A 144179-nucleotide genomic window follows, 5' to 3' on the forward strand; every position below is an offset into this window, starting at 1 on the left:
ATTACTCACGATAAACGTTCACAAAAAGCATAACAATTATTTTAAGAATTATAGATACAGAACTCCTCTATTCACTCGATATGTCCGATTTTAAAATAGCTTTTTGGTGAAAGCACATTTTGCAATATTCTAAGTACATAGCCCAGGCATCACGGGCTAGCTATTTAGACACCCGGCAAGTTTAGCACTCACCAATATCAGATTTACTATTATAAAAGTTTGATTACCTTTTGTTGTCTTCATCAGAATGCACTCCCAGGACTGCTACTTCAATAACAAATGTTGGTTTGGTCCAAAATAATCCATCGTTATATCCGAATAGCGGCGTTTTGTTTGTGCGTCCCAGACACTATCCGAATGGTAAAGAAGGGTCGTGCGCATGGCGCAATTCGTGACAAAAAAATCTAAATATTCCATTACCGTACTTCGAAGCATGTCAACCGCTGTTTAAAATCCATTTTTATGCCATTTTTCTCGTAAAAAAGCGATAATATTCCGACCGGGAATGTCCATTTAGCTAAACAGAGGAAAGAAAACAAACCTTTCGGTCGACGCGGGCACGAGCCTGAGTCTCACAGTACTGTAACCAGCCACTACCCAAACGCGCTACTTTGTTTCAGCCAGAGCCTGCAAAGCCACGATTACGCTTTTTGCTGCCTTCTGAGAACCTATGGCAGCCGTAGGAAGTGTCACGGGACAGCTAAGATCCTCACTCTTCAATAAACAGAGACAAGAAGAATGACACCTTGTCAGACAGGCCACTTCCTGCATGAAAACTTCTCAGGTTTTTGCCTTTCATATGAGTTCTGTTATACTCACAGACACCATTCAAACAGTTTTAGAAACTTTAGGGTATTTTCTATCCAAAGCCAATAATTATATGCATATTCTAGTTACTGGGCAGGAGTAGTAACCAGATTAAATCGGGTACGTTTTTTATCCAGCCGTGAAAATACTGCCCCCTAGCCATAACAGGTTAACCAGGAAACCAGCCGCACCAATGTGTCAGAGGAAACACTGTCCAACTGACGACAGCCTGCAGGCGCCCGGCCTGCCACAAAGAGTCGCTAGAGCACGATGAGACAAGCAAATCCCTCCGGCCAAACCATCCCCTAACCCAGACAACGCTGGGCCAATTGCACCGCCTCATGGGACTCCTGGTAATGGCCAGTTGTGACACAGCCTGGGATCAAACCCGAGGCTGTAGTGGTGCCTCAGCCTGCAGTGCCTTAGACCGCTGTGTCACTTGGGAGGCCTTGTACGTGGGAGTTTTGTTAAGACACTCAATCTTTCATAGCAGCGAGAGATAATATAAGCATTTTTTTTCCCGATACACACCTTGATAGGGTTAGAGTTAGTGTTCCCACATGGCCATATCTCCATGTTACAGCGCTTGTTTATGGAAGACAAGAGGCCACCACCTGTGCTAATTAGCTATCTAGCATGCTCCGAACACCTGTGTGTAAGCGTAACTTGGGAAGTGTAGTTTATTCAGATGGAGGCACCTATGGCTGTATGGATCTGTGCTAAACTGCTACAGTAAGTTTATATTTTTTATTTCTTGCTGATGAAAGATAAGGACCATATCTTTCGAAAGTCGTATCGCAAGCAATGATTATTGATGTTTCTAAATGTTAAAACACATCGTCGGGATTGTAGTTCACATGAGGTAGTCATGGGTGAAGCAAATGGTTGAGAATTGTATGTGTATTTATTATGGATCCCCATTAGTTCCTGCCAGACAGCAGCTACTCTTCCTGGGGTTTATTATGGATCTCCATTAGTTCCTGCCAGGATAGCAGCTAGTCTTCCTGGGGTTTATTATGGATCCCCATTAGTTCCTGCCAAAACAAAAGTTACTCTTCCTGGGTTTATTATGGATCCCCATTAGTTCCTGCCAAGGCAGCAGCCTCTCTTCCTGGGGTTTATTATGGATCCCCATTAGTTCCTGCCAAGACAGCAGCTACTCTTCCTGGGGTTTACTATGGATCCCCATTAGTTCTTGCCAAGGCAGCAACTACTCTTCCTGGCATTTATTGTGTATCCCCATTAGTTCCTGCCAAGGCAGCAGCTACTCTACCTGGGGTTTATTATGGATCCCCATTTGTTCATGCCAGGACAGCAGCTACTGTCAGTAAATGCTAGGAGTGGTGGTAGGAGTCAGGCGCAGAGAGCAGAGGTAAGGAGATAATGTGTTTATTCCTTAACACAACAAAAACGGTCGACGCCAACACAACCGGCGTGAAAATGCGAGGTGCCCAAAAACAACAGGCGCACAGCACGCACATAAAACAACACTATACGATCGCCAGCACATCCAATAACAAACACACTGACGCAAATAATCCCGCACAAACCTGGGCGGGCTAAACAGGCTTAAATATCCATAAATTAAGAGAACCAAATGGGGAACAGGTGCAAACAATAAGACATACCAAATGAAAAGGAAAAAGGGATCAGCGGCGGCTAGTAAGCCAGTGACAACGACCGCCGAGCGCCGCCCGAGCAGGCAGGGGAGTCACCTTCGGTGGAATTCGTGACAGTACCCCCCTCCTGACGCGCGGCTCCCGCAGCGCGCCGCCACCGGCCTCGAGGGCGACCCGGAGGACGAGGCGCAGGGCGATCCCCATGAAGGCGGTGGAATTCCCTCAGTAGTGGGGGGTCCAAAATGTCCTTCCTAGGTACCCAGCACCTCTCCTCCGCGCCGTACCCCTCCCAGTCGACGAGGTACTGTAGGCCCCCCCCGAAGTCTGGAGTCCAGAATGGCGCGTATCTTATACCCTGGGGACCCCCCAATGTCCAGCGGGGGTGGAGGAACCTCCGGCACCTCACCTTCCTGCATGGGCCCAGCCACCACCGGCCTGAGGAGAGACACATGAAACGAGGGGTTAATACGGTAGTAAGATGGAAGTTGTAACCGGTAACACACCTCGTTTATCCTCCTCAGGACTTTAAACGGCCCTACACACTGCGGGCCCAGCTTCCGGCAGGGCAAGCGGAGGGGCAGGTTTCTAGCCGAGAGCCAGACTCGATCCCCTGGTGCAAACACAGGGGTCTCACTGCGGTGCTGGTCAGCGCTCTTCTTCTGCCATCCACTCGCCTTAGTGAGTGTGTCTTGGCCGGCTCTCCAAGTGTCCTTCGAGCGCTGCACCCAATCCTCCACCGCAGGAGCCTCGGTCTGACTCTGGTGCCATGGAGCCAGGACCGGCTGGTAGCCCAACACGCACTGGAACGGTGACATGTTGGTCGATGAGTGACGTAGGGAATTTTGGGCTATTTCTGCCCATGGGACGTATCTCGCCCATTCCCTGGGCCGGTCCCGGCAATACGTCCTTAGAAACCTACCCACCTCTTGGTTCACCCTCTCCACCTGCCCATTACTTTCGGGGTGGAAACCCGAGGTCAGGCTGACCGAGACCCCCAAACGTTCCATGAACGCCCTCCAAACTCTGGACGTGAACTGAGGACCCCGATCAGAAACGATGTCCTCGGGCACCCCGTAGTGCCGGAAGACATGGGTAAACAGGGCCTCCGCAGTCTGCAGAGCCGTAGGGAGACCGGGCAACGGGATGAGACGGCAGGACTTCGAGAACCGATCCACAACGACCAGGATAGTGGTGTTCCCCTGAGAGACGGGAAGGTCAGTGAGGAAGTCCACTGACAAGTGCGACCACGGCCGCTGTGGAACGGGGAGGGGGTGTAATTTCCCTCTAGGCAGGTGTCGAGGAGCCTTGCTCTGAGCGCACACCGAGCAGGAGGAAACATACAACCGCACGTCCTTGGCCAAGGTGGACCACCAGTACTTTCCCCTCAGGTTCCGCACTGTCCTCTCGATCCCAGGGTGACCCGAAGAGGGGAGATTATGGGCCCATCGAATCAATCGATCACGGAGACCAAGCGGCACGTACTGGACACCTGCCGGACACTGCGATGGTGCAGGTTCCAACCGTAACGCCCGCTCGATCTCCGCGTCCAACTCCCATACCACCGGAGCTACCAAGCACGACGCTGGAATGATGGGAGCCGGATCGATGGCCCTCTCCTCAGTGTCATATAGGCGGGACAGTGCGTCGGCCTTCGTGTTCTGTGCACCTGGCCGATAAGAGATCGTGAACCGGAAACGGGTAAAAAACATGGCCCACCTGGCCTGACGCGGATTCAGTCTCCTAGCTGCCCGGATGTACTCGAGATTACGGTGGTCAGTCCAGATGAGGAAAGGGTGCTTAGCCCCCTCAAGCCAATGTCTCCACACCTTCAGAGCCTTGACCACAGCTAACAACTCCCGGTCCCCCACGTCATAGTTCTGCTCCACCGGCCCGAGCTTCCTGGAAAAGAAAGCGCACGGGCGGAGTTTGAGTGGCGTGCCCAAGCGCTGTGATAGCACGGCCCCCACCCCAGTCTCGGACGCGTCCACCTCCACTATGAATGCCAAAGAGGGATCCGGATGAGCCAGCACGGGAGCGTCGGTAAACAGCTCCTTCAGGCGACTGAACGCTCTGTTCGCCTCTGCTGACCAGCGCAAGCATGCCGGACCCCCTTCAGCAGTGAGGTAATGGGAGCAGCAACTTGACCAAAGCCCTGGATAAACCTCCGGTAGTAATTGGCAAACCCTAAAAACCACTGCACCTCCTTTACCGTGGTCGGAGTCGGCCAATTACGCACGGCTTTAACGCGGTCATCCTCCATCACCACCCCCGAGGTGGAAATGCGATACCCCAGGAAGGAAACGTCTTGTTTGAAAAACTCACATTTCTCAGCCTTAACGTACAGGTCATTCTCCAGCAGTCGCCCAAGCACCTTGCGCACCAGGGAGACATGCGCGGCACGGGTGGCGGAATAGATCAGGATGTCATCAATATACACCACCATCCCCTGCCCGTGCAGGTCCCTGAGAATCTCATCAACAAAGGATTGAAAGACGGCTGGAGCATTCTTTAACCCATACGGCATGACGAGGTACTCATAGTGGCCCGATGTGGTACTGAATGCGGTTTTCCACTCGTCTCCTCCCCGGATACGCACCAGATTGTATGCGCTCCTGAGGTCCAATTTCGTGAAAAAACGCGCGACGTGAAATGATTCCACCGCCGTAGCGATGAGAGGTAGCGGGTAACTAAACCCTACTGTGATAGAATTTAGACCTCGATAATCAATGCACGGACGCAGCCCACCATCCTTTTTCTTCACGAAAAAGAAACTCGAGGAGACGGGTGACATGGAGGGCCGAATGTACCCTTGTCTCAGAGATTCCGTGACATATGTCTCCATAGCCAACGTCTCCTCCTGTGACAATGGGTACACGTGACTCCTGGGAAGTGTAGCGTTTACCTGGAGGTTTATCACGCAATCCCCTCGTCGATGAGGTGGTAATCGGGTCGCCCTCTTTTTACAGAAAGCGATAGCCAAATCGGCATACTCTAAGGGAATGCGCACAGTGGAAACCTGGTCTGGACTCTCCACCGTCGTCGCACCGATGGAAACTCCCTTACACCTGCCTGAGCACTCCTCTGACCACCCTCTGAGAGCCCCCTGTCTCCACGAAATATTGGGATTGTGATTGGCCAGCCAGGGAATCCCCAGCACCACCGGAAACGCAGGCGAATCAATGAGGAAGAGACTAATCCGTTCCCCATGATCCCCCTGCGTTAGCATGTCCAGTGGCACCGTGGCCTGCCTGACCAGTCCTGACCCTAATGGTCGGCTATCTAAGGAGTGCACGGGGAAAGGTTGGTCCAACGACACCAGGGGAATCCCTAGCCTTAACGCGAGCCCACGATCCATAAAGTTTCCAGCTGCGCCTGAATCGACTAGCGCCTTATGCTGGAAAGAGGGAGAAAACAAGGGGAAAGTTACTAAAATGAACATATGACCAACAGGGAGCTCTGGGTGAGGTTGGTGCTTACTCACCTGAGGTGAACGAGGAGTGCTCCGCCTGCCATCCCGATTCCCAGAGGAGCTCCCCCAGTCGGTAGTGTGTCCTCTCCGACCACACTGGGTACAGGAGGGGCCTCCTCCTCCGGTTCCCCTGGACGCGGCCCCCCCTAGCTCCATAGGGACGGGAGCTGGAGGACCTGGAGGTGGAACCAACAGGGCCCGGTCCGGACGCCCGCGAGCAGCCAGCAGGTTGTCGAGATGAATGGACATGTCTATTAGTTCATCCAGTGAGAGGGTGGTGTCCCGACAGGCTAGCTCCCGGCGGACGTCCTCCCGGAGGCTACAACGATAGTGGTCCATCAGGGCCCTGTCGTTCCACCCCGCTCCAGCAGTCAGGGTCCAGAACTCCAGAGCAAAGTCCTGTGCGCTCCTCGTCTCCTGCCGCAGGTGGAACAGCCGTTCACCCGCCGCCCGGCCCTCTGCTGGGTGGTCGAACACGGCCCGGAAACGGCGGGTGAACTCGGGGTAGTGATCCCTTGCCGAGTCTGGGCCATACCACACTGTGTTGGCCCACTCCAGGGCACGTCCCGTTAAGCAGGAGACGAGGACGCTTACGCTCTCCTCTCCCGAGGGAGTCGGACGAACGGTAGCCAGGTACAACTCCAACTGTAGCAGGAACCCCTGGCACCCAGCCGCCGCTCCATCGTACTCCCTGGGGAGAGCCAGGCGCAAGGCTCCGGTTCCGGACGCCGGTGGAGGGGTAGCTGTTGGGGGGGGGAGTTGGTGCTGGGGATGCGGTAGGGAGGCCACTCCTCTCCCATAATATGTTTTGCCAGCAGCAGACTATGATCAATAATGGCGAAAGCCTCACTGAAGTCTAACAAAACAGCCCCCACAATCTTTTTATCATCAATTTCTCTCAGCAAATCACCAGTCATTTGTGTCAGTGCTGTACTTGTTGAATGTCCTTCCCTATATGGAAGCTGACATTCTGTTGACAATTTGTTTACTGTAAAATAGCATTGTACCTGGTCAAACACAATTTTTTCCAAAAGTTTACTAAGGGTTGATAACAGGCTTATTGGTTGGCTATTTGAGCCAGTGAAGGGGGCTTTACTATTCTTGGGTAGCGGAATGACTTTTGCTTCCCTCCTCAGTAACTTTCCATCCAAGTTGTCAGATCCCGGTGGCTTGAGAACTGTTGGGAAAAGGCAGAATGGCTGAGAACTGTTGGGAGAAGGAAGAATGGCTGAGAATTGTAGGGAGAAGACAGGATGGCTGAGAACTGTAGGGAGAAGACAGAATGGCTGAGAACTGTAGGGAGAGCACAGGATGGCTGAGAACTGTGGGGAGAAGACAGGATGGCTGAGAACTGTAGGGAGAAGACAGAATGGCTGAGAACTGTAGGGAGAAGACAGAATGGCTGAGAACTGTAGGGAGAAGACAGGATGGCTGAGAACTGTAGGGAGAAGACAGGATGGCTGAGAACTGTAGGGAGAAGACAGGATGTCTGAGAACTGTAGGGAGAAGGCAGAATGGCTGAGAACTATAGGGAGTAGAAAGGATGGCTGAGAACTGTAGGGAGAAGACAGGATGGTTGAGAACTGTCGGGAGAAGACAGGATGGCTGAGAACTGTAGGGAGAAGACAGGATGGCTGAGAACTGTCAGGAGAAGACAGGATGGCTGAGAAATCTAGGGAGAAGACAGGATGGCTGAGAACTGTAGGGAGAAGGCAGAATGGCTGAGAACTGTAGGGAGAAGACAGAATGGCTGAGAACTGTAGGGAGAAGACAGAATAGCTGAGAACTGTAGGGAGAAGACAGGATGCCACCTTGAGTTTCAGAGCTAGCCTAACATGCACAATTATGTGCCAAATCGGTTATTCTGTGCACCCTAACCAAATCGGTTATTTTGTGCACCCTAACCAAATCGGTTATTCTGTGCACCCTAACCAAATCGGTTATTCTGTGCACCCTAACCAAATTGGTTATTCTGTGCACCCTAACCAAATCGGTTATTCTGTGCACCCTAACCCTCAATATTTGCAGCCGTAGGTGGTAATAGCTCTCTAGGAACTGATCCGTCATCGGTATTGTAAAATAATTATAATGTTAATGTAAGATTTGAATGCAGAAAGTTTATGAGAGCAGCACTCCCTTTCGAGCCTATCAGTGTTGACACGTGCTCAAATTAAATCAACGTTCATAAGTCACGTGCGCTGAATACATTTAGCAACATTTCTCTCTACATGCTGTTTTGGGAAACGCATGTTACATCTTCTTCCGGTGTAGAGAAGATACACTTATTGTAAGAGTAGGGTGTCCTGGCCCTCATACCATCATGGCCATCTTATCATCCCCAGCATCCAATTGGCTCATTCATCTCCCCTCCTCTCCCTTGTAACTATTCCCCATGTGGTTGTTGTAAATTAAAATGTGTTCTCAGTCAATTTTACTGGTAAAATAAGAGTTAAATAAAATAAATAAGTCTAAATTCCATCACTATCGGGAAACCGGGTCACAGGCAGAAGCGGTAACCCAGACACGTCACACGGGCTACAAAACTGAAGCATCCGTTTAGAACGTTTTCTCACCACCAAATATTTTAGGGAGAGGATGGAACTAGGTGAAACTTCATTTACTCCCACTGTAAAACGACACTTTCACTATCTTGGGTTAGTTATACTTATCTTTGACTGAGCCATGGTCATTGGATTAGACGGACATGCTCAGTAGCGCCCGGGCAGGACAGGCGCAGAGTAGAATTACAATGTTCATGTTGTGTTGATGTATTTTAAACATCCAGATATAAATCGCGAGGCGACTTTTTGTTATATCTGAATCTTTGCAGTGACTTGTATAAGAGAACCGCAGTGAACTAGCGGGTCTACTACACGGATCATTTTGGATCTTTATCCCAGTTGCTCCGAAAGCTTCCATACATCCAGCACTAAACCATTCTAACGGAATCTGTCTCTCCGACCTGCAGTGTACATCAGACGGTCGTCAATAGGTGACAGCATCGAACTATTGGGTGAGTCAGGTTTTGATGTCATCAACACGATAATAACCCCATGTTATAGACTCACACCGCATATTGTATATAAGACAGGTAGGACTATAAAACAGCTGGCAGCTGCTGCACGTTTCGGAACATTGTTTTTACCACTATATTATGTCATCAAGTGCCAGTGACGTGTCTGTCTCCCTGGTCAATATTATAGCAGATCTCATGGTGAGGATGCTTTCTGGAGCGAGAGATTCAAACAGACAGCTAGTGGACTGAATGTAGCCGACTAAACATTTATCCTCTTGTTAAGCCCACACATTTTGCAGGGAAACCCACACATTTTGCAGGGAAAAGAATGGGTTATGCAACGGAGTTCCTTTGTATTGCACAGCTCTGCATATAGCTACCTCCATTGGCCTCAAACTATGGCTCCCACTCTAACCCTACACAACCACAACCAGCCAGGTCTAAAGGCTAGATGTAACAGAATTCTTGAAAATCCGGGACATTCAAATTAGTATATGTTATGTTTGGTGTGGTTACATAAGACAGGTTATTTCCCAGTCAACATGGCGGGCTCGGGCCTATTCCGTTTGAGACTCGGGGACCTTCATACCGGCTGAGTTCTTCCCGAGTCCTGCAGAATCATATTACTCCGGGTTCCAGCTAATGGTACCGGCCGAGTCCACTTCAGCATATCTGGCCCGATTAACTCTTTCACAAGTATGGCATATGAGGTTTGTATTCGGCAGGTGATGGAAGAATAAAAAAACAAAAAAAGTAATAATTTCACTTGCAAATTTGTGAGGTCATTTGCGAGCAAAAATTCAGTCCATTTTGCTAGTAGATTGAGAAGGACTTTAAAACCCTGATGATAAATGAGTTCACCGAGGTGTGCAATTATTTTGATTGATGTAATAACTTGTTTATGATGGCTGTGATGTTAGTGATGTTGTATTGTACCTGTTATTGTAACTTGTTTCTGTAAAATATATATCTTACTTTACGGTCTCAGGGTACCATTGAAAATGAGACCCTGTTCTCAATTGGGATCCCCTGATTAAATAAAGGTTCCTAATAAAAACATCTCAGTGTTAGTAACCACGTTTCCATCCACAGTTTTAATCGCGACAGCTGTGATGGAAACAGGAAGTTTCGGTGTAATTTGATAAATGCCGACAGAATTTGTTCGTTCGACATGGTGGGATTTTTTGGTGGTTAAATGTGTTATGCGGAAATGGGAGTGGAAACGTCTTTATACGCAAATATTGATATAATAACCATCATATCGACGTACACTGGGAGTCACGAGATGATATGGTGTGTGGTCCTCCCACTACGACTCCGGAAACCACGCAGTTTATTGGGCTACAGATGAAATACTTTATGATGAACTTCACAGGCTGGTGAAAGAGCCTGGTGATCTAGATGCTCCTTTCCAATAAATATTGAGGGTCTTATTCTGGTGACACGAGGATCGATGCTTGACTGCCGTTTGACAAATAAATAATATATAATAATCTCATCATGTAGACTGGCCGACCCGCATTGTGTCTGTGAGCTGTTGGGTAGAGCGCACGTGCCAAGACCAGAGTTGGCACATTTATTTTTAATGAAACAGTTATGACAGTCGCAGCCTGGAGGAACATATATATATATCTGCCATTTCATAACCTGGAAACTTTTTTTTACTGTATTTTAATAACATATATCTATAGCCCTAATATCTAGCTAATGTACTGTCTAATATCTAGCTTTTATTTATCTTTTTACTTCGGCTACACATTTCTACAGCCTCCCTCTTCCAGCTGTTCCTGTGCGTAATAGGCTATGCAATGCCTCTCCGCTATTCTCTTCTGGTGAAATCCCAGGAAATGCTATAGGAGCGAAGCAGGCTTGCTCTTGTTTATTTTTTATTTTAACAAATATCAACAACAAAAAAAGGAATAGTGACATACAAACAAACTATTTACATTGCCAGGAATCCAAAACAAACAAATCATATTCATTAATTAAGTTTGAATTGCCTTTTTGTTTTTCATTTTAGTTAAAGTGGTGCCCTATTGTTTAAACTAATTTATAAAGTGAAAAAAAGTTAGGTTTTGAATTAGACCATTTGCTTTTGTGAATATGAAATGTACCTAGCATTATTAACAGTTGAATTAAATATACTATATCTTTATCTATGTCAGAATGTCTGAAATAAATCATTATATCAAAACCATTAAATAGTACAACCGGTCCTATTTATTTGTAACAGAATTCTGTCTGTCAATCCAAAACATTCTGCTATAAATACAGGTAAAAAACACATGCAATATGGTCACCTCCTCCATTCCATAGAAATCACAGTTATAGTCAATATTCAGCTTGAATCTTTCCAAAACATGTTTCACAGGATAAATTCTATGTAACATTTTAAATGAAACTTCCTTTACTTTGTTACTGATACAATATTTGTTAGCAATTTTCCATGCTTTCCCCCATTGTATATCACCATAGATATTTGACCAAAATAATCTTGCTGAGGGAATTGTAGTATCACAAACAATATTCCTAATCTGTTTATTACTACATTTATCTTTGATGTTAATATTGCCAATGAATATATTTTCATGTAAATCTATGTTACTTACGTCAACCACAGAGGAATTTAAAAGAGATACAACCCCCCTTGGAATCACATCAAAAACAATTGCATATTCTTTCAGGGTTATTGGGATTTTAAACTTATCAAGAAATTCCCCATATGAGAGTAGATATCCATCCTTATTCAGAAACTGACCAACCAAAATCATTTTATTCTCAACCCAGTTACGAAAAAAAAGATACTTATTTTTAAATCGTATATCTTTGTTGTTCCATAAAAAGTATCTGTGATGGGAAGAATTGTGTTTATACGCTAACATCCAAGCTAAAATTGCCTGCTTATGGAATTTGGCCAACTTTACTGGGATTTTATCAATATCAAAATTACATCGAAGCAAAAATTCTAAACCACCAACAGAGTGAAATAAATACTTAGGGACGACATTCCAAATACTGTTCTGGTTCTTAACATACTTCAGAATCCAATTTATTTTTAAAGTATTATTTAGAGTATTGAAATCTAAAACCTTAAGACCTCCTTGTTCTTGGGTATTAGTGAGAATATATTTTCGCAGATAGTGAGGCTTGTTCCTCCAAATAAAATTACAAAGAATCTTATCTAAGTCCTTTACAATTGTAGGGGTAAGTCAAGTGATAACGAGACATAAACCGATCTGGATAACCGTTCAGCTTTGGATAATAAAACCCGACCGTATAACGAAATATCTCTCATCAACCAAAGGTTCAATTTCTTCTTTGTTTTCTCAATAATGGGGTTAAAGTTCAATTCACTCCTTTGTTTTTCATCCTTGCATATAACAATTCCAAGATAAATAACCTTATCTTTAATTGGGATACCATATACTTCCTGTAAAACACAATCCTTGAGTGGAAATAAGACTGACTTATTGATATTAATTTTCAAATCCGAAACTAAGGAAAAGTCTTCAATACTGGAAACTGCTTTAGAAACCTCATTCCTGTCTCTTAAAAATATGGTGCTATCATCAGCCAGTTGCCATAGTTTAAATTCTTTGCCAAGTGCTGAAACACCTTGAAAATTCCCTTTCTTGATTTGAAGAGCCATAATTTGAGTAACCAATATAAATAAAAAGGGACTAATTGGGCAGCCCTGCCTAATGCCACGGCCAATATCAGATCTTTGGGATGTCCCGCGAGCTAATTTTACAGAGCTAGTATAACCACTATATAAAGTTTGGACTGCTTTCGAAAAACGTCACCAAACCCCAAAAAACGTATTGCTTTGAACATAAACTCATGTTCTACAGTGTCAAAAGCTTTATAAAAATCAACAAACATAGGAAAACTATCATCAAGGATGAGGTTATTATAGTCAATCATATCTAAGATCAACCTGATGTTATTACTAATGTGTCGACCATGCATAAAACCAGATTATTCTTCATCAGTTATATGATGCAAGCCTTGTTTTAACCTCTTAGCAAATACAAGGCCAAATAATTTCCCATCATTATTCAACAGGCTAATGGGTCTCCAGTTGTCTATATAAAGAGTATCCTTATTAGGTTTGGGAATCAAAGTAATTACACCTTGCTTTAAGGAAGCTGGTAACTCCCCCTTTTCTATTGATTCTTGAAACATAGCAAGAATGAAAGGAATCAATTTATCATTGAATGCTTTATAAAACTCGTTTATTAAACCATCATTTTCAGAGGACCAATTGTCCTTAAGGCTTTTAATACAGTCTTTTATCTCAATTTCAGATAACTCATCATCACAAAAATCCCTGAAATCATTATCTATCTTCTTAGCAATGTTTGCTACATTGTCTAAGAAAAGATTCATTTTGGAAGTTGGCTGGGCTGATGTATACAGATTCTGATAAAACTGGGCAACATGCTGAGAGATTTCTTTTGGATTTTCATTGGGAGTATTATTAATCAATTATTTACATATGGAAGTCTTTTCGCCTGCCCTTTTTTTCTAAATTAAAGAAATATTTTGTATTTTTCTCTCCCTCTTCCATCCATTTTCGTCTTGATCTTACAAGCGATCCCCGGGCCTTTTCCTCGTAGATACAGTCTAACTGCATTTGCAATGATGATAGCTCCAGTAATTCCTGATTACTTAGTTCAGTTTTTTTAGTATAATCCATTATTCCCTTTATGATGTCAGATTCTTTCTCTCTCTTGGCATGAGCAAATTCTTTCCCTGTAACGTGTGTGGTAAGGATCAGACCAAAACGCAGCGGGAACGTGTATACTCATCTTCTTTTTAATGTGAAGAAGGAAAAACAAACAAATCACGTATACAAACACAAACATACGACACTAACAGTCCTGTCAGGTGCACAGACACTAAACAGGAGACAACTACCCACAAATCCCATTACAAAAACACCCCTCTTAAATAAGACCTTCAATTAGAAGAACGAGGAGCAGCTGCTTCCAATTGAAGGTCAACCCCATTAACTAAATATAGAAATAGAAAGACTAGAACTAACATAGAAATAAACAAACAAGAACATAGCCCAACAAACCCCGAAACACTCTAAACAAACACCCCTCTTACATAGAAACATAGCCCAACAAACCCCGAACCACATAAAACAAACACCCCCCTGCCACGTCCTGACCAAACTACAATAACAACTAACCCCTTTACTGGTCAGAACGTGACATTCCCCATTGAAAGAGCCAGTTAAAATAAAAGTGTTCATTCAGTATTGTTGTAATTGTCATTATTACAAATATATAAACAAATGTAATTAAAAATAAATGTAAAGAACGGCAGATTAATCGGTATCGGCTTTTTTTGGGTCCTCCAATAATCGGTATCGGCGTTGAAAAATCATAATCGGTCGACCTCTAGTATATAGCCTATTCAACTGTTAGAAATGTAGTCTATAGCCTATTAAAATGTTATAAATGTAGTCTATAGCCTATTAAAATAGCAAAATAAATAACGTCCATGACAGTCAATGGAAAAAATCATGGCGCTCAAAACGTCATGATTGTGGGTTCAATTCCCGGGGCCACAAACTTAAAATGAATGCATGCATACTGTCGCTTTAGATAAAAGCGTCTGCTTAATGTCACATTTTTTATTTTTGCACACCTCATATTTGTGCGACATTGAACATTTTCCTACATGGAACTTTTGATAGTAGCTATGGCCTCATAATAAAACAGCGTATCTAAACCAGGTAAGTTATGAATTGTATCACCAACTGTGTACAGTGACTTCAGAAAGTGACCGTATTACCTCCACATCGGCGGTCACGAGTCATGAAGGCAGTCAAATTCACGTAACCGTTTAGTCACGGTAATTAGTCTTCTCCAAGCTCTGATGCTGCTGATGGTCATTATTAGCGTACCAAACTAGCTAACTGCCTGGTACTCAGCACTCTATTGTCTCTATAATCACTCTGACATCAATACAAATGTTTTGAAAATCTAGTCAACAATTCATGAGAGCCCATGAGCTCATCTTGCCAACATTTCTAATTACACCTTGCTTTTTTACACCTTGGCAATTGCTCGAGAAAACCGAGTGATGGTCTCTATTAAAAAGAGGAGGCTCCCATCAGCTTTCTATAGGCTAGCCTACTATATTATTTTTCTTAACTAGGGTCCTTAGCTTAGTGATGAGCTTTGAGGGCACTATGATGTTGAACTCTGAGCTGTAGTCAATGAATAGCATTCATAGGTGTTCCTTTTGTCCAGGTGGGAAAGGGCAGTGTGGAGTACAATAGAGATTGCTTCATCTGTGGATCTGTTTGGGCGGTATGTAAATTGGAGTGGGTCTAGGGTTTCTGGGATAATGGTGTTGATGTGAGCCATGACCAGCCTTTCAAAGCACTTCATGGTTACAGACGTGAGTGCTACGGGTCGGTAGTCATTTAGGCAGGTTACCTTAGTGTTCTTGGGCACAGGCACTATGGTGGTCTGCTTAAAACATGTTGGTATTACAGACTCAGTCAGGGAGAGGTTGAAAATGTCAGTGAAGACACTTGCCAGTTGGTCAGCGCATGCTTTGAGTACACGTTCTGGTACACCAGACGTATGTTCAGTCTCTTCTCTCTGTCTCCAAGCGACGTCATTTTCTCCCTCAGTTGCTTCACTGCATCTCGGCAGGTGGCTATGTCGTCTGTAGCATCCCTGGTGCTAACCTGCATCTCATCACAGCGCCGCTGCAGAGACTTGCATGTGACAGATTGGCTGGCTATGTCGCCTGTAGCATCCCTGGTGCTAACCTGCATCTCATCCCAGCGCCGCTGCAGAGACTTGCATGTGACAGATTGGCTGGCTATGTAATTTGAGAGTTTTAAGATAGACGTGTTGGAGGCTTCCACCATATATTTAAGTGATGTAATTTCTCCAGAAAGCAGTTCTTCCGGGATTTCCTTAGCTGCTTGTTTGACCATTGCCTGCATCGAAGTTTGTTGTTGATTCAGAGCCTTCAATATGGCGGAGTTGGATGTATCCTCGCTGGTCATAGTTGGCTCGGTGTCTTTCTTTGTTTGGGACGCTTTTAGACTTCCCTGTGCCTTAGTTGCGTTTCCTCGGTCATGTAGGTCCATGTTATTAAGCATTTTGAAGGTTCAGAGGCCAGTTGTCAGGAATTTATTACGGATTTTGGACTTTTGAGACGGTACTCAGAACTACACATGCATCTCTGCCAACAGACCACCGGAAGTGGTGTGAATACTTTCTGAAGGCACTGTGTTGTCATAGTTTTATTTTATTTTAATTTATTTAACCTTTATTTAACTAGGCAAGTCAGTTAAGAACAAATTCTTATTTACAATGACAGCCTACCAAAAGTCAAAAGGCCTCCTGTGGGGACGGGGACCTGGGATAAAAAATAAAATAACAACCAAAGGTTGCATGCTAAAACTATGCTGAACCTGAACATAGACCGAGTTTAATTCAAGAATGAGACATCACACATCACCGAGTTAATAGGCTACTATTTCCTGTCTATTTTACAAATCTGTGACTGTCATTTTTAAGATGACAAATAGCAGCATAAATGTATTGTCAATTGCCAATATGAATGCTTGCTGAAGTGTCCTTAATAGGGAGCTACCATTACTTCTAGGAGAACCATATACACATGATCCTCGCAGCTTGAGCCGGCCTCCGCGCCTGACTTTCCAACAGTCGTTGTGAGAGTCAGTCAGTTGGTTAACAGTCGAGGACAGCCAGAAAATATATAAAAAAGTTCAAAATACTAAAGGTCATTGTAGCTATTGTATTTAGTCTCAGTCGCTAATTGTAGTTTGACATTGTAGCTAGCTTCATTTTTGGACTGGTCATGGTTGTTGTCAAAGTTTCTCCATCAATGTCAGCTAACGTTAATGTTAGCTAGCTAACATTAGCTAGCTAGCGATCTATCTTTGCTAACTGTTAGAGCAGAGGTAAGTCAATACGTTTAGGGTCTAGCCTATGTGATATTAGGTAGCTAATTGAGCTAGCTATTGTTTTGTTTGTAAAACATTGGTAATCTAGCTAAGACTAGGCAAGACAGCACCCAGTTAACATAGCTAGTTAGCAAGCAGTCACAGTTAGCTAGGCTAGCTAGCTAGCTATGCCCAGTGAGTCACAAAGTATTCGAGGAAACGCAACTGGTCTCGAGCAGAAATGGCAAAGAGCGCTCCAAGATTCAATGGTGATGATGATGATGATGGTTTATTGTATTTGTTTCATGTGTACTATGGCAGGTAAAAGCTGAATTACAGTAACACGTACAATAAACATTTTTTTAAATATACACTCCCATTCTAAAGTTTGGGGTCAATTAGAAATGCCCATGTTTATGAAAGAAAAGCAATTTTTTTTTGTCCATTGAAATAACATCAAATTGATCAGAAATACAGTGAAGACATTGTTAATGTTGTAAATGACTATTCATTAAATAGTACCCGCAAAACACCAGTCTCAACGTCAACAGTGAAGGGGTGACTCTGGAGTTGCAAAGAAAAAGCCATATCTCAGACTGGCCAATAAAAAGAAAAGATTAAGATGGGAAAAATAACACAGACACTGGACAGAGGAACTCTGCCTAGAAGGCCAGCATCCCGTCTCACTGTTGACGTTGAGACTGGTGTTTTGCGGGTACTATTTAATGAAGCTTCCAGTTGAGGACTTGTGAGGCGTCTGTTTCTCAAACTAGACACTCTAATGTTCAGTTGTGCACTGAGGCCTTCCACTCCTCTTTCTATTCTGGTTAGAGCCAGTTTGCGCTGTTCTGTGAAGGGAGTAGTACACAGCGTTGTATGAGATCTTCAGTTTCCTGGCAATTTCTGGCATGGAATAGCCTTCATTTCTCAGAACAAGAATAGACTGACGAGTTTCAGAAGATTTTTTTTTTTTGCCTTGCTGTTGCTAGCTAATTTGTCCTGGGATATAAACATCGAGTTGTTATTTTACCTGAAATGCACAAGGTACTATACTCCACACAATCCACACATAAAACGGTCAACCGAATCGTTTCTAGTCATCTCCTTCCAGGCTTTTTCTTCTCTGGACTTTATGTTGCGATTGTCAAATTTCATAAATTAGGTGCATTACCGCCACCGACCTCGTCTTTCAGACACCCACGTGGGTATAACCAACAAGGAGATGGCACGTGGGTACCTGCTTCTATAAACCAATGAGGAGATGGGAGAGGCAGGACTCGCTGCACGATCTGCGTCACAAATAGAACTGACTTTTATTTTAGCCCTTGGCAACGCAGACGCTCGTTGGCGCAATAATTGAATAATATAGATTTCTAAATTTATTTTGCAACGCTTGCGCACGCGATGCGAGCGGTGTGGTCAGCCTGTAAGTGTATGTAAACTTCTGACTTCAACTGTATATTTACACTGAGGTTCGCTTCGATAGATGGGTCGAGGATGGAAGACTGGTTTGCCCAGCAGAGATCGCCCTTGTCCTTTGTAGAATCTTTCTGGTCGTAGTGTTGTAGAGGGGATAATTTGAAGTACTCTGTCTTCTCAGGAGATTGTCTGTCCTTTCCTAGGCTACGTACTTTTAAAGCTGCAGCTGATAACTCAACGTCTAGGATGTATTACTTCTTTACTGAATAAGAGTTCAAAGTTCATACCAGATTGCCATACTCATCTCGTGCTGTATTCTGGCTGGTCTAGTTGAAATTCATCCTTCCAGCATGGTGATTGTCACCTCCACGTTGAAATTAGCCCTTTTAAAAGCATGGACACCAGTCCTCACGTTGTCGGGAAATGAGGTTGACTTCCGTCAACAGGCTTTTGTATTGGGGGAGAGAAGGGCGTGTTTCATAGTTCTCAAACAATGTCTGTTTACTTGGGCGTGGCCACTGAGTGAGCATAGTTTACTTATGAAAACAATTCTCTCATTTAGAAGGTAAAATTACATTTAATCTTTTCACAAATAGTTTCATATTCAAATATTTAAATTGCGCCACAATTCCATGTGAATCTGATAACTAGAATGTGTAGACTTTCCAAGATACAATTCATATTGTCCTGTCATCAGTAATAATGTCCCAGACAAGAACTGATCTGACATCATATACCAACGGATACTTTCAACTGGTTGGATTACAAAAATATTGTTCCATTCCCAACCTTTTGATGTTACTGTATTTGCAAAGTCTCCCTCTGTGGTAACAACGGATTTTCAAAAGTCAATTTTTGTAGAGTGGAGAGGGAAGGGGGAAAGGTATTTATGGGGGTCATAAACTGGTGGGGGGAAGAGAGGGAAATTATGGAAATCATTTCTATAATTTATCTTTTTAAAATGTGATTTTAAACCAAGTTTGATGTGTTGGTCCACCAGACCTTCCACGCATTTGGGCGGAAGTGTCTGAGAACGAGATTAGTTGTACAGTGCATTCAGAAAGTATTCAGACCCCTTGAATTTTTCCACATTTTGTTACGTTACAGCCTTTATTTTTTTTCATCCATCTACACACAATACCCCATAATGACAAAGCGAAAACAGGTTTTTAGAAATGTTTGCAAATGTATAAAAAAATTAACTGAAATAACTTATTTACGTAAGTATTCAGACCGTTTGCTATGAGACTCTAAATTGAGCTCAGGTGCATCCTGTTTCCATTGGTCATCCTTGAGATGTTTCTACGACTTGAATGGAGTCCGCCTGTGATAAATTACATTGATTGGACATGATTTGGAAAGGCACGCACCTGTCTATATAAGGTCCCACAGTTGAAAGTGCATGTCAGAGTAAAAACCAAGCCAAGACGTTGAAGGAATTGCCCGTAGAGCTCTGAGACAGGATTGCGTTGAGGCACAGATCTGGGGAAGGGTACCAAAAATCTTCTGCAGCATTGAAGGTCCCCAAGAACACAGTGGCCTCCATCATTCTTAAATGGAAGAAGTTTGGAACCACCAAGACTCTTCCTAGAGCTGGCCGCCCGGCCAAACTGAGCAATCAGGGGAGAAGGGCCTTGATCAGGGAGGGGACCAAGAACCTGATGGTCACTCTGACAGAGCTCCTGAGTTCCTCTGTGGAGATGGGAGAACCTTCCAGAAGGACATCCATCTCTGCAGCACTCCACCAATCAGGCCTTTATAGTTGAGTGGCCAGACGGAAGCCACTCCTCAATAAAATGCACATAACAGCCCGCTTGGAGTTTGCCAAAGACACCTAAAGCACTCTGACCATGATAAACAAGACTCTCTTGTCTGATGAAACCAAGATTGAACTCTTTGGCCTGAATGCCAAGCAAGATGTCTGGAGGAAACCTGCCACCATCCCTACAGGGAAGCATGGAGGTGGCAGCATCATGCTGTGTTTTTCAGCGGCAGAGACTGGGAGACTAGTCAGGATCAAAGGAAAGATGAACCGAGCAAAGTACAGAGATCCTTGATGACAGGACCTCAGACTGGGGCAAAGGTTCACCTTCCAACAGGACAATGACCCTAAGCACACAGCCAAGACAATGGAGGAGTGGCTTCGGGACAAGTCTGAATGTCCTTGAGTGTCCCAGCCAGAGCCCGGACTTCAACCCGATTGAACATCTCAGGAGAGACCTGAAAATAGCTGAGCAGCAACGCTCCCCATCCAACCTGACAGAGCTTGAGAGGATCTGCAGAGAAGAATGGGAGAAACTCCCCAAATACAGGTGTGCCAAGCTTGTAGCGTCATACCCAAGAAGACTCAAGGCTGTAATCGCTGCCAAAGGTGCTTCAACAGAGTACTGAGTAAAGGGTCTGAATACTTATGTAAATGTGATATTTCATATTTTTTTAATTTATATACATTTGCAAAAATGTCCGTTTTTTCTTCGTCATTATTGGATATTGTGTGTAGATTGATGAGGGGGAAAAACAATTTAATCAATTTTAGAATAAGGTTGTAACGTAACAAAATATGGATAAAGTCAAGGGGTTTGAATACTTTCCAAATGCACTGTAAACAGTTTCAAAACTCTTTTGACAAGAAGTAAAGTCCATGTGGGTGGGTCTTGGATGGTTGGTGGCCTGACGGTTGTGAGCTTGAACCGGTGACCGAGAGGTCACTGGTTCGGGTCCCCAATTCGACTGGGTGGGGGATCTGTATTTGTGCTTTTGGGCGGGGCGCTTGACCCTGGTTGCTCCTGTGGGTCTCTCTGCATGGGCGTGTCTGCTGGATGACTGAATGTAATGTCAATGTTGAGCGGCTTCACTGCAGGTAGATTGTGTGTTTTTTTTTAATTCCCCCAAAATGTTTATACTTTACTAACAACTGAAATAGTAATTGTTTTTTCAGCTTGATGTTTATTTAGGAAATTACAGTGCACTACCAGGCAGTTGAGAAGTCTAAAGGGGGTCAAACAAGTCTCTTGCAATACGGATATTTCACATATCAATATCACAATTTTGATCTGAATTCAATTAATCATACAGCCTTGCTACTTTGTGCTATAAATCTAATCTGTAAAGCTAATCAAAAGCAAAACCCCCATCAGTCAGAGCTGAACCAGGCGTGGCCACGCTTCTTTCAATCCAAAAGTCACCCAGCAGTCAGAGCTGAACCAGGCATGGCCACGCTTCTTTCAATCCAAAAGTCACCCATCAGTCAGAGCTGAACCAGGCATGGCCACGCAGTCAGAGCTGAACCAGGCATGGCCACGCAGTCAGAGCTGAACCAGGCGTGAACACGCTTCTTTCAATCTAAAAGCAAATGTATGATGATAACCAGACTGAAAGAACCGTTATATATTACTGACATGGGCAGAGTTTCTCAACACCGATAGAACTTGACCTTTTACAAGTGTTTTATATTTATCATCATATGCTAATCATCTCTTATTATGTGAATAACTTGTTTTTAATTCTGTGACTTCCAACATCTGTAAACTTTGCATTTCTATTCAACTTTGCATGTCTTCCTCCATTAGAGGAGCAAGGAAGTTGACCTCAGGTGAAGATGAAGAGGCTGATGACAGGAGAGCAGGACGGCAGGGGAAAGTAGCTTTATTTATTTCACCACCAGCTTCTACTAACCTCCAGAGTAGTTCTACCTTTTGCCCTCCAGAGTAGTTCTACCTTTGGCCCTCCTCAAAGACCTACCCTGAACAGCAAAGAGAGAAACTGTTACCCGAGACTGAAAGCCACTCTACCCTAGAGATCCCTTACTTCTTATAGTCCTGATAGAGCCTTCGCCCTGCATCCCCCACAACAGCCTACCTACCTCTTACAGTCCAGACATGACCTCTGTCCTTCATCCCCAACAGCCTACCTACCTCTTACAGTCCAGACATGACCTCTGTCCTTCATCCCCAACAGCATCCCTACCTCTTACAGTCCAGACATGACCTCTGTCCTTCATCCTCTGTCCTTCATCCTCTGTCCTTCATCCTCATCCTCTGTCCTTCACCTCTGTCCTTCATCAATTATTATTGAGGAAAAGTGTACTTCCTATGCCTGTGATATTTGGTTGTCTCACCTAGCTATCTGAAGATGAATGCGCTAACTTTAAGTCGGTCTTGATAAGAGCGTCTGCTAAATGACAAAAATGTAAATGTAAAAAATAGAGGCCTGTTTAACTGAAAACAAACACTGTAAATGGTCAAAACTATAATGTTAATTTAATGGATGGCCAGTCCTTGCATCGTTAGCTCTATGAATCTGAGTTACATTTCTCTAGCCCCATTCCTCAACCCTTTACCAAAACAGTGTTGGGGTGACTGTTTTGTTAATGTTTTAACTGTAAAATGCACCCGGATGATTTAAAGTATGACACTCCCATTTTACAAATAGCATTAGGCCTACATGTATTTACACCCCTAATCTTGTGATACACAGTTGTTCACCGCTGTACTGAGGAAAATGGTGACCCTTCTGATGATCCTGAGAGAACAGAACAAGGACATATTTGCCCAGCTTCAAAACATGAACAGAGACTGGGGCAGAACAACGACCCTCCACCAGAAGACTCTGGTGACCCACTAGACGACCCCTGGTGACCCACTAGACGACCCCTGGTGACCCACTAGACGACCCCTGGTGACCCACTAGACGACCCCTGGTGACCCGCTAGACGACCTCTGGTGACCCGCTAGATGACCTCTGGTGACCCGCTAGACGACCTCTGGTGACCCGCTAGACGACCTCTGGTGACCCACTAGACGACCCCTGGTGACCCATCCACTAGACGACCCCTGGTGACCCACTAGACGACCCTGGTGACCCAGTAGACGACCCCTGGTGACCCATCCACTAGACGACCTCTGGTGACCCATCCACTAGACGACCTCTGGTGACCCATCCACTAGACGACCCCTGGTGACCCACTAGACGACCTCTGGTGACCCACTAGACGACCCCTGGTGACCCACTAGACGACCCCTGGTGACCCACTAGACAACCCCTGGTGACCCACTATACAACATCTAGATGACCTCTGGTGACCCACTAGACGACCTCTGGTGATCCACTAGACGACCCCTGGTGACCCACTAGACGACCCCTGGTGACCCACTAGATGACCTCTGGTGACCCACTAGATGACCCCTGGTGACCCACTAGATGACCTCTGGTGACCCACTAGACGACATCTGGTGACCCACTAGACGACCTCTGGTGATCCACTAGACGACCCCTGGTGACCCATCCACTAGACGAGATCCCTGGTGACCCACTAGAAGACCTCTGGTGACCCACTAGACGACCTCTGGTGACCCACTAGACAACCCCTGGTGACCCATCCACTAGACGACCCCTGGTGACCCACTAGACGACCTCTGGTGACCCACTAGACGACCTCTGGTGACCCACTAGACGACCCCTGGTGACCCATCCACTAGACGACCCCTGGTGACCCACTAGACGACCCCTGATGACCCACTAGATGACCCCTGGTGACCCACTGGATGACCTCTGGTGACCCATCCACTAGACGACCCCTGGTGACCCATCCACTAGACGACCCCTGGTGACGCAGTAGATGACCCCTGGTGACCCAGTAGACGACCCCTGGTGACCCACTAGACGACCCCTGGTGACCCACTAGATGACCTCTGGTGACCCACTAGATGACCCCTGGTGACCCACTAGATGACCTCTGGTGACCCACTAGATGACCCCTGGTGACCCACTAGATGACCCCTGGTGACCCACTAGATGACCTCTGGTGACTCACTAGATGACCTCTGGTGACCCACTAGATGACCTCTGGTGACCCATCCACTAGACGACCCCTGGTGATCCACTAGACGACCCCTGGTGACCCACTAGATGACCCCAGGTGACCCACTAGATGACCTCTGGTGACCCACTAGATGACCTCTGGTGACCCACTAGACGACCTCTGGTGACCCACTAGACGACCTCTGGTGAACCACTAGACGACCCCTGGTGACCCATCCACTAGACGACCCCTGGTGACCCACTAGACGACCCCTGATGACCCACTAGATGACCCCTGGTGACCCACTGGATGACCTCTGGTGACCCATCCACTAGACGACCCCTGGTGACCCATCCACTAGACGACCCCTGGTGACGCAGTAGATGACCCCTGGTGACCCAGTAGACGACCCCTGGTGACCCACTAGACGACCCCTGGTGACCCACTAGATGGCCTCTGGTGACCCACTAGATGACCCCTGGTGACCCACTAGATGACCTCTGGTGACCCACTAGATGACCCCTGGTGACCCACTAGATGACCCCTGGTGACCCACTAGATGACCTCTGGTGACTCACTAGATGACCTCTGGTGACCCACTAGATGACCTCTGGTGACCCATCCACTAGACGACCCCTGGTGATCCACTAGACGACCCCTGGTGACCCACTAGACGACCCCAGGTGACCCACTAGATGACCTCTGGTGACCCACTAGATGACCCCTGGTGACCCACTAGATGACCTCTGGTGACCCACTAGATGACCCCTGGTGACCCACTAGATGACCCCTGGTGACCCACTAGACGACCTCTGGTGACTCACTAGACGACCTCTGGTGACCCACTAGACGACCTCTGGTGACCGACTAGACGACCCCTGGTGACCCACTAGACGACCTCTGGTGACCCACTAGACGACCTCTGGTGACCCACTAGACGACCCCTGGTGACCATCCACTAGACGACCCCTGATGACCCACTAGATGACCTCTGGTGACCCACTAGACGACCTCTGGTGACCCACTAGACGACCTCTGGTGACCCACTAGACGTCCCCTGGTGACCCATCCACTAGACGACCCCTGGTGACCCACTAGACGACCTCTGGTGACCCACTAGACGACCTCTGGTGACCCACTAGACGACCCTTGGTGACCCATCCACTAGACAACCCCTGGTGACCCACTAGACGACCCCTGATGACCCACTAGATGACCCCTGGTGACCCACTGGATGACCTCTGGTGACCCATCCACTAGACGACCCCTGGTGACCCATCCACTAGACGACCCCTGGTGACCCATCCACTAGACGACCCCTGGTGACCCAGTAGACGACCTCTGGTGACCCACTAGACGACCCCTGGTGACCCACTAGATGACCTCTGGTGACCCACTAGATGACCCCTGGTGACCCACTAGATGACCCCTGGTGACCCACTAGATGACCTCTGGTGACTCACTAGATGACCTCTGGTGACCCACTAGATGACCTCTGGTGACCCATCCACTAGACGACCCCTGGTGACCCACTAGACGACCCCAGGTGACCCACTAGATGACCCCAGGTGACCCACTAGGTGACCCCAGGTGACCCACTAGATGACCTCTGGTGACCCACTAGACGACCTCTGGTGACCCACTAGATGACCCCTGGTGACCCACTAGACGACCCCTGGTGACCCACTAGACGACCCCAGGTGACCCACTAGATGACCCCTGGTGACCCACTAGACGACCTCTGGTGACCCACTAGACGACCTCTGGTGACCCACTAGACGACCTCTGGTGATCCACTAGACGACCCCTGGTGACCCATCCACTAGACGACCCCTGGTGACCCACTAGACGACCTCTGGTGACCCACTAGACGACCCCTGGTGACCCATCCACTAGACGACCTCTGGTGACCCACTAGACGACCTCTGGTGACCCACTAGACGACCTCTGGTGACCCACTAGACGACCTCTGGTGACACACTAGACGACCCCTGGTGACCCATCCACTAGACGACCCCTGGTGACCCACTAGACAACCCCTGATGACCCACTAGATGACCCCTGGTGACCCACTGGATGACCTCTGGTGACCCATCCACTAGACGACCCCTGGTGACCCAGTAGACGACCCCTGGTGACCCACTAGACGACCCCTGGTGACCCACTAGACGACCTCTGGTGACCCACTAGATGACCTCTGGTGACCCACTAGATGACCCCTGGTGACCCACTAGATGACCCCTGGTGACCCACTAGATGACCTCTGGTGACTCACTAGATGACCTCTGGTGACCCACTAGATGACCTCTGGTGACCCATCCACTAGACGACCCCTGGTGACCCACTAGACGACCCCTGGTGACCCAGTAGATGACCCCTGGTGACCCACTAGATGACCCCAGGTGACCCACTAGATGACCCCAGGTGACCCACTAGATGACCCCAGGTGACCCACTAGATGACCCCTGGTGACCCAGTAGATGACCCCTGGTGACCCACTAGATGACCCCAGGTGACCCACTAGATGACCCCAGGTGACCCACTAGATGACCTCTGGTGACCCACTAGATGACCCCTGGTGACCCACTAGATGACCTCTGGTGACCCACTAGATGACCTCTGGTGACCCACTAGACGACCTCCCAACACTTCAGCAGATACATTTTCTTGGAATGTCTGAAGGCATTTCCTTAAAACCTGTTAGGGCTAGGGGGCAGCATTGACACGGCTAGATAAAAAACATACCCGATTTAATCTGGTTACCACTCCTACTCAGTAACTAGAATATGCATATACTTATTACATATGGATAGAAAACACCCTAAATTTTCTAAAACTGTTTGAATGGTGTCTGTGAGTATAACAGAACTCAAATGGCAGGTCAAAACCTGAGAGATTCCTTTACAGGAAGTGGCCTGTCTGACCATTTCTTGAACTTCTTTTCCATCTCTATCATTTACTAAGGATCTCTGCTCTAACGTGACACTTCCCACGTCGTCCATAGGCTCTCATAGCCCGGGAAAAAAGAGAATGTCGTCATTCCAGCCCCAGGCTGAAACACATTATCGCCTTTCTCAAGTGGCCCATCAAGAGACACTAGCTTATGCGCGTGACCCCGACCGCCCCCGCCTTTGGGATTTTTTCCTCTGTTTGCCGAAAAGGAGATTCCCTGTCGGAATTTTATCGCTTTTCTACGAGAAAAATGACGTAAAAATTGATTTTAAACAGCGGTTGACATGCTTCGACGTACGGCAATGGAATACTTTGAATTTTATTGTCAGGAATTGCGCCAGCGCGACACTTCTTTACTATTTCGGATAGTGTCTGGAACGCATACGAACAAAACGCCGCTATTCGGATATAACGATGGATTATTTTGGACCAAACCAACATTTGTTATTGAAGTAGACGTCCTGGGTGTGCATTCTGACGAAGACAACAAAAGGTAATGACATTTTTATAATAGTAAATATGATTATGGTGAGTGCTAAACTTGCCGGGTGTCTAAATAGCGAGCCCGTGATGCCTGGACTATGTACTTAGAATATTGCAAAATGTGCTTTCACCAAAAGCTATTTTAAAATCGGACATATCGAGTGCATAGAGGAGGTCTGTATCTATAATTCTTAAAATAATTGTTATGCTTTTTGTGAACGTTTATCGTGAGTAATTTAGTAAAATGTTAGCGAATTCCCCGTAAGTTTGCGGGGGTATGCTAGTTCTGAACGTCACATGCTAATGTAAAAAGCTGGTTTTTGATATAAATATGAACTTGATTGAACAAAACATGCATGTATTGTATAACATAATGTCCTAGGGTTGTCATCTGATGAAGATCATCAAAGGTGAGTGCTGCATTTAGCTGTCTTCTGGGTTTTGGTGACATTGTATGCTGGCTTGAAAAATGGGTGTCTGATTATTTCTGGCTTGGTACTCTGCTGACATAATCTAATGTTTTGCTTTCGTTGTAAAGCCTTTTTGAAATCGGACAGTGTGGTTAGATTAACGAGAGTCTTATCTTTAAATGGCTGTAAAATAGTCATATGTTTGAGAAATTGAAGTAATATGATTTTGAAGATTTTGAAAATCGCGCCACAGGATGGCAGTGGCTGTTACGTAGGTGGGACGAATTCGTCCCGCCGGTCCCATAGAGGTTAAAAGTAATTGTCTGGAGGGTCATGGGGAAACCGATGGGTCATGGGGAAACAAGCAAGGCTTGAAAAGCATGGTGCTGAAAGAGGTCATTTTAGGTTTTTAATGCATATATACAAGTAGATTTAAACACATAATATCCAATATAATCAGGGGTTCAAGCTGCGTGCTGGCGAGACCCTGTTGTATTGTTGCTGTTGGTTATTAGGGGTTCAAGAAGCGAAGCTAGTGAAATCCGGTTGTATTTGTTGCCGTTGGTTATTAGGGGTTCAAGAAGCGAAGCTATTGAAATCCTATTGTATTTGTTCCAGTTCATTATCGTTATTATATGCATGCACATTCAGAATCGAGTGAATTTGGGCCATTGCTGGGCTGATTCTGGCCCTAAAATGGCAGCTTTGGCTCAGTTCAGGTTGCCAGATCTGGGCCGAATGACTCTGGGCTAGTCTGTACAGTCATTCATTTCGGACTCATGCCTGATCCGGTTGCCAGACCCGGGCCATCAGTTTTAGATCTGGCATGCCAGAATCAGGCCAGATGTTTGTGCTACCTGGGTTAAGGAAAAAGTGAATGAACGTCTTTTTTTTTTTAACCTTAATTTAACTAGGCAAGTTTTGTGTCTTTGGCTATGCCGGATTAAGTGATATGACATGCTAACCTATAAAATTCTTTCTCTAATTAATATTACCTGATTAAGCTAATGTAATTAACTAGAAAGTCGGGGCACCACGGAAGAACGTTTATAGAGCCGTTATCTTCCGAATAAACTCTTAAAATACTTAGTAATACTTTACATCGGTAGCAGTCAATATTAACCCTTATCTTATTTTCAGTCTCATAATGAAAGTTGTAAATTCTTGGCTATCTTCACGAACCCTGGCTAACAAGTTGAATCAGCAATACCAAATTGGGTTTAATTATTTATTTACTAAATACCTAAACTAATCACACAGAATTACATATACACAGAATACAAATGATGTCATACAGAAAACGTCCTGGTGGACGGAACCTGTATGAAAGCTGGTTACACAAAGGAAAGGGGGTTGGGCTTGAATGAAAGAGCGGGAAGATTTAGGAACGAAGAAACAGCAGCTATGCTATCATAAATACATTATCTTATGCATTACTAAATTACCGCCCATTTGGAAAAGGAAAATGCAATAAATATTTACTCTGAGCTGCGCTTCGGTATATTGGTCGTAGATGCTGGCCGGGTTGGCCAGCAGATCTTCCTGTCCTCGGAAGAATGTCTCTGGTGGTAAATTGGATACGTGGTGGTATCTTCGTCCGTCTGTTAGACTGGATCCGTCGTCCGTCCTTTCCTAGCCCCCGTCTACAGCGGCCGCTGCTAACTCAACGGCTAGGAAGTATCACTTCTGTAGTGAATAAGCTCAAAGTTCATTCCATTCGCCGCCAAGGTTGGCTTAGTTCTGTACTTGACGTGTGTCCTTCTAACGTAGAGGCTGCAGACCTCACGTACTGGAACACGTGGTTATCTTTTCGTCAAAGGCTTATATAGTGGAGAGGGGGAAGGATGTGTTTCATCGTTTATAACCCCTGTCTCTTCACAGGGGTGGGCCACTGATCAAGCAGGGCATTTTCCTTATGAAAACCCAATTCTCTCATTTGGAAGCTAAAATTACATTTAATCTCCTAACAAACAATTTCAATATCAAACAATTCAATTGCATAACAATTCCATGTGACTCTGATAACTAGAGGGTGTATACTTTCCCAGGTACAGTTTATGTCGTCCTGTCATCAGTCATAATGTCTCAGATGACAACCGAACTGACATCCATACTCATTACGTTCCAAAGCATATTTCCAACTGGTTTTATTACCAAAATATGGTTCCTTTCCCCATTTGTTTGATGTTCCCAGACTCTCTATATTTAACAGGACAGCAGTCCTTCAGGACAGCAGTCCTTCAGTAGGGTCAGAGAGGGGAAGGAAGAAAGGTATTTATGGGGGGGGGGTCATAAACCTTACCCACAGGCCAACGTCATGACAGTCCCCCCATGTTGGGTTCAATCTTGCGATTAACCTGCATGTTGTAAACCAACATAAAAATGAATGTGGGTTGTCCTGGTTGTGGATCATCGTTGTGGTCCCCATCTGGCGGTCGACCCGGGTAGGGTGTCTGCAAATGAAGAAGTCCGCTCCAAGGCTGGGCAGCAGATGTCCAGTTGGTGGTTGCTATTGCAGTCCCCCCTCTGGTGGTCGACCCGGGTAGGGTCTCTGCAAATGAAGATGTCCGTTCCATGGCTCGGCAGCGGATGTCCGGATTGGGATCGCCGTACCGGACCCGTCGTCTGGTCGTCCAGACTGGAATATCTGGGCAGTAACTTAGGCAGATGTTAACAACGCACACACACTCATGAAATATATCATTACATTTCCTCCCAAATGAGCGGCGTTGTGGCACTAACTGATGGTTGTATGGGGGATGGCTCTATCACTTTCTATGTGCCGAAGAAAATGAAACAAAATGAATGAAAGCATAAACAAAACAAAATATAGTTATGCCACCTTAATCATCTAATTGGACTGAATTCTATCTACGTCCATGGTCTTGGCAAAATTACCCTATCATGGCATTGTCTAATGTCATATCTAGGGCTTTCCTAATTGGCGGGGTGGCGCTTAGGGTACTATCCTAAGTTGACAACTATATGATAAGTCTACAGCTGTAAGGCACTAGTTTTGGGCAGTCTACAGGGATGACCTATGGACTTCTGGTTAGAAAACTGGTGAGTGCTGTAGAGTCAAAGGCCTAGAAGTAAATGTTCAACTTTACTAAGGCTGGTATTTTGCTTGGATCCTTAAGTGATCCTAGCATAAATCCTAATTGGATGTTCCGTTGTGCATGTGCGTTTATGCTTACACAATCGTGCATGTCAAGGGAAGAAAACCAAGTATCCTGGCAGATTACAACTTGTTCAGAATGAGTGTGACGTAGTCAGGTAATTTTCAGGTCAATGCCTGGAGGTCAGTCAGAATTGGTGTCAAGGGAGTCTGTAGTAGTTTTTCTACAAGTCACTGTGTCTTCCACTATTGTAGTGGCAGTAGGTATGAAGTCTATTTCATAGCTATGTTATCCACGGAGGAGCTAACCTCACGACGGAAGTACTCTAAGTATTAGACCAGTCGTACGTGGTGTGATCATGGTTCATGACTTCTAATAATTTTCCTCCTGAATGGAGGGTCCTATTTATTAGTGACATGTGTGTTAACTATTGGAAGAGTGCACTGGAGATTCCCCTCCACGCGTTGCACTCTGAGTGACTCCTATGTCGCTATTATCAATAGCAATTTAACTTGTGAGGTTACTAATCCTCTTACTGAGTGTTGCTGGACTGACTGTGGTATTGGTACTGGTCTTCAAGGGGTCCAGTTGTCCTACCGATTTATTCTGAAATATTATCTACCGGAACACATGATTGGAGCATATTACTAGCTGTATTGTAGTTTAACCTACACATGGCAAGGAATGATTATTGTTGCCATTTGTTATGGAGGTGGACAAGTCCATTGGACTTCCTTTACGACCAGTGTGGTACACCTCAGTACTATCTTAGATGTGTTCTAAGATAATCCCCGTCTAGGGGCCTGTCTGCTCCTCACTGTTCTCATAGGGGAGTTTACAACTAGATTTGATTTATGCTCTGGTGGCCTCGTACGGTGTTGTCCGTAGTCTCGACCCCCCCACCGGCCTCGATGAGGCTCATCATGGGTCTGGGCAACTATTCCCCCCCTTTGTGTCTCGGGACCCCCCCACCAGCGGGTGGTGTTGGTGTCCGAGGCGCAAACGAAAAGGTCGGACCCTATGTACGAGTTGTCAGTGGCCGCGTTATTATGAGAATGGCTGTAACCTTTCAACCAAATCTCCTGGTGTTTGTGCTTCAACACCCTCAGTGGCTGTCGAGGTCTGTCAGTCACCACCGCGTCCGCGTGTGGCAACCTCTTCAGTACCTGCAAACTGAGACGAGGATATCGGTCTGTGATATCGCAAAGTGTTTCACCAGTGGGAGTCATCGGGTCAGTTGCTGGACTGACGCCATTAGTGTCATTGTAAGGGGTGACAGTCCCCAACAAAGCAGAAGGTGTATCATCGGAAGCAGAGTGTACTCTGCGCATCAATGTTTTTCTTGCTGAGACGGCCGCAGTGCTTGCGGAAGTGTCCGAAGGGCAAGAGAAGTTCATCTCAACTTCCGTATTGCACGACTGCAAGGAGGAGGGAAGTTGCTCATTCACAGAGACAGCTGGCTCGAAATCATGAAAAGAATGGTCAATCAGATTGGCTGATGGAATGTGTCGAGATATCGTAATATCTCCTTGAATCGGATTCTGCACCAAGAGGTTTCTAAACGACTTTTTCCCAAGGGGTGCTTTCGACAGATACCCCTCGTGAATGACTGCATTGCAGCTAGCGTTAGGGGAAGACAGGGTGGTCAGTGGAGAAGGCACTGTGGCCTGTGACCATACCTGGTTGGTTTTCCAATCCATCAATGGGAGTAATCGATCCATCAAGTCTGCTCCAAGTAGCAGGGGTACAGTTTTGAGGCTGGTAACATACACAGGGTGAACGAGCGATACATCCTTGAACTGTAGTTTCAGCATGACTCTCAATGTGAGAGGCGAGGTAGTCTGAGTGACCCCTCGAAGTGTAGTTTCGCATCGTTCCACTTTTAACCAACGTTTAGTTGGCTTCAAAGCCCTTTTGAGATCATCAAACAATGTTTGAGAGATGAGTGATATTGTCGCACCCGAATCAATTAGCGCATGACAAGTTAAGCAGTCCTCCAGGACTGTTTCCAGGTATGGCCGTTTAGATTCGTGGTTAGTGGACATATTCCCCACAAAGTGGAGTGGTCGTTCGCAACGACGTGATGTGCCATTTCTGTTCAAGGTGGAAGCAGATTGACTTTTCCGATTTTGAGTGGGCTTGGCTTTAACGAAGCATTTGACCTTTTTCTTCTTAAATTTTGTATCAGAGTCTACAGACAAAGCCCGGGGGCTTGTTTCTTGATCAGGCGGGCCCTGGATAGGGTCTTGAATGAGAGCGGGAGAAATTTGAACTTTAACGTCCTTGCTATGGGTGTTAATTTCTGCGGACCTGGTGTCCGGTAATTCCCCGTCTAGTCCTTGTGACTTATCTTTTACCCTTTTCTCAAATTGTTCTCGCTTTAGTTCTTCACGTAGTGGAACTTCTGGAGAACATTGGTCTACGTTTTGATCGTCCTTCAACCCTTTGTTACCCTTGTGCTCTGACACTTTGTGTGGGTTAGGTGCAGGAACGTAGCGAACAGGTCGATTGAAGCGGTAGTCGTTTTGAAGGCGACGTACTTGACAGTTATTTCGACGGTGGCGGTTATTGGAATCATGGTTTCGAGGTAGAAACTGTTGTTGTGCGTCATCTCTTGACGCTCCAATACCTGATAATGCACCCTCTAACTGGAGTGAGTGCTCCTGGTCAAACTTCAAAACCGAGTGGTCAGGGCTCTTAGTGTTGCGAGCTTTTGATGCCTCAAAAGCTGTGCTTGCAAGATCTCTGAGTTGTAAGATAGGCAAGCCAACGTGGGCTGCAGGGCCCAAGTAGGTAATGAAGGTGGGATACATGTTCGACAGAAACATTTGTTTGAATGGTAACAGCTTTTCCATTCCAGTTTCCGTGAGTAGGCCAAAATAAGCTGAACGAAGCCTAATGGTAGAAAGCTTGTGGGTGTTCGTTCCGAGCTTGTTTGACCGTGTTAGCCAGTGAGCTATCGTGTTTGCGAGTCGCAGAACCACTGAATTCTAATTTCAAAGCTGTGGCAAGTTTAGCGTAGTCATTTAGCACGTGTTGCTGTTGTAGGCGAATGAACCTCGTCACGTGTCTATTCGACGTTCGCTTCAACAGGTAAACCCTGTCAGAACCCGTAGCATTCAGGTAGCCACCCAACGCATCCTCTATGTCAGCTAGGAACGTCTCAGTATCGTTTGGCTGACCTGGAACGGGGTCAAAGGTGGGGAAATTCTTGACGAGTTTGTCAAGGTATTCCGCGTCAAGCGGGCGGAGAGGGTTGGCTTCATCCTGAGAAGAAATTGGGGCCGACAGGCCAAGAGGAGAAGCCAAGCTTTGGCTTTGTTGGCCAAGAGGCTCCATATTACTCAGTGCCGAATGGCCAAGAGGAGAAGACTGAGGGACACATGATGGAGGCAATGTCTGAAACCTATCGTCTTCACTCCTTTGAGTACCGGACTCCGGTTGCTTGGATGGGTAGTCATGCTGTAGAGCGTGACCATTCTGGACTTCCTCCAGATGGTACCTAAGGGTGGTCTTCTGCTGCATTGCAGAGTCCACTTGAGCGCTTAGAGTACCGATTTTGGACACGTGAGTGTCACCTCTGCTCCTTTCGGTCTCAAACTTATCTGTCATGGTTTGCAGATAGAGGTCTCGAGTACGGAGCGAGAGATTCAGTGATGAGATTTCCTCTGCTTGCTTAGAAATCAATATTTCCATCCTCATCACCTGAATTCTCTCATCATTCAATTGGTCAGCGACTTCAATAAGTTCTGCTGATTTGTCATCCAACTTTGTCATTGTGTTCATCAACTGATCGTCTTTGGTCTGCAGAATTTGGAGTAGAACATCGTTACCTTGAGTAACGTTCAACAAAACTGCCTGCATGTTATCTAATTGTGCGCTCCTGTTTATAGATAACTCGACAGATTTATCTAATTTGGATTGGACTACATCGTATTTAGTTTTGGCTAAATCGAGTTGTTCCTGCAGATGACGATTTTGTTGGAGAGTTTGTGCTCGTTCATCGTCATAAGTATTTGCAATTACTTTTAATTCTTCCGATTTCAAACGCAGTTCCTCGGCTAGCAGAATGTTTTCATTTCCTGCTTTTGTCAATAGTTGCTCAGTTCTCTCCACCTTTGCCTTCATGTTAGCCATGTCTTGCACGTGTTTCAGCTGTGCACTGTGGTATTGGATCGATGCCAACCTTTGATGGCGATACATAAGTGCTAAAGTGGAGAGAACCGTCACAAAGCCTGTGTTTGATGGTTGATTTTGGAGAGCGTTCGCAATTTCGGCTGTGTTTTCGCTAATGTCATAATTAGGGTTGGTATCCCTGCTGAGGTCAGAGATCGATCCTTTTATGGGTTGAGGTTCACTAATTAGCGGAGGAGTGGTGACCACCTCCTTTGGTAGCTTGCACATTATTAGAAAAATTTAGAGGAAAAATGTTCCTATTTTTTTTCAATGTTTGGGTTTGGAATTCATTGGAAGCTGCAAAGACAAGTTTAATCTATTCATAGATGTTGACGAACCATCAGTACTGTACCAGTAATGTGGAAGTTGGACGTGAATGAATTTGCAAAAGCAAATTGAATTAATTAATCAATGCCAATGATTAATCCTACCTGGGTAGGCTATCTGGGTATTAAACTTGAATTCATCCAGGTTAATATGGGAAGTTTAAAAGTGTCTAATTTGATAGCAAGAACATTAAGGTATGTTCAACAATTTAACTTATTAAATTGAATGAGATGATAATCCATACAATCTCCATTGATTGGATATCATAAGTGTAAACAGTAGTTCAAATGTTGGGAACACTCCCCACTATGGTACACTTCTTCCTTGGGCCGAAGCCACATGGGATTCCCGCGGGGCGGGACTTCTGTCAGTACTGGATTACTGAATGGGTTTTGCAAAAACCAAATTTTACTGATTTATCAATTTTAATGATAAATCAAACCTGTATAGGCTATTTGGGATTTAAACTTGAATTAACCTGAGAGGTTTATTCATCTAGGTTAATGTGGAAAAAAGATTACAATGTCTCATTTAGAAAACTCATCAATTTGGATATTATTTAAAAGATCCACTTGAGAATGTAAATCTGGCAATTTCACTTATTAGTTCAATTGAATAAGACATCGATATCCGTCTGGATATCACGAGTAACAACTTGAGTGTCACCTGACTAATTCTTCTTGAAGGAAAGTACTGGTGACTCTTCAGAGGTCCCTGCTGGCACACGCTGAAATCAAGCGGAAGTACCCAGGGCGGGACTTCCGTTCAGCAAGGCGGAGGATTTACAATGTGGCACATAACAAAATGGCTGTTTTCCCTTTTGTTAGCTTAGCATCTCGAGCAAGCTAATGCTACTTTATGCCTGAAAAATGCTCAACATAGGATTCCCTTGGCAAGGGAATGGTTTTACTTATAACGTATTATGTTCAAACCCTTTTCGGCGATATTTGACGATGTTTTAACCGGAACTCGCGGCAAACAACGAAATGCACCGTGGTCTACTCGCATCGAAACGCGAGAGAGACAGAGAGATACTTATCGCTGGTCAAGCTAATCTCTCCTAAATTTCAATCGGCTGGCTCTTTGTCCTCGCTCGAGAAATTAATAATGACCTAGCCAACACGCGTCTGAAACGTGCGAGGCAGAAATAGCCCAGCGTTTGGCCAAACGCTCTATTTCTCAGATAGCTTTATCAGCCCTCATACAGAACTGTATAGTTTAAGCTCCCCACTGACTACGTCAGAGCACAACACGGAGGCGATTCTCCAGAGCACACACGCACCAATAATTCCGGTCTACAATTCCCATAATGTATATAATAAACTTGGTATATTATGTAATCTGCTTTTCAATTTTATATAGGCTGAATCAAAATGAAAGCGTCATCATATTTTAGATTCCTCGCACGGGGGCTCCAATATGTCTGTTCAGACCCTTTTCGGATCATTGAACAATGTTAAATTCTTAGGAAGCAGAGTATACTCTGGGCTAACAAGTGGAGAAGGCACTGTAAAATTGGGTTTAATTATTTATTTACTAAATACCTAAACTTATCACACAGAATTCCAAATACACCGAATACAAATGATGTCATACATGATGGCTGGTTACACAAAGGAAAGGAGGTTGGGCTTGAATGAAAGAGCGGGAAGACTTAGGAATAAAGAAACAGCAGCTATGCTATCGTAAATACATTATCTTATGCATTCTAAATTACCGCCCATTTGGAAAAGGAAAATGCAATAAATATTTACTCTGAGCTGCGCTTCGGTAGATTGGTTGTAGATGCTGGCCGGGTTGGCCAACAGATCTTCCTGTCCTCGGAAGAATGTCTCTGGTGGTAAATTGGATACGTGGTGGTATCTTCGTCTGTTCGTTGTTAAACTGGATCCGTCGTCCGTCCTTTCCTAGCCCACGTCTACAGCGGCCGCTGCTAACTCAACGGCTAGGAAGTATCACTTCTGTAGTGAATAAGCTCAAAGTTCATACCATTCGCCACCAAAGCTCACGCCGAGGTTGGCTTAGTTCTGTACTTGACGTGTGTCCTTCTAACGTAGAGGCTGCAGACCTCACGTACTGGAACAACTGTGGTTATCTTTTCGTCAAAGGCTTATATAGTGGAGAGGGGGAAGGATGTGTTTCATCGTTTATAACCCCTGTCTCTTCACAGGGGTGGGCCACTGATCAAGCAGGGCACTTTCCTTATGAAAACCCAATTCTCTCATTTGGAAGCTAAAATTACATTTAATCTCCTAACAAACAATTTCAATATCAAACATTTCAATTGCATAACAATTCCATGTGACTCTGATAACTAGAGGGTGTATACTTTCCCAGGTACAGTTTATGTCGTCCTGTCATCAGTCATAATGTCTCAGATGACAACCGAACTGACATCCATACTCATTACGTTCCAAAGCATATTTCCAACTGGTTTTATTACCAAAATATGGTTCCTTTCCCCATTTGTTTGATGTTCCCAGACTCTCTATATTTAACAGGACAGCAGTCCTTCAGTAGGGTCAGAGAGGGGAAGGGAGAAAGGTATTTATGGGGGGGGGTCATAAACCTTACCCACAGGCCAACGTCATGACACAAGTCAGTTAAGATCAAATTTTTATTTTCAATGACAGCCTAAAAAAAGTGAGTTAACTGCCTTGTTCAGGAGTAGAACAACATAATTTTACCTTGTCAGGTCAGAGATTTGATCTTGCAACCTTTCAGTAACTAGTCCAACACTCTAACCACCAGGCTAACTGATGCCCCAGGTAGCCTAGGTAGCCTTTGGGTCTAGAAACCCAAAGGTTGCATCTTCAAATCTCATCACGGACAACTTCAGTATTTTAGCCAAACAGCAACTTCTCAACTACTTACTACTTTTTAGCTACTTTGCAGCTACGTAGCATTATAGCTAACCATTCCCCTAATTCTAACCTTAACTCTTTAACCTAACCTTAACCCTAACCTTAACCCCTAATCCCTAGCCACAACAAATTGCAATTCATAACATATCATACGAAATGGATGATGGACATCCACAAATTAATACATACCATACGAAACGTAACATATCATACTAAATGGAGGGAGACAGATTTACATTTACAATGTTACGTCTTTCCTCTGAGTCCAGGTTGCTTTATTATGAAGAACCTGTAGCCCACTGTCTGGCTTTCCGATAAGCTAACAAACAGACAAGCAAACACTCGAACATAACTAAAGTTCCTTGTTGCGTCCCTCAACTCAACATTGCATTCAAGCTGTTTTTCTGTTTTGCCCACTGACTCTTCTCTTCCTATCCCTCACTGCAATGCCTTTCTCTCTCCTATCCCCCACTGCAATGCCTTTCTCTCTCCTGTCGCCCACTGCAATGCCTTTCTCTCTCCTGTCCCCCACTGCGATGCCTTTTACTCTCCTATCCCCCACTGCAATGCCTTTCTCTCTCCTGTCCCCCACTGTAATGCCTTTCTCTCTCCTATCCCCCACTGCGATGCCTTTCTCTCTCCTATCCCCCACTGCAATGCCTTTCTCTCTCCTATCCCCCACTGCAATGCCTTTCTCTCTCCTGTCCCCCACTGTAATGCCTTTCTCTCTCCTATCCCCCACTGCGATGCCTTTCTCTCTCCTATCCCCCACTGCAATGCCTTTCTCTCTCCTGTCCCCCACTGTAATGCCTTTCTCTCTCCTATCCCCCACTGCGATGCCTTTCTCTCTCCTATCCCCCACTGCGATGCCTTTCTCTCTCCTGTCCCCCACTGCAATGCCTTTCTCTCTCCTATCCCCCTCCATCCCACTCTCCTCTCCTCCCCCATCAGGACTCAATATCATGGCAGAACATCTGTCCCAGAGCGAACTGGACTACCCCTTTAAACTGCTGGAGTATTTCAATGGATTCAGAGTCTCAAAGGTTGGACTTTATAATATTTCTTTATCATGTAGATTGACATCCCCTGACCTATGGTACAAAACCACTGGAAATATTTACAACGTAATGTACAGATATGTAGTTTAGATCTCACAAAATGACATTATGTAAACACCAAAAGATGCTGTCAGACTGCAAGAGTCCTCTGACCCCTGACCTTGACTGTTGCCCCTCCTATCAGGTTATCTTCTCAGCCTGTGAGTTGGGGGTGTTTGACCTCCTGCTGCTGTCCCAGAAGCCTCTATCTGCGGAGCTCGTAGCCCAGGAGCTGGGCGCCAGCGTGGACGGGATTGAGCGCCTTCTGGACGTACTGGTGGGAGTCGACATCCTGGAGGTGGAGCAGATAGATGGGACAGGTGAACCGCTTACACCTTACCACTAACACAGACACGCATACATACATTATAACATTCACACTATACAATCACATTTAATCAATCAATCAAATGTATTTTATAAAGCCCTTTTTACATCAGCTGATGTCACAAAGTGCTGTACAGAAACACAGCCTAAAACCACAAACAGCAAGCAATGCAGGTGTAGAAGCACTGTGGCTAGGAAAAACTCCCTAGAAAGGCCCAAACCTAGGAAGAAACCTAGAGAGGAACCAGGCTATGAGGGGTGGCCAGTCCTCTTCTGGCTGTGCCGGGTGGAGATTATAACAGCACATGGCCATTAACGCCAGATTGTTCTTCAAGATGTTCAAACGTTCATTGATTACCTGCAGAGTTGTAGACGGTGCAACAGGTCAGTACCTCGGAGTAAATGTCAGTTGGCTTTTCATAGCCGAGCATTCAGAGGTCGAGACAGCAGGTGCAGTTGAGAGAGAGAGCGAGAGATTCGAAAACAGCAGTTCCTGGACAAGGTAGCACATCTGGTGAACAGGTCAGGGTTCCATAGCCGCAGGCAGAACAGTTGAAACTGGAGCAGCATCACGATCAGGTGGACTGGGGACAGCTAGGAGTCATTAGGGCAAGTTGTCCTGAGGCATGGTCCTAGGGCTCAGGTCCTCTGGGAGGGTGAGAGGGAGATATAGGATATAACCCCACCCACTTTGCCAAAGCACAGCCCCCACACCACTAGAGGGATATCAACAGACCACCAACTTACTACCCTGAGACAAGGCTGAGTATTGTCACCACACCACTAGAGGGATATCAACAGTCCAACTTACTACCCTGAGACAAGGCTGAGTATAGCCCCCACACCACTAGAGGGATATCAACAGTCCAACCTACTTACTACCCTGAGACAAGGCTGAGTATAACCCACGAAGATTTCCACCGCACGAACATGAGGGGGCGCAAAATAAATCGGAGAGATAGGTAGCAGCGAGCCCATGTAATACTTTGTAGGTTAGCTGTAAATCAGCCCTAGCCTTAACAGGAAGTCAGTGTAGAGAGGCCAGCACTGGAGTAATATGATCAAATTTGGGGGTTTTAGTCAAGATTCTAGCGGCCGTGTTTAGCACTAACTGAAGTTTATTTAGTACTTTATCCGGGTAGCTGGAGAGTAGAGCATTGCAGTAGTCTAATCTAGAAGTGACAAAAGCATGGATTTGTTTTTCTGCATCATTACACACATGTACACATGGATTTTGTATTGTAAATATGTGGTTGTAGAGTAGTGACCTGAGGGCACACACTTAATTTGTTGTGAAATCTGTTGTGAATGTAATGTCATGTTTTTAATTGTTTAGAACTGCCTTAATTTTGAAGAGTAGCTGCTGCCTTGTCAGGAACTAATGGGGATCCATAATAAACCCCAGGAAGAGTAGCTTCTGCCTTGGCATGAACTAATGGGGATCCATAATAAACCCCAGGAAGAGTAGCTGCTGCCTTGGCAGGAACTAATGGGGATCCATAATAAACCCCAGGAAGAGTAGCTGCTGCCTTGGCTAATTGGGATCCATAAGAAACCCCAGGATGAGTAGCTGCTGCCTTGGCTAATGGGGATCCATAATAAACCCCAGGAAGAGTAGCTGCCGTCTTGGCAGGAACTGATGGGGATCCATAATAAACCCCAGGAAGAGTAGCTGCTGCCTTGACAGGAACTAATGGGGATCCATAATAAACCCCAGGAAGAGTAGCTGCTGCCTTGTCAGGAACTAATGGGGTCCATAATAAACCCCAGGAAGAGTAGCTGCTGTCTTGGCCTGAACTAATGAGGATCCATAATAAACCCCAGGAAGAGTAGCTGCTGCCTTGGCAGGAACTAATGGAGATCCATAATAAACCCCAGGAAGAGTAGCTGCTGTCTTGGCATGAACTTATGGGGATCCATAATAAACCCAAGGAAGAGTAGCTGCTGCCTTGGCAGGAACTAATGCGGATCCATAATAAACCCCAGGAAGAGTAGCTTCTGCCTTGGCATGAATGAATGGGGATCCATAATAAACCCCAGGAAGAGTAGCTGCTGCCTTGGCAGGAACTAATGGGGATCCATAATAAATCCCAGGAAGACTATCTGCTGCCTTGGCATGATGTCACGACTTCCGCCGAAGTCGGTCCCTCTCCTTGTTCGGGCGGCATTTGGTTGTCGACGTCACCGGCTTTCTAGCCGCCACCGATCCATTTTTCATTTTCCATTTTTTCTGTCTTTGTCTTACTTCACTCAACAAATTACTTGTTTATTATTTAACCCTCTGTTCCCCATGTTGTGTTTGTGAGTGATTGTTGTTGTAATTTGGTCCGTCTTTGTGGGCTCGTGATTTACTTTGTATATTTGTCTTTTTGAGTAAAGAACTTTGATTATGTATATCTGCTGTCCTGTGCCTGACTCTCTAAACCAGCTACACATAGGACCGTTACACATGAACTAATTGGGATCCATAACAAATACAAATAGACCCTTACCACCAACTCCTTAAAATTGCTTTTCATTGAGGAACATATAGATGGGACAGGTGACCTAACCCCTGACCCCTAAACTCTACCCTAACCTTCATCCTTCCACTTACCTTTAAGCTTACCACTTAAAATTAGGACATGTGAACCCCCTAAACTGTATTGACTTTATCACTCTGATCCTGTCCCCTTGTTTTCTCACTCATCATCATTACTATTAGTTAGATGGGTTCTGAAGTGTTATTGTTCTCTTGGTTCTAGTGTTACAGGAGTACTGTTCTCTTGGTTCTAGTGTATTACAGCAGTACCGTTATCTTGGTTCTACCGTGTTACAGCAGTAATATGTTGTTATTTTGGATCTAGTATTACAGCAGTACTGTTCTCTTGGTTCTAGTGTTACAGCAGTAATGTACTGTTCTCTTGGTTCTCGTGTTACAGCAGTACTGTTCTTTTGGTTGTAGCATGTTACAGCAGTACTTTTGTCTTTTTTATTTATTTATTTTTTATTTCACCTTTATTTAACCAGGTAGGCTAGTTGAGAACAAGTTCTCATTTACAACTGCGACCTGGCCAAGATAAAGCAAAGCAGTGCGTCACAAACAACAACACAGAGTTACACATGGAATAAACAAACATACAGTCAATAATACAATAGAGAAAGTTTATATACAGTGTGTGCAAATGAGGTACGATAAGAGGGGTGAGACAATAAATAGGCCATAGTGGCAAAATTATTATAGTATGGCAAATTAAACACTGGGGTGATAGATGTGCAGAAGATGAGTGTGCAAGTAGCGATGCTGGGGTGCAAAGGAGCAAAATAAATAAAATAAATAACAATATGGTGATGAGGTAGTTGGATGGGCTATTTACAGATTGGCCATGTACAGGTGCAGTGATCTGTGAGCTGCTCTGACAGCTGGTGCTTAAAGCTAGTGAGGGAGATATGAGTCTCTAGCTTCAGTGATTTTTGCAGTTCGTTCCAGTCATTGGCAGCAGAGAACAGGAAAGAAAGGTGGCCAAAGGAGGAATTGGCTTTGGGGGTGACCAGTGAAATATACCTTCTGGAGCGTGTGCTATGGGTGGGTGCTGCTATGGTGACCAGTGAGCTGAGATAAGGCTGGGCTTTACCTCGCAACGACTTATAGATGACATGTAGCCAGTTGGTTTGGCGACGGATATGAAGCGAGGGCCAGCCAACGAGAGCATACAGGTCGCAGTGGTGGGTAGTATATGGGGCTTTGGTGACAAAACGGATGGCACTGTGATAGACTGCATCCAATTTGCTGAGTCGAGTGTTGGAGGCTATTTTGTAAATGACATCGCCGAAGTCAAGGACCGGTAGGATAGTCAGTTTTACGAGGGTATGTTTGGCAGCATGAGTGAAGGATGCTTTGTTGCGAGATAGGAAGCCGATTCTAGATTTAATTTTGGATTGGAGATGCTTAATGTGAGTCTGGAAGGAGAGTTTACAGTCTAACCAGACACCTAGGTATTTGTAGTTGTCCACATATTCTAAGTCAGAACCGTCGAGTGTAGTGATGCTGGACGGGTGGGTAGGTGCGGGCAGCGATCGGTTGAAGAGCATGCATTTAGTTTTACTTGCATTGAAGAGCAGTTGGAGGCCACGGAAGGAGAGTTGTATGGCATTGAAGCTTGTCTGGAGGTTAGTTAACACAGTGTCCAAAGAAGCACCAGAAGTATACAGAATGCTGTCGTCTGCGTAGAGGTGGATCAGAGAATCACCAGCAGCAAGAGCGACATCACTGATGTATACAGAGAAAAGAGTCGGTCCGAAGATTGAACCCTGTTGTACCCCCATAGAGACTGCCAGAGGTCCAGACAACAGGCCCTCTGATTTGACACACTGAACTCTGTCTGAGAAGTTGTTGGTGAAACAGGCGAGGCAATCATTTGAGAAACCAAGGCTGTTGAGTCTGCCGATATGAATGTGGTGATTGACAGAGTCGAAAGCCCTGGCCAGGTCGATGAATACAGCTGCACAGTGTTGTCTCTTATCGATGGCGGTTATGATATCGTTTAGGACCTTGAGCGTGACTGAGGTGCACCCATGACCAGCTCGGAAGCCAGATTGCATAGCGGAGAATGTACGGTGGGATTCGAAATGGTCGGTGATCTGGTTGTTAACCTCTATGGGCTAGGTGGGACGCTTGCCTGTGGCGCGATTTTCAAAACGTTAAAAATCCTATTACTTCAATTTCTCAAACATATGACTATTTTACAGCTATTTAAAGACAAGACTCTCGTTAATCTAACCACACTGTCCGATTTCAAAAAGGCTTTACAAAGAAAGCAAAACATTAGATTATGTCAGCAGAGTACCAAGCCAGAAATAATCAGACACCCATTTTTCAAGCCAGCATATAATGTCACCAAAACCCAGAAGACAGCTCTAAATGCAGCACTCACCTTTGATGATCTTCATCAGATGACAACCCTAGGACATTATGTTATACAATACATGCATGTTTTGTTCAATCAAGTTCATATTTATATCAAAAACCAGCTTTTTACATTAGCATGTGACGTTCAGAACTAGCATACCCCCCGCAAACTTCCGGGGAATTCGCTAACATTTTACTAAATTACTCACGATAAACGTTCACAAAAAGCATAACAATTATTTTAAGAATTATAGATACAAGACCTCCTCTATGCACTCGATATGTCCGATTTTAAAATAGCTTTTTGGTGAAAGCACATTTTGCAATATTCTAAGTACATAGCCCAGGCATCACGGGCTCGCTATTTAGACACCCGGCAAGTTTAGCACTCACCATAATCATATTTACTATTATAAAAGTTTGATTACCTTTTGTTGTCTTCGTCAGAATGCACACCCAGGACTGCTACTTCAATAACAAATGTTGGTTTGGTCCAAAATAATCCATCGTTATATCCGAATAGCGGCGTTTTGTTCGTGCGTTCCAGACACTATCCGAAATAGTAAAGAAGTGTCGCGCGCATGGCGCAATTCGTGACAATAAAATTCTAAATATTCCATTACCGTACTTTGAAGCATGTCAACCGCTGTTTAAAATCAATTTTTACGACATTTTTCTCGTAGAAAAGCGATAATATTCCGACAGGGAATCTCCTTTTCGGCAAACAGAGGAAAAAATCCCAAAGGCGGGGGCGGTCGGGTCACGCGCCTAAGCCCAGTGTCCCTTGATCGGCCACTTGAGAAAGGCGATAATGTGTTTCAGCCTGGGGCTGGAATGACGACATTCTGTTTTTTCCCGGGCTCTGAGCGCCTATGGACGACGTGGGAAGTGTCACGTTAGAGCAGAGATCCTTAGTAAATGATAGAGATGGAAAAGAAGTTCAAGAAATGGTCAGACAGGCCACTTCCTGTAAAGGAATCTCTCAGGTTTTGACCTGCCATTTGAGTTCTGTTATACTCACAGACACCATTCAAACAGTTTTAGAAAATTTAGGGTGTTTTCTATCCATATGTAATAAGTATATGCATATTCTAGTTACTGGGTAGGAGTGGTAACCAGATTAACCTCTATGGGCTAGGTGGGACGCTAGCGTGCCACCCGTGGTGCACTCCATCAACAGCAGGTGCATTTCAAGAGCGGCAAATTTGAATCCAAATAAATGTCAAAATTCAAATTTTTCAAAAATACAACTATTTTACACCATTTGAAAGATAAACATCTCCTTAATCTAACCACGTTTTACGATTTCAAAAAGGTTTTACGGCGAAAGCATAAATTTAGAGTATGTTAGGACAGTACATTTACAAGAGTTGTGTGTAATGTTTTGTCAAGTCAAAGACAGGGTCACCAAAACCATAAAACCAGCTAAAATGATGCACTAACCTTTTACAATCTCCATCAGATGACACTCCTAGGACATTATGTTAGACAATGCATGCATTTTTAGTTCTATCAAGTTCATATTTATATCCAAAAACAGCGTTTTACTATGGCATTGATGTTGAGGAAATCGTTTCCCTCCAATAACCGGCAGTCAAGTCAGCGTCACAAATTAAATAATTAAAATTAGAAAACATTGGTAAGATATTATATTGTCATTTAAAGAATTATAGATTTACATCTCTTGAACGCAATCAACTTGCCAGATTTAAAAATAACCTTACTGGGAAATCACACTTTGCAATAATCTGAGCACTGCGCCCAGAAAAATACGCGTTGCGATACAGACTAGACGTCATGTTGGGGAGATCTAAAATCGAAAATACTATGTAAATAATCCATTACCTTTGATTCTCTTCATCAGATGTCACTTCCAGGTATCACAGGTCCATAACGAATGTAGTTTTGTTCAAAAAAGCTCATCATTTATGTCCAAAAATCTCCGTCTTGTTAGCACATGATCTAAGCCAGCCGGACTTCTCGTCATGAACGAGGGGAAAAAATATATTTCCGTTCGTTCAAACATGTCAAACGTTGTATAGCATAAATCATTAGGGCCTTTTTAACCAGAACATGAATAATATTCAAGGTGGACGAATGCATACTCTTTTATAACGTATTGGAACGAGGGTACCCAACATGAACTCGCGCGCCAGGTGTCTAATGGGACATCATCGTTCCATGGCTCTTGTTCGGTCAGATCTCCCTCCAGAAGACTCAAAACACTTTGTAAAGGCTGGTGACATCTAGTGGAAGCAATAGGAAGTGCCAAAATATTCCTCAGCCCCTGTGTTTTTCAATGGGATAGGTTTAAAGTCAATACAACACATCAGGTATCCACTTCCTGTCAGAAAATGTCTCAGGGTTTTGCCTGCCAAATGAGTTCTGTTATACTCACAGACACCATTCAAACAGTTTTAGAAACTTTAGAGTGTTTTCTATCCATATATAATAAGTATATGCATATTCTAGTTACTGGGTAGGATTAGTAACCAGATTAAATCGGGTACATTTTTTTTATCCAGACGTGCAAATGCTGCCCCCTAGCCCTAACAGGTTAAATCGGGTATGTTTTTTATCCAGCCGTGTCAATACTGCCCCCTAGCCCTAACAGGTTAACTTGGCTTTCGAAGACCTTAGAAAGGCAGGGTTGGATAGATATAGGTCTGTAGCAGTTTGGGTCTAGAGTGTCTCCCCCTTTGAAGAGGGGGATGACCACAGCAGCTTTCCAATCTTTGGGAATCTCAGACGATTCGAAAGAGAGGTTGAACAAGCTAGTAATAGGGGTTGCAACAATTTCGGCGGATAATTTCAGGAAGAGAGGGTCCAGATTGTCTAGTCCTGCTGATTTGTAGGGGTCCAGATTTTGCAGCTCTTTCAGAACATCAGCTATCTGGATTTGGGTCTTGTTTCTAGACTGTTACGTCAGTACTGTTGTCTTTGTTCTATAGTGTTTCAGCAGTAATCTAGTGTTACATAAGTGCTGTTCTCTTGGTTCTAGTGTTACATTAGTGCTGTTCTCTTGGTTTTAGTGTGTTACAGCAGTAATGTCCCCTTGGTTCTAGTCTTACAGCAGTATTGTTCTCTTGGTTTTAGTGTGTTACAGCAGTAATGTTCTCTTGGTTTTAGCGTGTTACAGCAGTAATGTTCTCTTGGTTCTAGTCTTACAGCAGTATTTTTCTCTTGGTTCTAGTGTTACAGCAGTACTGTTATCTTGGTTCTCATTTTACAGCGGCAATGTATTGGTTCTAGTCTTTCAGCAGTACTGTTCTTTTGGTTGTAGCATTGTTCAGCAGTACTTTTGTCTTTGTTCTAGAGTGTTACAGCAGTACTGTTCTCTTTGTTCTATAGTGTTACAGCAGTAATGTGTTGATCTCTTGGTTCTACTTTTCCAGTAGTTCTGTTCCCTTCGTTCTAGTGTTACAGCAGTACTGATCCATTTGTTCTAGTGTTACACCAGTACTGTTCACTTTGTTTTAGAATGTTACAGCAGTGCTCTTCTCTTGGTTTTATCTTGTTACAGCAGTAATGTACTGTTATTTTGGTTCTTGTGTTACAGCAGAACTGTTCTCTTGGTTTTATCTTGTTACAGCTGTAATGTACTGTTATTTTGGTTCTTGTGTTACAGCAGTACTGTTCACTTGGTTCTAGAGTGTTACAGCAGTAATCTACTGTTCTCTTTGGTCTAGTGTTAGAGCATTGCTGTTCTCTTGGTTCTAGTGTTCCAGTAGTTCTGCTCTCTTCGTTCTAGTGTTACAGCAGTACTGTGCTGTTGGTTCTAGTGTTCCAGTAGTTCTGTTCTCTTCGTTCTAGTGTTACAGCAGTACTGTGCTGTTGGTTCTAGTGTTCCAGTAGTTCTGTTCTCTTCGTTCTAGTGTTACACCAGTACTGTGCTGTTGGTTCTAGTGTTCCAGTAGTTCTGTTCTCTTCGTTCTAGTGTTACAGCAGTACTGTGCTGTTGGTTCTAGTGTTCCAGTGGTTCTGTTCTCTTCATTCTAGTGTTACACCAGTACTATTCACTTTGTTTTAGAATGTTAAAACAGTACTCTTCTCTTGGTTTTAGCATGTTACAGCAGTAATGTTCTCTTGGTTTTAGTGTTACAGCAGTGCTGTTCTCTTGGTTCTAGTGTTCCAGCAGTAATGTTCTCTTGGTTTTAGTGTTACAGCAGTGCTGTTCTCTTGGTTCTAGTGTTCCAGCAGTAATGTTCTCTTGGTTTTAGTGTTACAGCAGTACTGTTCACTTGGTTCTAGTGTTACAGCAGTAATGTACTGTTCTCTTGGTTCTAGTGTTACAGCAGTAATGTACTGTTCTCTTGGTTCTAGTGTTACAGCAGTACTGTTCACTTGGTTCTAGTGTTCCAGCAGTAATGTTCTCTTGGTTCTAGTCTTACAGCAGTACTGTTCTCTTGGTTTTAGTGTTACAGCAGTACTGTTGTCCTGGTTCTAGACTGTTACAGCAGTACAGTTGTCTTTGGTTCTAATGTTACAGCAGTACAGTTCTCTTGGTTCTAGTGTTACAGCAGTACAGTTGTCCTGGTTCTAGACTGTTACAGCAGTACAGTTCTCTTGGTTCTAGTGTTACAGCAATACAGTTGTCCTGGTTCTAGACTGTTACAGCAGGACAGTTGTCCTGGTTCTAGGCTGTTACAGCAGTACAGTTCTCTTGGTTCTAGTGTTGCAGCATTGCTGTTCTCTTGGTTCTAGTGTTCCAGTAGTTCTGTTCTCTTCGTTCTAGTGTTACAGCAGTACTGTGCTGTTGGTTCTAGTGTTCCAGTAGTTCTGTTCTCTTCGTTCTAGTGTTACAGCAGTACTGTGCTGTTGGTTCTAGTGTTCCAGTAGTTCTGTTCTCTTTGTTCTAGTGTTACACCAGTACTGTGCTGTTGGTTCTAGTGTTCCAGTAGTTTTGTTCTCTTCGTTCTAGTGTTACAGCAGTACTGTGCTGTTGGTTCTAGTGTTCCAGTGGTTCTGTTCTCTTCATTCTAGTGTTACACCAGTACTATTCACTTTGTTTTAGAATGTTAAAACAGTACTCTTCTCTTGGTTTTAGCATGTTACAGCAGTAATGTTCTCTTGGTTTTAGTGTTACAGCAGTGCTGTTCTCTTGGTTCTAGTGTTCCAGCAGTAATGTTCTCTTGGTTTTAGTGTTACAGCAGTGCTGTTCTCTTGGTTCTAGTGTTCCAGCAGTAATGTTCTCTTGGTTTTAGTGTTACAGCAGTACTGTTCACTTGGTTCTAGTGTTACAGCAGTAATGTACTGTTCTCTTGGTTCTAGTGTTACAGCAGTAATGTACTGTTCTCTTGGATCTAGTGTTACAGCAGTAATGTACTGTTCTCTTGGTTCTAGTGTTACAGCAGTACTGTTCACTTGGTTCTAGTGTTCCAGCAGTAATGTTCTCTTGGTTCTAGTCTTACAGCAGTACTGTTCTCTTGGTTTTAGTGTTACAGCAGTACTGTTGTCCTGGTTCTAGACTGTTACAGCAGTACAGTTGTCTTTGGTTCTAATGTTACAGCAGTACAGTTCTCTTGGTTCTAGTGTTACAGCAGTACAGTTGTCCTGGTTCTAGACTGTTACAGCAGTACAGTTCTCTTGGTTGTAGTGTTACAGCAATACAGTTGTCCTGGTTCTAGACTGTTACAGCAGGACAGTTGTCCTGGTTCTAGGCTGTTACAGCAGTACAGTTCTCTTGGTTCTAGTGTTACAGCAGTACTGTTCACTTGGTTCTAGTGTTACAGCAGTAATGTACTGTTCTCTTGGTTCTAGTGTTACAGCAGTAATGTACTGTTCTCTTGGTTCTAGTGTTACAGCAGTACTGTTCACTTGGTTCTAGTGTTCCAGCAGTAATGTTCTCTTGGTTCTAGTCTTACAGCAGTACTGTTCTCTTGGTTTTAGTGTTACAGCAGTACTGTTGTCCTGGTTCTAGACTGTTACAGCAGTACAGTTCTCTTTGGTTCTAATGTTACAGCAGTACAGTTCTCTTGGTTCTAGTGTTACAGCAGTACAGTTGTCCTGGTTCTAGACTGTTACAGCAGTACAGTTCTCTTGGTTCTAGTGTTACAGCAATACAGTTGTCCTGGTTCTAGACTGTTACAGCAGGACAGTTGTCCTGGTTCTAGGCTGTTACAGCAGTACAGTTCTCTTGGTTCTAGTGTTCCAGCATTGCTGTTCTCTTGGTTCTAGTGTTCCAGTAGTTCTGTTCTCTTCGTTCTAGTGTTACAGCAGTACTGTGCTGTTGGTTCTAGTGTTCCAGTAGTTCTGTTCTCTTCTTTCTAGTGTTACAGCAGTACTGTGCTGTTGGTTCTAGTGTTCCAGTAGTTCTGTTCTCTTTGTTCTAGTGTTACACCAGTACTGTGCTGTTGGTTCTAGTGTTCCAGTAGTTTTGTTCTCTTCGTTCTAGTGTTACACCAGTACTGTGCTGTTGGTTCTAGTGTTCCAGTAGTTTTGTTCTCTTCGTTCTAGTGTTACAGCAGTACTGTGCTGTTGGTTCTAGTGTTCCAGTGGTTCTGTTCTCTTCATTCTAGTGTTACACCAGTACTATTCACTTTGTTTTAGAATGTTAAAACAGTACTCTTCTCTTGGTTTTAGCATGTTACAGCAGTAATGTTCTCTTGGTTTTAGTGTTACAGCAGTGCTGTTCTCTTGGTTCTAGTGTTCCAGCAGTAATGTTCTCTTGGTTTTAGTGTTACAGCAGTGCTGTTCTCTTGGTTCTAGTGTTCCAGCAGTAATGTTCTCTTGGTTTTAGTGTTACAGCAGTACTGTTCACTTGGTTCTAGTGTTACAGCAGTAATGTACTGTTCTCTTGGTTCTAGTGTTACAGCAGTAATGTACTGTTCTTTTGGATCTTGTGTTACAGCAGTAATGTACTGTTCTCTTGGTTCTAGTCTTACAGCAGTACTGTTCTCTTGGTTTTAGTGTTACAGCAGTACTGTTGTCCTGGTTCTAGACTGTTACAGCAGTACAGTTCTCTTTGATTCTAATGTTACAGCAGTACAGTTCTCTTGGTTCTAGTGTTACAGCAGTACAGTTGTCCTGGTTCTAGACTGTTACAGCAGTACAGTTCTCTTGGTTCTAGTGTTACAGCAATACAGTTGTCCTGGTTCTAGACTGTTACAGCAGGACAGTTGTCCTGGTTCTAGGCTGTTACAGCAGTACAGTTCTCTTGGTTCTAGTGTTGCAGCGGTACTGTTCTCTTGGTTCTAGGCTGTTACAGCAGTACAGTTCTCTTGGTTTTAGTGTTACAGCAGTACAGCTGTCTTGGTTCTAGTTTTACAGCACTGCTGTTCTAGTGTTCCAGCAGTACTGTTCTGTTGGTTCTAGCGTGTTACTGAAGTATTTTCGTCTTTGTTCTAGTGTTACAGCAGTACTGTTCTATTTGTTCTAAATTATTACAGCAGTTCTGTTCTCTTGGTTCTTGCTTGTTTCTGTTCTCTTGTTTCTAGTGTGTTACAGCAGTACTGTTCTCATGGTTCTATCATGTTACAGTAGTACTTTTCTCTTGGTTCTATTGTGTTACAGTATAAATACTCCCTTGGTTTTAGCGTGTTACAGCAGTACTGTTCTCTTCTTTCTAGCATCTTACAGCAGTACTGTTCTCATGGTTCTATCATGTTACAGTAGTACTTTTGTCTTGGTTCTATTGTGTTACAGTATAAATACTCCCTTGGTTTTAGTGTGTTACAGCAGTACTGTTCTCTTCTTTCTAGCATCTTACAGCAGTACTGTTCTCTTCTTTCTAGCATCTTACAGCAGCACTGTTCTGTAGTGTTACAACAGCACTGCTGTTCTAGTGTTCTAAAAAATAAACAGTTACTTTACTTTTGGTTATTTTGTGTTTCTGTTCTCTTGGTTCTCTTGGTTCAGTACTTTTGTCTTGGTTCTAGTGTTACAGCAGTACTGTTATTTTAGTTCTAGCATGTTACAGCAGTAATGTTATCTTGGTTCTAGCATGTTACAGCAGTACTGTTCTCTTGGTTCTAGCATGTTACAGCAGTACTGTTATCTTGATTCTAGCTTGTTACAGCAGTTCTGTTGTCTTGGTTTTAGCATGTTACAGCAGTACTGCTATCTTGGTTATAGTTACCACAGTACTGGTCTCTTGGTTCTAGAGTGTTACTGCAGTAATGTAGTGTTATTTTGGTTATTGTGTTACAGCAGTACAGTTATTTTGGTTCTAGCATGTTACAGCAGTACTATTCTAGTGTATAAAAGCCGTAGTGTTCCCTTGGTTCTAGGGTGTTACAGAAGTACTGTTGTCTTGGTTCTAGATTATTACAGCAGTACTGTTCTCTTGGTTCTAGCCTGTTACAGCAGTACTGTTCTTTTAGTTCTAGCATGTTACAGCAGTAATGTTCTCTTGGTTCTAGATCATTACAGCAGTAATGTTCTCTTGGTTCTAGAGTGTTAAAGCAGTAATGCTCTCTTGGTTCTCGATCATTACATCAGTAATGTTCTCTTGGTTCTAGATCATTACAGAAGTAATGTTCTCTTGGTTCTAGAGTGTTACAGCAGTAATGTTCTCTTGGTTCTAGAGTGTTACAGCAGTCATTTTTTTACTGTTCTCTTGGTTCTAGCCTGTTATAGCAATAGTGGTCTCTTGGTTCTAGAGTGTTACAGCAGTAATGTTCTCTTGGTTCTAGAGTGTGACAGCAGAAATGTTCTCTTGGTTCTAGAGTGTTACAGCAGTAATGGTTTCTTGGTTCTAGAGTGTTACAGCAGTAATGTTTTTACTGTTCTCTTGGTTCTAGCCTGTTACAGCAGTAGTGTTCTCTTGGTTCTAGAGTGTGACAGCAGTAATGTTCTCTTGCGTCTAGAGTGTTACAGCAGTAGTGTTCTCTTGGTTCTAGCCTGTTACAGCAGTAGAGTTCTCTTGGTTCTAGAGTGTTCCAGCAGTAATGTTATCTTAGTTCAGCATGTTATAGCAGTAATGTTTTTACTTTTCTCTTGGTTCTAGCCTGTTACAGCAGTACTGATGTGGCCAACCTCTACCTGGCCAAGGGCAGCGCCAAGTCTCTTCATGACATGATCATCTACCAATCACAGACCATCTACCCTCTGTGGAACAACATGGTGCACGCTGTCAGGTGGCTAAACAACAATACAACAACAGACGCTGCATGAAGATGTACTCCCAACTGAATACTAGTTGTAGAGAAAATAGAAATGAAGAATTTCATGTTCATCTACCTCACATAAACCGTTACATTACGACAGTTTATCAGGGTTATGTTATAAAAGAAGAATTTCATGTTCATCTACCTCGCACAAACAGTTACATTGCATCAGTTAAGCAGGGTTATGTTTTCATATGCTTCTCAGCTGACGGACATTGTGTTTGATGTCTTACAGAGAGGGGAAAAACCAAAATGAAAAAACATTTGGCATCTCACCTGAAGACATCTTCCAAACCATCTACAGGTAGGTGGACTTTGTATCATCATTATCAAGGAAGTAGGGGAATTACACTGCTCAAAAAATAAAGGGAACACTTAAACAACACAATGTAACTCCAAGTCAATCACACTTCTGTGAAATCAAACTGTCCACTTAGGAAGCAACACTGATTGACAATACATTTCACATGCTGTTGTGCAAATGGAATAGACAACAGGTGGAAATTATAGGCAATTAGCAAGACACCCCCAATAAAGGAGTGGTTCTGCAGGTGGTGACCACAGACCACTTCTCAGTTCCTATGCTTCCTGGCTGATGTTTTGGTCACTTTTGAATGCTGGCGGTGCTTTCACTCTAGTGGTAGCATGAGACGGAGTCTACAACCCACACAAGTGGCTCAGGTAGTGCAGCTCATCCAGGATGGCACATCAATGCGAGCTGTGGCAAGAAGGTTTGCTGTGTCTGTCAGCGTAGTGTCCAGAGCATGGAGGCGCTACCAGGAGACAGGCCAGTACATCAGGAGACGTGGAGGAGGCCGTAGGAGGGCAACAACCCAGCAGCAGGACCGCTATATCCGCCTTTATGCAAGGAGGAGCAGGAGGAGCACTGCCAGAACCCTGCAAAATGACCTCCAGCAGGCCACAAATGTGCATGTGTCTGCTCAAACGGTCAGAAACAGACTCCATGAGGGTGGTATGAGGGCCCGACGTCCACAGGTGGGGGTTGTGCTTACAGCCCAACACCGTGCAGGACGTTTGGCATTTGCCAGAGAAGACCAAGATTGGCAAATTCGCAACTGGCACCCTGTGCTATTCACAGATGAAAGCAGGTTCACACTGATCACACGTGACAGACGTGACAGAGTCTGGAGATGCCGTGGAGAACGTTCTGCTGCCTGCAACATCCTCCAGCATGGCCGGTTTGGCGGTGGGTCAGTCATGGTGTGGGGTGGCATTTCTTTGGGGGGCCGCACAGCCCTCCATGTGCTCGCCAGAGGTAGCCTGACTGCCATTAGGTACCGAGATGAGATCCTCAGACCCCTTGTGAGACCATATGCTGGTGCGGTTGGCCCTGGGTTCCTCCTAATGCAAGACAATGCTAGACCTCATGTGGCTGGAGTGTGTCAGCAGTTCCTGCAAGAGGAAGGCATTGATGCTATGGACTGACCCGCCCGTTCCCCAGACCTGAATCCAATTGAGCACATCTGGGACATCATGTCTCGCTCCATCCACCAACGCCACGTTGCACCACAGACTGTCCAGGAGTTGGCGGATGCTTTAGTCCAGGTCTGGGAGGAGATCCCTCAGGAGACCATCCACCACCTCATCAGGAGCATGCCCAGGCGTTGTAGGGAGGTCATACAGGCACGTGGAGGCCACACACACTACTGAGCCTCATTTTGACTTGTTTTAAGGACATTACATCAACGTTGGATCAGCCTGTAGTGTGGTTTTCCACTTTAATTTTGAGTGTGACTCCAAATCCAGACCTCCATGGGTTGATAAATTGGATTTCCATTGATTATTTTTGTGTGATTTTGTTGTCAGCACATTCAACTATGTAAAGAAAAAAGTATTTAATAAGATTATTTCATTCATTCAGATCTAGGATGTGTTATTTTAGTGTTCCCTTTATTTTTTTGAGCAGTGTATAACTATATTCTACATGGTAAGTATTGCTGACAGAGAGGCCAACAGCACAACACAATAACAAGTGCAAGTAACTTCAAATATATCCTAGTATGGGTTAGGATGGGTTAGGGTTAGGATGGGTTAGGGTTAGGATGGGTTAGAGTTAGGTTGGGTTAGAGTTAGTATGGGCAAGGGTTTGGATGGGTTAGAGTTAGTATGGGTTAGAGTTAGGTTGGGTTAGAGTTAGGTTGGGTTAGAGTTGGATTGGGTTAGAGTTAGTATGAATTAGGATGGGTTAGGGTTAAGATGGGTTAGGGTTAGGATGGGTTAGAGTTAGGTTGGGTTAGAGTTAGTATGGGCAAGGGTTTGGATGGGTTAGAGTTAGTATGGGTTAGAGTTAGGTTGGGTTAGAGTTAGGTTGGGTTAGAGTTAGGTTGGGTTAGGGTTAGGGTTAGGTTGGGTTAGAGTTAGTATGGGTTAGGGTTAGGTTGGGTTAGAATTGGGATGGGTTAGAGTTAGGATGGGTTAGGGTTAGGATGGGTTAGGGTTAGTATGGGTTGGGATGGGTTAGGGTTAGGATGGGTTAGAGTTAGGTTGGGTTAGAGTTAGTATTGGTTAGAGTTAGGTTGGGTTAGGGTTAGTATGGGTTAGGATGGGTTAGAGTTAGTATGGGTTAGAGTTAGTATGGGTTAGAGTTAGGATGGGTTAGAGTTGGGATGGGTTAGAGTTGGGATGGGTTAGGGTTAGGATGGGTTGGGATGGGTTAGAGTTAGGTTGGGTTAGGGTTAGGATGGGTTAGAGTTAGGATGGGTTAGAGTTAGGATGGGTTAGAGTTAGGATGGGTTAGAGTTAGGATGGGTTAGAGTTGGGATGGGTTAGAGTTGGGATGGGTTAGAGTTAGGTTGGGTTTGGGTTAGGATGAGTTAGAGTTAGGTTGGGTTAGGGTTAGGATGGGTTAGAGTTAGGATGGGTTAGAGTTAGGTTGGGTTAGGGTTAGTATGGGTTAGGATGGGTTAGAGTTAGTATGGGTTAGAGTTAGGATGGGTTAGAGTTAGGTTGGGTTAGGGTTAGTATGAGTTGGGATGGGTTAGGGTTAGGATGGGTTAGAGTTAATATGGGTTAGAGTTAGGATGGGTTAGAGTTAGGTTGGGTTAGAGTTAGTATTGGTTAGAGTTAGGTTGGGTTAGGGTGGGTTAGGGTTAGGATGGGTTAGGGTTAGGATCAGTTAGAGTTAGTATTGGTTAGAGTTAGGTTGGGTTAGGGTTAGTATGAGTTGGGATGGGTTAGGGTTAGGATGGGTTAGAGTTAATATGGGTTAGAGTTAGGATGGGTTAGAGTTAGGATGGGTTAGAGTTAGGTTGGGTTAGAGTTAGTATGGGTTAGAGTTAGGATGGGTTAGAGTTAGGATGGGTTAGAGTTAGGATGGGTTAGAGTTGGGATGGGTTAGGGTTAGTATGGGTTAGGATGGGTTAGGGTTAGGTTGGGTTAAGGTTAGGATGGGTTAAGATGGGTTAGAGTTAGGTTGGGTTAGGGTTAGGTTGGGTTAGAGTTAGGTTGGGTTAGGATGGGTTAGGGTTAGGATGGGTTAGAGTTAGGTTGGGTTAGGGTTAGTATGGGTTGGGATGGGTTGGGGTTAGGATGGGTTAGAGTTAGTATTGGTTAGAGTTAGGTTGGGTTAGGGTTAGTATGAGTTGGGATGGGTTAGGGTTAGGATGGGTTAGAGTTAATATGGGTTAGGGTTAGGTTGGGTTAGAGTTAGTATGGGTTAGGGTTATCAAATTAAATATTATTTGTCACATACACATGGTTAGCAGATGTTAATGCGAGTGTAGCGAAATGCTTGTGCGTCTAATTCCAACCATGCAGTAATATCTAACAAGTAATCTATCAATTTCACAACAACTACCTTATACAAACAAATGTAAAAGAATGAATAAGAACATGTACATACAAATATATGAATGAGCGATGGCCGAACGGCATAGGCAAATGCAGTAGATGGTATAGAGTACAGTATATACATATGAGATGAGTAATGTAGGGTAGGTAAACATTATATAAAGTGGCATTGTTTAAAGTGGCTAGTGATACATTTATTACATAAATGTTTTCATTATTAAAGTGGCTAGAGATGAGTCAGTATGTTGGCAGCAGCCATTCAATGTTAGTTATGGCTGTTTAACAGTCTGATGGCCTTGAGATGGAAGCTGTTTTTCAGTCTCTCGGTCCCAGCTTTGATGCACCTGTACTGACCTCGCCTTCTGGATGATAGCGGGGTGAACAGGCAGTGGCTCGGGTGGTTGTTGTCCTTGATGATCTTTTTGGCCTTCCTGTGACATCGGGTGCTGTAGGTGTCCTGGAGGGCAGGTAGTTTGCCCCCGGTGATGCGTTGTGCAGACCTCAATACTCTCTGGAGAGCCTTACGGTTGTCGGCGGAGCAGTTGCCGTACCAGGCGGTGATACAGCCCGACAGGATGCTCTCAATTGTGCATCTGTAAAAGTTTGTGAGTGTTTTTGGTGACAAGCCAAATTTCTTCAGCCTCCTGAGGTTGAAGAGGCACTGCTGCGCCTTCTTCACCACCCTGTCTGTCTGGGTGGACCATTTCAGTTTGTCTGTGATGTGTACGCCGAGGAACTTAAAACTTTCCACCTTCTCCACTACTGTCCCGTCGATGTGGATAGGGGGCTGCTCCCTCTGCTGTTTCCTGAAGTCCACGATCATCTCCTTTGTTTTGTTGACATTGAGTGTGAGGTTGTTTTCCTGACACCACACTCCGAGGGCCCTCACCTCCTCCCTGTAGGCCGTCTCGTCGTTGTTGGTAATCAGGCCTACCACTGTAGTGTCGTCTACAAACTTGATGATTGAGTTAGAGGCGTGCATGGCCACGCAGTCATGGGTGAACAGGGAGTACAGGAGAGGGCTGAGAACGCACCCTTGTGGGGCCCCAGTGTTGAGGATCAGAGGGGTGGAGATGTTATTTCCTACCCTCACCACCTGGGGGCAGCCCTTCAGAAAGTCCAGGACCCAGTTGCACAGGGCGGGGTTGAGACCCAGGGTCTCGAACTTAATGACAAGTTTGGAGGGTACTATGGTGTTAAATGCTGAGCTGTAGTCGATGAACAGCATTCTTACATAGGTATTCCTCTTGTCCAGATGGGTTAGGGCAGTGTGCAGTGTGATTTGATTGCGTCGTCTGTGGACTTATTGGGGCGGTAAGCAAATTGGAGTGGGTCTAGGGTGTCAGGTAGGGTAGAGGTGATATGGTCCTTGACTAGTCTCTCAAAGTACTTCATGATGACGGAGGTGAGTGCTACGGGGCGATAGTCACTTAGCTCAGTTACCTTCGCTTTCTTGGGAACAGGAACAATGGTGGCCCTCTTGAAGCATGTGGGAACAGCAGACTGGGATAAGGATTGATTGAATATGTCCGTAAACACACCAGCCAGATGGTGTGCGCGTGCTCTGAGGATGCAGCTGGGGATGCCGTCTGGGCCGGCAGCCTTGCGAGGGTTAACACATTTAAATGTTTTATTCACGTTGGCTGCAGTGAAGGAGAGCCCGCTGGTTTTGGTAGCAGGCCGTGTCAGTAGCACTGTATTGTCTTCAAAGCAAGCAAAGAAGTTGTTTAGTTTTTCTGGGAGCAAGACATCGTGGTCCGCGACGGGGCTGGTTTTCCTTTTGTAGTCTGTGATTGACTGTAGACCCTGCCACATACCTCTCGTGTCTGAGCTGTTGAATTGCAACTCTACTTTGTCTCTACATTGACGCTTAGTTTGTTTGATTGCCTTACGGAGGGAATAGCTACACTGTTTGTATTCGGTCATGTTTCCGGTCACCTTGCCCTGATTAAAAGCAGTGGTTCGCGCTTTCAGTTTTGCGCGAATGCTGTCATCAATCCACGGTTTTTGGTTGTGGAGTGTTTTAATAGACGCTGTGGGTACAACATCACCGATGCACTTGCTAATAAACTCGCTCACCGAATCAGCGTATTCATCAATGTTATTCGACGCTATGCGGAACATATCCCAGTCCACGTGATCGACGCAATCTTGAAGCGTGGAATCTGATTGGTCGGACCAGCGTTGAACAGACCTGAGCACGGGCGCTTCCTGTTTTAGTTTCTGTCTATAGGCTGGGAGCAACAAAATGGAGTCGTGGTCAGATTTTCCGAAAGGAGGGCGGAGGAGGGCTTTATATGAATCACGAAAGTCAGAATAACAATGATCCAGGGTTTTGCCAGCCCGGGTCGCGCATTCGATATGCTGATAAAATTTAGGGAGCCTTGTTTTCAGATTAGCCTTGCTAAAATCCCCAGCTACAATAAATGCAGCCTCAGGATATGTGGTTTCCAGTTTATAGTGTCAAATTAAGTTCTTTCAGGGCCGTCGATGTGTCTGCTTGGGGGGATATACACGACTGTGGTATGGTCGAAGAGAATTCTCTTGGTAGATAATGCGGTCGGCATTTGATTGTAAGGAATTCTAGGTCAGGTGAACAAAAGGACTTGAGTTCCTGTATGTTGTTATGATCACACCACGTCTCGTTAATCATAAGGCATACACCCCCACCCTTCTTCTTACCAGGGAGATGTTTGTTTCTGTCGGCGCGATGGGTGAAGAAACCAGGTGACTGTACCGACTCTGATGACGTATCCCGAGTGAACCATGTTTCCTTGAAACAAAGAACGTTACAATCTCTGATATCTCTTTGGAAAGCAACCCTTGCTCGGATTTCGTCTACCTTGTTGTCAAGAGACTGGACATTGGCGAGTATTATGCTCGAGAGCGGTGAGCGATGTGCCCGTCTAAGTAGCCCGACTAGAAGACCGCTCCGTCAGCCCCTTCTGCGGCGCCATTGTTTTGGGTCGCCAGCTGGGATCCAATCCATTGTCCTGGATGTTGGACCAAACAGAGGATCCGCTTCGGGAAAAGGATGGGTTAGAGTTAGGTTGGGTTAGGGTTAGTATGGGTTGGGATGGGTTAGGGTTAGGATAGGTTAGAGTTACTATGGGTTAGGGTTAGGTTCGGTTAGGATGGGTTAGGGTTAGGATGGGTTAGAGTTACTATTGGTTAGGGTTAGGTTGGGTTAGGATGGGTTAAGGTTAGGATGGGTTAGGGTTAGTATGGGTTAGGGTTAGTATGGGTTAGGGTTACTATGGGTTAGGGTTTGGATGGGTTAGGGTTTGGATGGGTTAGGGTTAGGATGGGTTAGGGTTACTATGGGTTAGGGTTAGTATGGGTTAGGGTTTGGATGGGTTAGGGTTTGGATGGGTTAGAGTTAATATGGGTTAGGATGGGTTATTGTTAGGATGGGTTAGAGTTACTATGGGTTAGGGTTAGGTTGGGTTAGGATGGGTTAAGGTTAGGATGGGTTAGGGTTAGTATGTGTTAGGGTTAGTATGGGTTAGGGTTTGGATGGGTTAAGGTTAGGATGGGATAGGGTTTTGATGGGTTAAGGTTAGGATGGGTTAGGGTTAGGTTGGGTTAAATCAAATCAAATCAAAGTTTATTTGTCACGTGCGCCGAATACAACCGGTGTAGACCTTACAGTGAAATGCTTACTTACAGGCTCTAACCAATAGTGCGAAAAAAAGATGTGTGTGTGTGTGTGTGTGTGTGTGTGTGTGTGTGTGTGTGTGTGTGTGTGTGTGTGTGTGTGTGTGTGTGTGTGTGTGTGTGTGTGTGTGTGTGTGTGTGTGTGTGTGTGTGTGTGTGTGTGTGTGTAGGTAGGTAAGTAAAGAAATAAAACAACAGTAAAAATACATTTGAAAATAAGAGTAGCAAGGCTATATACAGACACCGGTTAGTCAGGCTGATTGAGGTACTATGTACATTTAGGTATGGTTAAAGTGACTATGCATATATGATGAACAGAGAGTAGCAGTAGTGTAAAAAGGTGGGTTGGCGTATGGTGGGACACAATGCAGATAGCCCGGTTAGCCAATGTGCGGGAGCACTGGTTGGTCGGCCCAATTGAGGTAGTATGTACATGAATGTATAGTTAAAGTGACTATGCATATAAGATAAACAGAGAGTAGCAGCAGCGTAAAAGAGGGGTTGGTGGGGCACACAATGCAAATAGTCCGGGTAACCATTTGGTTACCTGTTCAGGAGTCTTATGGCTTGGGGGTAAAAACTGTTGAGAAGCGTTTTTGTCCTAGACTTGGGACTCCGGCACCGCTTGCCATGCGGTAGTAGAGAGAACAGTCTATGACTGGGGTGGCTTTGGTCTTTGACAATTTTTAGGGCCTTCCTCTGACACCGCCTGGTGTATAGGTCCTGGACGGCAGGCAGCTTTGCCCCAGTGATGTACTGGGCCGTACGCACTACTCTCTGAAGTGCCTTGTGGTCGGAGGCCGAGCAATTGCCATACCAGGCAGTGATGCAACCGGTCAGGATGCTCTCGATGTTGCAGCTGTAGAACCTTTTGAGGATCTCAGGACACATGCCAAATCTTTTTAGTTTCCTGAGGGGGAATAGGCTTTGTCGTGCCCTCTTCACGACTGTCTTGGTGTGTTTGGACCGTTCTAGTTTGTTGTTGATGTGGACACCAAGGAATTTGAAGCTCTCAACCTGCTCCTCTACAGCCCCGTTGATGAGAATGGGGACGTGCTCAGTGCTCCTTTTCCTGTAGTCCACAATCATCTCCTTAGTCTTGGTTACGTTGAGGGATAGGTTGTTATTCTGGCACCACCCGGCCAGGTCTCTGACCTCCTCCATATAGGCTGTGTCATCAGCAAACTTAATGATGGTGTCGGAGTCGTGCATGGCCATGCAGTCGTGGGTGAACAGGGAGTGCAGGAGGGGACTGAGCATGCACCCCTGGGGAGCTCCAGTGTTGAAGATAAGCGTGGCAGATGTGTTGCTACCTACCCTCACCACCTGGGGGCGGCCCGTCAGGAATTCCAGGATCCAGTTGCAGAGGGAGGTGTTTAGTCCCAGGTTCCTTAGCTTAGTGCTGAGCTTTGAGTGTACTATGGTGTTGAACGCTGAGCTGTAGTCAATGAATAGCATTCTCACATAGGTGTTCCTTTTGTCGAGGTGGGAAAGGGCAGTGTGGAGTAAAATAGAGATTGCATCATCTGTGGATCTGTTTGGGCGATATGCAAATTGGAGTGGGTCTAGGGTTTCCAGGATAATGGTGTTGATGTGAGCCATTACCAGCCTTTCAAAGCACTTCATGGCTACGGACGTGAGTGCTACGGGTCTGTAGTCATTTAGGCAGGTTGCCTTTGTGTTCTTGGGCACAGGGACTATGGTGGTCTGCTTGAAGCATGTTGGTATTACAGACTCAATCAGGGACATGTTGAAAATGTCAGTGAAGACACCTGCCAGTTGGTCAGCACATGCCCGGAGCACACGTCCTGGTAATCCGTCTGGCCCCGCAGCCTTGTGTATGTTGACCTGTTTAAAGGTCTTACTCACATCGGCTACAGAGAGCGTGATCACACAGTCGTCCGGGAACAGCTGATGCTCTCATGCATTCCTCAGTGTTGCTTCCCTCGAAGTGATTTAGCTCGTCTGGTAGGCTCATGTCACTGGGCAGCTCACGGCTGTGCTTCCCTTTGTAGTCTGTAATAGTTTGCAAGCCCTGCCACATCCGACGAGCATCGGAGCCGGTGTAGTATGATTCAATCTTAGCCCTGTATTGACGCTTTGCCTGTTTGATGGTTCGTCGCAGGGCATAGCGGGATTTCTTGTAGAATTCCGGGTTAGAGTCCCGCACCTTGAAAGCGGCAGCCTCTACCCTTTAGCTCAGTGCGAATGTTGCCTGTAATCCATGGCTTCTGGTATGTACGTACAGTCACTGTGGGGACGACATCCTCAATGCACTTATTGATAAAGCCAGTGACTGATGTGGTGTATTCCTCAATGTCATCGGAAGAATCCCGGAACATGTTCCAGTCTGTGATAGCAAAACAGTCCTGTAGTTTAGCATGTGCTTCATCTGACCATTTTTTTATAGACTGAGTCACTAGTGCTTCCTGCTTTAATTTTTGCTTGTAAGCAGGAATCAGGGGACAGAGTTGTGGTCAGATTTACCAAATGGAGGGCGAGGGAGAGCTTTGTATGTTTCTCTGAGTGTCGAGTACAGGGGATCTAGAATTTTTTTCTCTGGTTGCACATTTAACATGTTGGTAGAGATTTGGTAGAAGTGATTCAAGTATCCCTGCATTAAAGTCTCCGGCCTCTAGGAGCACCACCTCTTGGTGAGCGGTTTCCTGTTTGCTTATTTCCTTATACAGCTGACTGAGTGCGGTCTTAGTGCCAGCATCTGTTTGTGGTGGTAAATAAACAGCCATGAAAAGTATAGCTGAGAACTCTCTAGGCAAGTAGTGTGGCCTGCAATTTATCACAATATACTTTACTTCAGGCGAGCAAAATCTAGAGACTTCCTTAGATTTCGTGCACCAGCTGTTGTTTCCAAATTTGCACAGACCCCCCCCCCGTCTTACCGGAGTGTGCTGTTCTATCCTGCCGGTGCAGCGTGTATCCCGCTAGCTGAATATCCATGTCATCATTCAGCCACGATTCCGTAAAACATAGGATATTACAGTATTTGATGTTCCGTTGGTAGGATATTCGTGAACGTACCTCGTCTAGTTTATTGTCCAATGATTGCCCTCGTTACGTTGATGGTAACGACAGCTTTTCTAGTTACCTTCTGCGAGTCCGGACGAGGTATCCGGCTCTTCGTCCTCTGCGTCGCTTCCTTTTGCGAATAATTGGGATGTCTGCCCTGTGGGGTGTTTGGAGAATATCGTGTGAGTCCTGCTTGTTGTTGAAAAATCTTTGTCTAATCCGAGGTAAGTGATCGCTGTCCAGATATCCAGAAGCTCTTTTCTGCCGTAAAATACGGTTGCAGAAACATTATGTTCAAAATAATTTACAAATATAGCGAAAAAAAACACATAATAGCACAATTGGTTAGGAGACCGTAAAACGGCGGCCATCTCTTCCGGCGCCATCTTGGGTTAGGATGGGTTAGGGTTAGGTTGGGTTAGGGTTAGTATGGGTTGGGATGGGTTAAGGTTAGGATGGGTTAGGATGGGTTAGAGTTAGGTTGGGTTAGGTTTAGTATGGGTTAGGATGGGTTAGAGTTAGGTTGGGTTAGGGTTAGTATGGGTTAGGATGGGTTAGAGTTAGGTTGGGTTAGGGTTAGTATGGGTTGGGATGGGTTAAGGTTAGGATAGGTTAGGGTTAGGTTGGGTTAGCGTTAGTATGGGTTAGAATGGGTTAGAGTTAGGTTGGGTTAGGGTTAGTATGGGTTGGGATGGGTTAAGTTTAGGATGGGTTAGGGTTAGGTTGGGTTAGAGTTAGTATGGGTTAGGGTTAGGTTGGGTTAGCGTTAGTATGGGTTAGGATGGGTTAGGGTTAGGTTGGGTTAGGGTTAGTATGGGTTGGGATGGGTTAAGGTTAGGATGTGTTAGGGTTAGGTTGGGTTAGCGTTAGTATGGGTTAGGATGTGTTCGGGTTAGGTTGGGTTAGAGTTAGTATGGGTTAGGATGGGTTAGTGTTAGGTTGGGTTAGGGTTAGTATGGGTTAGGATGGGTTAAGGTTAGGATGGGTTAGAGTTAGGTTGGGTTAGGGTTAGTATGGGTTGGGATGGGTTAAGTTTAGGATGTGTTAGGGTTAGGTTGAGTTAGAGTTAGGATGTGTTAGGGTTAGGTTGGGTTAGAGTTAGGATGTGTTAGGGTTAGGTTGGGTTAGGGTTAGTATGGGTTGGGATGGGTTAAGGTTAGGATGTGTTAGGGTTAGGTTGGGTTAGAGTTAGGATGTGTTAGGGTTAGCACGGGAGGCCAAGACATTCATCTCCTTTTGTGCTTTAACCTGTTGGGGCTCGGGGGCAGTATTGAGACATTTTGAAAAAAATATGTGCCCATTTTTAACTGCCTCCTACACCAACTCAGAAGCTAGGATATGCATATTATTAACACATTCGGATAGAAAACACTCCGAATTTTCTAAAACAGTTTGAATGGTGTCTGTAAGTATAACAAAACTCATATTGCAGGCAAAAACCTGTGAAAAATAGATTTAAAAAAAAGTGAATTTTGTGACTGTACTATTTAGTGTCATTGTTTTATAGATACCATAGTGAGAAAGGATTCATTTCGCAACACCTACGGCTTCCACTAGATGTCAACGATCTTTATAAAGTTGTTTGAAGCGTCTATGATAAACAGAGAGCAAATTAGAATCCAAGGAAGTTGACATGTCATCACTTCATTTTTTTGCGCCTGCGCATAAATCTGAGAAACGTGAGTTTTGTCTTCATTGTTTATCTCGACATAGGATAGGTTGTGTGAAAATATTACTGATGTTTAACGTTAAAAATGGACCAAAAGATTAATGCTAAACAACATTTGACATGTTTGAACGAACATAAATAGATTATTTACTAGGTTTTTTTAGCTTTTCGGCGTGATTTTACAGTCCCCCACCACGTTTTGTGGGAGCATAATGAACGCTAAGTACTTGGTGTTATTTGGACATAAATTATGAACTTTGTCAAAAGAAACCACATTTGTTCCGGACCTGGGATGCCTTCCGGACCTGGGATGCCTGTCTTCTGATGGAGATAATCAAAGGTAAGGGGATATTTACAATGTTATTATCGATTTTAGATGATGCTAACTGTATAGCATAGCCTGTTGTTCTTAGCATAGCACCCCGTTTATTGCAAAATGTGATTTCCCAGTAAAGTTATTTTGAGATCTGGCCATTCGGTAGCAATTACGAGATGATAATATATTATTCTTTGAATGACAATATTATAATTTACCAATGTTTTCGAATAGTAATTTTGTTATGTTCACCGGAAGCATTTCAGAGAAGAAAAAAATCTGAATTTCACGCTACTGTAAAATGCTGTTTTTGGATATAAATATGAACTTGATGGAACAAAAAATGCATGTATTGTATAACATAATGTCCTAGGAGTGTCATCTGATGGAGATTGACAAAAGTTAGTGCATAATTCAAGCTGGTTTCTGCTTTTGGTGACGCCTGACCTTGAATTGAAAATGGATGTTTATACTTTTGTGGCTATGTACTGTCCTAACATAATCTAACTTTATGCTTTTGCCGTAAAGCCTCTTTGAAAATCGAACAATATGGTTAGATTAAGGAGATGTTTATCATTTAAATTGTGTAAAATAGTTGATTGTTTGAGAAATTGAAATTATTAGATTTTTGATGTTTTGAATTTCCAGCCTTGTTAGCAATCCCGGCTCGGGGTTCATTGCTAACCTGTAGCCCCAAATCAGCTAAAGCTCCATTGAACATTTTGCCTTGAGGGGTTTAGGGTTGGGGTAAGGGTTAACAATTTGCCTTGAGGGGTTTGGGGTTAGGGTTAACAATTTGCCTTGAAGGGTTTAGTGTTTATATCTGAGGGTTCTGTGCTCTGAAAGTCTCCCTCACTGCCAGTTCATTCTGTGTTACAAATAGAAGGAGCATCAATATTTATTCACTGGACCTAAACATTAGCACATAATACAATAGAATGTTATAAATTCAGTTTTCCCCCTCAATAAATAATTGAATAGTTTGCATTAATTATAATTACATTTGGAAACATGTACTATATATTGTAACAGGTTCTAGTGAGGATAGTATCATTGTAAAAACCATGCAAGTATAGACAGTATCTATATATAGATCTATAGTAGAGGACCATTATGGTTCCAGACAGGGCCTCAGTCAGAGACAGTATCTATATAGATCTGTTGTAGAGAACCATTATGGTTCCAGACAGGGCCTCAGTCAGAGACAGTATCTATATAGATCTGTTGTAGAGGACCATTATGGTTCCAGACATACACAATGGAAGATGTAGCTGTAGGCTAGAACACTGGTCCTCCTGGTGGTTTAACTACAATGTTAGCTGTAGGCTAGAACACTGGTCCTCCTGGGGGTTTAACTACAATGTTAGCTGTAGGCTAGAACACTGGTCCTCCTGGTGGTTTAACTACAATGTTAGCTGTAGTCCAGAACACTGGTCCTCCTGGTGGTTTAACTACAATGTTAGCTGTAGGCTAGAACACTGGTCCTCCTGGTGGTTTAACTACAATGTTAGCTGTAGGCTAGAACACTGGTCCTCCTGGGGGTTTAACTACAATGTTAGCTGTAGGCCAGAACACTGGTCCTCCTGGGGGTTTAACTACAATGTTAGCTGTAGTCCAGAACACTGGTCCTCCTGCTGGTTTAACTACAATGTTAGCTGTAGGCCAGAACACTGGTCCTCCTGGTGGTTTAACTACAATGTTAGCTGTAGGCTAGAACACTGGTCCTCCTGGTGGTTTAACTACAATGTTAGCTGTAGGCTAGAACACTGGTCCTCCTGGGGGTTTAACTACAATGTTAGCTGTAGGCTAGAACACTGGTCCTCCTGGTGGTTTAACTACAATGTTAGCTGTAGTCCAGAACACTGGTCCTCCTGGTGGTTTAACTACAATGTTAGCTGTAGGCCCACTGGTCCTCCTGGGGGTTTAACTACAATGTTAGCTGTAGTCCAGAACACTGGTCCTCCTGCTGGTTTAACTACAATGTTAGCTGTAGGCCCACTGGTCCTCCTGGTGGTTTAACTACAATGTTAGCTGTAGGCTAGAACACTGGTCCTCCTGGGGGTTTAACTACAATGTTAGCTGTAGGCTAGAACACTGGTCCTCCTGGTGGTTTAACTACAATGTTAGCTGTAGTCCAGAACACTGGTCCTCCTGGTGGTTTAACTACAATGTTAGCTGTAGGCCCACTGGTCCTCCTGGTGGTTTAACTACAATGTTAGCTGTAGTCCAGAACACTGGTCCTCCTGCTGGTTTAACTACAATGTTAGCTGTAGGCCCACTGGTCCTCCTGGTGGTTTAACTACAATGTTAGCTGTAGGCTAGAACACTGGTCCTCCTGGGGGTTTAACTACAATGTTAGCTGTAGGCCCACTGGTCCTCCTGGTGGTTTAAATACAATGTTAGCTGTAGTCCAGAACACTGGTCCTCCTGGGGGTTTAACTACAATGTTAGCTGTAGGCTAGAACACTGGTCCTCCTGGTGGTTTAACTACAATGTTAGCTGTAGGCCCACTGGTCCTCCTGGTGGTTTAACTACAATGTTAGCTGTAGTCCAGAACACTGGTCCTCCTGGTGGTTTAACTACAATGTTAGCTGTAGGCTAGAACACTGGTCCTCCTGGGGGTTTAACTACAATGTTAGCTGTAGTCCAGAACACTGGTCCTCCTGGGGGTTTAACTACAATGTAGCTCTAGTCCCACTGGTCCTCCTGGTGGTTTAACTACAATGTAGCTCTAGTCCCACTGGTCCTCCTGGTGGTTTAACTACAATGTTAGCGGTAGGCTAGAACACTGGTCCTCCTGGTGGTTTAACTACAATGTTAGCTGTAGGCCAGAACACTGGTCCTCCTGGTGGTTTAACTACAATGTTAGCTGTAGGCCCACTGGTCCTCCTGCGGGTTTAACTACAATGTTAGCTGTAGGCCCACTGGTCCTCCTGGTGGTTTAACTACAATGTTAGCTGTAGGCCCACTGGTCCTCCTGGTGGTTTAACTACAATGTTAGCTGTAGGCTAGAACACTGGTCCTCCTGGGGGTTTAACTACAATGTTAGCTGTAGGCTAGAACACTGGTCCTCCTGGGGGTTTAACTACAATGTTAGCTGTAGTCCCACTGGTCCTCCTGGTGGTTTAACTACAATGTTAGCTGTAGGCCAGAACACTGGTCCTCCTGGTGGTTTAACTACAATGTTAGCTGTAGGCCAGAACACTGGTCCTCCTGGTGGTTTAACTACAATGTTAGCTGTAGGCTAGAACACTGGTCCTCCTGGGGGTTTAACTACAATGTTAGCTGTAGGCTAGAACACTGGTCCTCCTGGGGGTTTAACTACAATGTTAGCTGTAGGCTAGAACACTGGTCCTCCTGGGGGTTTAACTACAATGTTAGCTGTAGGCCAGAACACTGGTCCTCCTGGGGGTTTAACTACAATGTTAGCTGTAGTCCAGAACACTGGTCCTCCTGCTGGTTTAACTACAATGTTAGCTGTAGTCCAGAACACTGGTCCTCCTGGTGGTTTAACTACAATGTTAGCTGTAGGCTAGAACACTGGTCCTCCTGGGGGTTTAACTACAATGTTAGCTGTAGGCTAGAACACTGGTCCTCCTGGGGGTTTAACTACAATGTTAGCTGTAGGCCAGAACACTGGTCCTCCTGGGGGTTTAACTACAATGTTAGCTGTAGGCTAGAACACTGGTCCTCCTGCTGGTTTAACTACAATGTTAGCTGTAGGCCAGAACACTGGTCCTCCTGGTGGTTTAACTACAATGTTAGCTGTAGTCCAGAACACTGGTCCTCCTGCTGGTTTAACTACAATGTTAGCTGTAGGCTAGAACACTGGTCCTCCTGGTGGTTTAACTACAATGTTAGCTGTAGTCCAGAACACTGGTCCTCCTGGTGGTTTAACTACAATGTTAGCTGTAGGCTAGAACACTGGTCCTCCTGGGGGTTTAACTACAATGTTAGCTGTAGGCTAGAACACTGGTCCTCTTGGGGGTTTAACTACAATGTTAGCTGTAGGCTAGAACACTGGTCCTCCTGGTGGTTTAACTACAATGTTAGCTGTAGGCCCACTGGTCCTCCTGGGGGTTTAACTACAATGTTAGCTGTAGGCCCACTGGTCCTCCTGGGGGTTTAACTACAATGTTAGCTGTAGGCTAGAACACTGGTCCTCCTGGGGGTTTAACTACAATGTTAGCTGTAGTCCCACTGGTCCTCCTGGGGGTTTAACTACAATGTTAGCTGTAGGCCCACTGGTCCTCCTGGGGGTTTAACTACAATGTTAGCTGTAGGCCCACTGGTCCTCCTGGGGGTTTAACTACAATGTTAGCTGTAGGCTAGAACACTGGTCCTCCTGCTGGTTTAAACATTCAGGAGCCTTACTGCTGCTGGGACAAAGGATCGTTTGGCCCTATTTCTTTTGTCCCCCGGTACCCTGTAACGTCACCCTGAGGGGAGCAGCTCAAACCCCTTGTAAAGAGGATGTTCTTGCAGTCCATCAGTACCTTCTGGGGTTTTATGAAGGCAGCTGTCTGCTGTTTCAGGTCAGAGGAGGAGATGCTGAAGTTTATGGGTCTGATGAACTCAACATGGATCCTGGATGGACACGACATCGTCACAGCCTTCAACCTCTCCTGCTTTAAGGCCATGGTGGACCTTGGAGGTAGGTGACCCTAAACCAAACCCTGAACCTAACCCTGACCCTAACCCTAACGCTGACCCTAACCCAAACCCTGACCCTAACCCTGGCCCTAACCCTGACCCTGACCCTAACCCTGACCCTAAACCAAACCCTGAACCTAACCCTAACCCTGACCCTAACCCTAACCCTGAACTTTACCCTGACCCTCGGTGGTAGGTCAATTGATTGTTTTCCATTTATAAGCAAGGTTATGATAATCTATATGAAGCCTTATGCAGCAGCACTCACAACAAAACATAATGATAGTAATATTTTTTGCCTGTTAGTTGTCATGGTGATATTCAGTTGTCATACTGATATTGCGTTGTGGTGGTGATAATGTGTGGTGGTGATAATGTGTGGTGGTGATAATGTGTGGTGGTGATATTGTGTGGTGGTGATATTGTGTGGTGGTGATAATGTGTAGTGGTGATAATGTGTGGTGGTGATAATGTGTGGTGGTGATATTGTGTGGTGGTGATATTGTGTGGTGGTGATATTGTGTGGTGGTGATAATGTGTGGTGGTGATATTGTGTGGTGGTGATATTGTGTGGTGGTGTTGGCCTGTTGCAGGTTGTTCGGGTGCTCTGGCCAGGGAGCTGTCCAAGGCCTACCCCTCCTCCTCCGTCACGGTGCTGGACCTTCCTACTGTCATCCAGACAGCCAGACAGCACTTCTCTGAACAGGACGACACCATCGTGTTTCAGGAGGGTGAGCATCGTTAACCATCCTAACCTCAACACCTCAACCATCTAAACTTTACACCTCAGATGATCAGTCTGTATAAAGGAATGTTGTTTTGTAGGAGACTTCTTTGACGGAGACATCCCTCCAGCTGATCTGTACATCTTGGCCAGAATCCTCCATGACTGGAAGGAAGAGAAATGTGTTCAGCTGCTGAAGAAGATCCATGCATGTTGCCAACCAGGTGAGTGTTTCCCTGTAGCTCAGTTGGTAGAGCATGGTGTTTGCAACACCAGGGTTGTGGGTTTGATTCCCACGGGGGGCCAGCACAGGAAAAAAAAAAAAGGTATGAAATGTATGCATTCACCACTGTAAGTCGCTCTGGATAAGAGCGTCTGCTAAATGACTGAAATGTAAATAATGTCAACCAGGTGAGTGGTCCATAATGCCAACCAGGTGAGTGGTCCATAATGCCAACCAGGTGAGTGTTCCATAATGCCAACCAGGTGAGTGTTCCATGTTGTCAACCAGGTGAGTGTTCCATAATGCCAACCAGGTGAGTGTTCCATAATGTCAACCAGGTGAGTGTTCCATAATGTCAACCAGGTGAGTGTTCCGTAATGCCAACCAGGTGAGTGTTCCATAATGTCAACCAGGTGAGTGTTCCATAATGTCAACCAGGTGAGTGTTCCATAACGTCAACCAGGTGAGTGTTCTATGTTGTCAACCAGGTGAGTGTTCCGTAATGTCAACCAGGTGAGTGTTCCATGTTGTCAACCAGGTGAGTGTTCCGTAATGCCAACCAGGTGAGTGTTCCATAATGTCAAGCAGGTGAGTGTTCCATAACGTCAACCAGGTGAGTGGTCCATAATGTCAACCAGGTGAGTGTTCTATGTTGTCAACCAGGTGAGTGTTCCATGTTGTCAACCAGGTGAGTGTTCCATAATGTCAACCAGGTGAGTGTTCCATGTTGTCAACCAGGTGAGTGTTCCATGTTGTCAACCAGGTGAGTGTTCCATGTTGTCAACCAGGTGAGTGTTCCATAATGTCAACCAGGTAAGTGTTCCATAATGTCAACCAGGTGAGTTCCATGTTCAAATCAAATCATATTCAGATCAAATTGTATTGGTCACATACACATGGTTAGCAGATTTTAATGCGAGTGTAGCGAAATGCTTGTGCTTCTGGTTCCGACAGCGCAGTAATATCTCACAACAATTCCCCAACAACTACCTAATACATACATCTAAAGGGGTGAATGAGAATATGCACATATAAATATATGGATGAGCGATGGCCGAGAGGCATAGGCCAGATGCAGTAGATGGTATAAAATACAGTATATACATATGAAATGAGTAATGTAAGATATGTAAACGTTATTAAAGTGGCATTATTTAAAGTGGCATTGTTTAAAGTGACTAGTGATCCATTTATTAAAGTGGCCAGTGATTGGGTCTCCATGTTGGCAGCAGCCTCTCTGAGGTAGTGATTGCTATTTAACAGTCTGATGGCCTTGAGATATAAGCTGTTTTTCAGTCTCTCGGTCCCAGCTTTGATGCACCTGTACTGACCTCGCCTTCTGGATGATAGTGCTGTGAACAGGCAGTGGTTCGAGTGGTTGTTGTCCTTGATGATCTTTTTGGCCTTCCTGTGACATCGGGTGCTATAGGTGTCATGGAGGGCAGGTAGTTTGCCCCTGGTGATGTGTTGTGCAGACCGCACCACCCTCTGGAGAGCCTTACGGTTGTCGGCGGAGCAGTTGCTGTACCAGACTGTGATACAGCCCGACAGGATGCTCTCGATTGTGGATCTCTAGAAGTTAGTCAGGGTTTTGGGTGACAAGCCAAATTTCTTCAGCCTCCTGAGGTCTGTGTGGGTGGACCATTTCAGTTAGTCATTGATGTATACGCCAAGGAACTTAATACTTTCCACCTTCTCCACTACTGTCCCATCGATGTGGATAGGGTGGTGCTCCCTCTGCTGTTTCCTGAAGTCCACAATCATCTCCTTTGTTTTGGTGACATTGAGTGAGAGGTTGTTTTCCTGACCCCACACTCCGAGTGCCCTCACCTCCCCCCTGTAGTCTGACTCGTCGTTGTTGGTAATCAAGCCCCCTTCTGTTGTGTTGTCTGCAAACTTGATGATTGAGTCGGAGGCGTGCATGGCCACGCAGTCGTGGGTGAACAGGGAGTACAGGAGAGGGCTGAGAAGGCACCCTTGTGGGGCCCCAGTGTTGAGGGTCAGCGGGGTGGAGATGTTGTTTCCTACCCTCACCACCTGGGGGCGGCCCGTCAGAAAGTCCAGGACCCAATTTCACAGGGCGGGGTTGAGGCCCAGGGCCTCCAGCTTGATGATGAGCTTGGAGGGTACTATGGTGTTGAATGCTGAGCTGTAGTTAATGAACAGCATTCTTACAAGTATTGTATCGTCTGTGGACCTGTTAGGGCAGGATGGAAACTGAAGTGGGTCTAGGGTGGCCGGTAAGGTGGAGGTGATATGATCCTTGACTAGTCTCTCAATGCACTTAATGATGACAGAAGTGAGTCATTTAGTTCAGCTATCTTTGCCTTCTTGTGTACAGGAACAATGGTGGCCATCTTGAAGCATGTGGGGACAGCAGACTGGGATAGGGAGCGATTGGATATGCCCGTAAACACACCAGCCAGCTGGTCTGCGCATGCTCTGATGTCGCAGCTAGGTATGCCGTCTGGGCCAGCAGCCTTGCGAGGGTTAACACGTTTAAATGTTTTACTCACGTTGGTGACGAGAAGGAGAGAGGGGGGGCCCAGTTCTTGTTAGCCGGCTGCGACGGTGGCACTGTATTATCCTCAAAGCGGGCAAGGAAGGTGTCCGTGATGTGGTTGGTTCTCTTTTTGTAGTGTATGATTTCCTGTAGGCCCTGCAACATGCGTCTCATGTCTGAGCCGTTGAATTGCGCCTCCACTTTGACCCTGTACCGGCATTTTGCTTGTTTGATTGCCTTGCAGAGGGAATAACTACACTGTTTATATTCAGCCATATTCTCAGACCTCTTTCCATGGTTAAATGCGGTGGTTCACGCATTCAGTTTTGCGCGAATGCCGCCATCCATCCACGGTTTCTGGTTAGGGTAGGTTTTAATAGTCACAGTGGGACCAACATCTCCAATGCACTTCCTTATAAATTCACTCACCGAGTCAGCGTATAGGTCAATGTTATTCTCTGAGGCTGACCTGAACATATCCCAGTCCGTGTGATCAAAACAATCTTGAAGCGTGGATTCCAATTGGTCAGACCAGCGTTGAATGGTTCTAGTCACTGGTACATCCTGTTTGAGTTTCTGCCTATAAGACGATAGGAGCAAGGAGTGTGGGGGAGGGCTTTGTATGCATCGCGGAAGTTAGAGTAGCAGTGGTCTAGTGTATTACCCCCGCGCGTAGTGCAATCAATATGCTGTTAGAATTTAGGTAGCCTTGTTCTCAAATTTGCTTTGTTAACCTCTCTGGGCCAGTGGGACGTTAGCGTCCCACTCTATTCAACAGCCAGTGGAATCGCGTGGCGCGAAATACAAATACCTCAAAAATGCTATAACTTCAATTTCTCAAACATATGACTATTTTACACCATTTGAAAGATAAGACTCTCGTTAATCCAACCACGTTGTCCGATTTCAAAAAGGCTTTACAGCGAAAGCAAAACATTAGATTATGTCAGGAGAGTACCCAGCCAAAAATAATCACACAGCCATTTTCAAAGCAAGCATATATGTCACAAAAACCAAAACCACAGCTAAATGCAGCACTAACCTTTGATGATCTTCATCAGATGACACTCCTAGGACATTATGTTATACAATACATGCATGTTTTGTTCAATCAAGTTCATATTTATATCAAAAAACAGCTTTTTACATTAGCATGTGATGTTCAGAACTAGCCGAAAACTTCCGGTGAATTTACTAAATTACTCATGATAAACGTTGACAAAATACATAACAATTATTTTAAGAATTATAGATACAGAACTCCTTTATGCAAACGCTATGTCAGATTTTAAAATAGCTTTTCGGCGAAAGCACATTGTGCAATATTCTGAGTACATAACTCGGCCATCACAGGCTAGCTAATTTGAGTTTGGGCCAACCTAAACTCAGAATTACTATTAGAAAAATTGGATTACCTTTGCTGTTCTTCGTCAGAATGCACTCCCAGGACTTCTAGTTCAACAACAAATGTTGTTTTGGTTCCAAATAATCCATAGTTATATCCAAATACCTCAGTTTTGTTTGTGCGTTCAGGTCACTATCCAAAGGGTAGCGCGCGAGCGCATTTCGTGACAAAAAATGTCAAAATATTCCATTACCGTACTTCGAAGCATGTCAAACGCTGTTTAAAATAAATGTTTATGCTATTTTTCTCTTAAAATAGCGATAATATTCCAACCGGACAACGTTGTATTCATTCAAAGAGTGAAAGAAAAAAATTGAGAAGTCTCGTGAATGCGCATCTCAGTCTCACTGTCCCCAGACAGGCCACTTACAAACTCTGCTGCTGTACTTTGCCCAGAGACAGGAGACACGTCATTCCGCTTTCTGAACACTTTAGAGAGCCTATGGAAGCCTTAGAAAGTGTCACATAACAGCACAGATGCTGTAATTTCGATAGAGATGCAACAGAAGGACTACAAATTGTCAGACAGGGCACTTCCTGCATGGAATCTTCTCAGGTTCTTGCCTGCCATATGAGTTCTGTTATACTCACAGACACCATTCAAACAGTTTTAGAAACTTTAGAGTGTTTTCTATCCAAATCTACTAATTATATGCATATTCCCTTTTCTGGGCAAGAGTAGTAACCAGTTTAAATCGGGTAAGTTTTTTATCCGGCCGTGAAAATACTGCCCCCTATCCCCAACAGGTTAAAAATCGCCGGCTACAATAAATGCAGCCTCAGGATATATGGTTTCCTGTTTACATAGAGTCCAGTGAAGTTCCTTTAGGGCCATCTTGGTGTCTGCTTGAGGGGGAATGTACACAGCTGTGACGATAAATTACGAGAATTCTGTTGGAAGGTAATATGGCCGGCATTTGATTGTGAGGAATTCGAGGCCGGGTGAGCATAAGGACTTGAGTTCCTGTCTGTTGTTATGATTACACCATGAATCGTTAATCATGAAGCGTACACCCCCGCCCTCCCTCTTCCCAGAGAGGTGTTTATCCCTGTCAGCACGATGCATGGAGAAGCCCGGTGGCTGAACCGATTCCGACAACATATCCCAAGAGAGCTATGTTTCAGTGAAACAGAGAATGTTACAATCTCTGATGTGTCTCTGGAAGGCAACCCTTGCTCGAATTTCATCTACCTTGTTGTCAAGAGACTGGACATTGGCGAGTAGTATGTTAGGGAGCGGTGGGCAATGTGCACATCTACGGAGCCTGACCAGGAGGCCGCTCCATCTGCCCCTTCTGCGGCGCCATTGTCTTGGTTTGGCTACTGGGATTAGATCCATTGTCTGGGTGGTGGTCCAACAGAGGATCCGCTTTGGGAAAGTCGTATTCCTGGTCGCAATGTTGGTAAATTGACATCGCTCTTATATCCAATAGTTCTTCCCGGCTGTATGTAATAAGACTTAAGATATCCTGGGGTTACAATGTAAGAAATAATACATAGAAAAACAAAATACTGGGTAGTTTCCTAAGGACTCGAAGCGAGGTGATCATCTCTGTCAACGCAATCATTTATAGTGTGGAACAACTTTTTCACAGGGGGTGCAGGAAAATATATGTTTTTGAGCATATGGTTGAAATACTCACAGCTTTTATCTAACAGTGTCAATCACTGAAAAAGACAGTCCATTCGCATTTGCTCAAGAGATGCTGAAAATAAATACTGTAATGCTTCACTCCTTTTCCCGAGACAAAATGTACATTTGGTGTATATCATTGTACTGCAAGAAATACTTAATTCCGCAGGAGTTCATTTCATATCAGACTACATGTGAGTCCAAATGTCATGTACTATTCCATTTAACTCATCTCAAGTTCAAAGGCGGGGTGTATCATTTCAACTTTCTCATTTGTTGTTCATGTGAGAATATTAGATTAGTCTTTCACAATATCACAATCTTTAACAATAATACTCAAAGTAGACATAGTAATATGAGACACTAGTATTTCACAATGTCAAAAACTCAAAGGCTTAGTAATAACCTCAACCTTGTTTTATTCTGAAGATACAGGATAGTTTACATAGCACAATTAAATAGTAGACATACATACAGTAATGGCAGTGTACTACAATACAAGCAATTCTCAGTGGTGTAGAGACAACAGGTGTGGTTGTAGAGATGTGTAGAGACATCAGAGTAATCTTAAATAGGGACATATTTCAAATTCACAACATAACATACATAGGCATTTCATCATTAAGACCTTTAGGAAATAATGTCTGGAGGGTGAAAATCCAAAAACATTCTCTTTTACTCAGAGTATTATTAATATCACCTCCCCTGTCTGATATCGTAACTTTCTCTATAACACAACATCTAAAGGTAGAAATGGCATGTTTTAGGTCATTAAAATGTACTGCGACTGGATAATCCCTGTCGTTTCTCCTGATTGAACTTTTATGTTCACTAATTCTCTGTTTTTCGTATGATGTACCCAATGATTAATGAAAACTTGATATGTCCTCATTGTGGTTTTATGGACGTATTCAATGCGTCTTATTTATACACTTTTGTAGTATTCGTGAAATACATATTGTTATGTTTGGTAGCACTTATTTATTTTTCCTTTGCCTCCTACCCCTTTCCATGCGTGGAACGGATGTGGGTGGGGCTAGGTCTACATAGAGGTGCTGTTTTCAGAAAATTCACAAAAGCTCTGACGAAGGCCGTTAGGCCGATACGTAAGCTTATTAAATATCAGTGATACTATCAAGAGCAGTGTACGTAATTATGACATAACATTGAAGGTTGTGCAATGAAACAGGAATATTTAGACTTAGGGATGCCACCCGTTAGATAAAATACGGAATGGTTCCGTATTTCACTGAAAGGAAAAACGTTTTGTTTTCGAGATGAGAGTTTCCGGATTCGACCATATTAATGACCAAAGGCTCGTATTTCTGTGTGTTATTATGTTGTAATTAAGTCTATGATTTGATAGAGCAGTCTGACTGAGCGGTGGTAGGCAGCAGCAGGCTCGTAAGCATTCATTCAAACACCACTTTCGTGCGTTTTGCCAGCAGCTCTTCGCTGTGCTTCAAGCATTGCGCTGTTTATGACTTCAAGCCTATCAACTCCCAAGATTAGGCTGGTGTAACAGATGTGAAATGGCTAGCTAGTTAGCGGGTGCGCGCTAATAGCGTTTCAAACGTCACTCGCTCTGAGACTTGGAGTAGTTGTTCCCCTTGCTCTGCATGGGTAACGCTGCTTCAAGGGTGGCTGTTGTCAATGTGTTCCTGGTTTGAGCCCAGGTAGGAGAGGGACGGAAGCTATACTGTTACACTGGCAATACTAAAGTGCCTATAAGAACATCCAATAGTCAAAGGTATATGAAATACAAATCGTATAGAGAGAAATAGTCCTATAATTCCTATAATAACTACAACCTAAAACTTCTTACCTGGGAATATTGAAGACTCATGTTAATTAAAAGGAACCACCAACTTTCATATGTTCTGAGCAAGGAACTTAAACATTAGCTTTCTTACATGGTACATATTGCACTTTTACTTTCTTCTCCAACACTTTGTTTTTGCATTATTTAAACCAAATTGAACATCTTTCATTATTTATTTGAGACTAAATTGATTTTATTGAAGTTAAAATAAGTGTTCATTCAGTATTGTTGTAATTGTCATTATTACAAATACCTGTAAAAAAAATTGGCCGATTAATCGGTATCTGCTTTTTTTTGTCCTCCAATAATCAGTATCGGTATCGGCGTTGAAAAATCATAATCGGTCGCCCTCTAGTTTAGAGACAGTAGAGACAACAGCGGTGTGGGTGTAGAGATGTGTAGAGGCAGTAGAGACAACAGCGGTGTGGGCGTAGAGATGTGTAGAGATGTGTAGAGGCAGTAGAGACAACAGGTGTTGGTGTAAAGGCAGTAGAGACAACAGGTGTGGGTGTAGAGATGTACAAACTGTCATCTTGTGACAAGAACATGGAGAGAATGTGGAAATGTATCTTCTGCCTTTGCCTTTGCCTAAAACCACCGCAGCACCCCTGGGTGGAGAGAAATTGTGAGGGGTTGAGTGCCTTGCTCACAGGCACAATGGCAGGAAATGGTACAAGGGAGCCTTCCAGTTGCCAGTTCAGTTCCATTCCCATTTTTGTAAGGTCCGGGGCTTGAACCATTGTAGTCGTAGTACCACACTCACTCACTGCTCCACGGGGCAACAGTAGCCTAGCCCTGGACATGCAGTGTTTCTCAATCCTGGTCCTGCGGACCCCAAGGGGGGCACATTTAGTTTTTTCCCTTAACCTCTTGGGGCTAGGTGGGACGCTAGCGTGCCACCCGTGGTGCACTCCATCAACAGCAGGTGCATTTCAAGAGCGGCAAATTTGAATCCAAATAAATGTCAAAATTCAAATTTTTCAAAAATACAACTATTTTACACCATTTGAAAGATAAACATCTCCTTAATCTAACCACGTTTTACGATTTCAAAAAGGTTTTACGGCGAAAGCATAAATTTAGAGTATGTTAGGACAGTACATTTACAAGAGTTGTGTGTAATGTTTTGTCAAGTCAAAGACAGGGTCACCAAAACCATAAAACCAGCTAAAATGATGCACTAACCTTTTACAATCTCCATCAGATGACACTCCTAGGACATTATGTTAGACAATGCATGCATTTTTAGTTCTATCAAGTTCATATTTATATCCAAAAACAGCGTTTTACTATGGCATTGATGTTGAGGAAATCGTTTCCCTCCAATAACCGGCAGTCAAGTCAGCGTCACAAATTAAATAATTAAAATTAGAAAACATTGGTAAAATATTATATTGTCATTTAAAGAATTATAGATTTACATCTCTTGAACTCAATCAACTTGCCAGATTTAAAAATAACCTTACTGGGAAATCACACTTTGCAATAATCTGAGCACTGCGCCCAGAAAAATACGCGCTTGCGATACAGACTAGACGTCATGTTGGGGAGATCTAAAATCGAAAATACTATGTAAATAATCCATTACCTTTGATTCTCTTCATCAGATGTCACTTCCAGGTATCACAGGTCCATAACGAATGTAGTTTTGTTCAAAAAAGCTCATCATTTATGTCCAAAAATCTCCGTCTCGTTAGCACATGATGTAAGCCAGCCGGACTTCTCGTCATGAACGAGGGGAAAAAATATATTTCCGTTCGTTCAAACATGTCAAACGTTGTATAGCATAAATCATTAGGGCCTTTTTTAACCAGAACATGAATAATATTCAAGGTGGACGAATGCATACTCTTTTATAACGTATTGGAACGAGGGTACCCAACATGAACTCGCGCGCCAGGTGTCTAATGGGACATCATCGTTCCATGGCTCTTGTTCGGTCAGATCTCCCTCCAGAAGACTCAAAACACTTTGTAAAGGCTGGTGACATCTAGTGGAAGCAATAGGAAGTGCCAAAATATTCCTAAGCCCCTGTGTTTTTCAATGGGATAGGTTTAAAGTCAATACAACACATCAGGTATCCACTTCCTGTCAGAAAATGTCTCAGGGTTTTGCCTGCCAAATGAGTTCTGTTATACTCACAGACACCATTCAAACAGTTTTAGAAACTTTAGAGTGTTTTCTATCCATATATAATAAGTATATGCATATTCTAGTTACTGGGTAGGATTAGTAACCAGATTAAATCGGGTAATTTTTTTTTATCCAGATGTGCAAATGCTGCCCCCTAGACCCAACAGGTTAATACTACCCACCTGATTCAAGCATCAAAGCTTGTAAATGTGATTATTAAAGTTGATTATAAGTTGAGTGCTAGGGAAAAATGTGCACCCATTTGGGTCCCCAGGACCAGGATTAAGAAACAAAGGTTGGATAGGCAGACCAGCAGCTAGAAGGTTGCTGGTTCAAGCCCAGGGCCATGCAGCACAAAAATGGGAATGGAACTGAACTGGCTGCTGGAAGGCTGTTGGTCTCTGATCCCATCAATTACATGATATATGAATAGAAAAAGCCATTGATCACATGACACCATTCATTCCTATGTGAAGACTCAGTCAGTTAAGATGGCGTCTCATGGAGACATAACATGCGCAGTTTGAGCTACTCCAGGAAGTAAAGTTGCAGGATAGCTCAGTGCTGCCCCCTCTATTGAGTAACTCAATTTGAAGGCCGCCCTAGGTACTGCAGGCTGCCATTAGCAACTAAATTATCCTTATAAATTGTATTCTGTGTGAGATTTTAAAGTAATCAGCTCAAGGACATACATCTGGTGTATTAGAAGCAATTATTGGTACTATGATTGTCTACAAAATATTTGTTTATTTACATGAAGATTGACCGTGAAGATTGACATTTTTCCATTCGCTATGATGGGGGGATCCTGTTTTCTGCTAACAATGCCAACAGTACCATTGTACAATCTCCTGGTGTTGTGCCCTTAACCCCCATAATGGCTCTCCATCAACGGACGCTGCACTGCTGCTGACTCTGTGTCAACTTGGGTTGAGAAAGGAGAAGATCCCGTGTGGCTCAGTTGGTAGAGCATGATGTGTGCAACGCCAGGGTTGTGGGTTCGATTCCCACGGGGGACCAGTACGGAAAACAAAAAATGTATGAAATGTATGCATTCACTAGTGTAAGTCGCTCTGGATAAGAGCGTCTGCTAAATGACTAAAATGTAAGATACCTTTCCCTTCTGACCCATGGACAATAAAGTTGTATTCTATTCCACTTTGGAGTCATCCACTTCTTTATCCAGCATATTGTCCATAAAGAGAGGGCTTGACAACACAAGCTAGCTCCCCATGTAGTCTACTCCAGGAACAATATGTATGCGGTCCAGCATTATTGTTTGAAAAAAAGAACAACACATTAGACTCCCTGAACAGGCATTTGTTGAAATACATCAGCTCTATGTTGATCAAATCACATTTTATTGGTCACATACACATATTTAGCATACATCGTTGTGGACAGGAAGGGGAACTCTGTTGTCCTGGAAAGGAATAGCAAGGGGGCCATGCGACATGTTTCTTTTGTGAAACTGTGGATACAACCACAGTCAGGACAATGGACTATAAATGACAGAGACACTGACCAGGCAGAGCCTGACACACTGCCTAGACAAGTGCCTGAACCTGACGAGGCCATTCAACCACAGCCTCGACCTCGAGAGACTCAGACAACAAGTTGTGCATCTGAAAGTCTATGTTAGATAGATGTGTTGCCATAATGGATCAGAATAATCTCTGGCACAGTCTGAATGGCAGGGCAGTCTACCCCTAGCCATCACAGAAAAGTTACAGCAGTGTTATCAATCAAGTTATATTGGTCACATACACATATTTAGCAGATGTTATTGTGGGTGTAGCGAAATGCTTGTGTACCTAGCTCCAACAGTGCAGTAGTATCTAACAATTCACAACAATACACACAAATCTAAAAGTAAAAGAATGGAATTAAGAAATATATATATATTAGGACGAGCAATGTCGGAGGGGCATTGACTAAAATACAGTAGATTAGAATACAGTATATACATGTGAGATGAGTAAAGCAGTATGTAAACATTATTAAATTGGCCAGTGATTCCATATCTATGTTTACTGGGCAGCAGCCTCTAAGATGAAGTGTTGAGTAAACCCAGCTTTTATTCACCTGTACTGACCTCTCCTTCTGGATGGTAGCGGGGTGAACAGCCCGTGGCTCAGGTGGTTGATGATCTTTTTGGCCTTCCTGTGACATCGGGTCCTGTAGGTGTCCTGGAGGGCAGGTAGTTTGTCCCCGGTGATGCGTTGGGCACACCGCACCACCCTCTGGAGAGCCTTGCTGTTGTGGGCGGCGCAGTTGCCGTACCAGGCGGTGGTACAGTCCAACAGGATGCTCTCAATTGTGCATCTGTAAAAGTTTGAGAGGGTTTTAGTTGACAAGCCAAATTTCTTCAGCCTCTTCACCACACTGTCTGTGTGGGTGGACCATTTCAGTTTGTCAGCGATGTGTACGCCGAGGAACTTAAAACTTTCCACCTTCTCCACTGCTGTCCCGTCGTTGTGGATAGGGGAGTGCTCCCTCTGCTGTTTTAAAGCTGGGACCGAGAGACAGCTTCAATCTCAAGGCCATCACACTGTTAAATAGCCATCACTAGGCGGCTTCCACCTGCTTACGTAACCCTGCACCTTAGAGGCTGCTGCCCCATAAACACTACCGTTCAAAAGTTTGGGGTCACTTAGAAATGTCCTTGTTTTAGAAAGAAAAGCATTTTTTTTCGTCCATTAAAATAACATCAAATTGATCAGAAATACAGTGTAGACATTGTTGATGTTGTAATTGACTATTGTAGCTGGAAACGGCAGATTTGTGTGGAATATTTACATAGGCGTACAAAGGCCCATTATCAGCAACTATCACTCCTGTGTTCCAATGGCACGTTGTGTTAGCTAATCCAAGATTATCATTTTAAAAGGCTAATTGATCATTAGAAAACCCTTTTGCAATTATGTTAGCACAGCTGAAAACTGTTGTTCTGATTAAAGAAGCAATACAATTGGCCTTCTTTAGACTAGATGAGTATCTGGAGCATCAGCATTTGTGGGCTCAATTACAGGCTCAAAATGGCCAGAAACAAACAACTTTCTTCTGAAACTCGTCAGTCTATTCTTGTTCTGAGAAATGAAGGCTATTCCATGTGAGAAATTTCCAAGAAACTGAAGATCTGATACAACGCTGTGTACTACTCCATTCACAGAACAGTGCAAACTGGCTCTAACCAGAATAGAAAGAGGAGTGGGAGGCCCCGGTGCACAACTAAGCAAGAGGACAAGTACATTAGAGTGTCTAGTTTGAGAAACAGAAGTCCTCAACTGGCAGCTCACAACTGGCAGCTCACAACCTCACAAGTCCTCAACTGGCAGCTTCATTAAATAGTACCCGCAAAACACCAGTCTCAACGTCAACAGTGAAGAGGCGACTCCGGGATGCTGCCTTCTAGGCAGAGTTGCAAAGAAAAATCCATATCTCAGACTGGCCAATAAAAAGAAAAGATTAAGATGGGCAAAAGAACACAGACACTGGACAGAGGAACTCTGCCTAGAAGGCCAGCATCCCTGAGTCGCCTCTTCACGGTTGATGTTGAGACTGGTGTTTTTGCTTTACTCATCTCGTATGTATATACTGTATTCTATTCTACTGAATTTTAATTTATGCCACTCCGACATTGCTCTTCCTAATATTTATATATTCCTTAATTCCATTATTTTAATTGAGGTTGTGTGTATTTTGTGTATTGTTTTGAATTGTTAGATATTACTGCACTGTTGGAGCTAGAAACACAAGCATTTCACCACACCCACAATAACATCTGCTAAACATGTGTATGTAACAAATAAAATGGTATTTAATTTAATTTAAATGGTCACGTGGAATTTGACTGCCGTCATGAAGGTGTGGCAGTAATATGGTCACCATAAAAGCCATAACCCCTACCTACATGTACATATTACCTCAATTACCTCAACTAACCTGTACCCCCACACATTGACTCTGTACCGGTACTCCATGTATATAGCCTCATTACTAACCTGTACCCCCGCAAATTGACTCTGTACCGGTACCCCATGTATATAGCCTCATTACTAACCTGTACCCTCACACATTGACTCTGTACCGGTACCCCATGTATATAGCCTCATTACTAACCTGTACCCCCACACATTGACTCTGTACCGGTGCTCCTTGTATATAGCCTCATTACTAACTTATACCCCTGCACATTGACTCGGTACCGGTACCCCATGTTTATAGCCTCCATAATGATAGTTTATTGTAACTTTTTTTTACTTTAGTTTATTTAGTAAATATTTTATTTACTATTATTTTTCTTAAAACTGCATTGTTTGTTAAGGGCTTGTAATGAGGATTTCATGGTAAGGTTGTATTCGGCACATGCGATTTTAAATCCTTAGCCCTTCTCTGAAGGCGTAGAAGGCCCATTGTTCCCCACTGTGTTTGGGTTAGTACTCATTTGTAGAGGGCTCTATTTTCCCCCAGCATGCATTCTTTCACTATTCTGAATGTCTACAGAATCCAGATTTTGATCTGAAAGATGAACACAGAAATACTGGACATTTTCAACTCTTATGGTGGTGATTTGACAAAATTACAATCATGGTTCTGGATTGGACTCGCATTTTTCTGGTCTTGACTCCGTCTTGGACCCCTTGTCCCCCTCCCGGTCTCGGTTTTTACTCGGAAACCTCTTAACCTGTTAGGGCTAGGGGGCAGCATTTGCACGTCTGGATAAAAAAAATGTACCCGATTTAATCTGGTTACTAATCCTACCCAGTAACTAGAATATGCATATACTTATTATATATGGATAGAAAACACTCTAAAGTTTCTAAAACTGTTTGAATGGTGTCTGTGAGTATAACAGAACTCATTTGGCAGGCAAAACCCTGAGACATTTTCTGACAGGAAGTGGATACCTGATGTGTTGTATTACCTTTAAACCTATCCCATTGAAAAACACAGGGGCTGAGGAATATTTTGGCACTTCCTATTGCTTCCACTAGATGTCACCAGCCTTTACAAAGTGTTTTGAGTCTTCTGGAGGGAGATCTGACCGAACAAGAGCCATGGAACGATGATGTCCCATTAGACACCTGGCGCGCGAGTTCATGTTGGGTACCCTCGTTCCAATACGTTATAAAAGAGTATGCATTCGTCCACCTTGAATATTATTCATGTTCTGGTTAAAAAGGCCCTAATGATTTATGCTATACAACGTTTGACATGTTTGAACGAACGGAAATATATTTTTTCCCCTCGTTCATGACGAGAAGTCCGGCTGGCTTAGATCATGTGCTAACAAGACGGAGATTTTTGGACATAAATGATGAGCTTTTTTGAACAAAACTACATTCGTTATGGACCTGTGATACCTGGAAGTGACATCTGATGAAGAGAATCAAAGGTAATGGATTATTTACATAGTATTTTCGATTTTAGATCTCCCCAACATGACGTCTAGTCTGTATCGCAACGCGTATTTTTCTGGGCGCAGTGCTCAGATTATTGCAAAGTGTGATTTCCCAGTAAGGTTATTTTTAAATCTGGCAAGTTGATTGCGTTCAAGAGATGTAAATCTATAATTCTTTAAATGACAATATAATATCTTACCAATGTTTTCTAATTTTAATTATTTAATTTGTGACGCTGACTTGACTGCCGGTTATTGGAGGGAAACGATTTCCTCAACATCAATGCCATAGTAAAACGCTGTTTTTGGATATAAATATGAACTTGATAGAACTAAAAATGCATGCATTGTCTAACATAATGTCCTAGGAGTGTCATCTGATGGAGATTGTAAAAGGTTAGTGCATCATTTTAGCTGGTTTTATGGTTTTGGTTACCCTGTCTTTGAATTGACAAAACATTACACACAACTCTTGTAAATGTACTGTCCTAACATACTCTAAATTTATGCTTTCGCCGTAAAACCTTTTTGAAATCGTAAAACGTGGTTAGATTAAGGAGATGTTTATCTTTCAAAGATTGTAAAATAGTTGTATGTTTGAAAAATTTGAATTTTGACATTTATTTGGATTCAAATTTGCCGCTCTTGAAATGCACCTGCTGTTAATGGAGTGCACCACGGGTGGTACGCTAGCGTCCCACCTAGCCCATAGAGGTTAAGCTGACAGTCCCCAAAATCGGGCACTGGAATCGCTTAAAAAAATATTGAATATGTTTATATTTCCCACCCAAGTCAGAAGACATCCATCAAGACCTTCCTAGGACCAGGTTAATGTCCTCTGCCGAAGTTCTATCAACACATTGACTATAGTACTCGCGCTGCTAAAACACTGAACCACTCCAACTTCTGGGATGCCTACAACGCCCTCCCCTGCCCTCCTTTCGGCAAATCTGATCATGACTCTATTTTGCTCCTCCCTTTCTATAGGCAGAAACTCAAACAGGAAGTACCCATGCTACGGACTATTCAACACTGGTCTGGCCAATCGGAATCCGCGCTTCAAGATTGTTTTGATCACACGGACTGGGATATGTTCCGTGTTGCCTCTGAGAATAATATTGATGAAAACACTGATGTGGTGACTGAGTTTATTTATTTATCAGGAAGTGTATAGTAGATGTTGTACCCACTGTGACTATTAAAACCTACCCAAACCAGAAACCATGGATAGATGGCAGTATTTGCGCAACACTGAAAGCGCGAAACATTGCATTTAACCATGGCAAGGTGACTGGGAATATGGCCGAATACAAACAATGTAGTTATTCCCTCCGTAAGGCAATCAAACAGGTAAAGCGTCAGTATAGAGACAAAGTGGAGTTGCAATTGAACAGCTCAGACACAAGGTGTATGTGGCAGGGTCTACAGACAATCACAGACTACAAAGGGAAAACCAGCCACATTGCAGATACTGACTTCTTGCTTCCGGACAAGCTATACACCTTCTTCGCACACTTTGAGGATAACACAGTGCCACCGACGCGGCCCGCTATCAAGGACTGTGGGCTCTCCTTCTCCGTGGCCGACATGAGTAAGACATTTAAGCGTCCTCGCAAGGCTGCTGGCCCAGACGGCATCCCTAGCCGCGTTCTCAGAGCATGTGCAGACCAGCTGGCTGGAGTGTTTACGGACATATTCAATCTCTCCCTATTCCAGTCTGCTGTCCCCACTTGCTTCAAGATGTCCACCATTGTTCCTGTACCCAAGAAAGCAAAGGTAACTAAACTAAATGACTATCGCCCGTAGCACTCACTTCTGTCATCATGAAGAGCTTTGAGAAGCTAGTTAAGGATCATATCACCTCTACCCTACCTGACACCCTAGACTCACTTCAGTTTGCATACCGCCCCAATAGATCCACAGAAGATGCACTCGGAATCGCACTGCACAACGCCCTATTCCATCTGGACAAGAGGAATACATTTACATTTTAGTCATTTAGCAGATGCTCTTATCCAGAGCGACTTACATTTCATACATTTTTTTTTTTTTTTGTACTGGCCCCCCGTGGGAATCGAACCCACAACCATGGCGTTGCAAACACCATGCTCTACCAACTGAGCTACAGGGAATACTTGTAAGAATGCTGTTCATTGACTATAGCTCAGCATTCAACCCCATAGTACCCTCCATGCTCTTCATTAAGCTTTAGGCCCTGGTTCTGAACCCAGCCCTGTGCAACTGGGTCCTGGACTTCCTGAAGGGTCGCCCCCATGTGGCGAAGGTAGGAAAAAACACCACTTCGTTGATCCTCAACACAGGGGCCCAACAAGGATGCGTGCTCAGCCCCGTCCTGTACTCCACCCATGACTGCGAGGCCACTCATGTCTCCAACTCAATCATCAAGTTGGCAGACGACAACAGTGGTAGGCCTGATTAACAACAATGATGAGACAGCCTACAGGGAGGAGGTGAGGGCCCTGGGAGTGTGGTAACAGGAAAATAACCTCTCACCCAACGTCAACAAAAAAAGGAGTTGATCGTGGACTTCAGGAACGAGGAAAGGGAGCACCCCCCTATCCACATCTACTGGACCGCAGTGGAGAAGGTGGAAAGCTTCTTCAACCTCAGGAGGCTGAATAAATGTGTCTTGGCACCTAAAACCCTCAAACGTTTACAGATGCACAATTGAGAGCATCCTGTTGGCTGTATCACCGCCTGGTACGGCAACTGCACTGCCCCCGCAACCGCAGAGCTCTCCAGTGTGTGGTCCGGTCTGCTCAACGCATCACCAGGGGAAAACTACCTGCCCTTCAGGACACCTACACCAGCTGATGTCACAGGAATGCCAAAAAAATCATCAAGGACAACAACCACCCGAGCCACTGCCTGTTCACCCCGCTATCATCCAGAAGGTGAGGTTAGTACAGGTGCATCAAAGCTGGGACCGAGAGACTGAAAAGCAGCTTTTATCTGAAGGCCATCATACTGTTAAACAGGCATCACTAACATTGAGTGGCTGCTGCCAACATACTGACTCAATCTCTAGCCACTTTAATAATTAAAAATTGGATTTAATAAATGTATCACTAGTCACTTCAAACTATGCCACTTTATATAATGTTTACATACGTTACACTACTCATCTCATATGTATATGCTGTACTCTATACCATCTACTGCATCCTGCCTATGCCATTCGGCCATCGCTCATCCATATCTATTTTTATGTGACCCCTAGGATCTTTTACATTTCTTGCAGAACACCAGACCAGTATCTTTGTTGTTAGGTACATGACCATAAACAATGTGTTAGGGTGCCTGTATCAGTTTTACATTTGAGACACCATTTATAGAACCTGATATTGGGCAGATCCAAGCCACCCATAGAACTTGGCAGCTGCAATATTGCCATCTTAAGTCTTCGCTTGCGTTTACTCCATATAAAGGAAGTTAACCATCCATTTACATCCTTTATTACCTTATTGGATAGTAATACTGGGATCATTTGGATTGGGTAAAGTAGTTTAGGTAAAATGTTAATTTTCAAGAGGGATATTCTACCCAACCATGAAATCGGAAGAGCGTTCCAGCGCTCCAGATCCTGTCTTATTGTATCAAACAAGGGAACAAAATTGGTTTTTTACATTTGCTGTAATTTAGAAGTTACAAATATACCCAGATACGTAAAACCTGAGGGAGAGCATTTAAAAGGAAAGGGGGGAGAAGTATTAGGTACAGAATGAAGCTTACCAAGTGGCATAGCCTCTGATTTAGTTAAGTTAATCTTGTAGCCTAAGAATTTGCTGAATAATTCTATAATATTAACAAGAGATGTAATTGAAGTCTCGGGACTAGAGATAAATATCAGGACATCATCAGCGTACAAGCTTATTTTATTGTGAACATCACCAATGAGCAGCCCTTGTATAGCAGGCGTTACTCTGATGGCCTCGGCCAGTGGTTCCATAGCGAGTGCAAATAGGAGAGGGGACAAAGGACAGCCCTGTCTGGTACCTCTATGTATAGCGAAGCTATTTGACCGTAGCCTATTAGTAAGGACAGCAGCCTGAGGATCATCATATAAAACTTTCACCCATTTTATAAAGTTGTCCCCTAGACCAAATTTAGTCAGAGCAAAGAATAGGTAAGACCACTCCACACGATGAAATGCTTTCTCAGCATCTAGGGAGAGCACAAGACCATCCATTGCACTTCGTTGGTAGGCTTGAATTACATTAAGAAGCCGTCTGACATTGTTACATGACTTACGGCCCTTAATGAAGCCAGTTTGGTCTCCTTTCACAATTAATGGCAGTGAGTCGTCTAATCTTGTGGCTAGAATTTTAGAAAGCAATTTTCTATCCACATTCAGAAGGGAAATGGGTCTGTACGAGGAACAAGACTCTGGGCATTTTCCCTTTTTGAGAATAAGTGATATGTTGGCTTCTCTCAGCGTTTGAGGGCGGTGGTCATTTGAAAGTTAGTGGTTAAACCCCTACAACTCATCCAGAACGCCGCAGCCCGTCTGGTGTTCAACCTTCCCAAGTTCTCTCACGTCACCCCGCTCCTCCGCACACTCCACTGGCTTCCAGTTGAAGCTCGCATCTGCTACAAGACCATGGTGCTTGCCTACGGAGCTGTGAGGGGAACGGCACCTCTGTACCTTCAGGCTCTGACCAGTCCCTACACCCAAAGAAGGGCACTGCATTCATCCACCTCTGGCCTGCTCGCCTCCCTACCTCTGCGGAAGCACAGTTCCCACTCAGCCCAGTCAAAACTGTTCGCTGCTCTGGCGCCCCAATGATGGAACAAGCTCCCTCACGACGCCAGGACAGCGGAGTCAATCACCACCTTCCGGAGACACCTGAAACCCCACCTCTTTAAGGAATACCTGGGATAGGATAAAGTAATCCTTCTAACCCCCCCCCCCCCAAACAAATATATAGATGTACTATTGTAAAGTGCTTGTTCCACTGGATATCATAAGGTGAATGCACCAATTTGTAAGTCGCTCTGGATAAGAGCGTCTGCTAAATGACGTAAATGTAATGTCTCACATCAACAGCATCTTCGCGGGTACCCAATTTGCATACAGATCCACAGATGACACAATCTCAATCACACTCCACACTGCCCTTTCCCACCTGGACAAAAGGAACACCGATGTGAGAATGCTGTTCATTGACTACAGCTCCGTATTCAACACCATAGTGCCCACAAAGCTCATCACTAAGCTAAAGACCCTGGAAAAAAACACCTCCCTCTGCAACTGGATCCTGGACTTCCTGACAGGCCGCCCCCAGGTGGAAAAGGTAGGCAACAACACGTCTGCCACGCTGATCTTCAATACTGGGGCCCCTCAGGGGTGTGTGCTTAGTCCCCTTTTCTACTCCCTGTTCACCCACGACTGCATGGCCAAACACGACTCCAACACCATCATTAAGTTTGCTGATGACACAATAGGCCTGATCACCGACAACGATGAGACAGCCTATAGGGAGGAGGTCAGAGAACTGGCAGTGTGGTGCCAGGACAACAACCTCTCCCTTAATGTGTTCAAGACAAAGGAGCTGATCATCGTCTGACTGTAAGGCCAAAAGGCTCCTTAACCTCTATGGGCTAGGTGGGATGCAAGCGTCCCACCCGTGGTGCACTCCATCAACAACAGGTGCATTTCAAGAGCGGCAAATTTGAATCCAAATAAATGTCAAAATACACATTTTTCTAACATACAACTATTTTACACCCTTTGAAAGATAAACATCTCCTTAATCTAACCACGTTTTACGATTTCAAAAAGGTTTTACGGCGAAAGCATAAATTTAGAGTATGTTAGGACAGTACATTTACAAGAGTTGTGTGTAATGTTGTGCCAATTCAAAGACAGGCGTCACCAAAACCATAAATCAGCTAAAATGATGCACTAACCTTTTACAATCTCCAACAGATGACACTCCTAGGACATTGTGTTAGACAATGCATGCATTTTTAGTTCTATCAAGTTCATATTTATATCCAAAAACAGCGTTTTACTGTGGTGTTGATGTTCAGGAAATCGTTTCCTCCAATAACCGGCATTCAAGTCAGCACCACAAATTAAATAATTAAAATTAGAAAACATTGGTAAAATATTATATTGTCATTTAAAGAATTATAGATTTACATCTCTTGAACGCAATCAACTTGCCAGATTTAAAAATAACCTTACTGGGAAATCACACTTTGCAATAATCTGAGCACTGCGCCCAGAAAAATACGCGTTGCGATACAGACTAGCCGTCATGTTGGGGAGATCTAAAATCGAAAATACTATGTAAATAATCCATTACCTTTGATTCTCTTCATCAGATGTCACTTCCAGGTATCACAGGTCCATAACGAATGTAGTTTTGTTCAAAAAAGCTCATCATTTATGTCCAAAAATCTCCGTCTTGTTAGCACATGATCTAAGCCCGCCGGACTTCACTTCATGAACGAGGGGAAAAAATATATTTACGTTCGTTCAAACATGTCAAACGTTGTATAGCATAAATCATTAGGGCCTTTTTTAACCAGAACATGAATAATATTCAAGGTGGACGAATGCATTCTCTTTTATAACGTATTGGAACGAGGGTACCCAACATGAACTCGCGCGCCAGGTGTCTAATGGGCCATCATCGTTCCATGGCTCTTGTTCGGTCAGATCTCCCTCCAGAAGACTCAAAACACTTTGTAAAGGCTGGTGACATCTAGTGGAAGCAATAGGAAGTGCCAAAATATTCCTCAGCCCCTGTGTTTTTCAATGGCATAGGTTTAAAGGTAATACAACACATCAGGTATCCACTTCCTGTCAGAAAATGTCTCAGGGTTTTGCCTGCCAAATGAGTTCTGTTATACTCACAGACACCATTCAAACAGTTTTAGAAACTTTAGGGTGTTTTCTATCCATATATAATAAGTATATGCATATTCTAGTTACTGGGTAGGATTAGTAACCAGATTAAATCGGGTACATTTTTTTATCCAGCCGTGCAAATACTGCCCCCTAGCCCCAACAGGTTAACAGCTTCTACCCCTAAGCCATAAGACTGCTGAACAATTAATCAAATGGCCACCGGACTATTTACATTGACATCCCCCCACCCCCATTCGTTTTTTACACTGCTGCTACACTGTTTATTATCTATGTATAGTCACTTCACCCCTACCTACATATACAAATGACCTCCACTAACCTGTATCCCCACACATTGACTCGGTAGCGGTACCAGTGTATATACCCTCGTTATTGTCATTTTAGTTTATTTGGTAAATATTTTCTTAACTCTCTTGAACTGCACTGTTGGTTAAGGGCTTGTAAGTAAGCATTTCACAGTAAGGTCTACACATGTTGTATTCGGCACATGTGACAAATAAAGTTTAATTTGATAAAGTTTGATTTGATTTGTATCTGCTTCATACATTCCATTTGTTTGGCAGCTCTCTCCTTTTTGTGTGAGGCATGTTGGGTTATGTGGCCCCTCAGGAAGACCTTTAGAGCCTCCAAGGCCACTCTAGGTGATGGGGCGGAGGGTAGATTAGTTTCGTTATACAAGTCAATTTGAGCATTCAAAGAACCTGAAGTAAACATCCAATAATTAACTGCAATTAAGGATCCACCTACAAAAATTACTTAATTTACTAATGGGGACAAAGCAGAGATTCACATCAGACCTCAGATTCACATCAGATATCAGTAGGCTCCCAATTGTGCATGAGATGGGGGAGGCACCACAAGTTGTTGACAGAGTGCACAACAATCAAAAAAAAAATGCACAGCAGGTAGCAATGTTAAACAAAAAGGTCTGTATGTAAACACAGCAACCTCCATTCAGGGCTGAAGGTTCTCTCTCTCTCTCTCTCTCTCTCTCTCTCTCTCTCTCTCTCTCTCTCTCTCTCTCTCTCTCTCTCTCTCTCTCTCTCTCTCTCTCTCTCTCTCTCTCTCTCTCTCTCTCTCTCTCTCTCTCTCTCTCTCTCTCTCTCTCTCTCTCTCTCTCTCTCTCTCTCTCTCTCTCTCTCTCTCTCTCTCTCTCTCTCTCTCTCTCTCTCTCTCTCTCTCTCTCTCTCTCTCTCTCTCTCTCTCTCTCTCTCTCTCTCTCTCTCTCTCTCTCTCTCTCTCTAGGTGGTGGGGTTCTGTTAGTGGAGGCTCTACTGTTTGAGAACCGTCGAGGTCCGGTCATGGCTCAGATCTTCTCCCTCAACATGTTGGTCCAGACGGAGGGGAAGGAGCATCCTCCCTCTCAGTACTCTAACATGCTCTCCTTCGCTGGCTTCCACAACGTCCAGGTCTGTCGGACAGGGAAGTCCTACGATGCCATCCTGGCCATCAAATGAACCTGTCAGGCTGTTTAGACCATGAAATCTCTATGTTTCAGACCGGATATCTTAGGAAGTATCTATCTTGTGTGAAGCCTCCTTGTTAGCAGTCTGTCTGCATGAACCTCACCCTTCAGATGCAGCGGACCCGATAGTCTCCTGGTGACTCTGTTATTGGCTAGCTAAGATGACATCACAGTGTTTTTGGCTTGCTAAGATGACATCACAGTGTTATTGTTTTTACTATTTTTTCAGGGTCATGTCTTCTCCCTCAAATGCAAATATTTTGTTTTTCCGTGCATATAGTCTGTATATTATCTGAGATGTTATGGCATAGTGATGTTATTCTCACTTCAAAGACGAGGAAAAATGTGGGCATAACTGTAAACTCACATTTTAAACTTGGTAATATTATACCTGTTAGTAATTTCCTATTAAAGGAGTTTCCTCACCAACAACCCATCGTACAGTTATGTTTCTACAGGAAACAGTGAGTACACTGGTACCAGAGGTCTGGCAGTCTCTGCTGTTACTCTCTTAACAGCTCTCCTGCTCTATCTAGTGTCATATCTGTGCATCGATTCCTGAAGAACTATTATTGAAGTAGGTTGCTGTTCAATGTCCAGGGAGAAGAGAAGGTGTTTTTGCAAGTTAAAAAATATATTTTTTGGGACCCATATCTAACCCCTTTTTTTGTGTAGGCACAAAACTACCTCCATACTTCCATTGATTTTTTAAACCGGTGACACTTGTGGGGGTCGTAGTGAGAGTCTCATGTTCATGAGAGTAGTTTGTTGGCCAAACCGTTCGGACGCTACAGCCATATTCGTGAGAAGACCGATTTTCGTGATGTCTCATGCTCTGACCACCTCAGCTGTAGCTCGGCCTCCTTCCACAGCAGATGTGGAAGGCTGCTATAGACGGATGCGGTGGATTGAGATGCAGCCTATGCAAAAAAACATATCTCTAGCTTAAACTGACAGATTTTGATGGTCATTTTTTCATTCTGTTAATTAGATTGATGCACCAGTGTAAGTAACATTTGTCAATAAAAATAGAATATACAGCACTTGCAGATGGCAATAAAAAAACTTAAGAAGTTCATTTTCCCCTCAGGTTGCTTGAAAAAATTGTGTGAAGCATGTGCACTAGTAAGCAACACCCCCTCAAGTGTGTGATTCAGCCTGGGATTCAGCCTGTGATGTTCGTTCAGGTGAAGACTGGAGCTGAAGGGGACAACATCCCTGGGATGCAGCCTGTACCCAATTTTCATACTTGAGAAAAAGTAAAGATAACATAATAGAAAATGACTCAAGTGAAATACAGATACTCTTCTTTACTTCACCCTGTAAAATACTACTTAAGTAAAAGTATTTGGTTTTAAATATACTTAAGTATCAAAAGTAAAACTATCAATGCAAGTCCCAGGTCTGGGACGTGCTACCTGTCCCAGACCTGCTGTTTTCAACTCTCTAGAGACAGCAGGAGCGGTAGAGATACTCTGAATGATCGGCTATGAAAAGCCAACTGACATTTACTCCTGAGGTGCTGACCTGTTGCACCCTCTACAACCACTGGGATTATTATTATTTGACCCTGCTGGTCATCTATGAACATTTGAACATCTTGGCCATGTTCTGTTATAATCTCCACCCGGCACAGCCAGAAGAGGACTGGCCACCCCTCATAGCCTGGTTCCTCTCTAGGTTTCTTCCTAGGTTCTGGCCTTTCTAGGGAGTTTTTCCTAGCCACTGTGCTTCTAACACCTGCATTGCTTGCTGTTCGGGGTTTTAGGCTGGGTTTCTGTACAGCACTTTGAGATATCAGCTGATGTAAGAAGGGCTTTATAAATAAATTTGATTTGATGAATAATTTCAAATTCCTTATATTAACCTCTATGGGCTAGGTGGGAAGCTAGTGTCCCCCCGTGGTGCACTCCATCAACAGCAGGTGCATTTCAAGAGCGGCAAATTTGAAACCAAATAAATGTCAAATTTCAAATTTTTCAAACATACAACTATCTTACACCCTTTGAAAGATAAACATCTCCTTAATCTAACCACGTTGTCCGATTTCAAAAAGGTTTTACGGCGAAAGCATAAAGTTAGATTATGTTAGGAGAGTACATTGACAATAGCTGTGTGTAATGTTTTGTCAATTCAAAGACAGGGTCACCAAAACCATAAAACCAGCTAAAATGATGCACTAACCTTTTACAATCTCCATCAGATGACACTCCTAGGACATTATGTTAGACAATGCATGCATTTTTAGTTCTATCAAGTTCATATTTATATCCAAAAACAGCGTTTTACTATGGCATTGATGTTGAGGAAATCGTTTCCCTCCAATAACCGGCAGTCAAGTCAGCACCACAAATTAAATAATTAAAATTAGAAAACATTGGTAAAATATTATATTGTCATTTAAAGAATTATAGATTTACATCTCTTGAACGCAATCAACTTGCCAGATTTAAAAATAACCTTACTGGGAAATCACACTTTGCAATAATCTGAGCACTGCGCCCAGAAAAATACGCGTTGCGATACAGACTAGACGTCATGTTGGGGAGATCTAAAATCGAAAATACTATGTAAATAATCCATTACCTTTGATTCTCTTCATCAGATGTCACTTCCAGGTATCACAGGTCCATAACGAATGTAGTTTTGTTCAAAAAAGCTCATCATTTATGTCCAAAAATCTCCGTCTTGTTAGCACATGATCTAAGCCCGCCGGACTTCACTTCATGAACGAGGGGAAAAAATATATTTACGTTCGTTCAAACATGTCAAACGTTGTATAGCATAAATCATTAGGGCCTTTTTAACCAGAACATGAATAATATTCAAGGTGGACGAATGCATTCTCTTTTATAACGTATTGGAACGAGGGTACCCAACATGAACTCGCGCCAGAGTCTAATCGGCCATCACCGTTCCATGGCTCTTGTTCGGTCAGATCTCACAGTAAAAGACTCAAAACACTTTGTAAAGGCTGGTGACATCTAGTGGAAGCAATAGGAAGTGCCAAAATATTCCTCAGCCCCTGTGTTTTTCAATGGCATAGGTTTAAAGGTAATACAACACATCAGATATCCACTTCCTGTCAGAATCTGTCTCAGGGTTTTGCCTGCCAAATGAGTTCTGTTATACTCACAGACACCATTCAAACAGTTTTAGAAACTTTAGGGTGTTTTCTATCCATATATAATAAGTATATGCATATTCTAGTTACTGGGTAGGATTAGTAACCAGATTAAATATGGTACGTTTTTTTATCCAGCCGTGAAAATACTGCCCCCTAGCCCCAACAGGTTAAGCAAACCAGGTGGCATGATTGTCTTGTTTTTTAAATTTACAGATTGCCAGGGATACACTTCAACACAATTTACAAACAAAACACTTGTGTTTAGTGAGTCCTCCAGATCAGATGCAGTAGGGATGACCAGGGATTTTCTCTTAGGTAAAAATACTTTAAAGTACTAGTTAAGTACTTTACTCCACTGTGTGTGCATGTTTTTTGGGGGGTAAAAAGCATGAACGTGGCATTGCTAGCTGGCTTCTGACTTAACCATCCTACTTTACTAGCAAACTATATCAGGCAGCTTTAAATGCAAGTGGAAAACAAATGTTCTTGCTAGCTATCTATCTGATTTGATAAAGTAGCAAGCTAGCTATCTAGCTAGCTAAGTGGACTGTAGCTATGTTTCTAGAAAATAACTATATATTTACTAGTTATATATTATTTTATTTTTGAGACTTAGATTTTTTGGTTTTGGTCAATATTTTCAAAGTGTAATTAAGACACTTTACAATAATAGTAACAGCTCTGTTAAATTATCCCATAGAACAGATTTGACGTTAGACGTGGAATTAAACAAAGATGCCCAATTTCTCCTTTCTTGGGGGCCGGGCTAACCGGATGTTCGTTCCTGATTCGGCCTGGCCTCAGGTCCTGGAATGGGCTCATTCCTTCTATAAGAGCTCAGGGCCAGACCCAGATGCAGATGGTTTGAGTGTTTGATATTTATTAGTTCCAAAAGGGGTAGACAAGAGAATAGTGGTGGACAGGCAGAAGGTCAATACCAGATCAGAGTTCAGGAGGTACAGAGCGGCAGGCAGGCTCGAGGTCAGGGCAGGCAGGTACAGAGTCCAGAAAACAGGCAAGTGTCAAAACTGGGAGAGAGTGAGAATATGGACCTAGAAACTGAAGACAGAGGATTGTGAGACAAGGGCTTAATCCTGGACACATGAAAAGTGGGGTGAACACGGAGGGTATGGGGCAACAACAGACGGACAGCAGTGGGACTAATGACTTTAGAAATGGGGAAAGGACCAATGTAACGGGGGAAAGTTTACGGGATTCTACCCGGAGGGGTAGGTCCTGAGTGGACAACCATACCCTCTACCCGACCCGATAGCGAGTAGCCAGAGTCCGGTGGCATTCAGCTTGTTGACGATACCTGGAGGTGGTCTGAGAAGAACCACCCGAGCTCTTCTACAGGTATGCCGACAGCGGCGCACAAACATCTGGGCTGAAGGTATGTTGACCTCCACTTCTTGCTCTGGAAAGAGTGGGGGCTGATACCCCATGGGGCATATGAAGGGGGATAGTCTAGTAGCTGAGCAGGGAAGAGTGTTCCTGGCATATTCCACCCAGACCAGTGTCACGTAGAGTAGGCCAGAAGGCCAAACTGGAAAACCCAACCTCCACAAAAAATAAAAAGATGGCGGAGCCGCAAAAGTTCTTCTGTGCAAAGGTGTTTATTTACATAGTGATTCCGGAACAAAAACAACAGTACTGCCATCAAACGTATACCTTATGGGACAGCTTAAAAACAAAGCTGCCCCACCCACAGCTCAATCCAAAATGCCTCCCCATGAACTGAAAGAGAGGCTCCTTTTGTAGGGGTAGCCCCTCCCCTCAGAACAATTAACACTAATTAAATAAGCAATTACCTATTCAACCTACAGTTTCCATTTATCTAAACATACCAAAATATATACATTGCAACACGTTTATGAAACAACATCACAATATAACATTTACAAAATTACATCACTACTGACAGTGTCTTCCAATATGCCCATTTACATTAATGAGCCATTCCGGACAGGCAATACAAAGTAAGCCCAATTCCCTTAGCTCGGGTCCTTATCCAGCATACCCGGAAGCTACAGAGATGGAGAGAGAGAGGAACAGAACAAACAATGCGCTCATCCATAACATCTAAGTATAATAAATATTGCTTATATTAACCTGTTAGGGCTAGGGGGCAGTATTGACACGGCTGGATAAAAAACGTACCCGATTTAATCTGGTTACTACTCCTGCCCACTAACTAGAATATGCATATAATTATTGGCTTTGGATAGAAAACACCCTAAAGTTTCTAAAACTGTTTGAATGGTGTCTGTGAGTATAACAGAACTCCTATGGCAGGCCAAAACCTGAGAAGATTTCATGCAGGAAGTGGCCTGTCTGAGAAGTAGTGTTTCATCTTGGCTCTTTTTATTGAAGACTCAGGATCTGTGCAATAACGTGACACTTCCTACGTCTTCCATAGGGTCTCAGAGCCCGGGAAAAAGTTGAACGATATCGAGGCAGGCTCTGGCTGAAACACTATCGCTTTTGGCAAGTGGCCACTCAGAGTACTATGGGCTTAGGCGCGTGCCCGCTTCGACCGAATGCTTTCTTTTCCTTTGTCTGTTTATCTAAACGCAGATTCCCGGTCGGAATATTATCGCTTTTTTAATGAGAAAAATGGCATAAAAATTTGTTTTAAACAGCGGTTGACATGCTTCGAAGTACGGTAATGGAATATTTAGAATTCTTTTGTCACGAATTGCGCCATGCTCGTCACCCTTATTTAGCCTTTAGGATAGTGTCTAGAACGCACGAACAAAACGCCGCTGTTTGGATATAACGATGGATTATTTTGGACCAAACCAACATTTGTTATTGAAGTAGAAGTCCTGGGAGTGCATTCTGACGAAGACAACAAAGGTAATAACATTTTTCTTATAGTAAATCTGACTTTGATGAGTGCTAAACCTGCTGGGTGTCTAAATAGCTAGCCCTGTGATGCCGGGCTATCTACTGAGAATATTGCAAAATGTGCTTTCACCGAAAAGCTATTTTAAAATCGGACATATCGAGTGCATAGAGGAGTTCTGTATCTATAATTCTTAAAATAATTGTTATGCTTTTTGTGAACGTTTATCGTGAGTAATTTAGTAAATTCACCGGCAGTGTTCGGTGGGAATGCTAGTCACATGCTAGTCACATGCTAATGTAAAAAGCTGTTTTTTGATATAAATATGAACTTGATTGAACAAAACATGCATGTATTGTATAACATAATGTCCTAGGGTTGTCATCTGATGAAGATCATCAAAGGTTAGTGCTACATTTAGCTGTGGCTTGGGTTTATGTGACATTATATGCTAGCTTGAAAAATGGGTGTCTGATTATTTCTGGCTGGGTACTCTGCTGACATAATCTAATGTTTTGCTTTCGTTGTAAAGCCTTTTTGAAATCGGACAGTGTGGTTAGATTAACGAGAGTCTTATCTTTAAAATGGTGTAAAATAGTCATATTTTTGAAAAATTGAAGTAATAGCATATCTAAGGATTTGAATAACGCGCCACAGGATTCAACTGGCTGTTGAGTAGGTGGGACGCAAGCGTCCCACCTAGCCCATAGAGGTTAAATATGAACACTTGTATGTTTATTTCTTTATACTATAACCGGTTACTGAAGTGTGAAATGTATGTACTAAGATAGAGAAGCTAACTTGTGTGTCGACCCACACTGTTAACTTATCTGATAATGGAGCAGGGAGGAGTGATGAATGTGTGCGTGCGTTAAAGTACCAAATGCTGCCTGCGGCCAGTGACGGACTTCTACGTCACACTCCAGGTGGTGGGGTTACTGGCAACAAGACACCGTAGTGCCGTCTCCATATCTTGATTGACTCGCTCCGACTGGCCGTTAGATTGGGGGTGAAACCCAGAGGACAGGCTGGCTGACGACCCGATAAGAGTGCAGAACGCATTCCAGAATTGGGACGAGAACTGAGGACCCCGATCTGAGACAATGTCGACCGGAAGTCCATGGATTCGGAAGATGTGCTGCACCATGAGCTGGGCCGTCTCCTTGTCTGAAGGTAACTTCGGAGAGGGATGGAGAATCTGTCAACCACTGTCAGGATGGTGGTGTTGCCATCTGACGGAGGAAGCCCAGTGACAAAATCCAGGGAAATATGGGACCAGGGGTGTCATGACGTTGGCCTGTGGGTAAGGTTTATGACCCCCCCCCCCATAAATACCTTTCTCCCTTCCCCTCTCTGAATCTACTGAAGGACTTGAATAGCCTGTGTTAATGAGAGTCTTGTCTTTAAAATGGTGTAAAATAGTCATATGTTTGAGAAATTGAAGTAATAGCATTTCTAAGGTATTTGAAAATCGCGCCACGGGATTACACTGGCTGTTGCGTAGGTGGGAAGATTTCGTCCCACCTAGCCCAGAGAGGTTAACATCCTTATCATTTATCGACCTCCAGGTTCCCTTGGAGAGTTCATCAATGAGCTTGACGCCTTGATAAGTTCCTTTCCTGAGGATGCTCACCCCTCACAGTTCTGCGTGACTTTAACCTCCCTACGTCTACCTTTGACTCATTTCTCTGCCTCCTTTCCACTCCTCTCCTCTTTTGACCACACCCTCTCACCGTCCCCCCTACTCACAAGGCAGGCAATACGCTTGACCTCATCTTTACTATATGCTGTTCTTCTACTAATCTCACTGCAACTCCCTCCAAGTCTCCGACCACTACCTTGTATCCTTTTCCCTCTCGCTCTCCTCCAACACTACTCTCTCTGCCCCTACTCAGATGGTATTGCGCCGTCGCAACCTTTGCTCTCTCTCTCCCGCTACTCTCTCGTCTTCCATCCTATCATCTCTTCCCTTTGCTCAAACCTTCTCCAACCAATCTCCTGATTCTGCCTCCTCAACCCTCCTCTCCTCCCTTTCTGCATCCTTTGACTCTATGTCCCCTATCCTCCCGGCCGGCTCGGTCCTCCCCTCCTGCTCCGTGGCTTGACGACTCATTGTGAGCTCACAGAACAGGGCTCCGGGCAGCCGAGCGGAAATGGAGGAAAACTAGCCTCCCTGCGGACCTGGCATCTTTTCACTCCCTCCTCGCTACAGTTTCTTCCTCTGTTTCTGCTGCTAAAGCCACTTTGTACCACTCTAAATTCCAAGCATCTGCCTCTAACCCTAGGAAGCTCTTTGCCATCTTCTCCTCCCTCTTGAATCCTCCTCTCCCTCCCCCCTCACTCTCTGCGGATGACTTCGTCAACCATTTTGAAAAGAAGGTTGACGACATCCGATCCTCGTTTGTTAACCTCTTGGGGCTAGGTGGGACGCTAGCGTGCCACCCGTGGTGCACTCCATCAACAGCAGGTGCATTTCAAGAGCGGCAAATTTGAATCCAAATAAATGTCAAAATTCAAATTTTTCAAAAATACAACTATGTTACACCATTTGAAAGATAAACATCTCCTTAATCTAACCACGTTTTACGATTTCAAAAAGGTTTTACGGCGAAAGCATAAATTTAGAGTATGTTAGGACAGTACATTTACAAGAGTTGTGTGTAATGTTTTGTCAAGTCAAAGACAGGGTCACCAAAACCATAAAACCAGCTAAAATGATGCACTAACCTTTTACAATCTCCATCAGATGACACTCCTAGGACATTATGTTAGACAATGCATGCATTTTTAGTTCTATCAAGTTGATATTTATATCCAAAAACAGCGTTTTACTATGGCATTGATGTTGAGGAAATCGTTTCCCTCCAATAACCGGCAGTCAAGTCAGCGTCACAAATTAAATAATTAAAATTAGAAAACATTGGTAAAATATTATATTGTCATTTAAAGAATTATAGATTTACATCTTTTGAACGCAATCAACTTGCCAGATTTAAAAATAACCTTACTGGGAAATCACACTTTGCAATAATCTGAGCACTGCGCCCAGAAAATACGCGTTGCGATACAGACTAGACGTCATGTTGGGGAGATCTAAAATCGAAAATACTATGTAAATAATCCATTACCTTTGATTCTCTTCATCAGATGTCACTTCCAGGTATCACAGGTCCATAACGAATGTAGTTTTGTTCAAAAAAGCTCATCATTTATGTCCAAAAATCTCCGTCTCGTTAGCACATGATGTAAGCCAGCCGGACTCTCGTCATGAACGAGGGGAAAAAAATATATTTCCGTTCGTTCAAACATGTCAAACGTTGTATAGCATAAATCATTAGGGCCTTTTTTAACCAGAACATTAATAATATTCAAGGTGGACGAATGCATACTCTTTTATAACGTATTGGAACGAGGGTACCCAACATGAACTAGCGCGCCAGGTGTCTAATGGGACATCAACGTTCCATGGCTCTTGTTCGGTCAGATCTCCCTCCAGAAGACTCAAAACACTTTGTAAAGGCTGGTGACATCTAGTGGAAGCAATAGGAAGTGCCAAAATATTCCTAAACCCCTGTGTTTTTCAATGGGATAGGTTTAAAGTCAATACAACACATCAGGTATCCACTTCCTGTCAGAAAATGTCTCAGGGTTTTGCCTGCCAAATGAGTTCTGTTATACTCACAGACACCATTCAAACAGTTTTGGAAACTTTAGAGTGTTTTCTATCCATATATAATAAGTATATGCATATTCTAGTTACTGGGTAGGATTAGTAACCAGATTAAATCGGGTACATTTTTTTTATCCAGACGTGCAAATGCTGCCCCCTAGACCCAACAGGTTAAGTCAAATGACACCGCTGGTCCTGCTCACATTGCCCTACCCTATGCTTTGACCTCTTTCTCCCCTCTCTCTCCAGATGAAATCTTGCGACTTGTGACGGCCGGCCACCCAACAACCTGCCCGTTTGACCCTATCCCCTCCTCCCTTCTCCAGACCATTTCCGGAGACCTTCTCCCTTACCTCACCTCACTCATCAACTCATCCTTGACCGCTGGCTACATCCCTTCTGTCTTCAAGAGAGCGAGAGTGGCACCCCTTCTCAAAAAACCTACACTCGATCCCTCCGATGTCAACAACTACAGACCAGTATCCCTTCTTTCTTTTCTCTCCAAAACTCTTGAGCGTGCCGTCCTTGGCCAGCTCTCTTGCCATCTCTCTCAGAATTACCTTCTTGATCCAAATCAGTCAGGTTTCAAGACTGGTCATTCAACTGAGACTGCTCTTCTCTGTGTCACGGAGGCTCTCCGCACTGCTAAAGCTAACTCTCTCTCCTCTGCTCTCATCCTTCTAGACCTATCTGCTGCCTTTGATACTGTGAACCATCAGATCCTCCTCTCCGAGTTGGGCATCTCCGGCGTGGCTCAGTCTTGGATTGCGTCCTACATGTCAGGTCGCTCCTACCAGGTGGCGTGGTGAGAATCCGTCTCCGCACCACGTGCTCTCACCACTGGTGTCCCCCAGGGCTCAGTTCTAGGCCCTCTCCTATTCTCGCTATACACCAAGTCACTTGGCTCTGTCATATCCTCACATGGTCTCTCCTATTATTGCTACGCAGACGACACACAATTAATCTTCTCCTTTCCCCTTTCTGATAACCAGGTGGCGAATCGCATCTCTGCATGTCTAGCAGACATATCAGTGTGGATGACGGATCACCACCTCAAGCTGAACCTCGGCAAGACGGAGCTGCTCTTCCTCCCGGGGAAGGACTGCCCGTTCCATGATCTCGCCATCACGGTTGACAACTCCATTGTGTCCTCCTCCCAGAGTGCTAAGAGCCTTGGCGTGACCCTGGACAACACCCTGTCGTTCTCCGCTAACATCAAGGCGGTGATCCGATCCTGTAGGTTCATGCTCTACAACATTCGCAGAGTATGACCCTGCCTTACACAGGAAGCGGCGCAGGTCCTAATCCAGGCACTTGTCATCTCCCGTCTGGATTACTGCAACTCGCTGTTGGCTGGGCTCCCTGCCTGTGCCATTAAACCCCTACAACTCATCCAGAATGCCGCAGCCTGTCTGGTGTTCAACCTTCCCAAGTTCTCTCACGTCACCCCGCTCCTCCGCACACTCCACTGGCTTCCAGTTGAAGCTCGCATCTGCTACAAGACCATGGTGCTTGCCTACGGAGCTGTGAGGGGAACGGCACCTCCGTACCGTCAGGCTCTGATCAGTCCCTACACCCAAACAAGGGCACTGCGTTCATCCACCTCTGGCCTGCTGGCCTCCCTACCTCTGCGGAAGCACAGTTCCCGCTCAGCCCAGTCAAAACTGTTCGCTGCTCTGGCACCCCAATGGTGGAACAAGCTCCCTCACGACGCCAGGACAGCGGAGTCAATCACCACCTTCCGGAGACACCTGAAACCCCACCTCTTTAAGGAATACCTGGGATAGGATAAAGTAATCCTTCTAACCCCCCCCAAAAAAAAAAAAGATATAGATGTACTATTTAAAGTGGTTGTTCCACTGGGTATCATAAGGTGAATGCACCAATTTGTAAGTCGCTCTGGATAAGAGCGTCTGCTAAATGACGTAAATGTAAATGTAAATGCAAATAAAGGTGAGATTCAGGTATGAATCTCTGAGACATTCTTTTTCAATAATATCAAACTCCATTATTTGAATGATGCTGTGTCTGCATGTATGTATTACAATTATGTTTACCACTCCTGCTCTTGGGACATCAATGATTACTGTCACAATTACTGTCGCCTCGGTCGGGCGGGCGGTGCTCGGCGTTCGTCGTCGCCGGCCTACTAGCTGCCACCGATCTGTGTTTCAGTGTCTGTTAGTTATGTCTGTTTTTTGATTGCACCCGTTTCGTGTTTATCATTAGTGGGGGGGGTATTTAGTCTGTCTGTGTTTAGTTAGGATTCGTGCGGGATTGTTCTTTGTTATGTGTGGTGTTATATTGTTTGGGTTACGACTTATTGTATAGGCAGTAGGGTTGCCGGGCTGCCCTTTTTTGAGCGGAGCTTCTTTTAGTCTTTTTGACTGTTGTGCTCCCAGCCGTATATGGATTTTGCCCTTGGATTTATTAAATCAAGTTTGTTCCAACGGACCTCTGTCTCCTGCGCTTGACTCACCCTAAAACAGCTCTATCCGCTCGTGACAATTACACATTGTAACTATGCAATAGACTAGAAACATGATTTAAGTAAAGGCTGATTTGTAATTCATATATACAGAAAAAATATGCATATCTAACTCCCTTCATCTGCATTAATCTGAGGACACAGGATAGTATTTCAATGAGATACTTAATTTCAACCAGTGGAGAATGTGAAACGCTTTCTTGAAAGAAGTTCATTATCCGGATGTTAGAAATACATAATGCATGCACTATAATTATGATAATTGTAATGTTATATTATAAATACAAGTTCAATCTGTACTTCAATGCACATATGGTGTGCATTATAAAACGAGGAAGAAAGACGAGGTGGGGAGAGAGGTGTAGAAGACAGAAAGGGAAAGAGGTAAGAACAGAGGCAGACAGCATATGATTAACCTGTTGGGTCTAGGGGGCAGCATTTGCACGTCTGGATAAAAAAAATGTACCCGATTTAATCTGGTTACTAATCCTACCCAGTAACTAGAATATGCATATACTTATTATATATGGATAGAAAACACTCTAAAGTTTCCAAAACTGTTTGAATGGTGTCTGTGAGTATAACAGAACTCATTTGGCAGGCAAAACCCTGAGACATTTTCTGACAGGAAGTGGATACCTGATGTGTTGTATTGATTTTAAACCTATCCCATTGAAAAACACAGGGGTTTAGGAATATTTTGGCACTTCCTATTGCTTCCACTAGATGTCACCAGCCTTTACAAAGTGTTTTGAGTCTTCTGGAGGGAGATCTGACCGAACAAGAGCCATGGAACGGTGATGTCCCATTAGACACCTGGCGCGCTACTTCATGTTGGGTACCCTCGTTCCAATACGTTATAAAAGGCTATGCATTCGGTCCACCTTGAATATTATTCATGTTCTGGTTAAAAAGGCCCTAATGATTTATGCTATACAACGTTTGACATGTTTGAACGAACGGAAATATATTTTTTCCCCTCGTTCATGACGAGAAGTCCGGCTGGCTTACATCATGTGCTAACGAGACGGAGATTTTTGGACATAAATGATGAGCTTTTTTGAACAAAACTACATTCGTTATGGACCTGTGATACCTGGAAGTGACATCTGATGAAGAGAATCAAAGGTAATGGATTATTTACATAGTATTTTCGATTTTAGATCTCCCCAACATGACGTCTAGTCTGTATCGCAACGCGTATTTTTCTGGGCACAGTGCTCAGATTATTGCAAAGTGTGATTTCCCAGTAAGGTTATTTTTAAATCTGGCAAGTTGATTGCGTTCAAAAGATGTAAATCTATAATTCTTTAAATGACAATATAATATTTTACCAATGTTTTCTAATTTTAATTATTTAATTTGTGACGCTGACTTGACTGCCGGTTATTGGAGGGAAACGATTTCCTCAACATCAATGCCATAGTAAAACGCTGTTTTTGTATATAAATATGAACTTGATAGAACTAAAAATGCATGCATTGTCTAACATAATGTCCTAGGAGTGTCATCTGATGGAGATTGTAAAAGGTTAGTGTATCATTTTAGCTGGTTTTATGGTTTTGGTGACCCTGTCTTTGACTTGACAAAACATTACACAACTCTTGTAAATGTACTGTCCTAACATACTCTAAATTTATGCTTTCGCCGTAAAACCTTTTTGAAATCGTAAAACGTGGTTAGATTAAGGAGATGTTTATCTTTCAAATGGTGTAACATAGTTGTATTTTTGAAAAATTTGAATTTTGACATTTATTTGGATTCAAATTTGCCGCTCTTGAAATGCACCTGCTGTTGATGGAGTGCACCACAGGTGGCACGCTAGCGTCCCACCTAGCCCCAAGAGGTTAATGAATTACAGTCCTACCCTAATATTCTCTCAGTTCATCACAATTGCAGTGTCTCCTAACCAGCCTTGGGCCCCCAGTTGGCCCGAAGGTTATGTTAAGAGCGGGTGAGGTGGCGATGACGGGACTGGCTTCTTCTCTCACATCAGAACATACATGGATAGAGAGAGAGCATGATTAAGCTTTTTTTTATTCTAACACGGTCAGTCATCATAATCATCAGGAGGTGAAATGCAAAACTGACCTTGGATCATTAGCTCTGGGACTACTACATCTCTGTCTGTATTTCAATGTAAAGCATCTCTTTAATAATACTTCCTGTTGGCCCGACCAAGTGACCTCTCACCTATGATCATGCTGTGCCCTCTGTGTCAGCCAGTTCAGGTGCGGGAGGAGTTCACAGCTGATATGGGGCGGCAGTGTAGCCTAGTGGTTAGAGCGTTAGACTAGTAACCGAAAGGTTGCAAGATCTAATCCCCAAGCTGACAAGGTACAAATCTGTCATTCTGCCCCTGAACAAGGCAGTTAAGCCACTGTTCCTAGGCTGTAATTGAAAATTTGAATTTGTTCTTAACTGACTTGCCTAGTTAAATAAAGGTAATAAAATGTATATATATATAACCTAGAGGTATGAGGGATGAAGTGAAGGAGAGAGACTTATTTTGTGTGTGTGGTCTCACACTAAGTGGCTACAGAGTACTTTATGCTGAAAAACAGACACATGAGGACAAACAATAGAAGATAGTCATTATTAGACTTTTACATTACCAGATCACAAATGAATGCATAAATACCACTTGAAGCTTGATGATGACTTGATCATTTGAATCCATTGTGTAGTGCTAAGACAACAGCTGGTGAGGTGTCAGGTTGGCCTCTGTACTTAAAGGATGATTATTCCAACTGTCTGAAATGATGCAGATCTGCCCGCAGACGAGGTAGGAACACATGTCCCACACAGAAGAGGTGGATAGAATTCGACAGGTCAAGGTCTCCTCTTCCTCCATACTGTGCATGTGAGACAGGTTCTATGTACAACAAGACAGGCAGAGGGGAAGAGAGAAAAAAAGAACACAGAACAGTTGAATTATCTCTGGTTATGGACACTTTTGCCAGCAATGAAGCTTCCACGGCCTGTTCCTCGGACAGTGAACATCTGGCAATATCTACATTTTTGACCTCTTGATCAGCTCGCACTCGGAAAGTAAAGAAAATAGCTTATTTTTTGTAGATATGAAAACAATAACTGAGATATGACCGTTCAATCTAAAGCAGCAGATGTCATTTTCAGGATACGTCAATACAGCACAGAAAGCTTAACACCAGACTGGGTTGTTCATTAAGTGAAGGGAAATATGCAATATGTATACAAAATAATATACTTACCTGTTGTATCTTGAAAAAAAGTATTGTAATTAAAAGTGAAATGTTTAACCTATTAACCTGCTTCATTATTTATGTATTACCAGTTGAAGGACATCTCCCATTTCATACATCATTGAACATTTGTCTAGGAATAAGTAAGAATTAAAAAAGTAAAAATAACTAATTAGATTTGATGGAGACATTATACATCTTGTTAACCTGTTGGGGCTAGGGGGCAGTATTTGCACGGCTGGATAAAAAAATGTACCCGATTTAATCTGGTTACTAATCCTACCCAGTAACTAGAATATGCATATACTTATTATATATGGATAGAAAACACCCTAAAGTTTCTAAAACTGTTTGAATGGTGTCTGTGAGTATAACAGAACTCATTTGGCAGGCAAAACCCTGAGACATTTTCTGACAGGAAGTGGATACCTGATGTGTTGTATTACCTTTAAACCTATGCCATTGAAAAACACAGGGGCTGAGGAATATTTTGGCACTTCCTATTGCTTCCACTAGATGTCACCAGCCTTTACAAAGTGTTTTGAGTCTTCTGGAGGGAGATCTGACCGAACAAGAGCCATGGAACGATGATGGCCCATTAGACACCTGGCGCGCGAGTTCATGTTGGGTACCCTCGTTCCAATACGTTATAAAAGAGAATGCATTCGTCCACCTTGAATATTATTAATGTTCTGGTTAAAAAAGGCCCTAATGATTTATGCTATACAACGTTTGACATGTTTGAACGAACGTAAATATATTTTTTCCCCTCGTTCATGAAGTGAAGTCCGGCGGGCTTAGATCATGTGCCAACAAGACGGAGATTTTTGGACATAAATGATGAGCTTTTTTGAACAAAACTACATTCGTTATGGACCGGTGATACCTGGAAGTGACATCTGATGAAGAGAATCAAAGGTAATGGATTATTTACATAGTATTTTCGATTTTAGATCTCCCCAACATGACGGCTAGTCTGTATCGCAACGCGTATTTTTCTGGGCGCAGTGCTCAGATTATTGCAAAGTGTGATTTCCCAGTAAGGTTATTTTTAAATCTGGCAAGTTGATTGCGTTCAAGAGATGTAAATCTATAATTCTTTAAATGACAATATAATATTTTACCAATGTTTTCTAATTTTAATTATTTAATTTGTGGTGCTGACTTGAATGCCGGTTATTGGAGGGAAACGATTTCCTGAACATCAACGCCACAGTAAAACGCTGTTTTTGGATATAAATATGAACTTGATAGAACTAAAAATGCATGCATTGTCTAACACAATGTCCTAGGAGTGTCATCTGTTGGAGATTGTAAAAGGTTAGTGCATAATTTTAGCTGATTTTATGGTTTTGGTGACGCCTGTCTTTGAATTGGCACAACATTACACACAACTCTTGTAAATGTACTGTCCTAACATACTCTAAATTTATGCTTTCGCCATAAAACCTTTTTGAAATCGTAAAACGTGGTTAGATTAAGGAGATGTTTATCTTTCAAAGGGTGTAAAATAGTTGTATGTTTGAAAAATTTGAATTTTGACATTTATTTGGATTCAAATTTGCCACTCTTGAAATGCACCTGCTGTTGATGGAGTGCACTACGGGTGGGACGCTTGCGTCCCACCTAGCCCATAGAGGTTAAATCGATTTATGATTTGTATCAATGTGGACGAGAGACAGGGGAGCAGGAACAGAGTATTTTTGCAGAGCAATGCAACGAAGCTGGATCATTGTGGAAATAATACCTGCACCATCTACACGCTGCAAAGACTCCCTAACTCTTCACCATCTAAACGCTGCAGACTCCCTAACTCTTCACCATCTAAACGCTGCAGACTCCCTAACTCTTCACCATCTAAACGCTGCAGACTCCCTAACTCTTCACCATCTAAACGCTGCAGACTCCCTAACTCTTCACCATCTAAACGCTGCAGACTCCCTAACTCTTCACCATCTAAACGCTGCAGACTCCCTAACTCTTCACCATCTAAACGCTGCAGACTCCCTAACTCTTCACCATCTAAACGCTGCAGACTCCCTAACTCTTCACCATTGTACACGATTGCCCATTGTTCTGAGACTTCCTTTGACCATTCTAAAGCCCGCATGGGGGCATCCTTGCCTTAATGGCGCTGACTTTCTGGTCTAACTCTTCATCTGACATATCAGAATAACATTCCCTGACAGACATATTGTGTTCTTTCATATCCTTCTGTAAAAAAAGATAACCATTACACTGTCATGAAATATGATTATATGTCGACTACGAAACAAATAGGACATGGCCTGCTTATGTGTTGCCATGAAAGAAAGCTAGATTAATTCAACTGAAAATGTCGAGAACAGGCGTTCGTAGCTAAATGCTTTTGGTTAGCTTGAGAATAATAATTGCATGATTTATCATTCTACGGTATGTATGTAATATAATACAATGTTATGAACCGACACTGAATCGTAGGAGCTAACTAGTAGCTATATAATTTTTAAAAAATATATATATAATATAATATTCCAGTTGAAGCTCGCATCCGCTACAAGACCATGGTGATTGCCTACGGAGATGTGAAGGGAACAGCACCTCCATACCTTCAGGCTCTGATCAGGCCCTACACCCAAACAAGGGCACTGCGTTCATCCACCTCTGGCCTGCTGGCCCCCCTACCTCTGAGGAAGCACAGTTCCCGCTCAGCCCAGTCAAAACTGTTCGCTGCTCTGGCACCCCAATGGTGGAACAAGCTCCCTCACGACGCCAGGACAGCGGAGTCAATCACCACCTTCCGGAGACACCTGAAACCCCACCTCTTTAAGGAATACCTGGGATAGGATAAAGTAATCCTTCTAACCCCCCCTTAAAAGATTTAGAAGCACTATTGTAAAGTGGTTGTTCCACTGGATATCATAAGGTGAATGCACCAATTTGTAAGTCGCTCTGGATAAGAGCGTCTGCTAAATGACTTAAATGTAATGTAAATGTAAAAGATGGACGGAAGAAAGCCCAGTGCTGCTTACCTGAGATACCATCATCACACAGTCCTTCTTCGTTGGTGTTGGACGGAAGAATGCCCAGTGCTGCTTACCTGAGAAGCCATCATCACACAGTCCTTCTTCGTAGGTGTTGGACGGAAGAACACCCAGTGCTGCTTACCTGAGATGCCATCATCACACAGTCCTTCTTCATAGGTGTTGGACGGAAGAACGCCCAGTGCTGCTTACCTGAGATGCCATCATCACACAGTCCTTCTTCGTAGGTGTTGGAAGGAAGAACGCCCAGTGCTGCTTACCTGAGATGACATCATCACACAGTCCTTCTTCGTAGGTGTTGGACGGAAGAACGCCCAGTGCTGCTTACCTGAGATGCCATCATCACACAGTCCTTCGTTGGTGTTGGACGGAAGAACGCCCAGTGCTGCTTACCTGAGATGCCATCATCACACAGTCCTTCTTCGTTGGTGTTAGACGGAAGAACGCCCAGTGCTGCTTACCTGAGATGCCATCATCACACAGTCCTTCTTCATAGGTGTCCGCTATGACTTCCTTTGTGTCGGAAAGAAAGGCTGAACAGTATTGGTTGTAGCCAAAGTGACACAAAAAAATTGCCAAAATGGAGTGTGGTTGATAGTGGTTGATGTTTTCAAATACATTTTTGTTAAAAATATTTTTGGGGAATAAAATGCATACATTTTTGTGATCTATTACAAAATATTTGAAGCCTCGTTTTTGCTTTCAGAACAATTATTTTTGATTGAAAATAAAAAAGTTTTGCTCCCGTCAAAAAGACATCCATTTGTTGCAAGTTGGGGAGGGGAGCTAATAGCTGAACAACAGACTATTCAACCTTTACTAAAGAATAGTCTAATAGCCGAGCTAGATGTGAAAAACCCCCGTCCTATCACAGACCAGATTTGCCCTAATGACCAAGGGGGAGTTAGAGCACTGATTATGCTTTTGGGTCCCAATGCACTACTGTGTCTCTAACTGACAATGAATGGGCAATATAAACCAAATAATAAACTGATAATTGTGCACGACTTTAAACGAAACAAGCAGGGAGCAGGTTTCAAACCCTCAACCTTCTTGCCCAAAGTCCAGCATTGTCACAGAATATGTCGTACTCGTTGCTGAAAATGTCATACTGGATAGAGAAGGACCAAGGCGCAGCGGGATTGTGGATGCTCATTTTCTTTTAATGGTAAAAGGCAAAGCATCCACCGGAAAACAAAACAATAAATGATACTCACAACATGGACAGTCTTACAGGCTATGCAAACGCAGTGCAAGAACAATTCCCCACAACCCCAAAGACAAACACACACACCTATATAGGACTTCCAATCAAAGGCAACTATACACACCTGCCTTCAATTGGAAGTCCCAATCACCAACACAACATTAAACAAACAAACCACCTGCCACATCCTGACCAAGACTAAGCAATACGCCCTCTGCAGGTCAGGACGTGACAAGCATGCTATTGACTGTACACCAAAAGCATGCTCAAGCCGCAGAGTCGATAGAGCACGTACTCACGGTAGCTTGCTACTCAATGTAATAAAGTAGTGACTTTTCAAATAAGTTACCTAACACGTTATGTTGGCTGTCAATTTGTTAGCTACGCTGTCGTTACGAACCACATAGCATATCATTACAGCAGTATGTACCGGTATGTTAGCTATCTACCTAACGTTAGTAGTTATACATCAAACTTGACAGTATATTAACTATTATTGTGAATTTTCCAGTATGACTATGGCAATTATTTATTTCAGAAGGAGTCAGCAAAACTAGTAATCTATATGTGCTCTAGGTCATTGGACACCATTAGATATGCACCTGTTGGTTATTCCTGTAACTGTTATGGCCAACTATGTACTGTTGCTATGGTTACACCTCTTGGGTCTTTTCCAGGACAGGGGTGTCCCTTTTAGAGGAGTTAGCAGGATGACATGTATTGGTTATTTCTGTAGAGTGCCAAGGTCTGTTGCTATGGTCCTAAATGCATGAAACTATTTCTGTGGCTCTACAGGTACAAACTGACAATCTGACAATGCTCTGAATTTATGAGCGTCACGTTGTACAGAGCCATATTTTCCGTTCCATTGTAACAGAAACCCAGAGGGTTTTTCATTTTTCATGGAATAGAAAAACCATAATATTAATCAAATTAATTAAGCAAGTACCAGTCAAAAGTTTGGACACCTACACATTCCAGGATTTTTCTTTATTTTTACTATTCTCTACATTGTAGAATAATAGTGAAGACATCACAACTATGAAATAACATATATGGAAGCAGTTTAGAACAAATTCTTATTTACAAGGACAGCCTACTTATTCCTCCCCGTCTCTGGTAATGCCAATATGGAAGACTATCAAATGGTGAACACGTTCACTTGGTTGGCTGGCTCACAAGCCGATACTGAAAACAATGCATACTATTAAGTAATACACTTTGTGGTGGAAACAAATGTCATATTTCATGTACAAAAAAGTACTAAATTACAAATGACATACAACAGTATTTGCAATGGTTCAAGTAATTTGGTTGCAAATGTGACTGAGGACATGTAGAGACTTGTTAGGCTACTAATTTTCAATAACCCCATATGACCACAAAAGTATGTGTACAACCAGTTAGTGTTAAATAATGTGGTTGCAAATGTGACTGGCTATATGTCAACATCATAGAAAATATACACACATCATTGGAATTACTAGTGATGCCACTGTGGGATTCTGGGAAGAATAAGCCTATAAAGACAAACACAGTAGCTGGAGATTCCTGCACTCTCCTGGTGCTTATGGTATTTGTAACGAGTACACTGAGAGTCGGGAAGCAAGTACATGGAGGGAGTGAGTGTTTTAATAAATAAAAACGAAAACAGAGTCAACACCTGAAGAGAGAACAAAGGGGGGTGAAAGATATAGGGAAGATAATCAAGGAGGTGATGGAGACCAGGTGAGGGTCATGAGGCACTGGTGAGCAGAATAATCAGCAACCTGATGACCTAGAGGCAGGAGAGGGAGTATAATCAGCAGTCTGACGACCTAGAGGCAGGAGAGGGAGTATAATCAGCAGTCTGATGACCTAGAGGCAGGAGAGGCAGTATAATCAGCAGTCTGATGACCTAGAGGCAGGAGAGGGAGTATAATCAGCAGTCTGATGACCTAGAGGCAGGAGAGGGAGTATAATCAGCAGTCTGATGACCTAGAGGCAGGAGAGGGAGTATAATAAGCAGCCTGATGACCTAGAAGGAGGAGAGGGAGGATAATCAGCAGCCTGATGACCTAGAGGGAGTATAATCAGCAGCCTGATGACCTAGAGGGAGTATAATCAGCAGCCTGATGACCTAGAGGGAGTATAATCAGCAGCCTGATGACCAAGAGGGAGTATAATCAGCAGCCTGATAACCTAGAGGGAGGATAATCAGCAGCCTGATGACCTAGAGGGAGCAGAGGGAGTATAATCAGCAGTTTGATGACCTAGAGGGAGGAGAGGGAGTATAATCAGCATCCTGATGACCTAGAGGGAGTATAATCAGCAGCCTGATGACCAAGAGGGAGTATAATCAGCAGCCTGATAACCTAGAGGGAGTATAATCAGCAGCCTGATGACCTAGAGGGAGAATAATCAGCAGCCTGATGACCTAGAGGGAGTATAATCAGCAGCCTGATGAACTAGAGGGAGTATAATCAGCAGCCTGATGACATAGAGGGAGTATAATCAGCAGCCTGATGAACTAGAGGGAGTATAATCAGCAGCCTGATGACCTAGAGGGAGGAGAGGGAGTATAATCAGCAGCCTGATGACCTAGAGGGAGGAGAGGGAGGATAACCAGCAGCTTGATGACCTAGAGGGAGTATAATCAGCAGCCTGATGAACTAGAGGGAGTATAATCAGCAGCCTGATGACCTAAAGGCAGGAGAGGGAGTATAATCAGCAGCCTGATGACCTAGAGGGAGTATAATCAGCAGCCTGATGACCTAAAGGGAGTATAATCAGCAGCCTGATGACCTAAAGGCAGGAGAGGGAGGATAATCAGCAGCCTGATGACCTAGAGGGAGTATAATCATCAGCCTGGTGACCTAGAGGCAGGAGAAGGAGGATAATCAGCAGCCTGATGACCTAGAGGGAGTATAATCAGCAGCCTGATGACCTAGAGGGAGTATAATCAGCAGCCTGATGACCTAGCGGGAGGATAATCAGCAGCCTGATGACCTAGAGGCAGGAGAGGAAGGATAATCAGCAGCCTGATGACCTAGAGGGAGGAGAGGGAGGTTAATCACCAGGCTGATGACCTAGAGGGAGGAGAGGGAGTATAATCAGCAGCCTGATGACCTAGAGGGAGGAAAGGGAGTATAATCAGCAGCCTGATGACCTAGAGGGAGTATAATCAGCAGCCTGATGACATAGAGGGAGAATAATCAGCAGGCTGATGACCTAGAGGGAGTATAATCAGCAGCCTGATGACCTAGAGGGAGAAAAGGGAGTATAATCAGCAGCCTGATGACCTAGAGGCAGGAGTAGGAGGATAATCAGCAGCCTGATGACCTAGAGGGAGTATAAACAGCAGCCTGATGACCTAGAGGCAAGAGAGGGAGGATAATCAGCAGCCTGATGACCTAGAGGGAGGATAATCAGCAGCCTGATGACCTAGAGGGAGTATAATCAGCAGTCTGATGACCTAGAGGGAGTATAATCAGCAGTCTGATGACCTAGAGGAAGTGTAATCAGTAGCCTGATGACCTAGAGGCAGGAGAAGGAGGATAATCAGCAGACTGATGACCTAGAGGGAGTATAATCAGCAGCCTGATGACCTTGAGGGAGTGTAATCAGCAGCCTGATGACCTAGAGGGAGTATAATCAGCAGCCTGATGACCTAAAGGCAGGAGAGGGAGGATAATCAGCAGCCTGATGACCTAGAGGGAGTATAATCAGCAGCCTGATGACCTAGAGGGAGTATAATCAGCAGCCTGATGACCTAGCATGAGGATAATCAGCAGCCTGATGACCTAGAGGCAGGAGAGGGAGGATAATCAGCAGCCTGATGACCTAGAGGGAGGAGAGAGAGGATAATCAGCAGCCTGATGACCTAGAGGGAGTATAATCAGCAGCCTGATGACCTAGAGGGAGTATAATCAGCAGCCTGATGACCTAGAGGGAGTATAATCAGCAGCCTGATGACCTAGAGGGAGGAGAGGGAGTATAATCAGCAGCCTGATGACCTACAGGCAGGAGAAGGAGTATAATCAGCAGCCTGATGACGGAGAGGGAGTATAATCAGCAGCCTGATGACCTAGAGGGAGTATAATCAGCAGCCTGATGACCTAGAGGGAGGATAATCAGCAGCCTGATGACCTAGAGGCAGGAGAGGGAGTATAATCAGCAGTCTGATGACCTAGAGGGAGTATAATCAGCAGCCTGATAACCTAGAGGGAGTATAATCAGCAGCCTGATGACATAGAGGGAGTATAATCAGCAGCCTGATGACCTAGAGGGAGTATAATCAGCAGCCTGATGACCTAGAGGCAGGAGAGGGAGGATAATCAGCAGCCTGATGACCTAGAGGGAGGAAAGGGAGTATAATCAGCAGCCTGATGACCTAGAGGGAGGAAAGGGAGTATAATCAGCAGCCTGATGACCTAGAGGGAGAAAAACAGCAGTGACATAGAGGAGAATAATCAGCAGGCTGATGACCTAGAGGGAGTATAATCAGCAGCCTGATGACCTAGAGGGAGAAAAGGGAGTATAATCAGCAGCCTGATGACCTAGAGGCAGGAGTAGGAGGATAATCAGCAGCCTGATGACCTAGAGGGAGTATAAACAGCAGCCTGATGACCTAGAGGCAAGAGAGGGAGGATAATCAGCAGCCTGATGACCTAGAGGGAGTATAATCAGCAGTCTGATGACCTAGAGGGAGTATAATCAGCAGCCTGATGACCTAGAGGGAGGATAATCAGCAGCCTGATGACCTAGAGGGAGTATAATCAGCAGTCTGATGACCTAGAGGGAGTATAATCAGCAGTCTGATGACCTAGAGGAAGTGTAATCAGTAGCCTGATGACCTAGAGGCAGGAGAAGGAGGATAATCAGCAGACTGATGACCTAGAGGGAGTATAATCAGCAGCCTGATGACCTTGAGGGAGTGTAATCAGCAGCCTGATGACCTAGAGGGAGTATAATCAGCAGCCTGATGACCTAAAGGCAGGAGAGGGAGGATAATCAGCAGCCTGATGACCTAGAGGGAGTATAATCAGCAGCCTGATGACCTAGAGGGAGTATAATCAGCAGCCTGATGACCTAGAGGGAGTATAATCAGCAGCCTGATGACCTAGCATGAGGATAATCAGCAGCCTGATGACCTAGAGGCAGGAGAGGGAGGATAATCAGCAGCCTGATGACCTAGAGGGAGGAGAGAGAGGATAATCAGCAGCCTGATGACCTAGAGGGGAGTATAATCAGCAGCCTGATGACCTAGAGGGAGTATAATCAGCAGCCTGATGACCTAGAGGGGAGTATAATCAGCAGCCTGATGACCTAGAGGGAGTATAATCAGCAGCCTGATGACCTAGAGGGAGGAGAGGGAGTATAATCAGCAGCCTGATGACCTACAGGCAGGAGAAGGAGTATAATCAGCAGCCTGATGACAGAGAGGGAGTATAATCAGCAGCCTGATGACCTAGAGGGAGTATAATCAGCAGCCTGATGACCTAGAGGGAGGATAATCAGCAGCCTGATGACCTAGAGGCAGGAGAGGGAGTATAATCAGCAGTCTGATGACCTAGAGGGAGTATAATCAGCAGCCTGATAACCTAGAGGGAGTATAATCAGCAGCCTGATGACATAGAGGGAGTATAATCAGCAGCCTGATGACCTAGAGGGAGTATAATCAGCAGCCTGATGACCTAGAGGGAGGAGAGGGAGGATAATCAGCAGCCTGATGACCTAGAGGGAGGAAAGGGAGTATAATCAGCAGCCTGATGACCTAGAGGGAGGAAAGGGAGTATAATCAGCAGCCTGATGACCTAGAGGCAGGAGTAGGAGGATAATCAGCAGCCTGATGACCTAGAGGCAGGAGAGGGAGGATAATCAGCAGCCTGATGACCTAGAGGCAGGAGAGGGAGGATAATCAGCAGCCTGATGACCTAGAGGGAGGATAATCAGCAGCCTGATGACCTAGAGGGAGTATAATCAGCAGTCTGATGACCTAGAGGGAGTATAATCAGCAGTCTGAAGACCTAGAGGGAGTGTAATCAGCAGCCTGATGACCTAGAGGGAGTATAATCAGCAGCCTGATGACCTGGAGGCAGGAGAAGGAGGATAATCAGCAGAGTGATGACCTAGAGGGAGTATAATCAGCAGCCTGATGACCTAGAGGGAGTATAATCAGCAGCCTGATGACCTAAAGGCAGGAGAGGGAGGATAATCAGCAGCCTGATGACCTAGAGGGAGTATAATCAGCAGCCTGGTGACCTAGAGGCAGGAGAAGGAGGATAATCAGCAGCCTGATGACCTAGAGGGAGTATAATCAGCAGCCTGATGACCTAGAGGGAGTATAATCAGCAGCCTGATGACCTAGAGGGAGTATAATCAGCAGCCTGATGACCTACAGGCAGGAGAAGGAGTATAATCAGCAGCCTGATGACGGAGAGGGAGTATAATCAGCAGCCTGATGACCTAGAGGGAGTATAATCAGCAGCCAGATGACCTAGAGGCAGGAGAGGGAGTATAATCAGCAGCCTGATGACGGAGAGGGAGTATAATCAGCAGCCTGATGACCTACAGGGAGTATAATCAGCAGCCTGATGACCTAGAGGGAGGATAATCAGCAGCCTGATGACCTAGAGGGAGTATAATCAGCAGCCTGATGACCTAGAGGGAGTATAATCAACAGCCTGATGACCTAGAGGGAGTATAATCAGCAGCCTAATGACCTAGAGGCAGGAGAGGGAGGATAATCAGCAGCCTGATGACCTAGAGGGAGGAGAGGGAGTATAATCAGCAGCCTGATGACCTAGAGGGAGTATAATCAGCAGCCTGATGACCTAGAGGGAGTATAATCAGCAGCCTGATGACCTAGAGGGAGTATAATCAGCAGCCTGATGACCTAGAGGGAGTATAATCAGCAGCCTGATGACCTAGAGGGAGTATAATCAGCAGCCTGATGACCTAGAGGGAGTATAATCAGCAGCCTGATGACATAGAGGGAGAATAATCAGCAGCCTGATGACCTAGAGGGTTGGAGAGGGAGTATAATCAGCAGCCTGATGACCTAGAGGGAGGAAAGGGAGTATAATCAGCAGCCTGTTGACCTAGAGGGAGGAAAGGGAGTATAATCAGCAGCCTGATGACCTAGAGGCAGGAGTAGGAGGATAATCAGCAGCCTGATGACCTAGAGGGAGTATAAACAGCAGCCTGATGACCTAGAGGGAGGAGAGGGAGGATAATCAGCAGCCTGATGACCTAGAGGGAGGAGAGGGAGTATAATCAGCAGCCTGATGACCTAGAGGGAGGAGAAGGAGTATAATCAGCAGCCTGATGACGGAGAGGGAGTATAATCAGCAGCCTGATGACCTAGAGGGAGGATAATCAGCAGCCTGATGACCTAGAGGCAGGAGAGGGAGTGTAATCAGCAGCCTGATGACCTAGAGGGAGTATAATCATCAGCCTGATGACCTAGAGGGAGTATAATCAGCAGCCTGATGACCTAGAGGGAGTATAATCAGCAGCCTGATGACCTAGAGGGAGTATAATCAGCAGCCTGATTACCTAGAGGGAGGAGAGGGAGGATAATCAGCAGACTGATGACCAAGAGGGAGGAGAGGGAGAATAATCAGCAGCCTGATTACCTAGAGGGAGTATAATCAGCAGCTTGATGACCTAGAGGGAGTATAAACAGCAGCCTGATGACGTAGAGGCAGGAGAGGGAGGATAATCAGCAGCCTGATGACCTAGAGGGAGTATAATCATCAGCCTTATGACCTAGAGGGAGTATAATCAGCAGCCTGATGACCTAGAGGGAGTATAATCAACAGCCTGGTGACCTAGAGGGAGTATAATCAGCAGCCTAATGACCTAGAGGCAGGAGAGGGAGGATAATCAGCAGCCTGATGACCTAGAGGGAGGAGAGGGAGTATAATCAGCAGCCTGATGACCTAGAGGGAGTATAATCAGCAGCCTGATGACCTAGAGGGAGTATAATCAGCAGCCTGATGACATAGAGGGAGAATAATCAGCAGCCTGATGACCTAGAGGGAGTATAATCAGCAGCCTGATGACCTAGAGGGAGGAGAGGGAGTATAATCAGCAGCCTGATGACCTAGAGGGAGGAAAGGGAGTATAATCAGCAGCCTGTTGACCTAGAGGGAGGAAAGGGAGTATAATCAGCAGCCTGATGACCTAGAGGCAGGAGTAGGAGGATAATCAGCAGCCTGATGACCTAGAGGGAGTATAAACAGCAGCCTGATGACCTAGAGGGAGGAGAGGGAGGATAATCAGCAGCCTGATGACCTAGAGGGAGTATAATCAGCAGCCTGATGACCTAGAGGGAGTATAATCAGCAGCCTGATGACCTAGAGGGAGTATAATCAGCAGCCTGATGACCTAGAGGGAGGATAATCAGCAGCCTGATGACCAAGAGGGAGTATAATCAGCAGCCTGATAACCTAGAGGGAGGATAATCAGCAGCCTGATGACCTAGAGGGAGCAGAGGGAGTATAATCAGCAGTTTGATGACCTAGAGGGAGGAGAGGGAGTATAATCAGCATCCTGATGACCTAGAGGGAGTATAATCAGCAGCCTGATGACCAAGAGGGAGTATAATCAGCAGCCTGATAACCTAGAGGGAGTATAATCAGCAGCCTGATGACCTAGAGGGAGAATAATCAGCAGCCTGATGACCTAGAGGGAGTATAATCAGCAGCCTGATGACCTAGAGGGAGTGTAATCAGCAGCCTGATGACCTAGAGGGAGTATAATCAGCAGCCTGATGACCTAAAGGGAGGAGAGGGAGTATAATCAGCAGCCTGATGACCAAGAGGGAGTATAATCAGCAGCCTGATGACCTAGAGGGAGGTGAGTGAGTATAATCAGCAGCCTGATGACATAGAGGGAGTATAATCAGCAGCCTGATGAACTAGAGGGAGGAGAGGGAGGATAACCAGCAGCTTGATGACCTAGAGGGAGTATAATCAGCAGCCTGATGACCTAAAGGGAGGAGAGGGAGGATAACCAGCAGCTTGATGACCTAGAGGGAGGAGAGGGAGGATAACCAGCAGCTTGATGACCTAGAGGGAGTATAATCAGCAGCCTGATGAACTAGAGGGAGTATAATCAGCAGCCTGATGACCTAGAGGGAGGAGAGGGAGTATAATCAGCAGCCTGATGACCTAGAGGGAGGAGAGGGAGGATAACCAGCAGCTTGATGACCTAGAGGGAGTATAATCAGCAGCCTGATGACCTAAAGGCAGGAGAGGGAGTATAATCAGCAGCCTGATGACCTAGAGGGAGTATAATCAGCAGCCTGATGACCTAAAGGGAGTATAATCAGCAGCATGATGACCTAAAGGCAGGAGAGGGAGGATAATCAGCAGCCTGATGACCTAGAGGGAGTATAATCATCAGCCTGGTGACCTAGAGGCAGGAGAAGGAGGATAATCAGCAGCCTGATGACCTAGAGGGAGTATAATCAGCAGCCTGATGACCTAGAGGGAGTATAATCAGCAGCCTGATGACCTAGCGGGAGGATAATCAGCAGCCTGATGACCTAGAGGCAGGAGAGGAAGGATAATCAGCAGCCTGATGACCTAGAGGGAGGAGAGGGAGGTTAATCACCAGGCTGATGACCTAGAGGGAGGAGAGGGAGTATAATCAGCAGCCTGATGACCTAGAGGGAGGAAAGGGAGTATAATCAGCAGCCTGATGACCTAGAGGGAGTATAATAAGCAGCCTGATGACATAGAGGGAGAATAATCAGCAGGCTGATGACCTAGAGGGAGTATAATCAGCAGCCTGATGACCTAGAGGGAGAAAAGGGAGTATAATCAGCAGCCTGATGACCTAGAGGCAGGAGTAGGAGGATAATCAGCAGCCTGATGACCTAGAGGGAGTATAAACAGCAGCCTGATGACCTAGAGGCAAGAGAGGGAGGATAATCAGCAGCCTGATGACCTAGAGGCAGGAGAGGGAGGATAATCATTAGCCTGATGACCTAGAGGGAGGATAATCAGCAGCCTGATGACCTAGAGGGAGTATAATCAGCAGTCTGATGACCTAGAGGGAGTATAATCAGCAGTCTGATGACCTAGAGGAAGTGTAATCAGTAGCCTGATGACCTAGAGGCAGGAGAAGGAGGATAATCAGCAGACTGATGACCTAGAGGGAGTATAATCAGCAGCCTGATGACCTTGAGGGAGTGTAATCAGCAGCCTGATGACCTAGAGGGAGTATAATCAGCAGCCTGATGACCTAAAGGCAGGAGAGGGAGGATAATCAGCAGCCTGATGACCTAGAGGGAGTATAATCAGCAGCCTGATGACCTAGAGGGAGTATAATCAGCAGCCTGATGACCTAGCATGAGGATAATCAGCAGCCTGATGACCTAGAGGCAGGAGAGGGAGGATAATCAGCAGCCTGATGACCTAGAGGGAGGAGAGAGAGGATAATCAGCAGCCTGATGACCTAGAGGGAGTATAATCAGCAGCCTGATGACCTAGAGGGAGTAAAATCAGCAGCCTGATGACCTAGAGGGAGTATAATCAGCAGCCTGATGACCTAGAGGGAGTATAATCAGCAGCCTGATGACCTAGAGGGAGGAGAAGGAGTATAATCAGCAGCCTGATGACCTAGAGGGAGTATAAACAGCAGCCTGATGACCTAGAGGGAGGAGAGGGAGGATAATCAGCAGCCTGATGACCTAGAGGGAGTATAATCAGCAGCCTGATGACCTAGAGGGAGTATAATCAGCAGCCTGATGACCAAGAGGGAGTATAATCAGCAGCCTGATAACCTAGAGGGAGGATAATCAGCAGCCTGATGACCTAGAGGGAGCAGAGGGAGTATAATCAGCAGTTTGATGACCTAGAGGGAGGAGAGGGAGTATAATCAGCATCCTGATGACCTAGAGGGAGTGTAATCAGCAGCCTGATGACCTAGAGGGAGTATAATCAGCAGCCTGATGACCTAAAGGGAGGAGAGGGAGTATAATCAGCAGCCTGATGACCAAGAGGGAGTATAATCAGCAGCCTGATGACCTAGAGGGAGGTGAGGGAGTATAATCAGCAGCCTGATGACATAGAGGGAGTATAATCAGCAGCCTGATGAACTAGAGGGAGTATAATCAGCAGCCTGATGACCTAGAGGGAGGAGAGGGAGTATAATCAGCAGCCTGATGACCTAGAGGGAGGAGAGGGAGGATAACCAGCAGCTTGATGACCTAGAGGGAGTATAATCAGCAGCCTGATGAACTAGAGGGAGTATAATCAGCAGCCTGATGACCTAAAGGCAGGAGAGGGAGTATAATCAGCAGCCTGATGACCTAGAGGGAGTATAATCAGCAGCCTGATGACCTAAAGGGAGTATAATCAGCAGCCTGATGACCTAAAGGCAGGAGAGGTAGGATAATCAGCAGCCTGATGACCTAGAGGGAGTATAATCATCAGCCTGGTGACCTAGAGGCAGGAGAAGGAGGATAATCAGCAGCCTGATGACCTAGAGGGAGTATAATCAGCAGCCTGATGACCTAGAGGGAGTATAATCAGCAGCCTGATGACCTAGCGGGAGGATAATCAGCAGCCTGATGACCTAGAGGCAGGAGAGGAAGGATAATCAGCAGCCTGATGACCTAGAGGGAGGAGAGGGAGGTTAATCACCAGGCTGATGACCTAGAGGGAGGAGAGGGAGTATAATCAGCAGCCTGATGACCTAGAGGGAGGAAAGGGAGTATAATCAGCAGCCTGATGACCTAGAGGGAGTATAATCAGCAGCCTGATGACATAGAGGGAGAATAATCAGCAGGCTGATGACCTAGAGGGAGTATAATCAGCAGCCTGATGACCTAGAGGGAGAAAAGGGAGTATAATCAGCAGCCTGATGACCTAGAGGCAGGAGTAGGAGGATAATCAGCAGCCTGATGACCTAGAGGGAGTATAAACAGCAGCCTGATGACCTAGAGGCAAGAGAGGGAGGATAATCAGCAGCCTGATGACCTAGAGGCAGGAGAGGGAGGATAATCATTAGCCTGATGACCTAGAGGGAGGATAATCAGCAGCCTGATGACCTAGAGGAAGTGTAATCAGTAGCCTGATGACCTAGAGGCAGGAGAAGGAGGATAATCAGCAGACTGATGACCTAGAGGGAGTATAATCAGCAGCCTGATGACCTTGAGGGAGTGTAATCAGCAGCCTGATGACCTAGAGGGAGTATAATCAGCAGCCTGATGACCTAAAGGCAGGAGAGGGAGGATAATCAGCAGCCTGATGACCTAGAGGGAGTATAATCAGCAGCCTGATGACCTAGAGGGAGTATAATCAGCAGCCTGATGACCTAGCATGAGGATAATCAGCAGCCTGATGACCTAGAGGCAGGAGAGGGAGGATAATCAGCAGCCTGATGACCTAGAGGGAGGAGAGAGAGGATAATCAGCAGCCTGATGACCTAGAGGGAGTATAATCAGCAGCCTGATGACCTAGAGGGAGTATAATCAGCAGCCTGATGACCTAGAGGGAGTATAATCAGCAGCCTGATGACCTAGAGGGAGTATAATCAGCAGCCTGATGACCTAGAGGGAGGAGAGGGAGTATAATCAGCAGCCTGATGACCTACAGGCAGGAGAAGGAGTATAATCAGCAGCCTGATGACGGAGAGGGAGTATAATCAGCAGCCTGATGACCTAGAGGGAGTATAATCAGCAGCCTGATGACCTAGAGGGAGGATAATCAGCAGCCTGATGACCTAGAGGCAGGAGAGGGAGTATAATCAGCAGTCTGATGACCTAGAGGGAGTATAATCAGCAGCCTGATAACCTAGAGGGAGTATAATCAGCAGCCTGATGACATAGAGGGAGTATAATCAGCAGCCTGATGACCTAGAGGGAGTATAATCAGCAGCCTGATGACCTAGAGGCAGGAGAGGGAGGATAATCAGCAGCCTGATGACCTAGAGGGAGGAAAGGGAGTATAATCAGCAGCCTGATGACCTAGAGGGAGGAAAGGGAGTATAATCAGCAGCCTGATGACCTAGAGGCAGGAGTAGGAGGATAATCAGCAGCCTGATGACCTAGAGGCAGGAGAGGGAGGATAATCAGCAGCCTGATGACCTAGAGGCAGGAGAGGGAGGATAATCAGCAGCCTGATGACCTAGAGGGAGTATAATCAGCAGTATGATGACCTAGAGGGAGTATAATCAGCAGTCTGAAGACCTAGAGGGAGTGTAATCAGCAGCCTGATGACCTAGAGGGAGTATAATCAGCAGCCTGATGACCTGGAGGCAGGAGAAGGAGGATAATCAGCAGAGTGATGACCTAGAGGGAGTATAATCAGCAGCCTGATGACCTAGAGGGAGTATAATCAGCAGCCTGATGACCTAAAGGCAGGAGAGGGAGGATAATCAGCAGCCTGATGACCTAGAGGGAGTATAATCAGCAGCCTGGTGACCTAGAGGCAGGAGAAGGAGGATAATCAGCAGCCTGGTGACCTAGAGGGAGTATAATCAGCAGCCTGATGACCTAGAGGGAGTATAATCAGCAGCCTGATGACCTAGAGGGAGTATAATCAGCAGCCTTATGACCTACAGGCAGGAGAAGGAGTATAATCAGCAGCCTGATGACGGAGATGGAGTATAATCAGCAGCCTGATGACCTAGAGGGAGTATAATCAGCAGCCAGATGACCTAGAGGCAGGAGAGGGAGTATAATCAGCAGCCTGATGACCTACAGGGAGTATAATCAGCAGCCTGATGACCTAGAGGGAGGATAATCAGCAGCCTGATGACCTAGAGGCAGGAGAGGGAGTATAATCAGCAGCCTGATGACCTAGAGGGAGTATAATCATCAGCCTTATGACCTAGAGGGAGTATAATCAGCAGCCTGATGACCTAGAGGGAGTATAATCATCAGCCTGATGACCTAGAGGGAGTATAATCAGCAGCCTGATGACCTAGAGGGAGTATAATCAGCAGCCTGATGACCTAGAGGGAGTATAATCAGCAGCCTGATGACATAGAGGGAGAATAATCAGCAGCCTGATGACCTAGAGGGAGTATAATCAGCAGCCTGATGACCTAGAGGGTTGGAGAGGGAGTATAATCAGCAGCCTGATGACCTAGAGGGAGGAAAGGGAGTATAATCAGCAGCCTGTTGACCTAGAGGGAGGAAAGGGAGTATAATCAGCAGCCTGATGACCTAGAGGGAGGAGACGGAGTATAATCAGCAGCCTGATGACGGAGAGGGAGTATAATCAGCAGCCTGATGACCTAGAGGGAGGATAATCAGCAGCCTGATGACCTAGAGGGAGGAGAGGGAGGATAATCAGCAGCCTGATGACCTAGAGGGAGGAGAGGGAGTATAATCAGCAGCCTGATGACCTAGAGGGAGGAGACGGAGTATAATCAGCAGCCTGATGACGGAGAGGGAGTATAATCAGCAGCCTGATGACCTAGAGGGAGGATAATCAGCAGCCTGATGACCTAGAGGCAGGAGAGGGAGTGTAATCAGCAGCCTGATGACCTAGAGGGAGTATAATCATCAGCCTGATGACCTAGAGGGAGTATAATCAGCAGCCTGATGACCTAGAGGGAGTATAATCAGCAGCCTGATGACCTAGAGGGAGTATAATCAGCAGCCTGATGACATAGAGGGAGAATAATCAGCAGCCTGATGACCTAGAGGGAGTATAATCAGCAGCCTGATGACCTAGAGGGAGGAAAGGGAGTATAATCAGCAGCCTGTTGACCTAGAGGGAGGAAAGGGAGTATAATCAGCAGCCTGATGACCTAGAGGCAGGAGTAGGAGGATAATCAGCAGCCTGATGAACTAGAGGGAGGAGAGCAGGATAATCAGCAGCCTGATGACCTAGAGGGAGGAGAGGGAGTATAATCAGCAGCCTGATGACGGAGAGGGAGTATAATCAGCAGCCTGATGACCTAGAGGGAGGATAATCAGCAGCCTGATGACCTAGAGGCAGGAGAGGGAGTGTAATCAGCAGCCTGATGACCTAGAGGGAGTATAATCATCAGCCTGATGACCTAGAGGGAGTATAATCAGCAGCCTGATGACCTAGAGGGAGTATAATCAGCAGCCTGATGACCTAGAGGGAGTATAATCAGCAGCCTGATTACCTAGAGGGAGGAGAGGGAGGATAATCAGCAGACTGATGACCAAGAGTGAGGAGAGGGAGAATAATCAGCAGCCTGATTACCTAGAGGGAGTATAATCAGCAGCTTGATGACCTAGAGGGAGTATAAACAGCAGCCTGATGACGTAGAGGCAGGAGAGGGAGGATAATCAGCAGCCTGATGACCTAGAGGGAGTATAATCAGCAGCCTGATGACCTAGAGGGAGTATAATCAGCAGCCTGATGACCTAGAGGGAGTATAATCAACAGCCTGATGACCTAGAGGGAGTATAATCAGCAGCCTGATGACCTAGAGGCAGGAGAGGGAGGATAATCAGCAGCCTGATGACCTAGAGGGAGGAGAGGGAGTATAATCAGCAGCCTGATGACCTAGAGGGAGTATAATCAGCAGCCTGATGACATAGAGGGAGAATAATCAGCAGCCTGATGACCTAGAGGGAGTATAATCAGCAGCCTGATGACATAGAGGGAGAATAATCAGCAGCCTGATGACCTAGAGGGAGTATAATCAGCAGCCTGATGACCTAGAGGCAGGAGTAGGAGGATAATCAGCAGCCTGATGACCTAGAGGGAGTATAAACAGCAGCCTGATGACCTAGAGGGAGGAGAGGGAGGATAATCAGCAGCCTGATGACCTAGAGGGAGTATAATCAGCAGCCTGATGACCTAAAGGGAGTATAATCAGCAGCCTGGTGACCTAGAGGCAGGAGAAGGAGGATAATCAGCAGCCTGATGACCTAGAGGGAGTATAATCAGCAGCCTGATGACCTAGAGGGAGTATAATCAGCAGCCTGATGACCTAGAGGGAGGATAATCAGCAGCCTGATGACCTAGAGGCAGGAGAGGAAGGATAATCAGCAGCCTGATGACCTAGAGGGAGGAGAGGGAGGTTAATCACCAGGCTGATGACCTAGAGGGAGGAGAGGGAGTATAATCAGCAGCCTGATGACCTAGAGGGAGGAAAGGGAGTATAATCAGCAGCCTGATGACCTAGAGGGAGTATAATCAGCAGCCTGATGACCTAGAGGGAGAATAATCAGCAGGCTGATGACCTAGAGGGAGTATAATCAGCAGCCTGATGACCTAGAAGGAGAAAAGGGAGTATAATCAGCAGCCTGATGACCTAGAGGCAGGAGAGGGAGGATAATCAGCAGCCTGATGACCTAGAGGGAGTATAAACAGCAGCCTGATGACCTAGAGGCAAGAGAGGGAGGATAATCAGAAGCCTGATGACCTAGAGGCAGGAGAGGGAGGATAATCAGTAGCCTGATGACCTAGAGGGAGGATAATCAGCAGCCTGATGACCTAGAGGGAGTATAATCAGCAGTCTGATGACCTAGAGGGAGTATAATCAGCAGCCTGATGACCTAGAGGAAGTGTAATCAGCAGCCTGATGACCTAGAGGCAGGAGAAGGAGGATAATCAGCAGACTGATGACCTAGAGGGGAGTATAATCAGCAGCCTGATGACCTAGAGGGAGTGTAATCAGCAGCCTGATGACCTAGAGGGAGTATAATCAGCAGCCTGATGACCTAAAGGCAGGAGAGGGAGGATAATCAGCAGCCTGATGACCTAGAGGGAGTATAATCAGCAGCCTGATGACCTAGAGGGAGTATAATCAGCAGCCTGATGACCTAGCATGAGGATAATCAGCAGCCTGATGACCTAGAGGCAGGAGAGGGAGGATAATCAGCAGCCTGATGACCTAGAGGGAGGAGAGAGAGGATAATCAGCAGCCTGATGACCTAGAGGGAGTATAATCAGCAGCCTGATGACCTAGAGGGAGTATAATCAGCAGCCTGATGACCTAGAGGGGAGTATAATCAGCAGCCTGATGACCTAGAGGGAGTATAATCAGCAGCCTGATGACCTAGAGGGAGGAGAGGGAGTATAATCAGCAGCCTGATGACCTACAGGCAGGAGAAGGAGTATAATCAGCAGCCTGATGACCAGAGAGGGAGTATAATCAGCAGCCTGATGACCTAGAGGGAGTATAATCAGCAGCCTGATGACCTAGAGGGAGGATAATCAGCAGCCTGATGACCTAGAGGCAGGAGAGGGAGTATAATCAGCAGTCTGATGACCTAGAGGGAGTATAATCAGCAGCCTGATGACCTAGAGGGAGTATAATCAGCAGCCTGATGACCTAGAGGGAGTATAATCAGCAGCCTGATGACCTAGAGGGAGTATAATCAGCAGCCTGATGACCTAGAGGCAGGAGAGGGAGGATAATCAGCAGCCTGATGACCTAGAGGGAGGAAAGGGAGTATAATCAGCAGCCTGATGACCTAGAGGGAGGAAAGGGAGTATAATCAGCAGCCTGATGACCTAGAGGCAGGAGTAGGAGGATAATCAGCAGCCTGATGACCTAGAGGCAGGAGAGGGAGGATAATCAGCAGCCTGATGACCTAGAGGCAGGAGAGGGAGGATAATCAGCAGCCTGATGACCTAGAGGGAGTATAATCAGCAGTATGATGACCTAGAGGGAGTATAATCAGCAGTCTGAAGACCTAGAGGGAGTGTAATCAGCAGCCTGATGACCTAGAGGGAGTATAATCAGCAGCCTGATGACCTAGAGGCAGGAGAAGGAGGATAATCAGCAGAGTGATGACCTAGAGGGAGTATAATCAGCAGCCTGATGACCTAGAGGGAGTATAATCAGCAGCCTGATGACCTAAAGGCAGGAGAGGGAGGATAATCAGCAGCCTGATGACCTAGAGGGAGTATAATCAGCAGCCTGGTGACCTAGAGGCAGGAGAAGGAGGATAATCAGCAGCCTGATGACCTAGAGGGAGTATAATCAGCAGCCTGATGACCTAGAGGGAGTATAATCAGCAGCCTGATGACCTAGAGGGAGTATAATCAGCAGCCTGATGACCTAGAGGGAGGATAATCAGCAGCCTGATGACCTACAGGCAGGAGAAGGAGTATAATCAGCAGCCTGATGACGGAGAAGGAGTATAATCAGCAGCCTGATGACCTAGAGGGAGTATAATCAGCAGCCAGATGACCTAGAGGCAGGAGAGGGAGTATAATCAGCAGCCTGATGACGGAGAGGGAGTATAATCAGCAGCCTGATGACCTACAGGGAGTATAATCAGCAGCCTGATGACCTAGAGGGAGGATAATCAGCAGCCTGATGACCTAGAGGCAGGAGAGGGAGTATAATCAGCAGCCTGATGACCTAGAGGGAGTATAATCATCAGCCTGATGACCTAGAGGGAGTATAATCAGCAGCCTGATGACCTAGAGGGAGTATAATCAGCAGCCTGATGACCTAGAGGGAGTATAATCAGCAGCCTGATGACCTAGAGGGAGTATAATCAGCAGCCTGATGACCTAGAGGGAGTATAATCAGCAGCCTGATGACCTAGAGGGAGTATAATCAGCAGCCTGATGACCTAGAGGGAGTATAATCAGCAGCCTGATGACCTAGAGGGAGGATAATCAGCAGCCTGATGACCTAGAGGGAGTATAATCAGCAGCCTGATGACCTAGAGGGTTGGAGAGGGAGTATAATCAGCAGCCTGATGACCTAGAGGGTTGGAGAGGGAGTATAATCAGCAGCCTGATGACCTAGAGGGAGTATAATCAGCAGCCTGATGACCTAGAGGGAGTATAATCAGCAGCCTGATGACCTAGAGGGAGGAGAGGGAGTATAATCAGCAGCCTGATGACCTAGAGGGTTGGAGAGGGAGTATAATCAGCAGCCTGATGACCTAGAGGGAGGAAAGGGAGTATAATCAGCAGCCTGTTGACCTAGAGGGAGGAAAGGGAGTATAATCAGCAGCCTGATGACCTAGAGGGAGTATAAACAGCAGCCTGATGACCTAGAGGGAGGAGAGGGAGGATAATCAGCAGCCTGATGACCTAGAGGGAGGAGAAGGAGTATAATCAGCAGCCTGATGACGGAGAGGGAGTATAATCAGCAGCCTGATGACCTAGAGGGAGTATAATCAGCAGCCTGATGACCTAAAGGCAGGAGAGGGAGGATAATCAGCAGCCTGATGACCTAGAGGGAGTATAATCAGCAGCCAGATGACCTAGAGGCAGGAGAGGGAGTATAATCAGCAGCCTGATGACGGAGAGTGAGTATAATCAGCAGCCTGATGACCTACAGGGAGTATAATCAGCAGCCTGATGACCTAGAGGGAGGATAATCAGCAGCCTGATGACCTAGAGGCAGGAGAGGGAGTATAATCAGCAGCCTGATGACCTAGAGGGAGTATAATCAGCAGCCTGATGACCTAGAGGGAGTATAATCAACAGCCTGATGACCTAGAGGGAGTATAATCAGCAGCCTGATGACCTAGAGGCAGGAGAGGGAGGATAATCAGCAGCCTGATGACCTAGAGGGAGGAGACGGAGGATAATCAGCAGACTGATGACCAAGAGGGAGGAGAGGGAGTATAATCAGCAGCCTGATGACCTAGAGGGAGTGTAATCAGCAGCCTGATGACCTAGAGGGAGTATAATCAGCAGCCTGATGACCTAGAGGCAGGAGAAGGAGGATAATCAGCAGCCTGATGACCTAGAGTGAGTATAATCAGCAGCCTGATGACCTAGAGGGAGTATAATCAGCAGCCTGATGACCTAAAGGCAGGAGAGGGAGGATAATCAGCAGCCTGATGACCTAGATGGAGTATAATCAGCAGCCTGATGACCTAGAGGGAATATAATCAGCAGCCTGATGACCTAGAGGCAGGAGAAGGAGGATAATCAGCCGCCTGATGACCTAGAGGGAGTATAATCAGCAGCCTGATGACCTAGAGGGAGTATAATCAGCAGCCTGATTACCTAGAGGCAGGAGAGGGAGGATAATCAGCAGCCTGATGACCTAGAGGGAGGAGAGAGAGGATAATCAGCAGCCTGATGACCTAGAGGGAGTATAATCAGCAGCCTGATGACCTAGAGGGAGTATAATCAGCAGCCTGATGACCTAAAGGCAGGAGAGGGAGGATAATCAGCAGCCTGATGACCTAGAGGGAGTATAATCAGCAGCCAGATGACCTAGAGGCAGGAGAGGGAGTATAATCAGCAGCCTGATGACGGAGAGGGAGTATAATCAGCAGCCGGATGACCTACAGGGAGTATAATCAGCAGCCTGATGACCTAGAGGGAGGATAATCAGCAGCCTGATGACCTAGAGGCAGGAGAGGGAGTATAATCAGCAGCCTGATGACCTAGAGGGGAGTATAATCAGCAGCCTGATGACCTAGAGGGAGTATAATCAACAGCCTGATGACCTAAAGGAGAGGGAGGATAATCAGCAGCCTGATGACCTAGAGGCAGGAGAGGGAGGATAATCGGCAGCCTGATGACCTAGAGGGAGGAGAGGGAGGATAATCAGCAGACTGATGACCAAGAGGAGGAGAGGGAGTATAATCAGCAGCCTGATGACCTAGAGGGAGAATAATCAGCAGCCTGATGACCTAGAGGGAGTATAATCAGCAGCCTGATGACCTAGAGGAGGAGAGGGAGATAATCAGCAGCCTGATGACCTAGAGGGAGTATAATCAGCAGCCTGATGACCTAGAGGGAGGAGAGGGAGTATAATCAGCAGCCTGATGACCTAGAGGAGGAAGGGAGTATAATCAGCAGCCTGATGACCTAGAGGGAGGAAGGGAGTATAAACAGCAGCCTGATGACCTAGAGGGAGGAGAGGGAGGATAATCAGCAGACTGATGACCTAGAGAGGGAGGGAGTATAATCAGCAGCCTGATGACCTAGAGGGAGAATAATCAGCAGCCTGATGACCTAGAGGGAGTATAATCAGCAGCCTGATGACATAGAGGGAGAATAATCAGCAGCCTGATGACCTAGAGGGGAGTATAATCAGCAGCCTGATGACCTAGAGGGAGGAGAGGGAGTATAATCAGCAGCCTGATGACCTAGAGGGAGGAAAGGGAGTATAATCAGCAGCCTGATGACCTAGAGGGACGAAAGGGAGTATAAACAGCAGCCTGATGACCTAGAGGGAGGAGAGGGAGGATAATCAGCAGCCTGATGACCTAGAGGGAGTATAATCAGCAGCCTGATGACCTAGAGGGAGGAGAGGGAGTATAATCAGCAGCCTGATGACCTAGAGGGAGGAGAAGGAGTATAATCAGCAGCCTGATGACCTAGAGGGAGTATAATCAGCAGCCTGATGACCTAGAGGCAGGAGAGGGAGGATAATCAGCAGCCTGATGACCTAGAGGGAGGAGAGGGAGGATAATCAGCAGACTGATGACCAAGAGGGAGGAGAGGGAGGATAATCAGCAGCCTGATGACCTAGAGGGAGTATAATCAGCAGCCTGATGACCTAGAGGGAGTATAATCAGCAGCCTGATGACGTAGAGGCAGGAGAGGGAGGATAATCAGCAGCCTGATGACCTAGAGGGAGTATAATCAGCAGCCTGATGACCTACAGGCAGGAGAGGGAGTATAATCAGCAGCCTGATGACCTAGAGGCAGGAGAGGGAGGATAATCAGCAGCCTGATGACCTAGAGGGAGGATAATCAGCAGCCTGATGACCTAGAGGGAGTATAATCAGCAGTCTGATGACCTAGAGGGAGTATAATCAGCAGCCTGATGACCTAGAGGGAGTGTAATCAGCAGCCTGATGACCTAGAGGGAGTATAATCAGCAGCCTGATGACCTAGAGGGAGTGTAATAAGCAGCCTGATGACCTAGAGGGAGTATAATCAGCAGCCTGATGACCTAGAGGCAGGAGAAGGAGGATAATCAGCAGCCTGATGACCTAGAGGGAGTATAATCAGCAGCCTGATGACCTGAGAGGAGAGGGAGTATAATCAGCAGCCTGATGACCTAGAGGGAGTGTAATCAGCAGCCTGATGACCTAGAGGGGAGTATAATCAGCAGCCTGATGACCTAGAGGCAGGAGAAGGAGGATAATCAGCAGCCTGATGACCTAGAGGGAGTATAATCAGCAGCCTGATGACCTAGAGGCAGGAGAGGGAGGATAATCAGCAGCCTGATGACCTAGAGGGAGTATAATCAGCAGCCTGATGACCTAGATGGAGTATAATCAGCAGCCTGATGACCTACAGGCAGGAGAGGGAGTATAGTCAGCAGCCTGATGACCTAGAGGGAGGATAATCAGCAGCCTGATGACCTAGAGGGAGTATAATCAGCAGCCTGATGACCTAAAGGCAGGAGAGGGAGGATAATCAGCAGCCTGATGACCTAGAGGGAGTATAATCAGCAGCCTGATGACCTAGAGGGAGTATAATCAGCAGCCTGATGACCTAGAGGCAGGAGAAGGAGGATAATCAGCAGCCTGATGACCTAGAGGGAGTATAATCAGCAGCCTGATGACCTAGAGGGAGTATAATCAGCAGCCTGATTACCTAGAGGCAGGAGAGGGAGGATAATCAGCAGCCTGATGACCTAGAGGGAGGAGAGAGAGGATAATCAGCAGCCTGATGACCTAGAGGGAGTATAATCAGCAGCCTGATGACCTAGAGGGAGTATAATCAGCAGCCTGATGACCTAAAGGCAGGAGAGGGAGGATAATCAGCAGCCTGATGACCTAGAGGGAGTATAATCAGCAGCCAGATGACCTAGAGGCAGGAGAGGGAGTATAATCAGCAGCCTGATGACGGAGAGGGAGTATAATCAGCAGCCTGATGACCTACAGGGAGTATAATCAGCAGCCTGATGACCTAGAGGGAGGATAATCAGCAGCCTGATGACCTAGAGGCAGGAGAGGGAGTATAATCAGCAGCCTGATGACCTAGAGGGAGTATAATCAGCAGCCTGATGACCTAGAGGGAGTATAATCAACAGCCTGATGACCTAGAGGGAGTATAATCAGCAGCCTGATGACCTAGAGGCAGGAGAGGGAGGATAATCGGCAGCCTGATGACCTAGAGGGAGGAGACGGAGGATAATCAGCAGACTGATGACCAAGAGGGAGGAGAGGGAGTATAATCAGCAGCCTGATGACCTAGAGGGAGAATAATCAGCAGCCTGATGACCTAGAGGGAGTATAATCAGCAGCCTGATGACATAGAGGGAGAATAATCAGCAGCCTGATGACCTAGAGGGAGTATAATCAGCAGCCTGATGACCTAGAGGGAGGAGAGGGAGTATAATCAGAAACCTGATGACCTAGAGGGAGGAAAGGGAGTATAATCAGCAGCCTGATGACCTAGAGGGAGGAAAGGGAGTATAAACAGCAGCCTGATGACCTAGAGGGAGGAGAGGGAGGATAATCAGCAGCCTGATGACCTAGAGGGAGTATAATCAGCAGCCTGATGACCTAGAGGGAGAATAATCAGCAGCCTGATGACCTAGAGGGAGTATAATCAGCAGCCTGATGACATAGAGGGAGAATAATCAGCAGCCTGATGACCTAGAGGGAGTATAATCAGCAGCCTGATGACCTAGAGGGAGGAGAGGGAGTATAATCAGCAGCCTGATGACCTAGAGGGAGGAAAGGGAGTATAATCAGCAGCCTGATGACCTAGAGGGACGAAAGGGAGTATAAACAGCAGCCTGATGACCTAGAGGGAGGAGAGGGAGGATAATCAGCAGCCTGATGACCTAGAGGGAGTATAATCAGCAGCCTGATGACCTAGAGGGAGGAGAGGGAGTATAATCAGCAGCCTGATGACCTAGAGGGAGGAGAAGGAGTATAATCAGCAGCCTGATGACCTAGAGGGAGTATAATCAGCAGCCTGATTACCTAGAGGCAGGAGAGGGAGGATAATCAGCAGCCTGATGACCTAGAGGGAGGAGAGGGAGGATAATCAGCAGACTGATGACCAAGAGGGAGGAGAGGGAGAATAATCAGCAGCCTGATGACCTAGAGGGAGTATAATCAGCAGCTTGATGACCTAGAGGGAGTATAAACAGCAGCCTGATGACATAGAGGCAGGAGAGGGAGGATAATCAGCAGCCTGATGACCTAGAGGGAGTATAATCAGCAGCCTGATGACCTACAGGCAGGAGAGGGAGTATAATCAGCAGCCTGATGACCTAGAGGCAGGAGAGGGAGGATAATCAGCAGCCTGATGACCTAGAGGGAGGATAATCAGCAGCCTGATGACCTAGAGGGAGTATAATCAGCAGTCTGATGACCTAGAGGGAGTATAATCAGCAGTCTGATGACCTAGAGGGAGTGTAATCAGAAGCCTGATGACCTAGAGGGAGTATAATCAGCAGCCTGATGACCTAGAGGGAGTGTAATCAACAGCCTGATGACCTAGAGGGAGTATAATCAGCAGCCTGATGACCTAGAGGCAGGAGAAGGAGGATAATCAGCAGCCTGATGACCTAGAGGGAGTATAATCAGCAGCCTGATGACCTAGAGGGAGTATAATCAGCAGCCTGATGACCTAGAGGGAGTGTAATCAGCAGCCTGATGACCTAGAGGGAGTATAATCAGCAGCCTGATGACCTAGAGGCAGGAGAAGGAGGATAATCAGCAGTCTGATGACCTAGAGGGAGTATAATCAGCAGCCTGATGACCTAAAGGCAGGAGAGGGAGGATAATCAGCAGCCTGATGACCTAGAGGGAGTATAATCAGCAGCCTGATGACCTAGATGGAGTATAATCAGCAGCCTGATGACCTACAGGCAGGAGAGGGGAGTATAGTCAGCAGCCTGATGACCTAGAGGGAGGATAATCAGCAGCCTGATGACCTAGAGGGAGTGTAATCAGCAGCCTGATGACCTAGAGGGAGTATAATCAGCAGCCTGATGACCTAGAGGCAGGAGAAGGAGGATAATCAGCAGCCTGATGACCTAGAGGGAGTATAATCAGCAGCCTGATGACCTAGAGGGGAGTATTATCAGCAGCCTGATGACCTAGTGGGAGTGTAATCAGCAGCCTGATGACATAAAGGCAGGAGAGGGAGGATAATCAGCAGCCTGATGACCTAAAGGCAGGAGAGGGAGGATAATCAGCAGCCTGATGACCTAGAGGGAGTATAATCAGCAGCCTGGTGATCTAGAGTCAGGAGAAGGAGGATAATCAGCAGCCTGATGACCTAGAGGGAGTATAATCAGCAGCCTGATGACCTAGAGGGAGTATAATCAGCAGCCTGATGACCTAGAGAGAGTATAATCAGCAGCCTGATGACCTAGAGGGAGAATAATCAGCAGCCTGATGACCTAGAGGGAGTATAATCAGCAGCTTGATGACCTAGAGGGAGTATAAACAGCAGCCTGATGACGTAGAGGCAGGAGAGGGAGGATAATCAGCAGCCTGATGACCTAGAGGGAGTATAATCAGCAGCCTGATGACCTACAGGCAGGAGAGGGAGTATAATCAGCAGCCTGATGACCTAGAGGCAGGAGAGGGAGGATAATCAGCAGCCTGATGACCTAGAGGGAGTATAATCAGCAGCCTGATGACCTAGAGGGAGTATAATCAGCAGCCTGATGACCTAGAGGGAGTATAATCAGCAGCCTGATGACCTAGAGGGAGTGTAATCAGCAGCCTGATGACCTAGAGGGAGTATAATCAGCAGCCTGATGACCTAGAGGGAGTGTAATCAGCAGCCTGATGACCTAGAGGGAGTATAATCAGCAGCCTGATGACCTAGAGGCAGGAGAAGGAGGATAATCAGCAGCCTGATGACCTAGAGGGGAGTATAATCAGCAGCCTGATGACCTAGAGGGAGTATAATCAGCAGCCTGATGACCTAGAGGGAGTGTAATCAGCAGCCTGATGACCTAGAGGGAGTATAATCAGCAGCCTGATGACCTAGAGGCAGGAGAAGGAGGATAATCAGCAGCCTGATGACCTAGAGGGAGTATAATCAGCAGCCTGATGACCTAAAGGCAGGAGAGGGAGGATAATCAGCAGCCTGATGACCTAGAGGGAGTATAATCAGCAGCCTGATGACCTAGATGGAGTATAATCAGCAGCCTGATGACCTACAGGCAGGAGAGGGAGTATAGTCAGCAGCCTGATGACCTAGAGGGAGGATAATCAGCAGCCTGATGACCTAGAGGGAGGAGAAGGAGTATAATCAGCAGCCTGATGACCTAGAGGGAGTATAATCAGCAGCCTGATTACCTAGAGGCAGGAGAGGGAGGATAATCAGCAGCCTGATGACCTACAGGGAGGAGAGGGAGGATAATCAGCAGACTGATGACCAAGAGGGAGGAGAGGGAGAATAATCAGCAGCCTGATGACCTAGAGGGAGTATAATCAGCAGCTTGATGACCTAGAGGGAGTATAAACAGCAGCCTGATGACGTAGAGGCAGGAGAGGGAGGATAATCAGCAGCCTGATGACCTAGAGGGAGTATAATCAGCAGCCTGATGACCTACAGGCAGGAGAGGGAGTATAATCAGCAGCCTGATGACCTAGAGGCAGGAGAGGGAGGATAATCAGCAGCCTGATGACCTAGAGGGAGTATAATCAGCAGCCTGATGACCTAGAGGGAGTATAATCAGCAGCCTGATGACCTAGAGGGAGTATAATCAGCAGCCTGATGACCTAGAGGGAGTGTAATCAGAAGCCTGATGACCTAGAGGGAGTATAATCAGCAGCCTGATGACCTAGAGGGAGTGTAATCAACAGCCTGATGACCTAGAGGGAGTATAATCAGCAGCCTGATGACCTAGAGGCAGGAGAAGGAGGATAATCAGCAGCCTGATGACCTAGAGGGAGTATAATCAGCAGCCTGATGACCTAGAGGGAGTATAATCAGCAGCCTGATGACCTAGAGGGAGTGTAATCAGCAGCCTGATGACCTAGAGGGAGTATAATCAGCAGCCTGATGACCTAGAGGCAGGAGAAGGAGGATAATCAGCAGTCTGATGACCTAGAGGGAGTATAATCAGCAGCCTGATGACCTAAAGGCAGGAGAGGGAGGATAATCAGCAGCCTGATGACCTAGAGGGAGTATAATCAGCAGCCTGATGACCTAGATGGAGTATAATCAGCAGCCTGATGACCTACAGGCAGGAGAGGGAGTATAGTCAGCAGCCTGATGACCTAGAGGGAGGATAATCAGCAGCCTGATGACCTAGAGGGAGTGTAATCAGCAGCCTGATGACCTAGAGGGAGTATAATCAGCAGCCTGATGACCTAGAGGCAGGAGAAGGAGGATAATCAGCAGCCTGATGACCTAGCGGGAGTATAATCAGCAGCCTGATGACCTAGAGGGAGTATTATCAGCAGCCTGATGACCTAGAGGGAGTGTAATCAGCAGCCTGATGACATAAAGGCAGGAGAGGGAGGATAATCAGCAGCCTGATGACCTAAAGGCAGGAGAGGGAGGATAATCAGCAGCCTGATGACCTAGAGGGAGTATAATCAGCAGCCTGGTGATCTAGAGTCAGGAGAAGGAGGATAATCAGCAGCCTGATGACCTAGAGGGGAGTATAATCAGCAGCCTGATGACCTAGAGGGAGTATAATCAGCAGCCTGATGACCTAGAGAGAGTATAATCAGCAGCCTGATGACCTAGAGGGAGAATAATCAGCAGCCTGATGACCTAGAGGGAGTATAATCAGCAGCCTGATGACCTAGAGAGGGAGTATAAACAGCAGCCTGATGACGTAGAGGCAGGAGAGGGAGGATAATCAGCAGCCTGATGACCTAGAGGGAGTATAATCAGCAGCCTGATGACCTACAGGCAGGAGAGGGAGTATAATCAGCAGCCTGATGACCTAGAGGCAGGAGAGGGAGGATAATCAGCAGCCTGATGACCTAGAGGGAGGATAATCAGCAGCCTGATGACCTAGAGGGAGTATAATCAGCAGTCTGATGACCTAGAGGGAGTATAATCAGCAGCCTGATGACCTAGAGGGAGTGTAATCAGAAGCCTGATGACCTAGAGGGAGTATAATCAGCAGCCTGATGACCTAGAGGGAGTGTAATCAGCAGCCTGATGACCTAGAGGGAGTATAATCAGCAGCCTGATGACCTAGAGGCAGGAGAAGGAGGATAATCAGCAGCCTGATGACCTAGAGGGGAGTATAATCAGCAGCCTGATGACCTAGAGGGAGTATAATCAGCAGCCTGATGACCTAGAGGGAGTGTAATCAGCAGCCTGATGACCTAGAGGGAGTATAATCAGCAGCCTGATGACCTAGAGGCAGGAGAAGGAGGATAATCAGCAGCCTGATGACCTAGAGGGAGTATAATCAGCAGCCTGATGACCTAAAGGCAGGAGAGGGAGGATAATCAGCAGCCTGATGACCTAGAGGGAGTATAATCAGCAGCCTGATGACCTAGAGGGAGTATAATCAGCAGCCTGATGACCTACAGGCAGGAGAGGGAGTATAGTCAGCAGCCTGATGACCTAGAGGGAGGATAATCAGCAGCCTGATGACCTAGAGGGAGTGTAATCAGCAGCCTGATGACCTAGAGGGAGTATAATCAGCAGCCTGATGACCTAGAGGCAGGAGAAGGAGGATAATCAGCAGCCTGATGACCTAGAGGGGAGTATAATCAGCAGCCTGATGACCTAGAGGGAGTATAATCAGCAGCCTGATGACCTAGTGGGAGTGTAATCAGCAGCCTGATGACATAAAGGCAGGAGAGGGAGGATAATCAGCAGCCTGATGACCTAAAGGCAGGAGAGGGAGGATAATCAGCAGCCTGATGACCTAGAGGGAGTATAATCAGCAGCCTGGTGACCTAGAGTCAGGAGAAGGAGGATAATCAGCAGCCTGATGACCTAGAGAGGGAGTATAATCAGCAGCCTGATGACCTAGAGGGAGTATAATCAGCAGCCTGATGACCTAGAGAGAGTATAATCAGCAGCCTGATGACCTAGAGGGAGAATAATCAGCAGCCTGATGACCTAGAGGGAGTATAATCAGCAGCCTGATGACCTAGAGGGAGGAGAGGGAGTATAATCAGCAGCCTGATGACCTAGAGGGAGAAAAAGGGAGTATAATCAGCAGCCTGATGACCTAGAGGGAGGAAAGGGAGTATAATCAGCAGCCTGATGACCTAGAGGCAGGAGAGTAAGGATAATCAGCAGCCTGATGACCTAGAGGGAGGAGAGGGAGGTTAATCACCAGCCTGATGACCTAGAGGGAGGAAAGGGAGTATAATCAGCAGCCTGATGACCTAGAGGCAGGAGAGGAAGGATAATCAGCAGCCTGATGACCTAGAGGGAGGAGAGGGAGTATAATCAGCAGCCTGATGACCTAGAGGGAGTATAATCAGCAGCCTGATGACCTAGAGGGAGTATAATCAGCAGTGTGATGACCTAGAGAGAGTATAATCAGCAGCCTGATGACCTAGAGGGAGAATAATCAGCAGCCTGATGACCTAGAGGGAGTATAATCAGCAGCCTGATGACCTAGAGGGAGTATAATC

The 144179-nt window shown here is 45.1% G+C and overlaps 1 protein-coding gene across 1 annotated transcript; it reads left to right on the plus strand.

The window, feature by feature from the left end:
- The first annotated feature begins 8596 nt into the window (after positions 1 to 8596).
- Positions 8597 to 95605, plus strand: asmt2 (acetylserotonin O-methyltransferase 2). The gene is made up of 9 exons (XM_014211603.2): positions 8597 to 8908; positions 39361 to 39452; positions 39652 to 39826; positions 53669 to 53798; positions 54064 to 54132; positions 70843 to 70961; positions 71554 to 71691; positions 71786 to 71908; positions 94954 to 95605. The coding sequence occupies exons 2-9, from the start codon at positions 39372 to 39374 to the stop codon at positions 95163 to 95165; spliced, it is 1047 nt and encodes a 348-aa protein (XP_014067078.2). The 5' UTR covers positions 8597 to 8908; positions 39361 to 39371; the 3' UTR covers positions 95166 to 95605.
- The last annotated feature ends 48574 nt before the right edge of the window (positions 95606 to 144179 follow it).

The sequence above is a fragment of the Salmo salar genome, chromosome ssa09 (genome assembly GCF_905237065.1).
Source record: "Salmo salar chromosome ssa09, Ssal_v3.1, whole genome shotgun sequence".
NCBI lineage: Eukaryota > Metazoa > Chordata > Actinopteri > Salmoniformes > Salmonidae > Salmo > Salmo salar.

Excerpts from the sequence above, each read along its gene's own strand:
- asmt2 (XM_014211603.2), top strand. The coding sequence starts at position 39,372 with ATGGCAGAACATCTGTCCCAGAGCGAACTGGACTACCCCTTTAAACTG. Across the intron at positions 54,133-70,842 it reads ATCTTCCAAACCATCTACAG|GTCAGAGGAGGAGATGCTGA; the intron begins GTAGGTGGACTT and ends CTGCTGTTTCAG. Across the intron at positions 70,962-71,553 it reads GGCCATGGTGGACCTTGGAG|GTTGTTCGGGTGCTCTGGCC; the intron begins GTAGGTGACCCT and ends GGCCTGTTGCAG.